The sequence below is a fragment of the Mycetomoellerius zeteki genome, unplaced genomic scaffold, assembly GCF_001594055.1.
Source record: "Mycetomoellerius zeteki isolate Tzet28-1 unplaced genomic scaffold, Tzet1.0 scaffold174, whole genome shotgun sequence".
Classification (NCBI taxonomy): domain Eukaryota; kingdom Metazoa; phylum Arthropoda; class Insecta; order Hymenoptera; family Formicidae; genus Mycetomoellerius; species Mycetomoellerius zeteki.
The window spans coordinates 2269179-2413357 of record NW_017256696.1 but is presented as its reverse complement, the minus strand read 5'-3'; the positions used below and the strand labels follow the sequence as shown (position 1 = coordinate 2413357).

The window sequence follows — 144179 nt, the reverse complement described above, 5'->3', positions numbered from 1 at the left end:
ATATAATATATACATATTTGCAACCATTGTAAACATTAAATCGATATTTTTACAAAATTCATCAAATTTCCTAAATCGTACCATCAAAAGATAAAACTGATAACTGACAATAATAAAACTGATAATTGATATCAATATAAATGTCAAGTGCAAAAATATATTTAAGCCAATTTTATTTTGGTGTTATTTGTTTTTTCATTACTGTTATTTATATAATAATTATAAAATATTTGATTTTCTTCAATAAATTATTAAAATTAGGTATTAATTAATTATTAGGTATTAGTTAATGATTTCTTTTATTAATCTTATATACTTTAAATTGTTTTCATTCATAAATTCAATACTTTCAAAGGAAATATGATAAAAAGTACCTATAGGTATTTAGGTGACCGGTTGCCTAAATCGTACCTTTTGCAGCATGTTACAAAAAGACTTATAACAAATGAATTTGTTATTGGTGGATAGTTAAACATGTAATAATAAGCGTCCAATACCTCAAGCTACGATTTCTAATGTTCATTTGCATACAAAACAATGCCAAATGGAAAATATAATAAAAAATAGGTTAAGTGGTACGCATTCAGCAACTCTCCCCTATGTACATATTTTAACTAAAAATTAGAAAATAACTGAAAACTAAAAGGAATGAAAAAATAAATAGAAACGAAAATATGTATAAAGTTTTCATTTCTATGCTCTACGATAAAAATTTTTCCATTAACTGGATTTTTTGCGTGATAGAAATGTGTACAAAATGCAATTTGTCGATTACATGAAAAATGGATTAAAAGTTTGTTTTACAGTAACTTACGGAACTTACACAAATATACGTACTTTATTACATTATTTACTGTTATCGGATATTTGATTCGTCCATTTTTATTTTCATTTTGTCGTTAAAAGAATTATATTTGTATTTGTGCATTATATTTCTAAATTTGATTACCGAGAGTATAAAAAGGCTTATAAAATTAAAACATTAGTAATAACAAATTACAGACGCATAAAAAATGAAAACAAAATAGCAAAGTTTTGAAAAGTAAAAGAAAATGTTATTTCTTTATTATTTCTCTCTCAATGATAATTAGTCGCTGGCGCTTATTAGAAGTTTTTCAATAAAATTAATGACTATATTGTCAGCCATCGCGTAATGAAGCGAAAAGTTTACGTTGTAAAGACCAAACTTGACAGCATGCTCTTTCAAGAAATAAATAATAGACACTCTCTTTCGCAAAGCAGCGTAAAAAGATGTCAGTGCATTTTGATAAAAGTGACTGTTCTTTTATCAAAAGTATGACACGTTTGTCCAGTAAACGATTATTTTCGCGGTGATTATCGGTTTATGATGCTTTGGCCGCCTCATAATTACGCCATGATATTAATTTGCTTTTCTGGAAGGTTAATTACGATGAGAATTTTCTAGTTTCATCGCTATCCGTCATGAATGATTGGATTGAAAATGTAATTTCAATAATATTGAAACATGATGCGCTATCGGTTGTCTCGGAAGAGAATATATCGCGTAATTATGATTACCGCGCAATCACAATATTTGATAGAAAAAAACAAAATTATAGAGGATGGTAAAATATGCGTGAATTCTAAACAAATTCCCTTCCGACTGTAATTACCTTTTAATCAAATCAAACAGCGTATTAAAGCATTTTGTTCAAGTCTTTTATTCAATCATTACTTTATCGTCCATCGTATTTGTCATATAAATAAAAAATAACAGTGAATGCAGCTAACGACAAATTTAATGCCGGAAATAATTTCGCTTATATTCAGTAAAAAATGTAAACGAAAGAATTCCGTCATATAAATGAAAAATGAATGTAATAATATTTTATATGTTTTTACCACTGTAATAAAAGTTGTTTAAAGCTGAGTATAATATAGGCATAACATTTTAATATTGCATGACATACATATTTATAAGTAGAAAATTTCGCGTGGCAACCATATTTATAAATAGAAAATTTCTTTTCTAATAAAACTTTCAAAGAAAATTCTTACAATTAGTCATTGGAATATTTAAAATTCTTCATAAATATTGACATTTCTGCAGAAATAGAGAAAATATTCGTACGAAATTATCTGATTTAACGATTGCGATACCGCGATTTAAAGAACTCATATATTGGAGTTAAAACCTCTCAACCGTGTAATGCCAATTCTTTTCGATAGTAAGCCGATCAATGTGAGTTAGCTTTCATATAATCCAACATCAATATCCGTTCACGTTGAAATATCTCGACGTGAAATCAATTTTGCTTTAAAATAACTCAAAGTGAACATTAAAGGAAGCATTCTTATTGCCATATGAAAGAGTACTTTAATTAATTTCACGTTTGATAGCTTTGATAATTTATTACATTTAGACGGAGAATTGTACAACTTATATGAACTTTTGAAAATATTACTGTCAAAATTCTTTTGAGGAAGTAAAAAAGTTCAAATTTGAAATTTTAAAACATTTAAATATAACCATTTTTTGGTATCATATATGTTATATTTTACATAAATTTTAAAATTTGTTTCCATTAATCGCAATATTTTACAATATAGAGCAAATTAAAAAGTAAATAATTATACCATCTTTTTATTAATTTCTTTTTCTTCCAAACAATTTTTACCTTTTTTTTAGTAACACTGTTAATATATAAAAGACGAATAGACACTATAAAATTTGTGTGACTTTTATTCCTGTTATTTCTAAACATGGTATTTCCTAATTTTTTTTCACTAAAACCAGTTAATGTAATGTAAATGCTTTAAATATTTCCAGTATTAATATATATTTCAACTACTCGATATATTCACGAATTCTATAAATTCTCTAAAACCGTTACATCGCGGTACAGCGTAAACTGCAACACTCGACGTGGTTCGTTCTCTTGCAATGTTACTCGAGCGCTCGCTGTAAAGGAATGAAAGTTTCACATATTCCCGCGAATTGTTTCACTCAGCGTTATTTCGATACGGTCCGTCATTGGCGATTTATTGGCACGTGAAATTATCCTTGGGAACTCCGCGGGCGAAATTCTACGCTTGCGTGGTTCCACAGTTCTCCATGCGAATACGCACACGCGCGAATACAACAAATGGGAAACGTGTTAAACGATATCACATTGCATGCGACACTCGCGACGGACGAAAGTGCAGCAATCGAAATTCAGAGACGGCCGCCATCACGCGGATCTCGTTCTCTCTTTCTGTTCCACCAATAGCGGCATTGAACGAAGTTAAACTCGCGTCCATCGATCCGGAACTCCCTCAGCGAATGGACTTCGCTCTTAAAATTTTATTCTACCGCGAGCTGTAGCATAGTAATGCGTAGTGATATAAAGAAAATCAACCATGGGAAAAAGATTTTTGTATTATTCGAAAAGGTATTGCGAAAGTACACAGTTGGCAAAAGGCAATATTTCAAAAACTTAAATGTAGTCATACGATAAAGGATCTGAAATGCCGTTAGATCTATATTATATTACTATGTTATATTTTTTCTTATACAAAAAGAATGATTTTTCTAAAATATCTAAAATATTAACGAAATATCTAAATAAAAATTTAACTAGATACACAGACCTGAAAATAATTTTGTTATATTAATCAAAATAATTAGAAAATTCAAGCATAATGCAATTCTGCAAATAATTTTTATATTCTAGCAATCAGCTTGTCCAATTATTTCAATAATCCAACAGAATTGTTTTCTAATGCGTATCTTTACACGGAGAGAACGATTTTACTGAAGTATCCAAAAATTTAGCTAGATACAGATTTGAAAATAATTTTGTTAGACACTCAAACTGATTGCTAGAATGTCAAGATTTTTTGACATTCTAGCAATCAGTTTGAGTGTCTAACAAAATTATTTTCAGATTTAAATCTACTTAGTTAAATTTTTGAATATCTGAGCAAAATCGTTCTCTCTCCATGTAAATACCTGAACAAAACCATTCTTTCCATCTAATTATAAAAACAATTTTTTAAATAAAAAATCTTGTTAGATAAAGTTCTACTTTAAACCTCTGTTATTTCATTTTCAATTAGTTAAAAAATCTTTATCGCGATTTCTCTCGACAACTGTCTAAATAACCCAAATTATCCAAAGCTATATGATCGTATCGTGTGATCGTCTTAACACGGCCCGACAATAACCACCGTGGTTCTACTATAATACGACCACAATTGAAGCGGGGCGATAGTAGAGTCGTATCGCGCGTCAGGAAAGTCGAAAGGGACACAAGTGGTTCCAGCAATCAGAATTCAGAGACCGTTTCCTTTGGCGACCAGCCCAGCCTGGCTCGACCCGGCCCTTAAAGTCGCCCTTCTACCTCCCGAGTTCTCTGTCGCCACATTGCGCGCAGATAAACAGGAGATCGTACGCTCTCGCTTTGAAACTTTCCCGGGTAAGTTTGCCAGCTGCCGAGGTCGGCGAACCAGAGACGAGCCAGTCGCCTCTCTGTGTGGTGGTCTCCGTGTTCACAGAGATTGCGTCGGACAGAATCGATATCCTGACGGGAGCGCGCTGCAAGATCGTTGAAATGCCCCTAATTGAACAGCTTACTTCGAAAAAGATTTGGATCAGCGTGCATTTTAATTCCGCGAGCATTATATCAGCGAAGTAACCTTTTAATAGAGTTATATCTTTTTCATCGTAATAAAAATACTATGTCTTGTAAACGCTTTTTGAAAGTACGTCGGAATTTTATAAATGGAATTTTTAAGAATATGGCAATATGAACTTAATTCGCAGGAAATCGTGGGTGTACCAGGTAAATCAAGAGTTCTTTAACAAACTAAAAGCATATTTGGAAAACCGTTGGAATAACAAAAGTTTCTATCAACATAGGATGAGAAATATTTTCTTTGCGTCCTTATCAGAATGCAAATTTCTCAGGTAGTAAGGGTATCTTATAATTGTGAAAGTGATCTAATCAAACAATTTAGAGCAACATGCTCAACAATATCATCACAAAATACAGAACTGTTACAGATAATATAGTAAGGAAACATTTTCAATCCATTGATCCACTGAAACTTTAATTGTTGTTCTTTGTCTGTCAAAGTTTGTAATAGGAATTTTGATTTACCCAATATAGAGTAACTCAAATAACAACAAGCTTCCTGTGTGCTATTACATCTTAGAAATACGTTATCTTTAATCGAAATAATTGAAATGACAATAAATAGTAAAATAGATATTTTTGATGTAAAAGAGTTTAGTAATAAATAATTTTTTAAATACGTATAATAAATCAGAAGAAAATTTCTTTAAAGCAACTCTTTTTAAATTTGAACAGATTGATAAATAGTTTTATAGTATTATGTATGTATTTGATTAATGTCCATTGATCTCAATGTAGATTAACTTTAATCTCGATTTAACTTACTCTTAATTTTTTTTCTAATATTAAAAACTAGAAAAAGATAAAAAGTAAGTTAAACCAAGATTAAAGTTAATCTACATTGGTAGAAACGGATACAAATCAATTCTTACGTGATATCCTACATTTTCCTTTGCGCCACTCTGAACAATCAGTTGTTTCTGAATCAAGTCAAATTTGCCGTAAGTTTATTATGGGAGCAACTGTTTCTAGCTCGATCCTAACCAAATCCTAGCCAAAACTCAATTCGTTCCTCGCGTAAGTTTAACCGACGCCAAATCCAAGTCCTGGAGACCTATCTAAACCTAATATCGATCAAGTCTTAACTCTATCTTAACTCGTTCGAAATTCCGTTACGAATTAGCCCAGATTGATGTCTAATTTATCTAAATTGGTTTTGTTTTAAGATGCAAATTAAATTTTTTTCTAGTTTTACATAGTTTGATTCTAACGGAATTTTAATTTAAATCCTGTAATTTGTTGACATAACGCGGAACTTTTACTTATTTTACCAAAATCTAGAATAATTTTGCTGAGTGACCCACAAATCAGAAAGTCGGAAGTTAAAATTGTTATTCCTTAGAATGTAGCGAATTGGAAATTTCATTAGAAGATACGCAATATTTAACACTATTGTTTATATTACTTACGCAAGATGACCTATTGTATTTTCTTTCGTATCTTCTTAATATTCTTTAATGAGTTTAATTTTGCCTTATAGAAAATGATGAATGCTATTTTTTTATTACCTTTTAATTTTTTTTTATTTTCAACTTTCGCTATTACATTATCTTTCTGTTTTGTACATATGTTATAACTAAATTAAAAAATTTTATTTGTTACAAGAAAAGTAAAGGTTTTTATCACCTTAAAATTAAATGTGAAAGAATATAAATAAATTAATGGTCTTATATAACCAAGTAAAAAAGACACAGTTTTATTTCGTATACGTAATCAAGCGTTAGCTCAAATAAAAAATTGATATCGATATATGAAAAAAACAACCTTTCTTATAAAGGGTTTACTCAAAATGGCGAGAAATAATTTATTGTTTCATACAACATACCTTTCTTCTTGACAAATTTGATTTATAGGTATAACACGAACTCAATTTTACGAAATACATAGCCGCTATTTTTTCATTCATTCAAATATACAGGGTATGGACCAATTATTTCTATCGGCGAGCATAAACATTTCCTCTGTTACGGACGTATACAATAAGCGCGATGTAAATGTAAGCTATATGTGTCAATTGAAAGAGCTGTTCGCGGAACGACACCGATGCGTTAAAATTATTCGCATTCAATATTCAATACAATGTGAAGAAGAAGGTGGTTCTGGAAATATCGTGAATAATGAAAAGGCGATCAATATGCAGATTCTTTTTCAATAATCTTTTCTGCTCGTAATTATAATAATATTATTCAGAAGTCTATTAAAAATTAATAATATGTTATTAGTATTTACTAAAATTTTTCTATAATTTCCTTTTAATTCTTATTTCTCATGTAAATTATACACTGATTCCAGATTACTTATGTATGTCATGGATTATCTTACAATGACATTACTAACAAAATAAAAAGAACTTGTACTTTTTAATTTTCAAATATAAAATTTTATGATTTTTGCCACGATGGAATTAATATTCGTATTAATGAGTAGCGTAACATTATAATTTTTAAGTTTTTCTATTATAATTCACGTGCGCGTAATTATGATAAAAATATGCATTAGACATTCTATTGATATTTCAGCAAAAATTGACAATTTAAATATATTCACGTTTAAAATGTATTCGGCTTAGTACGATGACTACGGCGTAAAGTTGTAATCTGCGCACTCTTTTAATGAGAATTTAAATCGCTCACGAGATTATCTGACAAAGACAAATGTAACGTTTTAGCATATTTCTGCATCGCGGGCTGTGTCATACCGCGAGCTCGAGTAGATAGACATGACGAAGGCAATGGAAATTCTTTTTCATTATTTTATTGTACATCGTCGTGCAAACACAGCTAGATAAACGATGTAATTTCACTACAGTCTCCCGCTAATGCAACTATTTTACAATAGTCTGGACGTAAAATTCCATCTCTGAGATTGTTTTAAAATAAATAATATACAAAGTTAATACGTTAAAACAGACAAGTTGGTCGTGGCAGAAAGTTTAATCGATCACTAAATCGAAATTTTTCATAAAATATTTTCATAAAATATTTGCATCTAAATATTTTTACCATTGTATTTTCTCTCTTAAGTAACTTTTAGATTTTATATTAAATCTACATTCTTTTATATTGAGAATCAAAATGTACCTACTAAATATAAATATATTTCAGAGTCTGAGTATTTTCCGTTTGAATAAGAATTGCAAGTTTTGTCCGAATTAGCATAGAATTTGCGTGAGAAATAATCAATAGATTTTACATAATTGGGCTCTAATTAACAAAGTTCAATTATCAAGTTGTCTGCATTTTAAATTGCCTGAAATCTAATTATTCCATCAGTAAATTATTACAACTTTTCGTGTTCAGTTTCTCAAGTTTTCTATGTAACTTTGTATATTTGCTAGCCATTGCACAACAGTTTTAATTCGCTTTACTCTAGCACAATTAACACAGATCGCGGTTGGTTCATAGATGAATAAATAAATAATGTTTAGGTAAACTTTGAAATAGTTGTTTTTTTTTTGGAATAGCTGCATTTTTTAAAACATCCTGCTAAATTTATTATTCCATGTTAAAAGCCAAACTTCTTTTTTTAGACATGTATAATTTCAAAAATTAAATAATTATTCTTTAATTATACATTCTTTAAAACAAGTTTTGAAACATTTTATAGAAAAAAAATGTTTGGAAAAATTTTACTTTATAAAACGCTTCAAATCTCGTAAGTCACTCTTTGCGCACAATGTATGTTTCATCTCTTTTCTAAAAGTGTTGAGCAGGATGTAGGAAAAGTTTTCCTCTATTACAAATCCCCTCTGTATTTTATACTTCATATCTTCATGTTGCTTATTTCTCCGTACCGTCCATATTTTATGGCATATCATACAGAATTACGTCATGTTATACCCCATGCATACGCGTGTCATTTGTGTATGAGCGCAAAGAAAATTGGATTTTGTTTTATGTCTCTGTGACGATTCTTCGTCGAGCTCAGATGTTTGGTAGCTTCTAGTGCGGCTTTCATTTATAAACTATGAACGAATACTGTAAAATAACGAAAGCGCAACTTAGCTGTGTATCAAACGAAAATGAATAAATGATAATTTCAAGCTACAGCCTTGATCTCTCTATTAAAATTACGATTTTAAGATTTTAATATAAATGTAAATATCGATAATTTTACTTAGAGAAATAGAGGAACGACATGAAACTGGAGGTATCGAGAAATTTGTTTTCAAAATTATAATATTATAATTCCTTGAAACACATGTAGTTTGCAAATTATTATCCTTCCACCAGAGCCAAGTTCTACTTTAAAGGTACAATCATTACTTTGATTGTGAATTCTAGTAGATAAATATAAATTTAAAGTAAAATAATAAATGTACTTATTATTAATTTTTAAAATTTAAATTTTACTATTTTATAAAATATGATCCGACGTCTATGATAGTAAAACATTGTTAAGAAGACTTTCACAAGTATACAAAATTTTTTTAGCAGATTTTTATACAATCTTAAACAAGACTATATTTTAATCTTACACGCAGAAAGAATATACATAATATACGGATTAATACATGGAGAAAATGATTTTGCTAATGTATCTGTATAAAAATTTAGTTAGATACAGATCCGAAAATATAATTCTATTTAGACCGTTAAAATAATTATGTAGGGCGCTCAAACTAATTGCTAGAATGTTCAAGCTCTTTGCAGCATTGTCATCGTTCTATATAATTATTTTGACGATTCAACAAAATTTTCAAGTTTGTATCTAGCTAAATTTTTAGATACTTCAGCAAAATTGTTTTTTTTCCGGTATCTATAAAAATCTGCAACGTTTCAAAAATTCAAGTTGCTGACGGAAGGTGCAAAATTCCACTGGAGGGTTATGTAATATTAATTTAAAGACTAATCTCATTTTTTTAAGCTTTTTTTTAAGTATGGGATCTATTTAATAACGCGTAAATATCAATGTATTATATATATGAAGATGTAAAATATTAAAAGTAGACGCAACATTTACTGGGCAATGTAAACCGTTCTCGAAAATTTATTAATACGAAAATATTTTTTATTTTAATTAGATACATTCTATCTATGAAATATATCATATTTAACGAGAGCATTTTTCATTGATGAAGTTTCCAGATAATTAAACAGCGCTGTAATTATCACGAGCGTCTGAGCTCGAACTCACGTAACCCTATCCCTGCATCTGGCGATGGAAGATTCATTCACAATGACGTTCACTAATTATTCATAGCCGAGAAATGGCCATACTTGCGTCGCAAGTTTCTGAAAATAAAAACATATACGGGAACATATTCTATAGTATAAAAAGAAGCGAGCGAGTCGCACGACATTGGAGTTCCGTTTCAATATTCGTTATAGGCGCAGTTTCTGTGCGAGCCTCGGAGTTCTATTCACATTTATCTCGGTCGGTTCTTTTATTTTTCATTCATTCTAACCGCTCATCGCTGGTATTTCGCCATAACTAGCAAGAAAGTAAATAAATAAGTTGTGCACTCGCGTTGAATGCTTACCCGTGCAAATATACGTGGCCGTCGATTGTCATCCCTGGGAAATCGGCCGCGACGCGCATATAGTTCGCTGGAAATTATGAGCAACAGAACGTATCATTTCTTTCGTTTCTCAACATTTTCTTCATTCTCGACAATCCACCGTATTCTACCCATTGTGCTTGCACGCGATATATACATTGCAAGCAATTGCAAATGTGTTTTTTTCAAACAAAGGTTTAATACAAAAAGAGCATTTTCTATCCGGCAATAATGAAAACTTCAAGAGAAGATATTTTAAATATCAAATGATATTAGACGTTTATAATTTATGTATAAAGCTACATCTATTTGAAAAGAATATCAAAATATCAAGCTTAATAAATTGAAATAGCATCGCATTGTAAACGAATGCGAACTGTAAAAATTGTGCTGCTTACTTAAAACGTTTCTCCATTTTCTAAGTGTTTTTTAAGGCATTAAATAAACAATGTCGTGGTCGTCAGTTCAAACACTTGGAATTCATCTCTTAGCTTTTGTCGACTCGTTATTATTTTAACATAATGCTAATTTTTCTTGTAAGGGAATTTTATTTTTACAACATAATAAACGTTATATTAGCATTGCTAATTATTATTCATGACAATATGATGATGACAATCGAATAAGTGTCTTAAATTGAAGATGTCTATAAAATAAAATTAGACGAAAAATACAATTTCTATTATTTCTTTAGAAGTTCTTATGAAGTCCTTCCTTAGAAGTCCTACGAAGCTTTTTATGTCCAATGGTATCTTTGACATCAGAGTTGTCCAACGAAATAGAATAAAAATATGAAAGAACAAGGGCGGAATAAAATCGCATATTTCTCTTTTTCTTCTAACCTTTAAAAAGTGCTCGCCAACGAGCGCAACTTAAGAATTCCGAAAATTGAATTTTCTGCATATTGAATCATATTTCTCTGCTCTGTACCACGTTCACAGAAACCTGCAATTCCCACGTGAAAAATTCTTTTTTTGCGGAAACGACGAAGTTCTGAGTTATGGTCTGCGTTATGTTTATGTGTGCATTTGCATTTGTAAAATAAATAGATTATGGGTCAAGACGCCGTCAGAATTTGTAATGAATTTTTTGCTACACATAACTTGCGTCAGATAAAAAGAGAAATAGAATTAAATAAATTGAATTAAAAATAAAGATATGAAGTTATTAATTATTTTGGATAATATAGGTATTAATTCGATTTATTTGATACCGTAATTCGTATTAAGTTATTAATTTATACATAATATAAAATTTAATTTAGAAGATTATGCATTGGATAATTTTCATATATACAATAAAATAGTTGCATAATCTATATTACAAATATAAAATAGTAATTATATAATACATTAAAATATATATCTATTATGTATATATTACATATTTTCTAAAAATATCGACTTTAACTAATTCAAAACGTAAAATTATTTCAAAAAGTATTTACGTCTAAAATAAGTTAATAATATTTAATTCTCTATTGCTATTACTTCATTTGTCCGTTTTATCGTTCATACACGTAAATGGATAAAAAAATTGTTCGGGGGGAAAAGTAGGACGCTGATGCTGATTGCGAGCTATCACGCCATATTCCTTTCCGCAACCTCGCACGAAATGAGATTTGCAGAGAGCTTAATGGACCGGCGAACGACAATTGGATCTTGCCTACCAGTCCTCGTGTAGATACTCAGCCCCTTATCTTGAAACGTCACTGATTCTAACTTCAAGTTTCGTGCGTCTCGCATAATACCCGTCCGCAAAATCGAGAGATCGCACACGTCCGACACGTCGCCAAACTCGCGAAAGCACTCTCCCAGAAAATTATACCATGCATCGCGTTATCTTGTGATAGTGCGTGTCAATATCCTGTCAAAGTAACAATTTGCAATATTGACGTTTCGTTCATCGTAAGTAAGATTCTCGTAACCGCGACGCGCCGCTGCTTGCCACTGTCTGTTCTCTATATGCATCAGGTATTTTCAATTCAAACGCCTTTCCAACTGACAGATGAGATGCGAATTATATCGCGGAGTGATGCGAATTTCTCGCATGCTGTGTAGGAAATAGAGAGAATGTCACTCCAACTAATATTATCGTCACACTTATTCAAATATAAGAGAACAATTATAATTTATCGATAGGTATTTTTCACAAATTAAATTTATAATAGAGAGAAATATGAAATTTTTCTACAAATTAAACGTAAACATATTTTCTTTGTAAGAAAATTTTCCATTGGAAAAACGCAAAGAATTAAGTTATTTTGAAACGAAAATTCGACCTTATAAACTTAATGAATTTCAATAGGAGCAGCGAGATTATTACATTATTTACTAAATAACAATTTGATAATCAGAAAATTTCAGACAGTTTAATATCTTATCGTTCGTAATACACAAAATTTATTTTTACTATATAATAAACTTATTTCCCTCGATATAATAAAAATTTAATTTCCAATATTAGACTGCAATATTAGACTCTATTTTCAATATTTGCCAATTAAAAATCTGTGAATAAAAATTGTTCCTCTATTGAATTTCGAATAACCAGAAAACGAAAATTGTTAACTCTAAACTCGTCACAAAAATTAATTATCGTAAAACTCGTTAACAGGAAAGCAAGCAAATATTGGTGGGCAGTTTGCATAACCATGGAATAGGTATAACGTTGATCTCGAAGCTCAAAGAGATACCCAGATGTTATTGATTGCACTCGTATACTGAGTGCATTCCGCGGCATTGCATGCTGAAGAGCAAGAAACTCGCGTTAACCCCAAAAAGAGATGAACGTTCACGTTTACCCAAGTGCAGGAGTGCGGTTCCGTGGCCAAAACTACGAATGCAATTTAACCTCCCCCGTTTGAAGCATATCCGAAGAAAAACACAGAAGCGACGTCTATAGCTAAAGTCGCAACGTAATTCGGCTACCCAGACGGTATGCATATATTCTGGGCTGCAGTCGACCCTTTAACCTCAGAATCAAGAACATCGTCCGAGAAGACTGCAGACCGTGGATGCAGCGAGCGTGAAACGCTCAGTTTTTCCGCCTTGCGAGTGAGTGCACACGTCGTCCGCCAAAGCCACCACTTAAAACTTAAAACCCCGAGAAAAATGCTGCCGGCGAGTCATGACAATAAAAATAATCATCGTGAAAGCGAACAAAGATCATAGGACTTCTCGACCCTCTGTGCAATGCATTCGTTATCTTTCTCAAAAACAATCCTACGCTCACGAACATCTTTGATGTTTATCAACGTTGGAAAAATAAAACTGGAGCTCTCTTTGGCAAAGATTGCGGCAATTTCGCGTGTTTTGTTACGTTTGTTACATCCGTTACATTACACATAAAACATCGAGAAAAATTTTTCAGTGTATATGGAGATCGAGAAATCAAAGATTTATTTTTGGAATTAATGTTTTTTGTTAATAATTTTCAGTGCTATAAATATCAATAGCAGATTTGAAATAACATTTTTGTCGAAACGAAATTTTTTTTAACTTATATGAAACTTTCAATTTTTAACAATAAATATTTATGACGTTCATATATTGACTGTAAATCCATCAATAAGTTTATAATCAATATTTATTCTGCTTAATAGTATTTTATATGTAAAACACATTATTTAATAACTAAAAGAATCATTTACGCTTTCTATAATAAATGTAGACAAATTTGTTTGTTTTTATAGAAAGCGCAAATGATTCTTTTTAATAATAGTATTATTATTAAATAATGTTTTCTGTAAAAGATACCATTAAATGGAATAAAGATTGATTATAAACTTGTTGATGGCTTTATAATCGATATGTGAACGTCATAAATATTTATTGTTAAAAATTAAATTAATTTTTTTCTATATATATAAATCTACTTTTATATTAAGAAGCGTAAATGATTCTTTTGGGTTATTAAAAAAATAACGTATTTTGTAGATACCTATCATTAAGCAGAGTAAAGATTGATTATAAATTTATTTCTAATAGATTTAGAATCGATATATGAAAATCATAAATATTTATTGTTAAAAATTAAAAATTTAACATGAATTAAACTGGAAATTATATTATATAAGTACATTTTCGATACCAGAATGGAGAATTAATTACATGCTTTTGAAAAAAGGGAGATTCTATATTGTACTGTCTTTTATTAAAAAATTATCCATATGAATAATTGGTACGTATGCTCTAAAATATATATTTCAAACTTTATTGGCTATCTTTGCCGTTAATTACCGTTATTACGCGATTAATTGCAGCCGACACTACAGTTGAATGTACAAGTCCGTAGCAAAGAACACGGACAAAATTTTACAATGGTATGGCTGCATTGTTAACAGCGCGCTGTATTGTTAACGAGCGTGTACCTGCGATATAATATGCACATTCACGCCCCGAAAACGCCGCGAGGTACGTTCGCAGTTTAGCATAATTGTTATTTAACACTCGCCACTATTGCCGCTGAGCATAGCGTTTACCGCTGAAATGCATTACAAAGAAGTAACCCTGATCATTTGCAATAACGTTACGACGCTATGTGAAGCGAATTCGAATTTCACATCGCTCGTATTCACTTCAATCGTATTCATAAAATCTGAAATAAATATTATTTACGAGGGAAAGAAGTAGATGATACTGCGTTACTTGTTATTTGCTAAATGTTTCCAATATGTAAATAGTTTGAATAAAATAAATCATAATTCACAATATTAAATATTTTAGGAAAAATCAAAATGTTTAAAATTAAATATTGGAAAGAAATATTTAAGAAATATTAAATAATTTTTAACAGAGTATTACTGTGAGAGAATTTTCACTCATGCACTCTTTAACTTTAGTATAATTTTTGTTATTAAAATTTTGATAGCTTAAAATAACATTTAATGGGAATGTTTAATATTAAAGTTAATCTTTCTACATTGAAATATGTTAGTTCCAACACTTTGCAACCTTTAAAAGAGAAGTATTTAACAATTCTTAACTATGTGGATGAATTTTCATCCAGAGTGTTAACGTAAGAAACTATATGAGTAGCATTTTTTAAGGTTAGAAACGATTATTAAGTTAAAGGTTCTGAAGTTTTTGCTTTATGATATATGTATAGTAAAATTAAAATCGGAGATTTATTAAAAATCTAAAATATATTAATGTTTGAAACAATTAGTGATTTACTCTTTAGATACGTAAAATTTATAATTTGTGAGATCATATGTTCTCGGACTCGCGTAGAAAATATATTCCTCTTTTTACATTTCTTATGAAGAAAATTTTACGTTTCTCGAATAACTTCTTGTACACACGACAAGAATAGACTAATATAATCCGTTAGCTTAAGATCAAGATATCTACACCAAGAATCTTGCTTGAAAATTCATGCTTGTTCATTCCATTTTCTCTTTAATATCCAATGGCGCAATGCATAATTTAATTTTGCATAATTACGATTTAGCGTTCTCTATTCTTTCGTTTATGCGGCGATGTGCATTTCGCTGAACATAAATTGGTACTAACTTTTGCATTTCTTAATCTTAGAATTAAACATACAGCGTTATACAAACTTAAATTTTAAATGGAAAAACAAAAATGTATATGGCAGTAAATTGTTAACTTAATGGTCTTGCACATATTAATTTTTAAATTTTGTAGGATAGAATTTATGATTGTAAAAGTTTACGTGAAAAGAGATTACAGAACAATATAGAAACTTTTTCTTTTCTTTTATTATATCTTCTACGTCATTTGTAAAAATATTATTTGAGTACTTTTAAATTTCCATGTTGTATGAATCATTTCGTATTTATACCAAAAATATATTGCATACGATATATTGCAAAATACATATTGTATATTGTATAGCATCATCGGGAAAGAAAGGTTTATATGCTATATTTACGATATCCGATGTATCTATAAACAACAACTGCGATGTTAACACTTCCTTTTCGAAATAGCTAGTCAAAATGAAGATAGGGTCAAAAGAAAGAATAAAATTCTGCTTCTTCAGTATGACTGGATTTTCGAACTCGTAGAAAAATTTTGTTTTATATATGACAAAGGATTTCATATAATATGTAGAATTATGTATATATATTTGTTAATAACATATAAATGAATTAATAAGTTACCTTAATTCTGTTTTTAAAAGTCAAAGTGGTGATTAAAGTTACTTATTAACTCATGTATACATATAAGTAGAGGAAGGTCACCGATATTGACATAGGTCTCCTAGCGCGATATCCCCTTATTTCTTAGAAATTAACGTTTGCACCTTATTAATATTAATAAAAACGTGATCTGTTTAGCTAATTAAAGAAGTACAAACTCATAATTCATATATAATATTTGTGGCTTATTTCTATACCAAATCAACTAATAACAAGTTCTATGAATCCGAGAAGAAAATTCTTACGGTATTCTTTTGCAAATTCTATAATTAAAATAATAGTGATTGTATTATTGATAATATTATGTCATTTTAAATGTTTATAATTTCATAAATTTTAGTTTTCTTTACAGAATAGGATATATCTTTATTTATAGAATAGGAATGTTGGCATTATTGCTTACTATGTCAGTTTTGGAGCCCATTTTGTCAGACGCTCATTTTTGCATAACTCACGAAAAACTTAATGAAAAAATTTACGTTTTTATAAAGTGTAAAATATTTCGTAACGGTTGTCACACCACCGAAACTCGTTTTTATGATACGTTATGTTTATATTAAAGCCGCTTTATTTATTAGTCGCGCGCGGCGACTCGACGGACAGGCAGTTCTGGCAACTTCGTGTATCGTCACATTACTCCTCGTAACGATCGCGGCAAGTATCAGGGGAAAACGCGATTATTCTCTGTGAATGATTAACGATTATAAACCTATGTAGTTAATTTACTCTCATCGATTAACGATTTGTGCATTCGAGGCGATGACTATTTATCCAAGCAGGTATTCGGTAAGCAATTTATTTATTCGGAGTTGAGTTCGAAACGATAAGGGATGAGAAATATAAATTGTTATTTCAATGCGATATTTATGAGCGATTTCCGGTTCAATTTACGCATTCGAAATATATTGCGCATATACAATAATAGTGAATTTTCATTGTGTATTTTCAGATGTGCCTTCGTGTTTTATTCAGCCGAAGAAGAGACAATGGCGGTGTATGACGTGAGTAATTGATAACATTTTTTATTGTTTGCTGTCTGAATTATATTTATATTAAATTATTTTTATCAATTTTTTCCAAATTTATTTAGGATTAAAAATCTTTTTCGTGAACATATTATGATTGTTTTATGTTTAATATTTTTTATTTTTAAATATTTATCTTGAGCGTTAAAAAATAGTTGTGCGAGTAATAGAATTGGAAATATAACTTAATAAAAATTAGAAATTTTAGTATATTCTCTATTTATTAATAAAAAGAGAAAAATATAATATTCAATTTTAATATTATTAATTAGGAAAACACACACATATATTTCAATGCTGTGTTTAAACTGCTATGATGTCTTTGAAATGCAGTTCAAAGTTAGTTCATAATGATTTTTATTAAAAAAACGATCGGGTAGTAAAATTAATTTCATCTTTGTATTAATTTTAATAACATCTGGTAAATTAATTAAGACAAATTATTCTACACTTAAAAGCATTAGAGTTTTATCTTTTATCTGAGACTAACAACAATTTGCTATAAATTTCTTGTTTAAAGACATAAATAATTATATCTGTGATTCGACCTAGGAATGGAGTTGACCGGCGCGTGCGGACCTTATTTGATTCATACATAATCGCGAAACACGTGGTTACTGTAAATCAGCTGATCAATTGAGCGTATAGCACAATAGCGTACGCATCACATGTATGTACCTATATACCGCATTCATTCATAAATGGTGCGCGCGCGCCGGATTTTTGAGAGGCTATAGTTTGGCAAAAATTGACGTAATGACATGTGATTGAGTGTTCGCATTTTACGATTTCCAGCTGTCTATACTTAATGCACATGCATTCATCGTATTTTCCAGTGAGTGTACTTTGACTTTGACTTTAGTAAAAAATCCTCAGTATCCGAAAAGCTTATTCTGAAGGGGAAATTAAATACTCAAAGAAAAAGATACGGTTTGATCTTGGGAATCGACGCCAATAGGTACCTTTAACTCTTCACGTGTCCCTACCATATGACTCGTTTCTAGCATTTCTAGCATTTCACATGAATAGCGGTTAATACAGTCGACTGTATTAGACATGATTTATGCACGAAGACAAGAGGTTGGAACCACTCTCAATGGTTGGCTTCAATTCTTGTCGCGTCTACTATTATATTACATTTTGACGTCTATTATAATAATAAATTGTGGCAAATCGGATTGGCATTAAACGCATTGAAAGAAATCAGCCTCCATTCTGTTCGATCCCATAATCAATTCCGTATTCATCACGTCATTTGTGCTCCCTTTTTTCGTACATTATAAAAAATATGAAGAACATTATGCGCTCGTTGTGGAAGACATTAGGATAGAATCACATGGCAATTCTTAAGGATTGTCTACAATGGAGATAGTAAACCGTAAGCCGTAAGAAATTGACCAATCACAGTCGAATATGAGGATAGTAATCGGACTACGATTAGTCAATTTCTTATTATACTTTACACCTTACTATTAAACAATCCTTTAGAGTTGTTCTCTGTTTGAATGTACGATCTTATATCTTCGGCATTAAGTTTTTATATCTTCCATAGCGTGCCGCAATATGTATTTGCTTGAACATGTTGTAATAATTATTTGAGCTTACGGTTGTAATTACTCCTCTTTGAATTTTTTTAGGAATCTTTTGGAAATTTTTTATAAATGTTAATGTGTTCGCGTCGCATTTAGTTTCAATATTTCGGAAGTGACGTACAAAGTCGCGCGACAGTTATATTTTGATAGTTGATTTACATGCGATCGTTTAGCAAGTATTCACCGCGAGTTCATCGCGTTTTCGCGAGTGTTGTGCGAGTCGAGTGCAATGAACCCTGATAACCTGAAAGGAGGAGGAGGCCTAGGCGAGGCATCGGGAAATGGCGGAGCAACCTTGGGGTGAGCAATTTATTATTCAAGTATTATTTGTTATTACTGTTCTCTTCTTTCATTTCTTTGAATTGTTTATGTGAATAATTTTAATAATAATTAAAAGAAAGCAAGATTTTTCGTTTTCAAAATTTTATTTTGTTAGTTTTTTAAAATTGTATAAACATTTAATAAAAGTGTAAATCGCATATAGCTGTATCATGCCTCGTCATATAATAATTGTATTTTGGAATTATTAATTATTTTGAGCGTTACTTTAATTTGATTTTTACATTTGTCTGTTACAGATGAATTTGCAATGTAGTTTACAACTCCGCTACTGCGCATCGTACTGGTGAGTTTATAGAATTATTTTACATTAAAGTAACGGATTTTTTGAGAGAAAAAATTGTAGGTATATTATATCATATACATATTCTGCTTCACGATACATACGTGTATCGATGTTATTACAACAATATAAATACGTTAGATAAATATGACATTACATCTGTTGCTTTAAAATGGATGTTCAAACATAGAACCAATATTTAAGGATATCTTAGGATATTTAATTTGTTATTTATTTATGCGTATGAAAATGCACTCTCATATTTTTGAATCTAATAAAAAGATATTATCGCTTTTATGTCAATATTCTAAAATTCTCTATTGTCAGGAAATCCAATTAAAAAGCATTATTTATATATTAATATATAAATGAATAATTTTTTTTCATAATTTATTAAACTTTTGAATTTATTGTTTAAATAACAGTGAAAAATAAAAAGAAACAGAAAGAAATAAATAGAAATATAATAAATATATGAACATGTAAATATATAGATCGCTTGAGCTCACGCGATAAAGTCTTACATACGCATATATGACTTTTTGTGAAAGTAAGAGTCAATAAAATTCGGTTCTTTCAATGGTTGTATGAAAAAGTCTGACAAACGCGAGGCGAATAAATTTACTCTTTCAACGAATAGTAATTTATACTTCTCATATCGACTTTTTAGATATCCATATGTAATTCTCGCGATTCCGTAATAAATCCATAATAAAGCAGTTATTATTTCATATTTTTCAATTTTATGTATCATTTATCTTACGAGCTTAATATCATGGTTTTTTCATATTCTTTTTGTAGATAGTAATATTGAATATCGTATGCAAATTATATGTTTTGAAAGCAACGTATTTGCAATTTCGAATGATGTTAAAATTTATAAAGCGAGCTAAATTTTATCATTGAAACATTTGCAATAATGTGTTTACATTACTTCAAATAAAGTAGCTTATACAAGATACTTATACAAAATTTATATTTTTGTTAATAAAATTTGTCTTCAATCTCTGACATTATTATATTAAAATTTATACTTTATATTGCTGAATACTTAGCAATATAAAGTTAATAAAAGATTTTTTTACATTAAAAAGATTTTGCTATTTAAATAGTTTAAATAAAACAATATTTAAGTGTTATTGAATCGTTAAAAGTATTTGATAAAATAATAATATTGCATTTATAGAGGATAATAGATCCAGTACTATGTAAATGCTTGATTAAAATTTTGTTGCTCGATTTTATTAGTATTTACATCATATATACTTTTCAGCTTTGTACGTTAATTGGATATTAAAACAATTTCTACATGGCTTTTACTGAAAATATAGCCTCAGGCTTGAAGAAGATATTCACGATGAATATAAAGCTTATTTCTGCTAAACTTTCAAAAGAGATAAAAGGACGGGTAGTGACCTGTCTCTCGATAATTTGATAACCTAACCCGAACCGAAGCCTGTAAAATAAGTAATATTACATCGTTTTGATATAGCAAGTAAAACTTCTCAGGAGGTTTACTAAAAAATGTTTAATCTTGTATACAGCTTTCAGATTGTCGTATATCTTCTTCAACGTTCAATTTTCTCGGTGACTAATAGTGAGAAAGAAACGCATATCGACCGTATATCAATCTTATTTAATGGTAGTGTGCGTACTATATGGTGCGTGCATTATAACGCGACATCATAGACCTGTTCTTTTTAGCTGAACTTTTGCACCAGTTCATCTTTCTTCCTTTTCTCTTTAGGAAGAAAAAAGAAGGAGAAAGATGAACTGGTGCAAAAGTTCAGCCAAAAAGAACAGGCCTCTTAACGCAATTCGATGCGACGCGTAACAATGAAGATAACGTTATTAAGACATAACTATCCGTTCGAAGTTCTTAGATTTAGTTTTGAATTAACGAAAGTATGATCTTCGAAAAATCTTGATTATAACCATGTTAATCATCTGTCAATTATCCGTACATATATACATGGAAAAAACGATTTTGCTGAAATATTTAAAAATTGAGGTAAATACAGATCTGAAAATAATTTTATTGGACCATCAAAATAATTATGTAGAAAATTCAAGCATAATGAATTTTTAATATAACAATGAATTCTTTTTCTCTCAATAATGTTGAGGAGAAAAAATTTTAATATTTTATACTGAAAAAATAGTCTCGTAATACACACAGTAAAAAAATTTGTGTATTTGTGTTGGAAACGGTCCACTCACGTTTGTGTTAACAGTTTGTGTTGAATTTTTTAACATATTCGAGTGTTAATTTAACATAATGTGATTATGTTATTTAAAGATTTTTGTGAAATTGATATTCAATGTTTCTCTTAGTGTCAAAATGACGCAATTTACGAGTAAGTGAACAAGTATTATAACATAAAAATAATGTGTTTTAAAACGTAAATTCTAAGACAAATGAACGAAATATGTGTTAATTTAACATATCATAAATGTTAATTTTCTGAAAAAAAATATGTTTCCACGGTATGTTTACAAATTGTGTCGATGTTATTTTTCTTTGTATTTATTCTCTTACTTAATATTTGTGTTACTTTCTAACATATTCATCTTGTGTAAAATTAACTCAAAAATTTGAGTGTACCGTTTGGGACATGCGATTTATGTTAAATTTAATACATTTTTTCCAACTGTGTAGTTACCAAATGTCGAGTGAAATAATTTTATTTAAATGTTTGGTTAATATATAACAAAAGTTTTATTTATTTTAAATATTTAATATCTAATTATTACCAAACGCTTGGTTATATTATTATGTTTAATAATAATAATACTTGTAGAGACACATGTTGTAGACACGCACTTTTTTTCAATGTAGCAATTAGTTAGAGTGTTTTACACAATTATTTGGATAGTCTAAATTTATTTTTAGATCTATTAAATTAATCAATTAAAAAACCCAGTTAAATTTTTAAATACTTCAGCAAAAACCATTCTTCCTGTCTATATTTCATATCGGTAGGGAGAGTAACTGATGTACGTACGTTAATACCGATCGATGAATCGGAGCTTCAGTGTTTAAAATTTCATGAAAAGCGCAACGTGCCACTCTAGCGATGAAATGTACCCATTTTACAGAGAAAATCTGTCAAAATATTAAAAAAAGCCTGCTATTTCTTTATGAATCTTTGAAGAAAGAGATACAAAAAACTTGAGGAAGAGATATAAAAAAATATAACATAGGTAAATTTTTAGTCAATTTAGTCTTTCGTTTAATATTTCTAATATCTCTAAATATTAACTATCTCTAAATATTATAAACAAGTTATAAACATTTTCATTTTTTATTTAGAGAAAAGAGAATTGAGTAAAATCAGCATTTAATCTACTAAATACATAAAAAATGGATCATTTATTGGATTGAATAAGAGACGATCGCATTTGTTTTTGGATATATTAAACATCTAAAAATAAGCAATCGTCTCTTATTTAATCCAATAAATGACAATAAATTTCGTATGCAATATTGGGTTAAATTTTTTAACTTCCAAGTAAGATACTGAGCAACGCGGAAGTTAACAATTTGCAACAAATTATAAACAGTAATGCAAGATTAATGGTTGGCACTATTGAACTAACAATCACATTATATACCTATTAATTTTACAATATTGCACTGAAAAAAATTTTGTTCCTTTTTGGTCCATGAATGATCGTTAATCAATGTCCGACTTAATGTTCGACTTAACGTAGTTAATTCATTTATATAATAACTGGATTTGTACAACTATATATTCATTCTTGCAATGAATTCTAGGAATAATTTTATAATCTAAATCATTATGAGAATTCATTGGACCAATTTTCATTATTTTTTCATAATTCAATGAATATTTTATTGTATTTACGTACAGTTTTGGTTTAGTGTGTGTTAATTGCACGAATTAACTCAAAACGATTCACAATTTGTATCAAAAACCCTTCAAAGTCCTAGATTATTCTCTTTTATCTCTTTATAATTGATTAAAATTCAACAAGCATACAAATTTAATTGCACAATGTATTAATAGTTATTATATGTTCTGTCATCATAATCAGCTTTGCACGATTATCGTTTGTTTTATTATATTATTTGGAAAAAGCTTACTACTCAAAATATTATATACAAAAATAGAAAAGTCATTTATTATTATAGTTTATACATTACATGAATGAATATTATCTCGTTACGCGAAATACTGACCATTATCGTTTTTAACTCTTTTACATAAAAACGTATAACATTTTTATTTCAAATTATTTATAATCAATTCCGTCCCCTCAAAATTGCGAGTAAGTGTATAAACATGTAATCAACTAATGCAAGATGCAAGCTCTCGCGGAAGACGAAAGACGACATCGTAATCACGTTAATGCACGAAAGTTCATACCATAAAAGTTCGATAATGCAAATCACATGTTGTGTGAAAAATCCTTAAGAAGCTTTGCCGGCCGAAAGCGCTTTAGTGAATTTCCCCGAGAATGACTCTTTTCCTCAAATGATATTAATTTCACTGATAATCCACTTATCACTGCGAATCAATAATCATTTTGTAACATTCTTGTATCTATATTACCAACTTTTTAACGTAATTCGATGTTTGTATATAGTTAATTTCCGGTATGTTTAAAGCATTTATTTAATATAATATCTATGCAATAATTTTTTTATAAGATATAGACATAAAATTTTATGAGTGTCTCTCAATCTGAATAAGGACTTTGCTTTAAGAAAAACATAACGTTATAGTGTTACAAAAGTAGATCACAATTATAATATTAAAAGAGGTATAAATTCATATATTTTATACATGAAAGTTTATAATTTGGTTTTTCTCTCAAAGGAACTCTAAAAGAATGTAATCTTAAACAATTTTTCTTCAAAGAAAGCTATACGTATAATTATAATAATTATAATAAATAGGAATATGAATATATTATACAATTAATATATTTTGTATTTTTGAAACAAATTATTTTTCAAATGAATTTTTTAAATTTATAAAGTTTCGGGTCTACACGATTTTTTTTCTTCGCTATTGAACCATACTGGCCGAGCGATAAACGAGTTCTATTCGAATTTTATATGGTGATTTTGTATAGTTTATACACATATCCCGCATGAATATAAATATCACTCTTTTATACAATCTATTATTTACTCAATTTTATAAAATACTTGCACAAAATAGAATATATTTCTGTTGTTCTTTTAATATCTCATTGATTTCAATAAAGCATAATGTTTTATACTTTTTATACAAAATTAATTAAAAAACGAACATTACTTTTAATATTTTTTGATAGTATAATTAATTTTTTCTTGTATTTAAAAAGTTGTAAATACTTTTCATGTGCTTTTTTAAGTGAAAATTAAGTAACCTAAAATATAATGGTCGTGGCACTGATATTGCATCATTTTTATAATAAGCTCTCTATGTAGGTAATAATATCCATTGAATAAGTTGTTTTTAGAACTCGTTTATAATTTCTAACTGAGCAATTTGTTCCCGTTGTAGTATCATTTTATACGGTAACTTCGTACAGCTGGTACGCCCTCAATCGTTCATAAACTTGAATATAAATACATTGTTCTTATAATCTGCTATTTAACAGAATTTATAGTACGAACATACAGTCTGTATGGCGCGCACAGACGGCTTTTAAATAAAATTTTCCGTGCCACCTACCTGAGTTAGGTTGGCCGTTGCCGTTAGGTCGTGCGGAAGGTGCTCCGTCTCGAGCCTCCACCTCCAAGGCGTAAGCACCCTGCTTCTCGCGATCGAACATTACTTTCGTGAAGATCTCACCGGTTTCCCTGTTGATCTCGAAGTAATCCTTGCCTTCGTTCCTCTCGCTGTTTACCACGTAATATGTGACCTGGATAAATAATGTGAAGTTTATTGACTCTATCTACGTATCTCGCATGCGCAAGTAACTGATAGAATGTCATAATTCCGTTCGACATCGCGTCATTAACGAAGAAAAATTTATTTGCTAGTATAATAGAATAATGACGACATATCACGTCACAAATGGAATTCTTTAACTTATTAAAAATTTGAAGATGTTTTGTATAAAATGTGGGACATCCAAAGATTTAAACTTTAAGTAGGTAGGTAACCACACACAGCATCCCACAATAGTTAAAAACTTTATTCTCTCTGGAAAAGGAAAATAAAAAGTATTACTCAGAAAAGTTTAAGTCTTAAAGTTTATTATTTTTACTTTATCTCATAAGGATGTAAGTAATATAAATTTAACTCTCTCTGAATGTGTATTATTAAAAAATATAACTATAAAAATTAAATTTTTTGGAGTGTTGTGTGAGTACCTCACCTACCTACTTAAAAATTAATAAATTGTAAATGTTGTAATAACATTACGTTATATTCTACTTTCTATATTAATGTGTGTTTCACGTTAGTAGGTAATAACTTTTTATTCTCTATTGTTTCTGTTTTATAAAAAATTTTTAAAGCCAATTGATAATAACCGGCATAAATCATTAACATATATCCACTATCCATCGTAAACGTAGTTTGAATCCTGCGGAATAAATTTTAGTTCTCTCACGCAGTATATTGCGAGTGCAATGTATGACCTATTCTACAATTTGACCTCTTTTACTTTTATTCGTGAAAACTCCCTGTTTCATATTAAAATGCATGTATGTATAAAGTACGTGAAACGCATAAAAATGTCGTCGTCCGGGGTGTATAATGGTGTCGAGAGCTTGAAACTTTGAGATAGTTATCGCGGAAGAAAATTTGAATGAAATTCGCACTGCAAGACTTTACTTGGACAAGTTGCGAACGCGTCGGCACTTTGTACCTTCCAATTTTAATTCCAACCTTAATGAAACGGCAAACAACGTTACTGTAACCCGAACGGGACGGTGCAATTTTATGTAATGATGGAATGGTTTTCTTTCAACGTACCCTGTACTTCTTTGCGATCCCTTAATTAAGAGACGAAAACGGAAAAATTTGATTAAGTCGATGTTAACAATGTTCTTGTTATATAGACTATTCAGTAAATCCTAAAATACGTTGGGTAACACACTTTCGTTGAATTTTATATAATTCTTATTGTTATCGATGAATATTTTCTATATCCATTTAAACTGACGGAATTGATAATTATATATATGTTTTCTTGTTGAAATTATGAACTTTATATTAAATTAAATCAGTTTTTATTAACACAAGCATGAAAAATTTGTAAATAATTTAGAAATTTACCACCCAATTTTATCTTGTATATTATTTATTATACAACGCAATTTCCGTCTTTTTATTTTTACAAAACCTCTATTTGCTATCGCCAATAACGGTGCGTGTGCAAGAAAGAACGGATGAAGGGGAGAAAGAAGATATCGAGTTTTCAGCAACGCGATTACTGTGCTCGACTACATGTCGGATTCACATTCGTTGTATCCCTTTTGTCTTGGTAGTTGTGCGCATTTCCGCCCCACAAACCCTACGTCCGTATATACATATGTATAAAATATATACATACATGTATATACAAACATTATATATATACATGTATAGTCCGTACAAATAGAATGTGCATATTTGACAGATCCTTTGCGCGCGAAGAACTTCACGTAATCGGTGAAATTTACAGTTGCGCATCTCATGCTACTTAATCGGCAAATTTCCACTTGGAAATTTCGTAATATTTCACGGTTGCTTCGTTTCCGTTTGTTACGAAGGTAAAGTTTTTTTGACAGTTGCGTCGCATATCATTTTCATGTCAGAGTTGCTTAGCTAAGAATAAACCCATTTTTGTTTAACGAAAAAAAGATAAATGTGTAGTAAAATCCTCAAAATGACTTTTTTGTTCAACAGTTTTTCATTTCTTCATTTTTCTTAAAAGGAATATGTATATAGAAGATGAAATTTGCAAATGTGTGTATGAGGTAAAAAATAATAAAGAATAATTTTGTATAATTTAGCAGAAATTAAAATCTTTTCATATGTATAAAAATTTATCATTTTTTGTGAAAGATTGTAAACTTATATAATAGAAAAAAGTTTAATATTTAATTAATAAATAAAATTGAAAAATTAACATCTTGATGAAGAAACTGATAATGAAGTTATAATAAATGCTTATCAGTTCGTTGATTTAAAAAGTTTAAAAAGATTTTACAAAAACTCGAAAATAGCAAGAAAAGTTCCATTAAGTATGTGTAATATTAAAAGTTTTAAATCGAAAGACAAAATTGATCTAATTTAAACCCAGATTTGAAGGTTATTTACAATATCTCCAACTACAATATCTCCCTCAGAAACTAGAAGCTTGTTTCATAATATTCAGCACGTTTGCACCTAATCGGTAGTTGTATCGGCATTACAAAATGCGTTTGGTAGCATAGCAACCTGGTTTCAATGTAAAACGAATGATAATCACGCGATTAAATGTCGGCGCGATATACATTCGTGTTGCTGGCATATCCGATAATACGATCATACGTGATAAATTCAACGCCACTCAAACGTGCGCTCGTCGGAATTGCGTTACTCCGTTACAGAGTTTATAACATTCTGCCAACGGCGGCAATGCATTTCCGCATGAAACATTAAAGTTTCTATGCGACAGTCTAAGTTATGGCTATGCGTCTAAGCACTCTGTAACCGCCCTTATTCCCCAATTCCCGGTCGTTCTTCGTCTCTCTTCAATCAGAACTTTGACGACTGAGCTCCTTTAAGTCCTTCTCAAGTGCCCCGCAATAGTGCGATACCGAACATGTTCTTTAGTTCTTTTGTGTAGCTTCGCCGCAATTCTCCTGCAATCGATCCATGCGGAATCGGATCTCTGCGGTAAAGAATGTAAAAAGAACTGTGTCGAACATGTAATGCGCTTTTCTCGGCCATTTTTCATTATAACCGAATTTTTTTGCTAATTTTAATCTAGTTTTTCGTTAATTGTATTTTATGTAATAATTGGACATAAATATTTTAAATACCTTTATGTACTTCTTTGGTAAATTTAATTGGATACAATAACCGTGTTTCAAGTTAGAAAAACGAATAAGTATCATTAATTTAAATTAATTTAACAAAGAAGTATTCTAATATGCATTTATTCTCACATATTCTAAATAAAAAAATCATTTAAAATATCGTAATGATATTTATTGAACCAAATATAATAGAATATAGAAATTTAGATTGTTTAATACTAAATATGCATCTTTTAATTATATATTTATGCAAAAATTGAGAAAAGTTGTTAAAAACTCTGTGTTATGTGATTTATATATATTTCTTATGTCAGTTTATGTTTTAAGATTTCGCTATTAAAATGATACACACAATACAAACGCAGAAGGAATTTAGAACAAGTGTATGGAATTCATATGCTATTTCTTAAATAATTAGCTAGTATCGAAATTAATCACTCTCTCAGGATACGTCAATTTGTTTAGTGTGCAATAGCGCACGATATCGATTTACCTGATTATTGGGGAATGTCCCGTCCTTGTCGATGGCGTTTACTTGGGTGACTTTGCTGCCCACTGGTTCACCCTCGAGTACGGTTTCCTGTTCTCGTTCGGTGAACAGCGGTATCTCGTCGTTAACATCCTCCAGCATGATGTACACGGTAGCCTCGGAAGCCAGCTGCTGGGCTCCATTATTCTGGTGGGATTAAGTTGACCGCGATTACAAAACGATTCTACGTTCGTGTGCTTCTTGATGCCGACGCTTCCTTTTTATTCTCGTGCAAAATTACGAATGCATTTACATTTAAATACATTTATTTTAAGTTTTTCTCGGACTACACGCATTCAATATTCCAATGCAAAGATGTAAACGTTACTATTTGATTATATCAGTTTCTTTTTTTTTTACAGAAGCTTGTATTATTTAATATTTAAATTAGACTGTAACTTTAACGCCTCTATATTTACCTTCAACAGTAAATGCACAAAATTTATCATTTTATCGTCAATGTAACAGAACATTATCGTGCTAAAATTTTATTGCCATTAACTCTCTGTTAACAATGAAATTTTCATCCTTCGTCTGTAATTTGGGTCTTCGAATTTCAGATTTTTATATTGTGTTCCGGATTATATAAAAATTGGAAAAATTTTATACTTAAAAACTTTAACGAGTTTTTAGTTTAGTAGTTGGATTATTTATTTTTTGACCGATTTAAATTTATCTTTTTTTTATACCAGAATTCACAATCAAAAAATCGACTGTGCTTTTAAAGTCCAACTTAGATTAGATTATTTTTATCTGTAGGTTTTTATTGCCAGGAGATATGTTTACATTTTTCTAAAAGATATTTTGATTATGTAAAAACTTTTTCACTCGCTAAAGCGAACGTGTATATAAAAGACGAGTCATACCTCCACTCGTATGGTGAGATTGTATTCTTTTATGCTCTCGTAGTCCAGCGGATGATTAACCTTAATATCAGCCCAAGTTGTCGACTGCTCACCGCGTTGCTGAAGGTAAAACGTATGAAACTTGTTCGTCTGCGCCGTAGAACCGGGCATTAAGTGGTAAAAGACCGTCGGATTATTGTCGATTCCAGAGCTGTCGACACACACAAAGGGGCGTATTACAAAGACGCGCACCGGCTGCCCGGGAGCGCCGAGAACAACTTAACGAAACGGAAACGGAAACGGAAAACGGAAAAACAGAAACGAGAACGGAAATTTTCTAAAGGTAGAAGAGAAAAAGAGAGAGGGACTCGCGTATATACATATATGTACATATCGATATTTTGAAGTTAAAACAACCTATATCTTTACGTGACTCGGAAATCGAGGAGCAATTGTTACGTATGTTATGTAATGTTGGACCTGTTCTTTCCGATTTATAAAATGATATTGATTGTTCTAGTTTCAAGATACGGATATACAGGATAACCTATAACTAACTGCTGTCCCTTTTACCGATACTGTGATCCGCATTTCAGATCATGCATTTAAATGTTAAATAGGAAAATAAATAAAATTTTTGACCTTTTTATGTGAGGATTGCATTTATCATTATTGTATTGAAAATGTGGCTACTTTTAGCTCCAATATAAGATTTGAATACCGATTTGTATTAGAAAAAAATTATATTTACGCAAATTTTACAATTTTTACAAAACAAAAGATAATTCAGCTGAATCAATACGTAACTATTTATGTTCCAAAATAATTTATTGTGTTACGATATTTATTTGATCTTAAATCGTAATTTTAGTTTATTACGTACGACATATTCTTAATTATTTATGAATGTATTTATTATATATGATAGCAAAAATTAATAGAAATAATAAATCCAGCATGTTTTTAACAATATTCTTAATTTATACATGCTACTTTTTTTTCTCATAATTAAATCTTCTTCATCATTAAATTCAATAAATTTTATTTTAAATTTATTTCAAATGACAATATCGTTTAATTATTAAAATATTTCATAAAAGCAAAAACTGTAAAAACTTGTTCTTAATTATTTATAAACATATGTACTATAAAAAATGTAAATAACAAATATAACCATAATGAATATACCTATATTATAGTAGAAATTAACAGGAATAATAAATATATCTAGCATTTTTTAACAATATACTAGAGTGTAGTGTTCATTTAATTAAATATTGTTAATGACGAGAAAGAAGTCAATTGTTAATTCATCCATAGGCACACAAAAGGAATAGCAATTGTTTTGATACATCCTGTACATATGTATATTGAAAATAAGTTATTACTGATATAATGAGAGGAAAAATATCTTGAAATAAAAGTTCATCATGCGATGTGTCGCATACGCGTTCATTCACGCGCGAGCGTATGCGTACACGACCAGAGAAGAGAGAAAAAGAGAAAAAGACAAGTAAACGAGTTAAACGTTCGATCGTCGTGGAAAAAAGAGACTCCTTCGCTGGAGCGTATTAATACATCTAGGATAAAACGAGTGATAATAGTTCGACAATGGATTCTCACTGATCTCTACACATTAAGCATACGCGGCAGCGGCTCCATCAACCGTATCTTTTTCTCATTATCTTCAACATCGCTCGGTACAACGATCGGAACCGGTATAATCTCGGTGATTAAAAGAATTTCCGAATGGTGTTGTGCAAAAGTGGGTTAATCCGCGAAATAAAAAAGAAGAAAAAGGAGTTATACATACAGCTGGACCAGCAACATGAAACTCCGCATTTCAAACTTAATTTACTGAAAACTACTCTGCTTACAATGAGTTAATCCGCTTTTCCATAACACCGTTTTCTTCTATTCTACGCACGAAGCTGATCTCTTTATTATGATACCTAAAATGTAACGATTAATATACGTTTTAGTTATTATTTCTGCTATGTCGCGAAAGTTAAATAAGTATTAAAATTATACCGGTCAAAATTAATTAATACGTATAGTGATCAGTGATGATTTTACCTAACGCGCCGCACGTCTTTTGCTTCCCGTCGTCGCCCGTTCCTTTTTTTTGTTTCCCTTCCGTTTCTCTATTCGGTGCGCTTGACACACAACTGCGCGTGTGTGTATAATTATAAGATGTATTATATTATACACGTAAACAAGAGCGAACTCTTACCGAGAAGTGATCATAACCCTAGGCAAAGTTCACGCAATCAAAAGGCACACATTTGCTGCTCTAGCTACGTTCCCGTTCGCTCACGCGGGCCAATTACTATCCACGACTGTTATCGCTGTTAATTTGGTGGTAGAAGTGTTACAACCCTATTGTATGTGCTGTGTTAAAATGCACGAGTTGGAGCGCAGAGTTGAGCTTCGTGAATGAGTGATTCGTCGATCAGACTGTTATCCGGTGATGTATTGTTATCGTAGTCTGTAGACTGTTCTGCTCTTGAGTAATATTATATGATAACTTATTCTCTCTAAACTATCTTCACTTAACTGCAAGTATAACTGTTGAAATTTATTAATGTCAGAAAAAATTTAAATTAAATGCATTTCGCGCGCGCGCGCGCGAAGCGTGATTTTTTTATATATGTGTTTTCTTCTATATCTATTATTTTACTACAAATATAATTAATATAATATACATTAATATAATACGTATTAATCTGTTCAAAATTTAATCAATTATTACTGATTATATTGATTACACCAATTTAAAAACTAATTTTTTTTTCAGTATAACAATATTAATATTTATGTCTGACAATAACGAATTTATCGCGACACGTGTTATTCATATCTCATTAATAATACAATTATATTAAAGAGCTGTCAGTTTAATAATGTAAATAGATTAATCAAATTCGTGAAATTCTATCTGATGACATTAGGTATATAAACACCACGATGACATTATGATCGAATTTAAAATGTAAAGATTAATATTTATATATATTGAAAAAGATAAGAAAGTTCTTTTTGCTGCAGGAGAACAGTATGATAAATTAGCATTGTTACTTGACGATTATTGCATTATTATAACATTCTTCACGAAATTTATTTATTAATCTAATATTAAATATGTCATAATTAAAACACACTCTGATAATAAAACATGAAATGTAAAAACTAACATTGCAGATACACATTGTTAGGTAAAATTAATTTCAATGCTAACGTTGAATTAAAATTGGTATATTACGTAAAACACTCCGTTAACTGCAAAGTTTATTTAAAAGGCAGTTAGTGGATATAATTAATTAACAAATGCACGTTACAACCAATTTTTACTTAAATAACTTATCATCAAATAAAAAGATATTGATATTTTTGTAATGTAACTATTCGATATTTTTTAGTAATTTATAATACAATTAAATTATTCGATCGAAAATATGTGGCTATTTTTATTCATTTAAATTAAATCATTTTTGTAGATATAAAATAAACCGCTAATTAACGAAGTCAATAAACAGAGTGTAGATATTTATGCGATCAAATGTTTAATTTTAAATTTTAGTTTTAAATGTTTGGTTTTAAATAAATCATCGAAATTGTTCTTATAAGAAAACTATGTATAATGTATAAAATATTAATTAATATCATAATTGAAAATAAAAGATGTGGAATAAACTTCTGCCTTTGAAATCTCGCTCGAACAATTATCGCGCTCCAAGGCAATGAAAATTATACAGAATTCATTAACAACAATTAGCTTTCATTTACTAATTTGTGATTTGCATAGTAATTCATTCGAAATTAATTATTTCGCGATTATGCATAATCTCCTAATCTCTGATTTAAATTAAGTTAAATTAATTATCATGCTGCTAAGTATATTATGTTGAATAAATCGAAATTTATTTTGCACATCAAAAATTGTATCATTACAAAATATCAATAGTATAATTTTATTTAATTACATAGTTCATCATCAAATCAGTATATGGTATAAATTGACTTAATCTCCATTTTGTAAATTTGTTAAATATTAAAATTTTCTCAAGAATATAAATAATTTTTAATGTATTTTAATTAAACAAATATCTGGGGGTTATCTCAAGGATCTCTCTCCTAATTAGCTTCTGAGAAACCGTAACAGTCTGATTCAATATAACCATCCGCATGTCCGAGCTCTCATCTCATTGGTCGAACGAACCGCACGGCTGTATTACATGCGTGTTCGATCGTCCGCTCGTCCGGTGTGTACCGTTTATACACGCGCTTGCGCATGTGTGTTACGTATGTATACATGTGTGTGTTATGCATGTGGTGCGTGCGTTCCTTGTTCCGCGCGTATGAACGATGTACCGCGTGTACACATGGCTTTAGACAGCCGTCGTGTCATCCGTTAGACGTCCACGAAATACTCATTGATCCGAAAGGATCTCGCTGTCTCCCGAAAGGAATTTCTCCCTGGTTCAAAGGGCGTATGACAGAAATTGACAGCGCCATTTGTCAGTTCAAACACGAGCATACATATTGACTCTTCCGCAAGATATTCTAGAACCGCCGATCAATTTTAATAATTCATTGGTCAATTTAAAGAGAGTTTGTTTGTATTTAATTAGAATATCTTCGAGGAGAAATAGTTTTTAAGTTATAAAAAATAAAAAATGAGAGAATGTTTGAAAAATATTGAAAATGAAAATGAGAATTTTCTTAATTAAACTATATACTTCAGAAATTAAATGAAGAAATATTGTGTTGTTTACGTTATTTTAAAAGGTCTTTTCTGTTTCTAGACTTCAGTTAAAGATTTAACTATTAAGACATTTAATATTGTAATAAAGTTGCCACATGATAGTCTTATTCTAGGAAAACTCTAAATTCGCAAAGCAATCTATTATTAAAATTGTAGTTGGATCTGGAATAGTCTATATATAAAATGTCGAGAAAAACGGATAAATATAAGGCGAAGAAAAATAAAATTCTTATTTTCCTCGACGATTTTTCCTTAAAATTTGAGCGGTTCCTTTACTTTTTAAATCTATGATCTTAAATATCGAGTGAGTTATGTGGTGAGAAATTAAATAAAAGATTGAATTTTGCTATTTTCTCGTGTTGTTCGCGAAAATTTAATTCTTTAAAAGTGATGGATTTTTAAATAGATCTTTTAATTTATGAAATGAAAGAATTATTTCAGAGAATATATTCTTATCGCAACTTTTCTATAAATGTGATTCTCTCTTTCTGGATGTAACCTTTATATTACAGAATTTTGAATTGAACGCGTTATATTTAATAGCCACTCGTAAAAGTCAAAGTTCGCTCTCGCAGACTATCCCTTTTATTACATATGATTTACAGTACTGTATTAAAATACCTATATAAATGTCAACCATAAAATCCTTTGCGCCTTTTACAGGAAGATTATTGCAAATATAATATAGAAGCTACACTAAAACGGGAACAAAACTTAAAGATTTATCTGCACTTTACATCTTGTTGTAATGTATACTTTGAAGAGATTTCAAATACAAATAAAAACGAAATCGTGTAACTTTAATTATGCAGCAATCATCAGTACTTATGAATATACTGCATCTTTTCGGAAATTAATGCGATCTTGATGAATATCTTCTCATGATATAAAGTCAAGAGGCAGATAAGACAGTATATGATAATGCAATTTGATGACGTACCGTATAATAATTTTGATGTCGTAACTTTGTTGGTTGAATTGTATTTTCTACAACTTCTCCGTATTATCCATTATCAAACGAGATACATATATAATTTCTATTAAACGAGATTATAGACAGTAACTCGTGAAAATTAAATCAAACGCATCGTTAAACACACGCGATCTCCGGTTCGTAGACATAAATCCTAGATTTTAAGAGTTAAATGTAGCAAACGTCTCAGCTATTGTACATCACGCTTAACGAGATCTTTGAAAGATTTAATCTTCGGGCATCACCCCAGTAGCGCCGTTAGCGGAACAAGCTCGTTTGTGAATACGCGAGTATCTATTAAGTGCTCATGTTTCGCCTCGAGCTCTCAATCATTTACGCGGCGCCTTGTTACGTTTTAAACATCGTCGCGTTTAAGTTGCCCGGAACTAGATATCACGAAACGTGCACTATCTTCCGTTCTCGTCGCTTAACTTTGAACGGAAAGCGAGTTTCAGCATTAAAATGTCATTTCCTAGGAATTCTTAAAACGTCATCCGGATCTTAAGTCACGTTCGTCGAGAGAGAGAGAGAGAGAGAGAGAGAGAGAGAGAGAGAGCGTATCTCACGAACACGTTTCAAAAACGATTTTATATTCGGATTTACTAGAAATTACGTCAGAGCAAAGATTTTATTTGAAAAATATGGAACAGATAGTTTCACGCGGACACATTTCAAGCAACTTTATTTAAATACCTATACGTGAAAGTATATCTAAATTGCGGAAAATGGCACTTTTATGTGTAGTTAAAAGAATTTTTCGTGAAAAATGTTGGCATCTTTTTTCTGGAGATGATAAAATTGGCGTAGCTCAACATATTTTACGATTAACACCTCTTTTTTACGTCAGTCGTATTTTTTCTGATCTAACGTAAAAATCGACCAATGTTTCTCTTTCATTGCGATAGCTACCAATATAACTGGGGTTGTAAATCCTGTTTACTTAATCATCTTTATGCTGTGTGTTAATATTGAATGAATAAAGTCGACTATATTAACGAATCAAAAGCGACTTTATAGAAATTTTAACTTTTGTTAAAATTTAACATTCTATTTATGGAATCTGAAACTTTTATAATTTTTAATTTAGTGTAATTAAAGAGAAAATTACACATGAAAAATCGATGTTCTATTAAAATTGGGAAAAAATTTTGTCATACTTTCATAATTTACAAGTTTATTTCAAGTTTGATGTTTTATGTTGAATAATTCTACAAAAACTTTTCAGTCTTGCATCAAAATAACTTGGTTATTTTTAAAATAATAAATTTTCAAATTTTAGAGATGGAAAAATTATACCATTATAACCAGAAACACTGATAGCAAAAAATCATATATGTACAGAGTGTAAATATTTTATATACACGCACAATATAACATATATTCTACTGCACGAAATATATTGACAAATTGTTGTGAAAAATTATCAACAAATTGTTAATTATGTACAAAATGCAATTGCATTTCACGATAAAATTCTCTTATATATATTAAATATATTCTATTTATACATTTAGTCACACTTATGGCAATTTTTCTCGTGATTCTATGATTGAACTATTAGTATTTCAGATTTTTGTCGATAATCCATTTACTATATATATAACAGGAAATATGTATTTCTTTTTTTTATGTTTGTCGTACCAAAATCTGCAGGATGCCGAATGAAAGCTATGTGTCAAACCGAGTATATCGAATTCTGCGATTGGCAGTGATGATGAGAAATACCGTGATATATTGAACGAACAGAAAGTAATATTGAGAGACACAAACATTTTTGATCATTAAAACTCGCGAAAGGTACTTTGTCGCAATTTAATAGAATACGAAAAATGGCAATTTTTTTCGTCATACGCAGTGTGTACATCGCGTCGCTTTTTCATATTGACAGGCTGTCAAAATTGAATTTCAAAATAAATTTCTAGCGAAACTTAAACGCGCACACACGCACACGAATATGAAATTCAACCTGTGCCATTATAAATATATGCTTAGCATACTCATGATCTTTTATTCTCAGCACATTTCTGATTATAAGTGTATTTTTTTTATTTGTAATACGTGTGCAAATATATTGCTTTAAAGTTAATCAATTTTATTGCAAGCTCTTTATTGCAAAATTGAATAATAACATTGGAGGTTATATTTATATTGTCTTAAAACAATTAATGCATATTATAAATTCACGAATCTCGTGATTTTCAATCAATTCCAGATATCCTTCCTTTAATAAAAATTTTATTTAAAATTTTATTATCAAAAACATGATGAAAGTAATAACTTTCAATTAAATTTACATCAAGTAAACAACCATTGGTAGTTGCAACGACTGCAAAAAATTTATCATTAAAAAAAGACAGGAAATCTAGGACATAATATACAGCATATCAAATAACGGTTAGAATGATTATTAGACCGGCGATATTGGATACTTCATAGCGAGATTATTTCGATCAAAAGATAATTTTTGCAATATCGAAACTGTTCTGAAACACTCATTTAAAATTCGTTTAAAACATGGATACATATAGTATACAGTAATATCGATAAAATCGAAGCAGCTTTGAAACGCGCGATTAATATCGCGGAATATATGGCGATGCAACTCGATCAAATTTCAAGCTTGTCACTAAACACAAAAGGTTCTAACAATGCCGCCATTTATTATATTGCATCTTTGGGAGATAAATTGCAACCAGCGATATCATTACATATCCTGCACTACTGGAAAGCATGTGTTCTAATTTTTACGGTTCACAATCAATCAAATTTAGCTCTCGATTGTTGTTATCTTCTTATCTTATACATATATACATACAGTATACATTAATAGATAGAATGATTTTGTTGAAATATTTATAAATTTAACTAGATACAGATCTGAAAAATAATTTTATATGTATAATTGAACACAGCTAATTGTAAATTTTTAAGTAATATTTATCAATATAAATGTCTTTAGGAATAGAACAGACGCGTATCTTGCGTTTCTAATATCTCTACGTATACACACAAATGTAGACATGTAGATTTATAAAGCATCTGAACAAATATTTTTCCCAATTTTTATTTGTCAAAATTTCTTTTGCATTTATCTCATTTTATTATTCATATGTTGAAAAAATATATTTGCTGAAATTGAGCTGACAAGAAAAAGACTGCCTCATGGCTTTAAAAAGCATATTGGTTTATCTTCCGTACGAACGTAGGAAGTTACACATTGTTAATGTTGGCTCACATGAAAACCCAGTATCTCGTAATATCAATATTGATTGGCCGTTCTCCGTTTGGATAAAATCTCAGTTTTTCCGTGAAATTAATTCAATGCTTTATTAATCACGCGACCAACACACGTGTAAAATAAATTCACGTACAACTTTTTGCTGATTAATTCCGATTGCTCGTTAGCGGCGTCATTCAAGCCGAATGTTAATTTAGGAGAATTTCCACATAACATTACTACCGGAATAATAGCGCAACTCGTGTCTCTGACAAATGACGCTCGTACAGCGATTTTAATTGCTCGTTATCTGTCGGCGACGTCTGACGGACGGTATAACGTTTCCGTCGAGTTGTGTATACCGTATAGTCTCGGTTAGTATGATAGTACAGCTCATAAGCGTGATTCTTAGTCCGAAAGTTTGCATATTGTGAGTGTGTGAGTGTGTGCACGCAGATGTTGTACAACTACGTTAAGTATGTGGGCAGTAAGCGAGCTTGTAGAAGTAAGACTGTCGCATAGAGTGATACGTGTAATTAAGTTATGATAAAAAGGATAAAGTTAGAAAACCTTACAACCCCAATTTGTGCATAACCACCCTTGAACCATTGGTGCGCGGTGATGATGCAAATATGTTTGTGTGTTGGTACGTATGTGTATCGTGTAATTTTACGAATGCATGAGCATATTATTAAATAATTCCAATACAATTTTATCTCCATCTTCCGAAAAATCTATCATCATTATAGAACTTTATAGGCTTTATAGAATTTTTGTCAGTACATATATTCCATGTAACATACACATCCAATTACATATAAATGTAACAGCTGGAGATATTTGTTGCGTGACAACATACTCGTGTTTTCAAAAGAAATGTTTTCTTGTAACGATAAAATCGTATTGGAAAAATTTGTGTTAGCTTACTTGCCAGAGAAATGTGGGAAATCGATAATACCGTTTTCATTTCGAGTCTCGAGTGAATCCATAATGCTTCTCTCTTTTCGATAAAGAGAAGAATAGAGATAAAATTTCTCGCCTGTCCGGTACGTTTCGATCCGCGAGCGTCACGTAGCGGCGCAGGTCAATTAGCAAATGCTCTTGCTCGCTCAATTTTAATTGAAGAGAAATATATGTATAATCACTACTATACTGTCCGACGTGATACAAGACGGTGACTTCAGCAATCAAAGATGCTCTAACTATGTTCATCAACTTCAATCTAAATCGTTACTCAACTTGCTGTCGAACGGCGTACAAGGTCTCGCTGACAAAAAGACACTACGAGAACACACTACGCTCTCGAAGAATAAAGGGGCAAAAAAAAGGAAAAAAAAAACAAAAGAAACCAGAAAAACGTGATTACACGTCGTAACCTAACGTAAGGTAAGCAACTGACGAAACATGCCCAAAAATTAATTACGGCATTCATGAAACGTATGTCAATGATTGGATATTGAATGAGTATGCATGTCTTGGCGACGAACTAAGATGTGAATCGATAGCGATAACGGACAAATTGATAAGAACCAAGGAGGAATAAAAACGAAATGTATGTACATATGACATACTTGGGTAATATGTTCGACTGCGACTGCGCGAAGTCAGGCATCGGGGGGGTCAACGAAAATTATAAACTGCTCTATTATTTGCGACCGCAGCTAATACTTAACTGACTCACCGTAGATGATGGAGTCTCAAAACGAGCACACATAAACGAAAACGAGACCAAAGTAAATTTTGAAAAAAGCCAATCCGGTGCGAAAAGAATGATGATATAACTCAAACAGAGGAAGTAACAAACGAGGCACGCATGAATAATAAACTATGATGAGAGAGAAATAAGAAAACGACAACGGTTTGGTCAAAATCAATAATATATAATCCAGGGAAGCATCTATTCGTAAAACATGCCCAAAAATATGTTTACGGCACACACAACAAATGTATGAAAGATAGATAGATAGATAGCTAGAGAGACAGAAAGTTCTGCGTCTAATTCCGGGCGCGAAAGTTCATCGTGATACAAAATAGCTGGCAAATTACTGTAGTATACAATATACGCTATTGAATCGCAGCGCAGAAACAAACACGTGACTTAAACACCCATCGCTCGTTAACGCTGCGGCTTAACACGCTGTATGGCACGAATTAATGTTAATGCGTTTCTTGCTGGGCCGCGAATTCCCGGTAAGAGAAGCGGATTATCGGCGGATAATATTTTAGTGTGTGTGTGTGTGTATGTGTGTGTGTGTAATAATTATAGCTGATGACACATCTTTACATGGAGGCTCGTGTGCGTGGCACAACGTTGATGGAGAAAGTTCGCGGAAAATGGCGGACTAAACGCGAATAACGAAACGTTTTGCTGCATCCCTTTCCAGCTGCCATTAAAGCAAGGTCCTAACGAGTAAACTCTCCGGAATTAATCCTCCGAAATGTCACTAACGTTACTAACAGCCCGGTGTGTGAAATTTGTGGTATCCGTCAGAACGCCGCGTCAATGCATAAAATCGGTAAAATCTAGCTCAATATGAATATTTATTATTACTAAGAATATTAAGCAAAGAAATCCCATAAGAATTTGTGATTTTATAAAATTGACATTTTTTAAAAATCGTAACAGAATTTAATCCGAATAAAAATTATTAATTTTTGTTTAATTAAAAACATAATACGCTATATAATAGTATACCTTTTTTATATAAAAGAAATACGTAAAAAATAATAATTACAAAATTATAAAGGATTATAGAATTATAAGAGAATTATAAGAAAAAAATATTCTGATATACGGAAATAATGATTTTGCTAAAATATCTGAAAATTTAGCTATTAGATCTAAAAATAATTTATTAGACCATCAAAATAATTATATAGGAAACTCAAGAATAATAAGCCATGTTACAAAAAATTTGATATTTTAGCAACCAGTTCGAGCGTCCTACATTACCTACATAATTATTTTGATGATTCAACAAAATTATTTTTAGTTATACATCTAATTAAATTTTTAGTTACTCCAGCAAAATCGTTCTTTCCGTGTACAAAGGATTTAATTTGTATCATGCAAAGCGTGTTCTCTTCATAAATTCAAGCCAAATTACAGCTTTGCACTTCCGATTATACATTGGCATTGCTTCTTGCTAATATACTCGCGAAGAATCGAATTGGCGCGTGTTCAGATGCGATAAGCGGAATATTTGCGTGACACAGAGTACGGAACTCATACACTGAATTTACAATAAAATGTATTATCTTGCACCGACAACGCGTGACCGTTGCATCTGGCACTTCTCGTGCAGCGTGTACGTATGTAATTAGCCAATACGTTCTCGCCGGAAGTCCATGTGTCTCCGCGAGAGACCACTGTTAAAAGCGGTACGTCAAGCGCAAACTACCCATTACTAACGTTTTTTCGACACGGCTTTTGGTATCCCGCTACAAAAAGACGCATTTGCACCAGTCAGCTATATTTTTCCACCAACTGGCTATCACGCAATCCGACATGACTTATTCGCTATATTTTTTGCAAAGTCATATATTATGAGAGGACCTCACACTAATTATATGCAAAATTGTATCCCGGTGAAATGACTTAGTTTTCACATATAATGTAATTTATAATGTGGTGAATAAAAGATATAATAAACACAAGTTCAATAATGGATAATTTTTGAGCTATGATGTATCAAAGATGCTCTGTTAGCACAAATTTTCATTTTTGGCATCATATATTTTCAGAAATTATCCATTATATTATTGAACCTTGTGTCTATGACATTTTTGTTCACCATACAAACTATATTATATGTGGAAATGTTTCATTTCACCAGGACCAAATTTTTCGTATAATTAGTATGGGATCTTTTGAAGTAAGATATAAAATGTTTTCTTTAATCTTTATGAAGCAATGAATGTGATATATGATGTAAAACAATATATACATATCTATGAAACTGATAAAAATTATAATACTAATTGTATTACAATATAATTTTTTCTCATCTTTTTTTGATCATAAGTTACTAAATACATTCTATTAATGCAATCGATATCTCATGATTTGTAAAACTGTTGTATTTGCTCTTCTTGTTCATGCGAGTTAACAATAATTTTTATGCTACAATGCACTGAAAAACAATATACTAAATTTTAATAAGCATTTCTTTGAATAGTTTAAAGTAAATACTTACTAAATGTAAACATATATTTATATTTGATATAAGAACCATTAAATTGATTTAACTATAATTTTTTTTAATAAATATTTATTTATTGTAAATAAATGTTTACTTAGTACTATTCAGAAAATTTGTATCAACATTTAGTAAATTTTTTTCAGTGTAGGCGACGAATAAATATTATTTACCATGATAATAACACGGCTCTACTTGTGTCGATTATTACGCAATAATAGGATTTTGCGCTTTGTTCGAAGAAATGCACTTTAGTAATAAACGCGCCGAGGTACACGACACGGCTCTTCCTCAAACCGTTTCTTACATTCCCACGAATTACGATCTACAGATGAAAAGCGGTTGCGTCGTTTATTCAATTTAGTTTACACGGGAGAGACGTCTTACTGACGTCGTGGTAGGAAGAAATTAAATCTCGCTGTGCGGAATTGATTAAAGCACTCGTGAAACGATGAAAATAGCTTCATATCTGCGTGTTGAGATGCAGCAAAATGTTTCAAGAACATAATCCGCTTAGCTGAGTCTACATAATCGCATTGTTCGCAAGTGCGTTTACGTTTAAGCCGAAAGAGATAAAACGCCAACGCTAACGAAACCGATATCTCGCAAACGGTTACATATATACGTGCACCGCGCCTAAATATGCATATACATTGGTGTGTCCTGGCCCGTTTGAATACGTCTCGCGTGTTTGTATAAATGCAAAAGACTCGAACGAGAATGGCTCCGAATCTGAAGCGATGGTTCCTATGCAGTTTCCCAGAAGGGGAATCTAGAATCTGGAATTTAGTACTTATCTTGAAAGATATAGCCAAATATTTTAATTGCTCTTGATATTCGCGGTAGTCAATATAAATCTAGTTACGGATATCTACAGAAATAATCTTGCTAATTTTTACCGTCATTTTATTCTCATCGAAGCTAGGTGTTTGTTACTTCTTTTAGAATTCTCTTAAAATTGAAATACCTCGATATTTAAACTTTCTTTACACTACAACTCTCGCTAATCTATTTCCAAGTTTCTCGATGCGCCAAAAACCATCGCTCTAATGTCCACGTCCTACGCCGAAGATCCTCCAATATTCTCCACGATCCTTGATCGTCCCCTGTACACTCGACATTCCGATCATGTCTTCAACCGAGTCAACCCTATATGCGAACATAAGTGTATACTGCGTATGCTTGCGAGCGAGCGAGCGAGCGAGTTAGTGGCGCGCGCCGCCTCTGCGAGTCATGACACGTGTGTTGTGTGTATGAGTGTGTTTGAGATGCGTGTAATGTGGATTCGTACACAATATCAATTAACGTGCACAAGAACAATACTGCCACGAGATTGCGTGCAGGGCGGGTTCGTGCAGAGAGCCGCACGGAGCATTGACAGTGTGACAGACCTGGCTTTAATAGACACAACTTTAGCCCCGACGGCCATGTTCTCTTTAATGTAGATCGGGCCATACACTACGTGGTCCCATACGGGCGGATTATTCGCACGGTCCACAACGTCAATCTGAACCTCCACCGTTCGCGACAAGGGTGGGTAGCCCCTGTCTTTGGCCATCGCTTCCAGCTTGTACGTCTCGCGCTACGGCCAGACCGCGTGTATAACAAACGGGAACAAAAAACAACGGTGTTAGTGTCAAGGCGCCAAGGCCCGTGGCAGGGGGAGAGTGCATGGTACATGTTGCTCCCCGTTGTTCTTTTCGAGAGAGGAGGGGAAGAAGCTTCTCTCTCCCTTGCATCCGCTGGGCAGTCACTCGCGGACGCCCTGCTTCGGTTATCCGCCAACGCCTAGAAGGTTTTGGCGCGAGCGCGAGCTCGCATTATGCACGCACCCTCGTGCAAAATTTGCACGTTCGGTGAGATTATAGCAAAAGCGCCCGCAATCGCGATTGCGATGCGTGGTTCTCGAACAGTACGAGCTCCGGGTGACGAGCGGCGTGATGGACGATCGACGATCCGCAACCTGTATTTCTGCGCGAGAATATCGCAAAGGCACAGCAGGTTCTCTCGCTACATCCTTGCTTAAACTATATGAGCACGCTAGAAACGTCTGTGGATCACCGCTCCGCCTTTCCGCATTTGCACAATTGTGGTTGTTATTGCGTATATTCGCTATGATCCGCGTGGTGATCGCTGCGTCTTCGGAGTCTTTGAAGGAGCATGATTCTTGTCACTCCTTGTCGAGTGATTTGTCGAGAGTCTGTTCAATTTTCAAGTAAAGTAAGTTTAGAATTATGAAATAAATCTGTTAATACAGTAATAAGAGATCTCTACCGATTGGTACCGTTTAATGCAATTTACATTAACAGTCCTGTAATTATCTGTTGTAAATTTAACTAGAAAACAAGAAGGTCTGATTATGTGGTACTTCAAGATCAACTTGAAGATAAAGATTTCTCTACGGTAGTATCCATGTGACTGTTAATAAATTGAGAAAAAACTATAATATATAAATCAAAATATACATTCTCGTGAAAAGTTTCATAAATTTCCTATTTACAAAAAAATGCTAACTATTCAGCCATTCGAAAATTGTAATGTGATGTAATCAGGACAATAAATTTTAAAACTACAATTATCGTTTATTGATGATATTTAAAACTTACTCCACTTAGAAATTAAAAGACTCGATTTCCGAATGATTTCTGCCCGATTGAACCCTCGCTGCCTTCAAATATCGTCGAAGAACGATCACCGCGGCTCGCTACAATACATATTGGGAAAAGATAGTGGTAGCAGTATAGTAATAGTAGTTGTTGTAGTAATAGGAGAAGGAGTGTCCGCCAATCAGCGATCTACCGCGCCGCGCTTAACCATAAGTGCTTCCGTAACCAAAAAGAGGAATAAGATAGTATGTTCTGTAAAAAGAATGTATCTAAAAAGAGAAATAGATAAAGAGAAAATAAACAAAATAGAGATTGAATGTTGTGATAAGGTCGGAAATAAAATAGAACAAAGATAAAAAGAGAATCCAGAGAATAATCCAGAGTGTATCAGAGAGTAAATCCAAGTGCATAAAGGAAATTAATGGGACAGAAAGACAAATACAATACGAAAGTAATTGAATGGAAAAGAAACAAAAAGAGAAAGATAAAATAAGTTAGGGGTGGTCAACAGAGGGAGAAAGAGAGAAAGAGAGAGAGAGAGAGAGAGAGAGAGAGAGAGAGAGAGAGAGAGAGAGAGATAGGAGGGATAGCACTGCATGGCACGGCACGGCATGTCACGTGTCTTGTCTCGGTCATGTCGTGGCATACAAACCTGGCTTTCACCGACGTCACTACAGTACCCACTGTGACATTTTCTTTGATGTGAATGGGGCCGTATACATTCGCATCCCACACAGGTGGTTTATTGTTTCTGTCTACGACGTCTAACTCAACGTCCACGTCTGCGGACAAGACTGGCATCCCTCTGTCGGAGGCCCGTACTCGCAGGCGATAGCTGTCACGCTAGTGGCAAAACATTGGGCCGTCAACTTATAGGACATTTTCTTTCGGGATTTTATAGTTGGCGGTTTTTTTTTGTTTTTGCGATTTTGTTTTCCGTTTCGTCACTCTTTTTACTTTTCTTTTCTTTCGTTTTTTTATTCGTTTCTTTTCCGTTGGGAGTTTACGAAAGAGCTAAAGGCGTCACTCGGCGTCGAGCGCGTCCATATGAGAAAGTACTCTCGATGGTCTTTCTTCTTTTTATTCGCGAGTGAAATTGAAACGGAAGAAGAAGAGAGAGAAAGACGAACAGATAGAAAAGATAGATAGAAAGAAAAACAGAGATAAAGGACCGTGCAGTCTCGTAGGTATCCTGGTGGACATGGGTGACTCCGCTGCGTGTTACCTCGGTGATAAATTTACTGCCTTCCTAACGTACAAATCCATTAATTTTCCTAATAATTTTTGCCCAATTTAATACAAGTGCTTCGCTTATATAAGAACAAGATTTACTGCAATGAACTCAAACATGCTGTGAGGTAGTTTTTTCGTGAGTAATTACAAACATACAGTGGCGTGATGATGACGGTGATGATGAAAGTCATGATGATGATGATGATGATGATGATAATGATTGTGATTATAATGATAACGATGAAATACTACATCGCCGACTTCTGTTGATTAACAAAGCAATGGCAATATCGGTATAAACATTTAGTAATTAATTTTAATTAAATAAAATCAATTTATAATTAAATCAAATTTAATTAAAAGTAGATTACGAAGATCATAGACAAATGTAGACGATGTAGTTGGTATAAATGATACCTACCTGTCAAATACACACGCTTGCATATTTGAGCTCATTGCTGTACTGACTGTATTAGTTGCTTAATGCAAACACATTTTTATCAGTATGATGTTATTTGATTTAATTTGATTTTATGACAAAAATATTTGATAATTGCATAACATATATCGCAAATATTAAATTAAAAAATTTTTCTAATGAAAAAAAATGCATTTTTCAAAATCGTTGAATACTACGTTGATTGCATTAGGTTTAAGTGAATGCTGTGCTTATCCGAGATAACACGAAAGCGGAAGATATACTAAATGTTTTAGAATTGCTTCCTTCTATCTATAGATTCTTCGATTAAATATTTTATCTTAGTTAAGTTAATATTTTATCTTATTTTTATCAAATGCCTTATAAATATTTGATAATTACATAATGCTAGATTCTAAAATTCTAGATTCTAAGATGTTAAAATAAAATTTTACTCGAGAAACGACAAGACTTTTCGCACCTTACTATATACCTATTTTGTGAATGTCACTTTGTCTTTAAATAACACAAATTCTTAATAGAGTGCCTACAAGCATCAGAGAATCTATATTTAAAAAGTAGCAGATATTTCTAAATTATCTAGTATAATAGAATGCAATAGCGGGTGAATAGTAATAGAAGATAAATATTAAAATTATAAATATTAAAAGTTATATTAAAAACTTGCGTGAAAAATTTAATAAACGAAGATATAATAATTTAGAAAAATTAATAGAATTAAATTGAATTGAACAACTGAATGAAAATTTTATTTTTAAAGCTTATAATCTTTAATACTTTAATGTAAAATTCTCTTTGACATTCTATTCACCCGCTGGTCTTAAGGTAAACATCGACATTGCGATTTATGTTAATAAAAGCGCCGCATTATAACAGTTATTTGGAAACCGATTCTACAATCGGCATCTTTTGTTCCCAAGTGAACATTTGTTTGTCTATAATCGGGATCTTGCTATCTCATAAGATTTCTAGTAACGAAAACTATCAGCACTCTTCCTGGAACATTAAAAGTAATTATTGAAGCTGTTCCAGTAAAATGGAACTAGATCCCTGTACAATAGTCAATATATCCAACGGACGATTTAATTAAATATATCACAAATAAAATATGTACATTTTAATCACAATTCCATTATAATAAATACGCTGATTAATATTTTAGAAAGTGCTGCTATGTGAAATACGGTCACAAATGGTGCTATTACAAACTATACTAACATAAAATAATAAAAACTCAATATTATGTGATTTTAGCGAAGCAGATCGTATTTAGTGCACAATTAATTAAAAAAAAAACTGATTATAATGGTATTATAAATTAATTTAATTATAACTCTGAATTTGTAATAATAAATTTACTTAACTAAAGACCAATGTATTCGAGAGTTTTTACATTAAGATGCACCAAAAAATGTTAATTTTTAACACAAAATAAAATAATTTTTAAATTCCTCTATTTTTAAGTAATTTAAGAAAATGAAATTTTTTTAAATTCAATATGTAAAGAAAATTTAATATAGAGAAAGATATCCGCTGTTTACATTAAAATTTGTGAAACGTCCGTTGGATATTCAGCACCGCGGACAAATTGACAGATCACTGGTAGCGCAGATTGGCACAATAGAGGCATCCTTCACCTACGAATACATACGAGACCAGGATGAAAGAGCGAAAATAGACAGCGCGGTAGCACGTGTGTATGTACATAAAAAATACATCGCGCGTGATACAAAGAGTTTCGAGAAATGCTCGAAAAGAAATTATTAGATATAAAAATATTTAATAGAAATTGAGCAACAAGAAGAGAAAAAGAATAGAGCAGAATAAACAGATAGAAATAGAGAGAGAGAGCAAGAGAAAAAGAGAGAGAAAGAGAGTGACGTCTCCGAGTGACAACGATAACAACACAGAGGCGAAAAATCATCGAAACGATAGAATGTTGAATAATCGAACGGAAAGGCGCTCTAGTATTAGCAACGAATATTATACTTTTCTTTTGCGCTGGTATAACAATGGTCACATCATGATGTGTCTCGATGCAAGGTGTGAAACACAAGAATATAGATCCTACTTACTGGAAAACAGCCCTTTTTTTTGTCATCATCAAATCCGAAGAAAGTAAATGGTGCAATGAACACAAACATAAACAATAAGAAGTTCAAATTAGTTTCTTTACGAAATCAACCAATGCAGGCATTTTCATGCAAGCGAGAATGCGATAAAGAGGCATCAGGAGACGTGGAAGGGAAAAGAAAAGGCGGGATATAGAGAGATTGGTGACAGAGGGTGAATTGGTGGAAGGTTTTTTCGGGGGACAGAGTTAAGACGGGGAGAAAAAAAATTATGACGACCCCTCGTCTGATTCGTTCTCGTTAACGACACTCAAAAACCGATGGACGTTATTTCTGATCGTCGTGATAGTTAATCCGCACGTTTTCGGCTTTCCTTTCATTCCGTGATTACTTCCGTTCACTTTCATTCTTCCCGTTTTCGTCACGACAGTGGTATGCCGCCCCAATCACAGAAGAAAAAATGTCACACCACGGACAGTTCTCTTATGATCTATACATATGTACACATATCTATACATTGGTAAACGCTCTCAATCAAAAATACTTTTCATGTTCTTTTCCTTTTCTTTGTCAGTCACGTCGTGGTACACCGGGAGAATAGGATGAAAATCGGGAAACGTCAGAAAGAGAGAGAAAGTATATTAGAGAAAGAGAGAAAAGAAGTAGGAAAAGTGAAACGTAAAAAAAGATTTGAAATATAAATTATCATGTCATGAACTAAAAGAAATAGTAATTAAACAAGGAACGCAGGCTTTGTCTAACATACAAATCAATTAAAATAGATAGAAAAACTTATCAAACTTATAAAAAAAATCATAGCAGGCAAAATATATTCAGGAAAAGTAATTATCGACATTTCAACAAAATGCAAAACATACGGAAAAATACTTTTTTTACAAAAAGGAAAAAGATAATGATTCAGAAATTAGAGATAGACGTAAGTAGAAAAAGATAGAGATAAAGATAATGAGAGAGAAAGAAAGAGAGAAAGGATGGATGTAGGAGCGAGAGCGAGATCCGTTCCTGTAAAGGAATCAAAAACACATTCATATAAAATATGCAAGCATTGTCAAAAATTGTTTATGTCTGATGCACCACAAAATGCGTAGAGGTTGAAGTACACCGTACGTGGGGCTCAAAAAATGTTGTTCCCACCTGCTCCTGGAAGTTCAAAAAACATCACTTCCCTTTTGAAAAACATTCACAATTAATAATGTTAGTTGATTAATTAAAGATCATTAGTTTCCTCCGAACGTTTCCATCTCTTTTGTCATGTCTCTTATCATTGTTTTGCATCTTTCCTTTCCATTTTTTTCCCGTTTCTCCACAACGCGTAACACGTACAAAAATCACATATATCCTTTTCTTGGCTACTTTTGGGAAAAGTATGAAAAGTGCACACGCTCGCGTTCGGTCGGCCGTGCACACGCACGTACGGACCGATCCGCACGCGTCTTTTTTTTTTTGCAAAATCACGCGCCATATTTTGCAACTCGCCAAATTGATCGAAAATCATGATTGGCATCGCGGCATAAAACCGGAAAACGCGGGCAAAACGAACGGCGAACAAAAGAAATGAAGTGAAGAGAAAAAGAAGGACGGAAAAGAAGAAATATGTACGCGCGCGTATTATTTTTTTTTTCTTTTTTTTTTCGACCGCTCATACGTAACTCGACGACCGATTTTCGATGAAAAGTGAATGAAAAAACTGGACAAGAGGCTTCGTCTGGAATCATTTAAAAAGGTACTCGCGCCGCGAGTATGTTCTCAATAGAGAGAATGAGAGAGACAGAGAGAGAGTGTTTTGTTGCAAAAATAGCCCGAACGGTCGATCGATTCAGGTACATGAAGCGTTTGAGGAAATCAGGCATAGCTAAGTATTTACCATAGTGAACACATTGTGCATATCAATGGGAATTAAAAAGTTCTATACATGTGCCGTAAAAAGGAAACTCATTTCGTTGCATATTAGTGATGAGAGAAATAATTGCCGACCAAACGTATATTAGTATACAAGTTTATCCGCTCAGCAACAAAACGGATTCGTGTTAAATATAACGTAAGTCAACGCAAACGTACAATATATCGGCAGAAGGTGTACACTCAAGTTTTATATTTATACGAGATCATATATATATATATACGTATATATGTATATATAAATAGATATAATATACTACGTATATAGCCTACATATTCCTGGGACACGCGACACTTGTTCGGGACGAGTAGAATCCGCAGGATATCATTCTCGAAAATGTCGCGAATAATATTAAATATATTTAGTTGAAGCACCAAACATTATTGCGCGCGTTGTCAACATCGCGGGATGCTTATAATGCTGAGACTTTCGTTTCCCGAGGTATCCAGTGTATCTGAGAGCAAAAGAAGCTGGCAAGCCGCAAAGAAAAATTGCAAGCCTCGCCCACGAAAAAGTGGGTGTGTTCCAGGAAAACGATGCTGTCCATACTGCTAAAGAGAGACGATATGTAGATCAGCGATTTAATGAGGATACTCACGTCTAGGGGTTTCTTTAATACGATCCAACCAGACTCTGGTTGGATCTCAAAGTATTCCAGATTCTGCTCGTTGTTGGGTGAGCTCAGCGAGTACACGATTGCACCGTTGTTGTCAGCATCCTCGTCGGATGCCGACACTCTTAATATGTTTGTTCCAATGCTCGCGTCCTGCTTCACGTTTTCGACATACCTCTGCGAAAGGACAAAATAAATTTGATACGTCAATTCGATATTTTTAAAGATATTGTGAGATATTTACAGTTACATCTGTTTTATAAAAATACAAGACATAGTTACTCGAGATCGAAAATTATATTCAGTATTTCAGAATTAGTATTCAGAATTATATTCAGTATTTCAGAATTAGTTAACCCTTTAGAGCGGACGTTTATTGGACCCACTTATATAAATCTCTTTGTCAAAAATGTCAAACACAATTTAGTTTTCTTTAGATTACGTTTACAAACTTAAATTATTTTTATTAAAATATACCTACTTAGTATTCAATTATAAATCTCTTTGTCAAAATGATAAACAAATGATAAACAATTCAATTTTCTTTATGTTATATCTGCAAATTTGGATTACACACCTCTATTAAAATATATAATATTTATTTTTTTTTATACGAATTATGTCATTTTATTAATTTTCGTGAAATTAATAGTGCCTTTTAATTAATGTAAATTAAAGATCGTACAAATCTATCAGTAATTGTGTTATAGATTTTTCCGTTAGCTCCGGAAAATTAAACAATAGTTATCTCTCACGAAGCATTTCTTTTTACTTAATATAGCGGAATTTTATTGATTAAGAAAATATGGTACTCAAATACTTCTCAAATATTCACGTAACAAGTGTGTTTAAAAATAGAAATGAGTCGAGTCCATAATTTACGAGATCCATTTTAGATATGGCTTCGTGTTATGGATTTAACAAATTATGGACTTGTTTTCCGCTTACTATACAAATTTTCTGTACGTATTAAATCAATGTAGGGCAGAATATATGTACTTTGATCGAGTAAACGCGATAAAACTAATCCAAAGTTACTTCACGAATATTCTTTTGAGTTACATGCATCGATGCATAAACCACCATGGTGGCTTCGTCACGCTCAGTCTTACTTCCGGACATATGCTGCAGCGTTTCTAACCCGTATGGCTTTCTAAATGCCTTGTCTTGGGGTAAAGTGTACCCACCTGTCGGTCAAACAACGGCGGGTTGTCGTTCACATCCGTTATTTCGACGGTAAATGAGCAAACACCTTCCAACGAGGGCTCACCCTGATCCGTCGCCTTAACAGTGACGGATACAAATTTTCCGTCGTCGCCTTCGCGATCGAACACCTACAACAGTCGTGTTTGTTACCAAATGTAAATACATTAACGAAATCTTAATGTTTACAATACCTATGAGCAGTTTGCAATATGAAATTTTTTAAATTGTCACGATAGAACGGAAATGATAGAAAAAATTGCTTTTATAGATAACAGTAGTAAACTATATGATTAAATCAACAACTGATCAAGTTTTATTATACATTTTTAGAGGAGCACAAATTTTATTTCCAGAATTTGCTGTTCACATTTAATATAATTAATAGAATGTACATATATATATATATATTCTCTATTATTTTTGATACATAGAAAGAATGATTGCGCTTGCTGGTTGCTAGACCGTTTTTGTTACCTATATAATTGTTTTGATTGTCCAATAAAATTATTTTCAGATCTGTACACATATCTAAATTTTTATAAATATTTAATAAAAATAAATGTGTAAATAATGAAATAGACATAAAAAGCGAAAAGTAATAGAAATCTATAAAAATGACTTACAAGTAGACATATTGCAATATCTGTTTGTTAGAAATCTTTATAGATTCGCGGCACGAACAGCAATTAGAATTAAGTGCCTTGCATGCTTATCGTTCGGTCTATGATACGTACAAAAGATGGAAAAGTAGAGCTACAGTTAACGATTGTTAGAGGTTTTTGATGTGTTCAGAATACTAAATGCATTCTCCAACGCGAATTGCATTCGTATTATCTTTTAAAGCTGATACATTCTGATACAGTCAACGCAATTTTATGGCTTTATCAAACGTTATTTCAGGTCAAATGTAAAGTTTGGAATTAAACTTATACGTTTCGCGTAAAAAAATATTAAAATAAAAATGCAATAATCGAAATTAAAATGTAGAATCAATAGAAATATAAAATATCGAAAAATGTAATATTAAATATATAAATGTTTATTAAAATGTCGTGAGTAAAACTATTAAAAAGACGATTATTAATTCTACCTTATTAGTCAAAACTTGGCCAGTTTCTTCGTCAACGGTAAACTTTGTACCCTTCTGATTAGGCTGTTGCACGATCGAATACTTGACTTGTCCGTTGACACCTTTATCCTCGTCAGTCGCTTGTACCTTGATAACTGTGCTACCGTTCGGCGCACCTTCCTCCACCTTCGGATAATACATTCCGCAATCCTTGAAGACCGGTTTATTATCGTTCACGTCAGTTATAAAGACGACGACAACCGCGGTGCTAGTGTGAATGGTTTTATCGCCATTTGGACAACACGCGCCGTCGTCCAAAGCGGTGACGTTTAGCTCGTATTTGTCCCGATCCAAAGAGATCTCTTTCCCGTGAAGACGAATCACACCCGTGATCTCTTCAATTACGAACTGTCCCGACGTGGTGTTCCCGCCGACAAATCGGAACCTCACGTTATCGCCGTCCTTGTCGGAAGCTACTACGGTGGTGACCAGAGTGTTCGGTCCGGCATTCTCATCGACATTAGGCGTGTAAACTTGCTGGGAAAACTTCGGCTCTTCATCGTTTTTATTTTTTGTGTATATCCGCACTGTCGCCGTGCCAGTCTTTGACGGTTCGCCTGAAAAACACGGTTGTTTAATTATTTATTAAACACATTTGGATCTCTAGCGGAACTAAGTTCCTGATTAACAATAGTGCGACGTTTGCAGAAAACGTAAGCGTAAAGCCTAATCTACAATGTGCTCTTTTCTTACTGTTTCTTGCTTTTTCTTTTTTCTTGCGATTTTCCTTCTTTAGAAGAATCGACAATCGTGTTTCTTGTCACGTGTTTCTTATCTCTTCCGAAGTTTGTCAACTTTTATCTCAGGTGACAGAAAATAAAGAAACAAAAGAAAAAATAAATAGACAAGAAGAATAAAAAATGATAAAGAACAAAAACAAGACACAAAGCACACATATTGTAGATTAGGCTTAATAGATACGTAACTTTTTAATATACTTGAAACGACGCAAATCGCGAACATAACAATATATTGATTTAAACGATACGAATCGCAGCATAGTAACTTAAATAATTGAATTCAGGATGTGATACGCATATCAAGAAATATTTACTGCGACGTCAAATTTTCCGATATGAAATACATTCATTGATGCGCAATAAATAAAAGCGCACGTGTTATTCGTGCCAATTCGGCCGCTTTATTTCCAATTAAGCTGCGACTTGTTTGAAAACCACCCCGCATTCTCACTGTATATATGCAAATAACACGAATTCGCGTCTACAGATGTGAGCTTTATCCCGTGCGACGCGAGACGAGAATTTGAAGCTCGTTTGAAAACCAAATCCGTGAGATTTAGCCGCTCAGGCTCATCCTCGGCTTGCTGACGGAACGCTATAAAGGTCGATTTCTGCTTTCTACGTGACCAAATCGCCGGATAGCACGAGAAACGATTTTATGATATTTGAATTTCTTAAAGTGAGGCAGAGATATCGAAGAATTTTAATGATCACCCGCGGATGTGATCCAATGAAATGCAATAAAAATAACAAGTTACAATGTGTGTATATTGGATTCGATTAATCGCGAATGAAAAAAAAAATGCCGTTCATTATATGGATCGTTTCTATTTTTTATATTAATATTGTATTTTGTGTGTAAAAGATAAGATTTTGAAATTTTTTAATTTTTCAATAATTGTGTCCTTTATATATGTCAAAATATTTTATTTTCTTTCTCTCTTTCATAATTTTTTTAATAGTAATTTATTCCCTTGGTTCTTTTAGTGAGTAAAAAACGTTTGTACTTATTTCTAATGTTAAACCAAAAAAAAAACATTTTTTTATAATTAGAGTTACGCTATAATTCAAGCATATCGATATAATTTATTCTTTCAAGTGACTTACCTTTATCCTTAGCAGTAACGATGAATTCGTAATAGGCATTATTGTTATCTGCATCGAGCTGTTTATTATTGACAATAATACCATTTGAATCCACACTGAAGTGATCGTCGGATACTAAATATTCTATTTCCGCGTTTGCTCCTGAATCGGCGTCAGTTGCTTTGACTTTCAGTATATTCGTGCCCAACGGAATGTCCTCGTCGACGTTGTGAGCTTGGTAATCCGGCAACTCAAACTTAGGGGCATTATCGTTTACATCCGATACCCGAATTGTTAGCTGAAAGTTAAATAAAAAATCGTAAGATATAGTTATAATGGTGAAACATTAATTCGACATTTAATTCAAAATAATCAACAAGTAAAGAGAAGTAAAGAGTCTGTTTATATATAGATTTTGGTGTGTGCTACATTTTTCCTCGAGGGAAAGAATTGTTATTCTTCGCGAAAACACAAAAAAGTTCGAGAGAAACTATAAATTTAGTTACCTCGACTGATGTTGAGAAACCGCCGGAGTCCTCTGTGGCCGTCACTATCAGAGAATAAATGTGGGGCTGCCGTAGATCCTCAAAATCCAGTTCTTTCGCAAGTTTTACAATTCCAGAAGTCGGGCCGATGTTGAATGTACCCGCGGCTCCTTGACCTTGTGCTTTCAGCGTGTAGCGTATTTCCCGATCGGCGAACGACTTGGCTTTCACTGATATTATACTGAAAAGTTCGAACATGTGACACTCATATTCCCCGCGGGCTTGATAGATTAGAAAAAGCAAAGTTATGATATGGGAAAAAAAAGTTTGAGAAGTCTTGATTATTATTTGTCACGCAACTCGAATTTAGATCGAACTTCGAAAAGTCAACTAACCCGAAAACAAACCGTTTCGACACTAAAATGAACTAAAGTCAAACAGTTATGATATTCATGCAAGCAATCTTATACAAATAATGCCATTGAGAGCAAAGAATGTTATAACAAACTGAACATGGAAAAATAATTATTAAAATAGCAAACAAAACAGAAATTTGCTTGTATCCTGTAAACAGCTAATTTTAGAAAGAAAGATTAAATATTTTATATTTCTTGTAACATTTTTATTCCTCCGGAGCTGACGTCAAAATCCATAACAACATATAATAGTTGCTGACGCTGGGTCTGTGAAATTTAATTTATGTTGACTAAAAGGCATTAATTAATTTCAAGAAACCAAAATGACATGCTGAGAGAAATGTTGTGTATGAATAATTATATTTTTATATCAACAAAATGGTTATTTATACGAAACATTTCTCTCAGTGTATAATTTGTATAAAAAAGAAAATATATAAGTGAGTACTAAGTTTATTTGATAATAATAATTTAAATTTATAGATATAGTATAAAAAAATATAATTGAATAGATTCAATAGACTCATCATCAGCTCCGAAGAGTAATTATATTTTTATAAACGGAAAGCACTATTATAACAAAAATAGCTTTCTCAAAAAGCGCTGTATAATTTACGAGAGTAATAATTTATGATAGAAGCAAAACGAAATGAATATTTTACTGAAAGTATCTAAAAATTTAGCTATATACAGATCAGAAAATAATTTTATTTGGACCATCAAATAATTATGCAGGATGTCTAAATTAGTTGCTAAAAATATTAAAACTTTTTACAGCATTGTCATCAACACTTAAATGTTCATAATTATTTTGATGGTCCAACAAAGTTATTATTTTCAAATTTGTATCTAACTAAATTTTTAGATACTTTAGTAAAACTGTTCTTTCCATACATCATCTTGAAAAAGAATTCGGGCCACTCCTTTAGTAAATACAAACTGAAAGAATTAATTGGTTCTTGGAATAGACTTGCGAACTAACTCGGAGTCTTTCTTCTGGTTTTCCGGTATCTCGGCCTCGTACGCCGTCATATAGAACTGCGGTGCGCGTTTTCCACCGACGATCGATAGTCTCTCCTCAGGAGTCGACTGGAAACGCCTCTCGTCGATACGGCCGTTCTGATCCTCAGCTTTCACGTAAAGGACATACTCCATATCCAACTGGAAGAGATCGGTACCTCGAGTACGTACTACTCCTGATCTCTCGTCGACCTCAAAGCGACCGCCAGCTGCGTGCAATGTGATTAATTAATTAAAGGAATCAGTTAGGATACGTCATCTCCGTTAGTTACGCCAATGAAAATCTTGCAATGAACTAATATTGATAGCATTGTAATTATATTATGATTTCTAGTTTTCATTTATTGTTTAGGATTAGAATTAAAATTAAATTAAATTTTGATCAAAATAGTAAGCAAATTCATACACAAATCTAAAGGTGGGCATTTGCCGAGAAGCAAATGAAAAAAAAACAGTCAATTTTAAATGTCATCATATTTAAGTTATTATTCCTCACTTCATTACACTGAGCGCATTACATTAATAACACGGAATGGATTTATACTTCATATTCATGCCGCGAAATAAAAATTGTTCATGATATCGAAGCATTTGTGCAGGAAAAGCACTCGGCGTAATGGCGTCATTACTATATAATCTTATAAATTGCGGAATATGATACTAGGTCGACGTTGTAATCATCAGGTGCATTTTCGATGAGAACAATGTACAATTTTATGTCGATGCAATGCATGTAGATTAATAATTAGACCATACTGCGATCGTTCTATATGTTCCTATGTGGCATTTGTTAAATTCGATATACATTTCTCTTATAATTAATGAAACGTTTAATCGACAATTAAATATTCTCCCATTTAATGAAAAATTTAGTATCGAATTCTCAATTAATATTTTACTTACAAACGAGACATTATTCTTTCTAATTAATAATAATGTAGCATTTATCAAGAGCAAGCTTTTATATTTTTTTTGCCGATATGAAAATTAATTTTTCCCTGCAATAAAATAATGAAATGCACGTGGAATATAATAATTTATATGTATAATAATAAATATGCATAATGATCTTTGTTATAAGAATATTGAGGAAACACTGTTTCTATTAATTATTTTTTCGTGATATGTAATTTAATATTTCTACAAAAAGTTAATTGATAGAACTGGATTATTATGACAAACGAGCTTTATAATAATTATTACATTTACAAATGTAAAATTAATACATCTATAAGGCACAAACAATATAAAATACGGACGTGGATATAAAACTAGAATGAATATTTCATATAAAATGTTTTTAATTACATATCTTCATATTAAATTTTTCTTTCGTGAAATTATCAATTAATCGTTAAAGTAAAGATTTATTAAATTTTGTTTTAATGTATGTACATACTATATGGATATTGGAAATTATTTCCCTTTCCCATCCAGTTTTTCAAGTGTAGCATAAACTCAAAAACAATTTACGTCAATATTGCTTAAATATTATTTAAATGGATTATCGAGTTCCTAGAAAGTTGACGTATTTCGCGTGCATTTTATTTCTTTTTGCCGAGATTAATCTCGTTTTTTATTATATTATATATTATCAACGATAAGCTGAACTTATAAGTTAACGTTCAAAATATCGAATCTCGATTACTCGTGGCATTACGTACTTCGATCTCGCACGATGAAGTAATGGATGTTGTGGTCGGTGTCAGGATCTCTGGCTTGAAGGGTGAACACGTGAGTGTTCGGCGGTGCGTTCAGCTGGACGACCGTTTGCATCGGTAGTGGCCGATTAATGAAATACGGAGGCTCGTCATTCACATCCTTCATGTTGATGATGACGCGCTGATTGTCGGTATCTATAACGTCACATCGATTATCGCGTACACGTAACAGCCACGCGAATGCATTAACAATGTAGAGCAGCATTGCTGGTACGCCACTTGCGTGTTGCGAAATTTTAATCTTTATTGCAACGCTGTTTCAGTTATTTTTTAATGGAACACTCTGAAGATTAATGACCTCAATGCGAATCTGTATTTAACCACATAACGAAAGTAAATCGTGTTATATTCTTTTATTATGCTTTACGTGAGAGATACTAAATTAGATTTTGTAAGGAAATATGTTGTTTGGAAGAAATTTAATTACATAGTATATGCTTCTTTCATATTGCCTGTACATAATTATCTTTCAAATTCAAAATGAGAGAGATTCAATTAGAATTCGATAATATTTCTCTTTCGATATTCTTTTTTATACAAATATATATTGTATATATTCCCAGGTTTTCGTACACAAATAGCGTTCGTAGCAGCGCTGAGTGATAAACAGAAATTTATTTTATAATATTTAAAGTCCTACTCAAAGCGTGAGCAATAAGAATGCGCTTCTAAAAGTCTTTTGAGAGACATGAAAGTGCAATTTAAAAGCAATATGAGATACAGTAATGTTTGACTTATGTGTTTAATATATTATAACATATGTGAACTATATATATATATATAAATATATAGGAATTGATACTTACATTGAAATCCTTTGGAAACCGATGATGCAAAAAAAGAAAAGAGTTACAATTATTATTAGTAATATATACTTGTGGAAAATATTTTTCCCGAGATGCAGCAGACAGATACGGCAATAAATATTTTATAACAATTTGCAATTACATAATTTTGATTCATAATAATATGTAGGTGTAAAGTATATAAATCCCTTATTATTTGTACATTATAATTATATACACACATTTTATATTTTCCAAGTAATTAATACACGACAACAAAATATGAATATTAGAAATGAAAAAAAAAAACGTAGAAAGTATATTAAATATTTGTTGCCATATATATATTTAATCTCGCAAATTTCTGCAAAGTATAATAATTTTTTCTTGCTAAACTGTTCTTACTCACACAAAAAGAATAGTTTTGCTGAAATATCTAAAAATTTAGCTAGATACACGTTTAAAAATAATTTTGTTTGGACTATCTAAATTACGTAAAACGCTCAAACTAGTTTTGCTAGAATATTAAAACTTTTTGCAGCAATTTCATCAAGCGTTTAAACGTTCTACATAATTATTTTGATGTCCAACAAAATTATTTTAAAATCTGCGTCTAGCTAAATTTTTAGATTCAGCAAAATCGTTCTTTCCGTGCACGCTCGAAATTACCTAGATACATAAAACGAGAGATACCGCACCCTAAACAAAGTCCCAATGATAGAGCATGAATTAAAGGAAAGCGTGTGTATAAGAATGGACCATGAAATGTGCCAGAGTTGAGACTATTGTTATGCAATACTTATCGAAATAAAATTTTACCATCATAATATGGGCACGGAACACCGGGTGGATATCGCACGCACGGCTCTATACATGCAGAGAATACCGAAGCAAAAATTAATTAAACAATATAAAGATTATAAAAAGATATTTGTATTTGAATACTATAAATTATATAATATAAAATATCAAAAGCGAAATTATGCAAAATAAATATTTTCTATAGAAAATGTATCTTATTCATAGCAATAAAATCAAATGGATTAAAATGTATGCAGAAACTTTTTTTCGCTAAAAATTGACATCAAGATCGGAGGATTTAGATAAAATTTGAAAAATTCTTTGTGATAGTACCTGTACCTGTGTTCGTAATAGTAACCCAAAAGTCAATGGTCTTCTCTGGGCCCAACTCCTCATAATCCCATTTCTGTTTGACCATCACAGAACCGTTGGCGCCCACGGTGACCCATTTGTTCTCGTCTCTTATCTTGTAGGTCTCCTTTTCGTTTTCCTTCTCTAGATAAAACGCGATCTTGCCCTCGATATTTCCGTCCGCCTCTGTGAAGTCGACTTTCTTTGTCGGTCGCACTGCTCTAGTGACCCTTCTCTTCTCTATACGATGTACTTCCGGTGGATCGTCTGGTTCTGAGGTGAGGAACCTCACGATAACCTTGGCCGGTTTCTCAGTGCTGCGACTCGGCATGTGTAGGTCATGCGCTTCAACGATCAACTCGCATTCGCTATCCTGCTCTGGATTGACTTCCGGCTCACCGGTCAGCAACAATTCGCCGGTCTGTGGTACGACGATCAGTAAGCTACTAGGCGTGACCAACTTGTACGCGACCTTGTCCCCGTCAGCATCCTTGGCCGTGACTTTGCCCACAGTGGAGAATCTTTTCCAGCCGGGTTGCGCCACGTTACCTTTGCGCAAGGTGTCCAAATTCGTCGGTCTAATCTCGAAAATGTACAGCTCGTGTTCGAAGATAGGACTATTGTCGTTCTGATCTAGTACGTGAACGATACCACTGATCTTCGAAGTGCTGAGAAAATTACCATCCGACGCGTGTATCACAACGGTATAGATACCGTGAACCTCGCGATCCAGTGGTTTCGCGGTGACCACTCTGACGCCCTGCATCTGGTTCTTCAGAGTGAGATTGAAGCCGGTGTCATTGGATTCAGTCTCTCGCAGAGCAAAGGGACGTTCCCCATTATTATCCGGCAGGATCTTATAGTGAACCGGAAAGCTGCCGCGTGCCCGCAGAACTGGAAAACCATCTATCCTCGTTCCAACCGGTGAATTCTCCGGTACTTCACCTTCACCTAGACGGTCATGCGAGAAGGTCAGCATATTTCGGCGATTGATGACGTAGAGATGAAGGTCGTGAGTCTGCGTGCCGTTGACCAGTTCCTCCAGAACGATCAGGTTCACGGAGCGATCCACCAGCGGCGTCAGGTCCGACGTCGTCATCACCAGGCCATTACCCAGCACAGTGAAGTACTTGGAGAAACCGGTCTCCAGAAGACGGAAATTGGAAGCGCGACTTGCGTCGCGCTGGAATTGCGTCACCTCGTAACCGGGGTAGACATCGTGCGGCAACACGGCTACCTTGGCGTAGATGACGGAAATAATTGCCAATAGGAAGACGATGACTTGTGCACGCCACATCCTGCTCTGTTTGTACTACTCTCCCGCTCTCTATCCTCTCTCTCTTTCTCTCAGTACGCCAGATACCTTTACTAGAGCATCAGTGTTGATGCCAACTAAAAACAGATTATAGAGAAAACTATTAGTCAAGGAAAATGAAACGTGATAGGGGAACATAAAAACTACGCTCGAGAAATAAGATACAGGTGAAGTTTTTATGTAGAAGATGCAGATAGAAATTAATAATAAAAAATTAATAATATTAAGATGTTATTTAATTTAAAGATTTTTGCATTCTTTTTAAATTTGAGAAACAAATTATTTACAATGAACCATGCATATGTCACAAAAATATGTTACGTTTAATTAACTTATTTTATTACTTAAATATTATATAATTATGTATATGAATTTATTATTATATAATTAATATTTCAATTAATATATCTGTTAAGATTATAAAGAAAGTTTGTCCAATATTTGGGTTAGTGAATAAATCTTTTGATTAATAATAGGTAGACGATAAGATACGCTATTTGTAACATTTTGTGACAAATATGTATCTATGAATTCATTGAAATGTGACAAATATGTATCTATGAATTTAGATGAATTAACATAACGATAATGAGGCCATGATGGCTAATGTCTGTGTTTAAGCGGTTCCAGTGATTTTGAATGCATTTTCAATCATTGCATTTCGAATTTGAACAGCCGGAGCCGTAAATTCATTATGCGTGGACAATTTACGCGCACATCCTGTGACTCTATGATGACATTTATATATTCGCGTGCAATTACACGCACGTCGGCCGCAACGTGAGAAAGCCCTCATATAACGTCATTAACGTGCCTCGCACAAAAGCTCATGACCCATGTTACATATCGGAAGCAACGCAGCAAATTAACCTTAATTTCATTTTTGATCGAACATTCCCTATACTTGACCGTAACGTGCATTTAACACAATCATTTCCTAACATAGCTTGTTGTGAAGTGTATCGAGTGCTTCACAACAGATACACGTTTAATTCTTTAAAAAAAGATATATTAGAAAAAAAATATTAATTAATAAAATTCAAAATAAATAAAATTTATCTTATTTAAAGGCTGATTATTCTATCTTTGGATAAACTATGTGGTAATTTACCTAATAGATAAACAAAATAGTAAGAGTATAAGAGAGTAAGAGAGTTAAAGAGTGAGCTTTGTGAAGTTTATCGATAGGTGGAACACCCAGCCTTACAGTTAAAAAGAAATTTAAAGAGACATTAGGAAAATATTAATTGATAAAATTCAGAATAAAATTTATTTTGACGTTGGATTTGTATCTTGTTTTGAAGAATGTGAACGTTGAAAAAGTTTCGACGAATTAAACAGGAATATATTTATGTATAATATTACAATACATATCTGTAATTTATTTTTCAACCTGTTACTCGATCGCAAAAATGATATGTTGATTTACTTTATTTAAAATAGATAATAATATCAACCATATTAATTGTATTTAAAAAAAATTTTCTTATGTGTGACGATTACATAAATTTTATTTTAATGCTACTATACGTAATACGATATAAATAGCGGACAGCTCTCGTGGAATCTAATACGTTCTCATATATCTTTTCGAAATGCGACTATCTTAATCTTGCGCTTTATATTCAATTACGGTAGCATTATTGTTATCATTCGTATAAAATCCGCATTGCACGAAGCGCTTACAATTTCAGAATTATGATAATACTCCGGAAAAGAGGAAACACCGTAATTCCAAAGATAAAGATAAAGCCGCGTGTATAACAGTGCAAATTGAACAATATGAACGATAATGTTTCCACATTTTATAAGCTTATCATTAATATTTTGTCTCAGTTATATTTAAATTGAAATTGGAAGAGAATTGAATATAAAATAAAATTAACATTGTTTAAGACTATTGTTTGTAGAAATGATATTAAAAAGAGAGATACAACACATATTAGCATTTTATATTTATTACAGAAGAGGCATTACATTTTTAATGTATAATGTGAATAATTATAAAAAATAAATTTTATATAGTCCGGAAATTTTTCGGCGCGCAGTTTGTTGGACTATAAGTGTGGTATATATATGTCAAGTACATGTATAATATATTTAGTGATTCAAAATGGAATTATTTAAGATCTAGTTTCGACCGATATAGGGTTCTAGTTTATTGACGTGTTCTCACATGTACGGTCTAAAATGAGATTATTATTATAAAAAACAAATATTAACATTTTTTATTCGTCATTTTATTCTTTTCGAAATTTGATTGAAAAATAAAACGATCTGATTGAGAATAAAACATGTGAAGTAAATGCGGGTAGTGAAAATCTAAATTAGTAAAATTTTAATTAAAATTAAATTATTAGTACGATAAAAATCGTATCTCGATTAAATATGCTTTAAGAAAACATCGTTGTTCAAAATGATCGAACTGTGCGATAAAGTATGACGGGCAACGCTCCTTTGGTTGTCATACACTGCGCAGGATGCGATGAACAATGTCCGCGTGTACCGGAAATAAGAACCGGCGCGTACGAGTTGACCATTGTCATTTAGTAACCCTCCGTTCCATTTGATTCTATTCACGCCCCAAGAGAACCGGATGTGAGGTCAGCCGCGGCTCGTTTAAGTTTGAAACCGCTCCGACGGCCGTACCGAAAAAAGAAATGTGCGAACATAACTGTCTTTATGATGTAGGACGGTTGTAACGTGAACGGCAATATTGGACGCAATATTACCTCCGTGCTCTAATATCATGCGAAATAAGACACAGAGACTTTATATTTGACAGTTATCTTCTGCTGGATAAGACATACGAAAAATGTCAGTAGATAAAAAATTTAAATATAGGGGAATCAAATATAATATAGGCTTCCAAATAATCAAAAATTTTGTTGATCGATAATTTGAGTGATAATTACAGTAATAATAAATGAAAAATAGTGATAAGAGTGAAAATGCAATTAGTGGTATGCAAATTATTTAAAACATGTTTTTAATTGTACGCTATAATGATTCAAGCGTAATTAACCTGACACATAATTAATTAAAAATAGGATAATGTAATTATTTCTTTGAAACGTTTGAATAAAAAAAGAGATAATAAGATACACCATTGTGCAAAAGCTTATATCACTTTTTTGTTAAAAATGAACAACATTAATTTTTCACGAGAATAAATAAAGGTAGGAAAATATATGCATTCGACTTTCAGAATATATTTAAATAATATTTTTTCGGTTACGTAAATTAATCTCGACTCACAATATAATTACACCAACCTACAAAATGCGTCGGAAGTGCGCGCGTCCACATCTCTGAAAATTATTTTGCTCAGCCCCATCTAGTTCGCATGTTGCTCGGTTCCTTTTACTTTTATCCGCCTTCTCTTCCCTAGTTATTATTCTTTTACGTTGTTACAAACAGATGTTGTAAAGACTTCTAAGAGCAACTCATTTCGCTATTTCGCCAACTGTTGCGTTAATAATATGCGAATTTCTCGCAATCATACGAAACGATAACAAATTTCACGTTCGTCCCTTCGTGCAACAACGCGAGCTGCCAAGTGTCTTTGTGCAGAAACCGCGTACTCGCAACAAGACAATACCGCAGAGTGTTTTCAAGAACTCAATCCACACCGCGCAGCAACTGTTTCTAACAACGTATCGGGTCCCGCATCCGCCGGCAACCGCCCGCAATACAGGTCGCGCAAGAGTTTGCAATCTCTTGATACAGCGATACGCGTATACAAGGGTCCAATTCAAATTCGAAACAAGCAGCTACCACAAACACGCGAACAAATCTTGAGACCACCTATCAACGATAGAATCGAATTCTTCGTAAGCAAAAGTTTCGGAAGTCATGATCTTCAAACAATGTAATATTTGTTCGCTTAAATTAAATTAAGTCAGAATTCTTGAACTCTTGTAATTGTTAATAAAATGAGAGCAGCTTACAACAGCTTATTCAGAAAATACATTAAAACTATATATTTTAAGAAAAAGCGCATATTAAGTTTTTTCTAAAAAATCTGTCTATAACTATCTGTTTAGTTCATTAAGCTCCGATATCTATTTAATTATATTAAATACAAAATTAAATTCTTAATTGAGCATTAAATTACTATTCCATGAGAAATTATTGATATTAATTATTTGCATTTGTGGGTTTCTAATTTAATTGAACACCGCGATATCTTTTTGCAACGAATGAATTCATTCGATCAAATAATGCAAGAGTTTAAAAGCGTTTGCGAAATTCGGATTAAATATAATTAAATATAGTTAGCTATAAATTTATTTAAAATTCACATCAGATTATTACGTTAATTTTATATTTTCTTAAATTTAATATAATTTATGATATACGTGTTTTCTAAGTAAAATAAAAATTACGAAATCACATATGCGACGTTTTTGTCAGTTTATATTATTCGGACAGGTCAAGGTTTAATTCAGCACTTTCGAACGTACATGGATATGACATTTTAATACCAAGTACCTATTGAACACTTATTTAAAAACTCTTGATAATTGATTTCTTGACAACTGAATCGCGTTAACTGTAACGATACGTATTGAATTAACCCACCACTATGTCATTCCTGTGTCTATTTTCGTCGTGGCCAATACTTGCACACATTCGCAACCCGTTTAAGCGCCCGCGCAGAATAATCCTCTCTCTTTCTCTCTCTCCCTCACTCATTCTCTTGGTGTTTCCAATCTTCTCTCACACACAGTCCTCTCCCTAGCGGCCTCTCCTGTCTCGAGAAGTCGAGATCTCGAGTCCCTCGGAGGGACCGAAGTCGAAGGCCCGTGGCTCGGGAGCAGATGCTCCACTAGTCTGCAAGCCTATATTATACGGTTAAAACCGACGGAACACGACACCTAATCCCTCCTCGAAACGTATTAAGTGACTTCAGCTGGGACAGCCAGAAGCGCGGCCTTTCGAGCACAGAAAACGATACATTCGCGCGCAGTCCTAAAAAAAGAGCGACTTATTCCGGCACACTGACTTTGCGAGGTCGACGATGCACTCACGAACATAATGCACCCGCATAAAATGCCTTAGCCCTTTCCGGAGATAGTCAGTCGAAATAACGTCTCGAATTTTTCTCACGAGTGAATGGGGTATTCGCAGATAGGTGCTTACTCTCTTTAGAAGATTCTGTAAAATCTTAAATGAAGAAAGCTAATTCTCTCATATCGGTTCCCTAAATAAAAACCACGTATAATCATTGACGTTATGATGATATATATTTGCGAGTAACATCTTTACTTTTTATTTTATTTAAAAAATCATATTTTTTCCAAAATAAAATAAGCGCAAATTTAACTAAAGATTTATATTAATCATTATATTAAAGATTTTAATAGATAGATTTCAGTATGTTATCTATAGCCTGTATCATTTTTCAGATTTTGAATATTTGTTAATTATATTCTATTACATTATTAAGTAGGGAATAATGGCATAATTATATACTAAAAACATAATATCCAATATAAATCTATTTTGTAGAGAGTTTTGAAATGTCATTTCATATATTCTTCAATTATTGATTGTCATATACCATCATTACTGGAAATTTAATTATCATACTTTGCAGTTTTCTTTTATATATAGTATTTATTATGCTTCTCTTTATTATTCCATTCTTTACTAATAACTGATAAGATTAAATGACTAATTGATGAACTCTCTCAACGTGCAACTAAATTGTTAGACAGGAATCTTCATTGAATATATTTAACAATTCGTTCGAATGATTGTAAGTTAATCGTTACAAAAACACATTTGCATATTTGATCAAAACGTATATTGTGTAATATTCCATCACCATTCATTTATCAAATGTCGTATTATGTAAAATTTATTAATTTTCCTTTGATGTCTATATATTGTTATATTCAATAAATTCTGCTCGATCATTAAGAAATTTATTGATTAAAGTAAAAAGTTTTGACTTTTATATTTATGATAATAACAAGTAGTTTTTTTTATAAAAAAAACATCAAAGTTATGTCAGAGTGTTAATTATGCTACTTTTATTTAAATAAAGTTTAAAGAATTTGAATCTTATCTCTAATCTTCAAAATGACAAATGATTTAGAATTGATTTGTACTCTGAAAAAAGGGAAAGGCATTCAGAAATCAGAAAAACTTTTTGTGTGTGTTTGTAAGTGCTTTTGTAAATTGAGTTTGTAACTAAAATTGCAGTGTCTAAATATATTGTTTGTTTTGCAGGACGTAGTTTTACATATTTTTCTTGCGCGACATTATGCATGCCCTATTACTATTCGTACAATGTGAGAACGTTAGGGAATATGGGGAATTTTCAGCATTGCGACGGCACAAAGTTTTCCTCTTAATTTCGCGCGTTTCTTGTTACTCTTATCTCTATAGATAAAACAGAACTATAGAAGCAAAATAGTATTAAAGTGCAGTAGTCCGACAAGACAATACATTTAGAAAACACTCACAGAAAACGCAGTTGTTCAAATTATCCGCATAATACTCACAAAAGTATTATGACATTTTCATGAGAATTGGAATTATAAATGTTGCAACATTTATAATTCCAAGTCTTAACTTTAACATGATTTGTATTATTTTAGCGTATATACTGTGATATAATTGTTAATTTTGCTAAAATAAATTGTCTTGTCAATAACTTTATAAATCCCATTATTCAGAAATATGGACATCGGGAATAATTAAATGGCATTACTTTTGAGGCTTTCACGGGTATTTTCTTCAGAGATGCCAATTAAATGGCATTATTTGATTTCCTGAAGGTTGTTATATGTAAATGTACGATTTCCGTTTCACTTGGTAAGTATTTAGATTCACAAATGGAGATGCTTTGCATTGTTGTACCTACTTTGCAGCGCAACTTACGTTCCGCGTAATCGTGCCTTCAACGACGATTTAATTGCCATTCTCTTTTTGATAGATGACGAGTCTATTATACTTTGCAGGATGGCTATTAATCCTGTTGATTAAAGTCGAGTTATTGAATCTTTTTTGACTGCTAACAGTAATCGTGAATGTGAATTAGTCGTGAAAATGAGAGATCGTAAAAAGATTGATCGAATTTTATTTTAACAAGGAAACTTTATTTCATCGCAATGCTGAAAATACTCCGTATATACTTTGACGTGCTCGCACTACACGAATAATAATAGCGCATGCATAATGCCGAAAGAAAAATACGTAAAACTATGTCCTGCAAAACAAGCAATATGTTAAACATTGCAATTTTAGTTACCAACTCAATTTACAAAGCTTCCACACACACACACACACACACACACACACACACACACATTTTCTGATATCTAAATATCTTTCTCAAAGTAAATTTTCAAAGAAAAAATTGATTTTTATTCATTAAAAATATTTGTCAATTTGAAAATTAAAGGTAAGATTCAAATCTTAAGCGAATAAGTAACTGCCGAGTAATTTATTTGAATCATAGAATTTCCTAATTTTGTAAATTTATTTTATACTCTATAACGATATATAATTTTTACACGAATTGGTAATGTCAAGCTTCTTTGAGATGTTTAATGTTTTTTAATATTATTAAGTCTCCAGGTAGTATTATATAATCTTTGTCGAAATTCTGTGTGCGAATCTAAAAATATGAAAAAAATCTAGAATTAAATAGATGTTACTCTTATCATAGAATTACATCTTATCTTTCGAAGAAGATACAATTTTAATTCTGGCTTTATTTCGTGAAGCTCTTAAGAGTATTCACTAGAGAATGATATTGGAAGCGAAACTATACGGATAAAATATATACCTAGCAGACATTGGAGCGCAGTTTCTTTCATGTGAAGTTTGTTGTAATTTCTAACGAGAAACGTGCGCTATAATAGATGAACTTCGGAAGAACGTTCACAACCTTTATAAAACCGCTTTAAATGCGTGAAATCGCGTGGGCGCGCGTACTGCCGAGGATAAATCTTGCCAAGCTAATAGGCTTATGTCACGGTTAAAACTCGCTCTTTTTAAATTGTTCGGCGAGAGAAAAGAGAAACGTTGCTCTCGGCGGTTACGACGGAGGATTTTCTATTTCATTCATGAAAGAGAAAAATTACCTATCACTCATCGTTTCACAGAAAATCTAATTTTCATCAGAATCAATTTTATACTGTCTTTCTAAAGAATCAGTGACATTAATCCTTTTCTTTGTAATTTATAAAATTTCACGCTAAATATATTGTTTAAAATTATAGATATTGTATCGATGATTTATTTAATTCACTTTTATTCAATGTTTGATTTGTGTGTGCGAGTTTTCTAATAGAAGATTTATACAATATAACAATGAAATATCAAATTAAATTAAGATTGCCGAAGCTGTCTGTAAACATCTATTCGTACTGTAGTGACTTATTGCAGCTGAAATCGTTTAGGGCATAGTAAACTGCGAGCTGCTTCGATTCACCTTGCTTGCAAAGGGCCGTTTGAAACGCACTTTATTCGTTTCCTATCGTAATTTCAAAGGCTCAGTTTATAATCTTATCAGAGGGATGTAGGTATGATCACAACAACAGAAGAAAGGGCTTTTAAATGCTCCAAAGAGTATATTGCCACAAACCTCTCGTAGCACAAAGCCCTCGGCTTTGTGCATCGCGGAGTGTTCATTACAGCTGTGATTTCTATGAAAGAGCACAACGTTTTAGCCGTTAGTTTTCAAACGCGATTGAGACAAAGAATTGACAAGAAATATTTTTTACCTGTCACCGTACAATAAAATACTTTCTTGAATTGTTGATCACGAAATATGTATAATTTAATTAGCTCTTGTGACATGATTCATTTATTCATAAAAATATATAATAAATAAATAATATCTCGAAATTCATAATGATACAGAAATGATATAAACTAATAGAACAATTATATGGCATATTAATTTTTAATTACATATGTCATAGTTGCCGGATTTTTTTGGTATACTTACTTTTTTTATACTTTTACGGAAATATAGAGCAAATAAACTGTTTTTTAAAATTTTTTTATAATAGTTATAAATATTTATATTAAATAATTTTTTAAAAATAGTTTACTTCTCTAGAATATCAACATTAATAAAATCTTGAAAATCGAAAGCTTTCTTCTCGAAAATTTTTTTACTTTACTGACATTTAAAGAAATTAGACAAAAGAGATATACAACTCAGCTTTCTGATTGTATAATCCATTATGCATACAAATTGACTCGTTAAAGATACACAAGTGTTTGCCTAGCAAGTACTTAGATTGCACGAAAGTAGGTATGTGTAGAAAAATCGATGTATTTAATTGATTTAATATAAGATACATATTTTCGCAATGCAGATGAGTGTATAAAATGTTTCTTGGTTACAAAATAAATATTTTTACGTTATATAGTATAATACACACTCAAAGATAAATTTTTGTTTAATTAAGCAGCATCTCTTTTTTATAATTTAAATTGTTACAGGAAGAGAAAAAGAGAGAGAAACAAGCAATTAAAATTGTTTTCAATCGTAGTTGAAATACATATTTATTCGAACCCATAAGCGACTAAAATGAATCTGGAGCGCACCATGATTGAAAAACACGGAACTGTAAACGACTACATTTATTTATCGTTGTTTGCCGTTGTAAATATCAAGCAGTGTATACGGCGCGTATATTCGCAAATTACTGTAGCCACTGTGTGTATACATAACAAACTTTGATCGTCATAGATTAAAAATTGCAGTTATCTTTTAAAAAAATGTTACTGCGAATTTGTTTACTAAATAATTATCATTAATTATATATTGTTAAACAGGAGTTAATAATTTTACGTTTTTTTTTTGCAAAACAGTTTATATATTTTTATGTAAAAATTAAAATAATTTATTCAAATATATAATTAAATCAATACAAATACTATATATAATTATGAAAACGTTGCATGTTTAATAATAAAACGCAGTATTTAATAAAATTTAAATTTATATATTATGTTATCAATGTCGAATATATATTAAAAATAAAAATAAAATTTTACGAAATATTGATGAATTTGTACGTTCGTAATTGTAATTGTAATGTTGCTTACATTTATTTAAAAAATTGGAAAACGTAGTAAGATGGGTAATTAATGAACAGTAATTGCAAGAAGTATGGAAATAAATACAAAGATGTAATGGTTGAAATGCAGTTGTTTAAATCGCGTTGTTGTATCTATTTGATATTTCGATAGAAATGTACTTGCGTGGTTTATTAAGGCTGCCGAATGTTATTCGCAATTGGAAGGCAACTGTTTACATCGTCGGAAAAAATGTACGTTAATTGGCAGGGATACGAATTTTAATTGGACATCACTATTCAGTTCAGTGTACAGTTGTACAAATGCAGGCACTATTTGGTTGACCGTAGCGTTTCGAAACAACGTGACTGTTTCGTTGAACAAGGTACCTAATTCGACGTATAGTTAGTGCGGAAATGATTTAACTAGTTATTGTCCAGAATTCTTAATGAAGTGTATTCAGTCGAAAATCCAATTCATAATTTTTTCACTGTATTATCTTAATGAATATTAATAATTTATTAATATACAACTAAACTTTACGTGAGAAAACTCTTTTTTGATTAAAGATTATTAAAGAAATATAGAAAAGTAGAATAAAGCAATTTGTACTTTGTGTGTGTGGAAGAATTCTTTTTTAATCAAAGATTAAAGAAGTATCGAAGAGTAGGATAAACAATTTGAACTTTGGTTTTAAAAACTTTCTATACCTATTATCAGTAATATCAATAATATCATTAATTAATTACACCGTGAAAGGTGAATTAAGCGAAGTCTGTGTATTAAATTAAAGATTTTGAAAGTGAACTTCTGCTCTTTACGCGGCTCTAATAATTTTTCAAATGTCCAAATTATTTAAGAATATTTTGAATAATTGTATAAAATATGTTTGAATTTTTATCCATGTCTAATATCAAGTACAAACAAATAAACTGAAAACTTAACTCTCAATTTTTCGTGCAAAGCATAATAACCGTGCCAGGAATGTATCTACCATTTGTCGAAAGTGTTGAAAACATGATTTTTATGGTTAACGCAAGAATTGTTCGTTCAACAGAAGTTTCTCGGTGTTCCATTCCACGCGCCGATGACACATCAATATTTGTTTATACCGAAATTCGACACACTGCCGAGTGTGAATGCGGATTAAAAATTTTACCGCGTCGAAAATCCGCACATGTCGCATTCATCACGGTGAAAAAAAGTATCAAGAACCGTGATAGCGCGGATCGAGTTCAACCTGCATTGAGGGAGGTCATTGGCGCTTATGAAATGAGGCAGTTCAGCGTGGGGGATGGACGATGCAGTCCGAAATCGACAAGCCGTCAGTTAACGTCAGTATCAATTTTAAAGTAAACCAGCCGGTTGTAGGGCAACATCGCCGCGAAAAAAAAACTAACTCGACTGATGGCGATGTGTTTGCTCTGATGCCGCGACGATTTTAATCAACCAATTAACGGGTCAAGAACCTGTGGATTAAAAGCTTTATTATTTGTATCGTTGATATTCTCCAATTGGAAAACTTGACACGAAACTGTACACTAACACACATCGGTTAATTTTTCGCAATACATATTATATCTATATAAAACTTTCAGGACAATCGATAATGCTTTGCTTATTTATTATTGCGTGTTGAGCTTGTAATACTCAGTTGTGCATTAAAACTTATATGACTGTCACATTATTTAAAATTTATATAACTTACTAATTATCTATAAATTTTCTCTGTTTAGTTATATTTTTAATATAATTCGTATTAATATAATTCGTAATTAATATAATATCGTTTAATGCATTTTTATAAAATTTTTTAGTTTATAATTTTTAAATTTTTGTTACTTAGAAAGGATGGTTTTTGTCGAAATATCTAAAGATTTAGCTAAATACAGATGTGAAAATAATTTTGTTAGACCTTCAAAACAATTACAGGTCGTTCAAATTAGTTGCTAAATGTTAAAACTGTTTATAACATTACTCATGCTTAAGGTTTCTACGTAATTATTTTGATAGTCCAATAAAATAATTAGGACACTCAAATTATTTGCTAAAATGTCAAAACTTTTTGTAGTATTGTGTTTGAGATTTCTACATACAATTATTTTGATGGTCAACAAAATTATTTTTAGATCTGTATTTAGCTAAATTTTTAGATATTTAAATAGAATCGTTCTTTCCGTGTACATAATAAAAATAAAAATGTTATATATGAATTTAAAACGCAAAAAGAGTTACAACTGATCATAACATGATGGAATTTTCGATGACGAAAAACTAAATTTGAGTCGGTATATTCTTTGATATCTTTATCGTCGAACCTCTTAAAGAGACAATCATTTTCAGAGGTAACGAAGCGATTGTCCAAACAAAGTATAATGGCTCACCACGCATAATGCACGATCAAGTAGCGGAACGTAGATCGGAGTAATATACGAAGGATACCACTTTCGTGGCGATGAAAATTGACATGCCATACGCGTCGTTTAACCAACACTTTACACGCACACGGTAGAAGACGATAATTTAAGGCTACACCCGACGGGTGTTGTTTGCGGGATGATATTGTTATATTAAAAGGAGCGATCTACTCTTTTATTAAAGACCGCACGTGCGATATTTCCTCGTGCACACGTATCCCTATGATCCTCCTTGGGGATTAGAGGGATCTTTTAATCTTTTCATCTGCCCGCATCAAGTTTAGCGAATGAACTTCTGTCGCGCACGTTCTCGACAAACCGCAGGAGTTTATCCTTTGCTTTATCGACATTCTCGTGCAAAACAAATGATCAAAATCGCGTATAATTTTATTCAGCTATAGAAATTTGCTAACACTTGATATTTTCTATATTTTCTTTCCACAAATCGTCTTTCAATTTGACACCTTAAGTTTCGTTCAAAATGCGGCAATTTTTTCTGTCTTTCTTTTTATTAATTAATATAATGAAAAAACAATCGGAATTTGCCGCAAAATGGTTCTTCATAAAAATATAGCAACGAATTATGTATTTAGAATTACAAATTTTGCTAGCAACTTTCATTTATTTGTAACACGATCATAACATTCTAAATCAACATTTTCAACCGTTCTTAATTTGCAGTGCGTTAAATAACGAGAAAAATTTACCATTAGGTACGAACATTTCAGTGCTCAGCATATTCAGGTCTTTTATCAAATACTGCTAATACGATATTCAGAAATATAAACAATAACATTCAAAAATTTTAGTTTTTATTTTGTTTTAAGTGATTTTATTGCAATAACGATATCGCTTTGGTTAAAACAAGAATAAACACAACATAATTTAGGTAAATTTCACAATTTTTTAAATATTTTTTATTTCGCGCCTTACTCGCTTTTTATTTATTTCAAACTTTTTTCGCTTAGTTTTATCTTTATTAAAATTTTTGCGCACTATAGTATGCCGCGACACCGGTTGAAAAATCCTGTTTTAAATCAACACGACAGTTAGTATCGAAAAGGGTTATAAAAAATTTTGTATTTGACTTAACGTTTATATTTCAAAATACCATTTTTTTTCCATAGAACATTCCGTATTTGTCTACAGGATAAAATAAAAAAATTTATACGAGCTATTAACTTTTGTGCTTTAGGAAAGCATACTTTCGGGGTATGACCGCACTCTCGTGTCAGCGATTAGTGATGAACATGAAGAGATCCATTGAGCCAATTAAGAGGTCGAGAAGAGCACATGCTAACGAGCTGCGTAATGCTTTCTGAGAAAGTGACGCGCCGTCCGGACAATGACGGAATGTTATAACGAACAAAGAAGAGATGCGGCGAGAGAAAAAAAAGCAATAGGAGAAAATCGATGATGACTAAACGGGCGGGGGCGGGGATGAACTGTAATCGTGTTGAACGGGGTTAATGAGGGGTTACGAGCTCACCGACACAAGTCGCCGCGACGAACGGAAAAGGGTGATAACCGTCGCCAAAGAGACACTTTCGATCGATCTTTCTTTCTTTTTTTTTCACCCCTCGTGGAAATGATATAATTCGCTGTGTAAACTCGGAAATCGGAATACCACCTCTGCTTGGCAAATATTCCCTCGCGACGTTCGTCTTCTCCGTGAAACGCGACTCCGTCCGAGCTTGCTGTTGCGACTGACATTTTAATTGCTTGACAGATTAATTATCAGGCCAGTTATGTATAACATTATAGCTATTATATTACGTGCATATTGCGTTATGCAATACTATATATATATATGTGTGTGTATGTAATATATAATCTTGTATTAGCTATTGATTTCATCTCTTGCAACTATTATCTCGAATTAATGCTAATTGTGCTATCGACAATCTTGAATCTAACTATTTCACAAAATAAGTATTAACTTAATTAACGTGAATTTTTTATTATTCTTTTTATTATGTGTTTTATTTTCGTCAAATTGTACGCTCTTTAAATTTAGTGCGCGGGTGAAGTTATTTGATGAAGTTCAGGAGTTAATTAGCCATTTTTTAGTCATCACCTGATTGTAATTAGTAACATTAGCGTACCGCGTTCTATGCAATACGCAGTTCGCCATAATTGCTTCTAGAGAAAAAGCATTTAGCGTTCAGCAATTATCACCGAACATTTTAAGCGATACGATAAAAAAACTGCCATGTAATCTTATAATGACAAAATCGCGTATTTAAATAATTATTTAAAATTATGTAAAATTAATAAAAATTTTAAATTTAATAAATCGATTGAAAAACTACGATATCGAAAATTTTTTTATTATTATGTATAAATGGAAATATGGAAAGTCTTCAATTAAGGTTTAATTAAGATTCAATGATCAGATAAATCTTTTTTTAATATAATTGTAATTGTGACTCATATTTATTTAAACTCTTATCTATGACGATATTCAAATTTTAACTTCAAAGCAAAAAATTGCAAAATAATTCTCACATTCATCATGAAGTATTCTACGAAAGTTGAATGCGATTTAAACCCTCACGAGATGCATTCCGAATTATTTTATATTACTTCTTACGATCAAAGATGAATATGATCCCCAAATGGCTTTACGAAGAAAAAAAAATTGCCAGAATTAATACTGCTTTCTATGATTGGAGAACAGACCCGATGACCGTATCTTTAATAATCTCATTAGGCGAGATACCAGCATGGATCCTTCTAATATCATAACGAGGACCCGCGTGCACGAGTCGGAGACCATTAGTTTCTATTCTACAAGGAACTCCGTACACATCTCACGATCACTTCGAGATAGTTTGCCAGTATTCTCGATAAACTTGATGAGCAAATCTTTCCGACAATTGGTAGCAACGTACATAAAGGATATACCTCAAGATATCTACGCCTCCTTTCATTCATCCCTTGAAACAAGATAACATTGTAGCAGCTTGATATAATTATCTTTCTAATTATTCGAAAACTCTTTAATAATTTAAAAACCATCTTATCATACTAATTTTAACAAGAAATCTTTTCTAAGTTGATTTATATGTGGCAGAAAGAGAACTTAGAACATTCTATGATAAAATATCTTCGCTCTTTCTTCGCTTTTACTCCAGATATCAATGTACCTTATTTTCGAACGTGCTCGATCGGTGCTACCTTTAAGATGCATAGTACTCCGCGATCGATCGAGAATGCACGGAGCTTCTTTAGATAATCTGCAGTCGAGAGCGTGGCACGCGGCTGATTTTCCATCGTCGACGGATTTCACTACGACGAAAGCCAAATCCTGATAGTGCCGGATAAGGGAAACTTGGCGATAAAATGGGGACCGTAGAAGAAAATGGCGGAATGCGGGTATATATGAGACTTCGTACGTGTGAAAGTGTATTTTACTATGGAGCAGAAAATTCGGTGAAAGCATTCTTTGCAGTCGTGAATTGAATTTTGCTTACACAATCTCAAAAAATTCTGCTGACACAGTCTTCGAGAAACCTTAAGGCAACTTATTTTGGGTGCTTTGTTTTTAACTGTTTTTGTATTCATTTTTTTTCTAATTTATTTAATTAATTATTATGTTTCACTTAACATTTCAATTTAATACAATAGTTTTTATATTAACCTGACAAAAGTAAAAAATTTGATTGCTATAAAATCGGTGTAATATATTCGATTAATTTCTCCCCATTTAATATATCAGATGATAATATGTCGATAAATGAAAAGCTCGAAAATAGCTACGGAGCAACTTGTATGTTACAACATTAAGCACTGTCATCAGATGTTTCCGTTCAATCCTTTTCAGTACCTCGTATATCCTACTTATGGTTAGTATCCGTAACTTAAAAGTTTGACCGTGTATGAGGGAAGAAGTTACATCTCATGTAACTTCTTCCCTCATACACGGTCAAACTTTATACTGATTTATGTGCGGTTTGCAGCCCTGCATCTCCTCCTCATTGTCAACCGCACGACTGTTACAAACTCCGAAAATCAACGCTTAATGCAATTTTGCATTCATCTAATTGCACTTGAAATATATCTGATAAAGCTTTCCGAGTATTATGGAGGTTAATATTCAGTTTCTGTTGGTCGGTGCTACGGAGAATCAAAATCGCAACCTGTAGTTTATTCTAGAAACTTGTAATTTTCTGACTTGACGATAAACGCATCGCAGGCAGGTAACCAATACCGCGGAGAGTTTTCCCGACAGATCGCCGTTGGCGTTCGGTTAACTGGATTTTCCACTTTTTACTTGGGTGAATTTTCTCTCGCTCCTCCTTCGATAATTACGACTTCCGGATTCAAGGCTGGTAAATGCGGCACCAAGGTGACCGTTCTCGCGTTTAAGAAAAGACATCGGAAATCGAAAAGTTCCTTTCTACCCTTCGGTCAAGAAGCCCTCACTTTCTCCGTCTATCGAACGAACCCACGAAAGAAGGGCGTCCATAACGGTGACTGCGACAGCGACGTCGGAGCGGAAGGAGACAGAAACCACTCCCGTCGCGGCGTCTGATCTTCGCACATCGATTCTCGCGAGCAAAGGCCGCCGGCGCAGTTTTAGCTCGTAAAATATTTCGGCTGCTGCCGTTGGAGAACGGCCATTTCCCTTTTCGTCTCTCTATCTCCCTTGCTCTCTCCTTCTTTTAGTTTTCCTTTGCGTCGCTCGCTTTTTCACCATCTCTTCTCTTTTTCTTTCCTTCCTTCTCTCTTTCTTTGGCACTACGCCTTTTAATCTATCCGACTTCCTTCTCTCGCTCGTTTAATATCCCTCAGTTTATCCTTGTCGCATCCTCTACCCGTCTCCTTCTGTTCTATCTCCTTTTAACGTCTTTGACCCCTCTGCCTCCATCTCTTTCTTGCTCCCTCTCTCTTTCTCTCATAGTTTGTCGAGAGTCGGAGAAGAAGGGTCAGAACTTGGCGATCTATCTGTCTCTTTCCGTCTCGCCTGCTGCTCTCTGGGCATCTCTTGATATAAGGGAGAACATTAGAACAGGGGTTCGTGGAAATCCCGCAGCGACACAGGGAGTCGACCGAAACGATGACGACGACGACAAACTCCCAGCGGGGAAGGCACTCCGGAGTACAGCAGGCGTAGAGAAAGCGCGGAAGTGACGGAAGGGTGGGCGACGAGAAGGTCTAGAAGAGGTCGACGTGAGACAAGAGAGGAAGTACGAGAGGGAAGGATCGGTGGGAGGGCGACTGCGTCGCGAGACAGAGCGGACGTGGAGGAGAGTCGACAAACGAGGAGACAAACGTGCTCCGGTCGAAGGAGCACGCATGCGATGCGGCGCTAGAGAATGCCGCAAAGAGGAACAGAAATAGGATGACTAAAAGGGACAGAATTGTAGAAATACGATGAAGGGAGTGAAAATTGCCAGAAAAGGAGAGACAAAGCGGTCGAAATTTATTTCCTTTTGGAATTAAACCCCCTATAGTCGATCAGAAATTCTACATGTAAGGATTTTATAACAGTTTTATGTGACTATGAATGTGCGAACTTGTTCCCAAAAAGAGACAGGAGCAAGATAAATAGGAAAAGAGCAGATCTGTTGAAATATGGGAAGAAAAGAGATAAAATAGAAAAAAGAAGACAAAAAGAGAACGAGATTTACTTTATTCTGAAATTAAATCTCTCGTGAGAGAGGAAGACAGTGGTCAGATATTATACAAACTGATATGATACATAATTTAATATAGTTATAAAAAAACGAGCAGATTTCAAAGAGAAACGAAGCAAGACATGCGAGAAAAGAAAAAAAATAGAGGTAAAAAGATAGGAAAATGTATTTTATATTGGGGATTAAATTCTTCGAGGATAGTCAACTTGTTTCAATTTTTTATTATAGTGGTCAAAATTGAAACTTGTATAAATATCCGAACATGCGTAAAATGATAGAACATGTCCCACAAAAAATTGTTGAAGAAAAAAAATATAGAAAGGATCAGATAAAAAGAAAGACAGATGACAAAGTTTATTTCATCCTGGAATTAAGAATCCCCAAAGACGATCGGAGATTATCTAAAGTGATGAGACTTATAATTTCGTATACTTCGAGCGCGCGATTCGAAATTAAGGCTAGGTTTCAAGCAATTCAGTTATAAATTGTTGAGACGAGTTTGATAAGAACGGAGAAAGGTAAAAAGAGATATAAGGGGATGTGAAGGTTACTTGATCTGATTGAGAGAAAAGCCAGGAGACGACGGTCGGCTGTTGGTAGAGGCTTGAGATGGTGCTGGCGGTAGTAGCGACGGTGGTGGTGGCAACGGTGATGGCGTAGCGGCACTGGTGGGGTCGAGGGTTGTCAATCGATAGCGGTTGCATGCGTCTGAAACCACCCTCGTTGCCGCTCTGCCGCTGAACTCTCTTGCTTCCTCTCTCTATCTTTCTTTATCTTTTTATTGCCGTTGCACGCTGAATCATTGGTCAGAAGCAGTTAATCCGCCAAGTTTCCCTCGGCAGTTTCTCACCGATGCAGAACGCACGCATCTTACTGTCGCGGTAGCGTTTAAAAGTTTTGGGATTTGGTCGTACATTGGTACTTTTACGAGCGCAGACGAAACGCTTGCAGGCTGCTATTAGAGTCGCTTTGTAAGCGAGATACTCTCGGTGTAGTTGCGGTAACGCGTCTATAATGTTTAGTGAGATATCTTAAATCTGACTTGACGATGCAATGACAGCCTTTCCTATTGTATTGATGATAATGCCTTTATATCCAAGATAACGTTTGATATACCTTTGTGGAATGGATCAGATTAAGTCTATATACTGTTAACAATCTTTAGCACACATAATCCCTTTCCTGAATGGAACGAAGATTTTGCTGAAGTGTTTAAAAATTTAGCTAGAGATCTGAATATTATTTTGTTCGAACCATCAAAATAATTACGTAGAAACTCTCAAACTAGTTGCTAGAATATTAAAACTATTTACTGTGCATTGTCGTGAACGTTTAAGTGTTCTACGTAATTATTTTGATGGTCCAAAAATTATTTTCAGATCTGTATGTAGCCAAATCTTTAGATATTTTAGCAAAACCATTTTTTCCGTGTGGTAATGAAAAACAATAATGATTTATCAATTATACGATATGAATTTAGATCTGCATAGAAGTAGAACAAATGTGAAAATATGATATTTTCAACAACGTATTCATATTAATGTTACGAATTTCAAATGTACTTGGCCGAATAAGAATAGCATAAGACTATTACTTATTCAATGTTCAATCTCCTTAATTCGATTCTTTCTTTATTAATAAAAGAACGTCTGTATCGTCTGGAATAAATCATGCCGTACACGTTATAAGTGCGAAGATAATAAGTAAAGGAGATGTATGTCTATTATATTTAAATATGTATTTAAGTAAATTAAATTATTACTCATTAAGTCAAAGACACCTTTATGTTTTTCAGTTCTAATCCGTAACTGGAATATATGAGCCTTAGTGTCCCGAAAACTTTTCCTAATTTTTAAATAATAATGTTTAGAATAATTTTATGTTTCACAATCTTACTTTTCACAGTTCTGAGCTTTAAAAAATTTTTTAAAAGTAAAAAGTAATAACAAAAACTTTAGTTTTTTCATATATTTTTTTAGCATCGAAAAATATTTATTCCTGTTAAGGGATCTTAACTCTTTGTAATTTGGATCCTGGTAAAATTATTTTAGACTTCAATTGGCTTTTTTAAGGATAAAAAGAATTGTTCTTTCTGAAAATTTGAGGTAGAATGTCTGGAAAAAAGATAGGGGTTTCTTGGGAATTGAGCACAGAAATAGTCATTTTTCTATTAATAAAAAAATATCATTGATGTCTTTTATATATTTATAGAAATTCTTGAAAAATTCCATATATATCTGTACTTTTTCAAATATAGTAAAAGCGTTGCATTTGGAAATGTCCATTGAAAAATAGCTCACACACGAATATATATATAAAAAGAATCCAAGGATCTCGTTTTCACAAGAGCCGATCCACTTTTTGCGATGCGTCGACGCTTGAAAGCTCCCATTTATTTTTACGTTCCAAACGTGGTGACACACGGACACCATGCTGTGATGGTAAAGCGAAAAAGTGACTTATGTAAAAAGGTTTGAACATATGATATCCGTCGCGAGTATCGAATCTTCCTATATACACGATGCAGTTTCCGTAGTACGGGATACTGCATAATTCAGACAGTTTGCGACTGCAACGAGATCGGGAGGTAAAATTACGGCAGCTTTGCTCGCGCGCGTAATGACCAAGTTCGTGATGAACACTGGGATCACGACATCTGGTAATTAGGGACTGCAAGGAAAAACGCCGGATGTCAGTGTACTCGCTTAGTAAATATGACATTAGTTAGAATTAAATTTCGTCGTTTGTCATAATAATTATCACCTTGATAATAGCTTAATGGGGACTTAAAGATGAGTTTTTTCGCTCTTGTGTCTTAATACAACAGCATTTCCTATTATTTATTCTCTGAAATTGTATATTACGTTGCAGTACATTTGAGAATTGATATTTACTAAAAAGTTTCCAAGCATTTTATGAGATAATCTCAATTATCTTTCTAATTATATTTATATATTTTCATTTATTTATATTAAAGATTAAAATAAAAAAATTATAAGTTATTTTCATTTATTAGATAATACGAAACGAAAATTGATATATATATCAAAGATAATAATAATATAATTTATAAAGAGTATATATTTTTCACTCGTAACTCCGTAAATTTTGGAAATTAATTATTATGTGAAATGGCATTGATGAAATATTCCACATCGATTTGCCTTTCAAAATTATCTTCGAACCCATGGGATTAATACATGCAATGTACGCCATATACATCTCATTGTTACACTGCAAACGGGATTGTCATGGCTGTCGTATGTTCGTACAATGTTGATAGAAAGATATCCGTGATGGGTTAGCAACCTGCCATTGGTCGATCCGACCATCTTGTTTAAATCAATGAACACGGTGGGACCCAGCAGATGTTTGGGCAAAGCTGTGTCATTAGACACGGAAGAATATATCAAAAGAGAATATACCGCTGAGGTAGATTACGGTCTCGCATATTCCTTTGATACTATGATCGATACTTGATCTTTAACGCACCACTGGCCGCCATTTTTCAACAGCTCTTTTGTCCGAACGCTGTAATTTATTCTATCTATATCTGGTTTACTTAGTGACTCTAATCTATCTCAATTGATCTGCGTCAACATCAATGGTTAGATGTACAAATGCGATATTATGGAGGACTTTATTCCACCTTTCTGGAAAAAAATATGAGTTACGGAAAATAAATTTTTGAGGATAGACAGATTAGATCGTGAAATAACTGTTTGAAATGAACATAAGTACACTGAAAAAAAGATTGGCTGCTGCAGCAAATTAGATGGTAAAATATGGCATAGCATTTTTAATTGGCTGCAGCAGCCAATTTTTGGTTGCGTTAGTGTATCCGCAATGTTAGTATAGGATTTCGATAGGCTAACACAACCAAAAATTGACTGATACAATCAATTAAAAATGCTATGCCATATTTTACCATCTAATTTGCTGCAGCAGCCAATCTTTTTTTTCAGTGTATATTTACAATTTATGTATAAATATTGTTTTGTTTTTATATAGAAAATATATTTTCTAAACAATAAGAATCTCATTTTATAAACTTCCGCTAATTTTATGAACTCATATTTTTTAAACTTCCGCTGACTTATATCTTACAATTCCTATTAAGAGTAGATTGAACAAATTTAATTTAATCGGTAAATTTATGGTAAAATTACTCTTGGGCAGAAAGTATTGATAGACGGGTAAATTGAACCTGATCGTTAATAGAGTTCGTAGTTTTGTCTGGAGAAATTGCAGATAAAGCATGATTAACTCTACATTATTCGTTTGGTTTCTTTAACGTAATTACTCGCATGGAATGTTTCTGACAGTCCAACATTATATCTCAATTTTCATTGTTCTCTTCGATGATTTACAATTAAATAAAACTTGATAATATTCTGTACTCACATAATCTTTAGATTAATGCAAAAATATTTTTTAAAATTATAAACAATTTAAAATAAATATAATAATGTGTGTGTAAATAATATTTATCGAATTTATAAAGTAGAAATATCCTGAACACTCCATGCGAGTAATGAAAGATTAATGTCTAATTTATAATTTAGCTTCAGATTAATCAACGGATAATAAACTTAAATACATAAATCATTTCAGATACAGAATAAATAAATAGGAAGAATGCCTGTATGTGTAGTACGTGCACATGTATCATCTTCGGCTGTCTAGTTCTGGCACCGAGATACGCATTTACGTCCAACTCTAATCTCAAAGGCAGTCGTATAGCCTCTGTTCGCGATACAAATATTTTATGTTAAAATTTTCGATCTCGTCGAATTCAGTACGACTTCACGTCCGCTCGAATGTCGGGCCCGCGATTTTCTGATGCGCAAGGGAATATTTCCATCCGATGGAATAAATATGCCGGAATTTCAAAGAGAGCGTGCAGCGCACACGGAGGCACGTATCTGAATATACGAAATTCAAACAGCGAAAGATATATTGTCGCGTAACGGAATAAATGACTCGACAGAATTGCGTGCCAACGTTGTCGCTTCGCCTTCGTATACGCAACGATTTGTAATCGCGTTAAACGACTCCAGTTGAAATATCTGGGTACGAAAATTTAATGTAATATTTTATTTATAATTCAATCTACCATATCACGATTTTACTATACACGCGTTGTTGGGAAGATAGAAAAATGTAATGTAGTTCACACGAAATATAAACTGTTTAAAAATATTCAAATTTGTTAAATATGTTCAAGGTGTAAATATCACTTTTATACTTTTTTATACTTTAGTCGAATAAATTAAATTTTTGTTTAAAATAATTGAAAAGACTTATCAGACAAATAAGTTAAGTATTATCTACAAAATGCCTCAGAAAAAAATCGTACATGTAACGATTTAAAATCATTTCTTTCACAACAAAAACTTTGAAAGAAGTTCATTTTTTCAACAACTTTTTATAATACTCAACTTAAAAATTAAATTATTCTAATATTAATCTTTAATTTCTTACGTAATACTCTCTTAATTCTTCTAACATCATACTATCGACACTTTATGATATAAAAATGGCCACGTAAAAATAATCAATTGCCTTTGAACTTTAAACAAGATTACATTTTGCAACATGTATACATCTTTTTTCTAAATGTAAGCCCAATCCCATCACTTGTACATACATAAAAGGAAACGCGCAAACTGCCGTAATGCAAATAAACGGATTACTGGTGGCTTTTGAGTACTGCAAAGAAATAGATGAAACTGGCAGGGCGTGTCGTTACAAAACATGCCACATCTACTTTGACCGATGTTCTTATTCCTTAAGCAATATTTCGAGGGCATTAAGGGTAAAGTGGATCAAGCTCGTATTGCACTGACCCACTTGTATTTCTCGGTTTTCGATATATTTTTTAGTCCGTCTGGAAAGTCACATAAGCCGGGATAAGCCATTGCTCGACGTGTGCTTGAAAAGCGTATATGTAACAGGATTTACACGGTGCACAGAAATCGGCGTGAGACTTAAAAACATAATGCTCTATAACTCTTCACGTAATGAAGATACCAGTGAGAAGTAGTACTTGTTTTAGACTCCATTTCTGCATATTTTGAGCTCTTTTAAAATTTTTTAACAAATTACAATATGTTAGTGTAATTTTAAATGATAAATACATAAGATTATTAAAGTACAAATAAACTTATTGTTAGTTATGAAAGCATTTTTTATAAATTTTGTATTTTCAAAATATATTATACAAAAAATAATAATTTGCATTATTCTAAATGTTATAATTCAAGTAATATAAAGATGTCTTTGAGTAACTAAAAGTTTATTACGTGCAATATAATTGCAAAATTTTATTAAATATTCATGTAAAAATTTGCTTTTATAGTCACAGTTTTAAAGAATCTTAGTCAAACAGAGAAGATAATGTAATAATATACAAAATGTAAAAATATGCAAAATCTATGTTTAATTATAAACCATTTGAAACGAAAAAAAATGAGTATGTGTGTTGCAAATTTTTATTTTAAATTTGATCGTCTAAATTACTTATACACGCTGTACAGTAAGGTAAATATCTTGGCGAATATTCTACAATACCGGAACATGTTAAGAAACATTTTTGCAACACCTTGCCACGCCCGTTGCATTAGCAAGGGGACTGATGACAATTGCCAAGTATTGCAACGAGTCATTAAAATTGCCTCGCCCATGTACCTTCTGTGTCTTTGCATTCACGCGTCACTGTCTCCCGAAATGAATAGCCTCAGCACCGTTCGCAACAGACGTCGTTGAAGAAACCGCGAAAGCGCGTATCCCGGTCGGCAGCAGACTGTGAAACGCGTGTAAAGAATGCCGATGGAACAAAAGAATCCCGGAATCCTTTTGCAATGGTCTCGAGAAGCCTATCGTGAACCGAAGTGAAGGAGTGAGCACGAGCGACGCCCGGCTTTTAGAGTCTCGAGAACCAGCAGTAACCCTTTGCTCTCCATCGACACCATATGGCATAACTAACACTATAATACTCGGTGGATATGTAAAATCCGGACGACATGGAGCTAGCTCGACGATTTGCGTGAATGCCTGCTGTGACCAATCCGAAAAATTCGCGTTTCCATGTCGAACATGTTGAATAGGTCGTTCTTGCCTTCGTGACTTTCGCAAAATTCATGATGCATTCGCGAAAATGCGTTTGCCCGCCTCGGCAAGATCGATAAACATACTATCAACGTAATATTGTCCGGTTTCTGTTGCATTAAATTTTCATCAGAGCCCTTCCGATTAATTTTAATACGTTTCTTGCTTAATAAAAGTGTATAGAATTGTCGGCTGAGAATTTTTCTCTTCAAAGCGACGAAAATTAAAAGGCTTTTTCTTACGCAAATAAAAATTGTTGATAGAATAAAGTATGAGCTATAATATTATTTTGATTTGATAACCAAGTTTATGATTGTTGAAGTAATAATTCTGTATTGTACAAAGACTAATCTACCTGCTGTGTATTTATAAAAATAATCTATTCTTAATTTTTTTTTATTAATATTAAAAAAATTAATTTATTATTTTATTACTTGAATGTTCTCAAAAAGTATTATATTTATTTTATAAAAATTCAGGAAATAATATCTTTTATTCAGTCCAAAGGAATATTTAATCAGAATAAAACAAAAAATCTCAGGATTAGAATATAGATTTATTTATATCGAATTGTGAATTAAAAGATTACGTTTATGAGTGTAATATTCATTTTTATATTGCTCAGAATATCACAGTATAATCTGGTAACAGCTCAATGAACACATATTCTTTAAACGACCAAAAATTATAATTCTCCTGTCAGCATCCCGACAAAATTGACTGGATTAAAATCGATGCTAGATTTATTACGTCTCATCATCGGTTTTTAAACGAACGTTCGCGAGTAAGTAACGGCGATAATGGGTAGTGATAAAACAAGCGTTACGTTGTCACGATGGTCGTCGGGACGTTATTCTCTCGCGTAAATCGCCCGCGAGATAACCACCGATGGTTGATATCCTTGACGGTGCTTAATCAGCAGTTAAATCCCCCCCTCTCTTTCTATCTCTTGCTTACTCTCTCTCTCTCTCTCTCTCTCTCTCTCTCTCTCCCTCTCTCTATCTCTCTTCTCCTACCCCCCGTCACTGAGATTCGCAGCTGCTGGCTATAAAATTGTCCAATTGAATCATTCTAGCGCCTAGAATAATCCCAACGTAGCTATTTCCTATTTACAAAATTGAGCTTCGTCCCTATATAACTGTCGACCTTCCCACTTCGATTCCTCGGCCGTCATTGTATTTCCCCTCGATAGCACCCCTGCTCATTGTGTTACCGACCCACGAGGACCATGGCCTGAGAGTGGTGAGAGATTTCCCTCGACAGCGACAGCACACCCCTGGGCCTGTTATTGGCCTATGTGCGGACGCACTTCTAATTAGTATGGATGTGTGGCTCATTGCGGCCCTTCAATTTTAGCGCGTATCCTGCGGAGTTTGCTCTCAATCGGGAGGCAAGATGCAAATATCCGAAGGCATTAAAGAAGCGACGAAAGAAAGTCATTGAATTTACGTAAAGACGATCGTCTTTATGTAATTCTTTTTTATTAGGTATATATATTTTCTATATATAATATTAAAAATTTTTATTTTGATAATATTCTTATTTTATCGTATTAAATAAAAGCAGAGATATGAAGAGTTCAATGTTACTATTAAAATATTTAATCAAATATTTAACCAAAATGAAAAAATAATTATATAAAGATCTATTCAATATACAACAATGTTGATTGTATACATATAGAGATGATAATTTTATTTTATCAAAGATAATTCTTTTCTTCTCTCTTTTGATACAGAAAAATTTAGATTTTGCATAATTAGACGTAGCAATTGTTACTTATCTGTGATATACACAGGAAAAATTGTATGTTAAATCATAACGTTTCCGCAAGCGGTCGCCTTTTTTGCCCCTGCTGTAAAGTCACTTTTTATCCGTATGTTCCTGCTTTCCATGTTACCGAATAACCAGGAAGATTCATAACCCTCATTAATAATCATTACAAGCGGAAAAGTTTCCAATTTATCAAACATACGGCGAAGACATAGAAAACTACGCAACACGTAATCATGTGTGCGGATACAGCTGACTGCGAAAACATCATGCGAAATTTATCTTCAACATCAGAGTTTTATTGCTCTCTTACAAAGCATAAAATTATCTATTAATAGATATTTAATGCGAATATCAACGTATCATTTAGAGTGTCGTATAGATTAGCAGAAAAATTTTTAGACACAAACAAGGGTAAGGGAAAATAAAAAAATATATTTATCTTTTTAAATAATGAATTTATATGCTGCAATGCGTTTTTAAAGCTGTTTTTTACATTCGTTCTACTTAAATAATAAATTTATTTCTACTTTTAAATAAAACGCAACAAATGAATTCGTCTTTCAACAATAACAATTTTTATTGAATTAAACGAGTTATTACGCGAGGAAATGAGAAAAAGGATAACACAATAAATAAAACACAAATTGTTTATAAATAATTTTATCAAAAGAATATATTTAATCATTTTGTAAAAAAAAACATAAAGACAGGATACATTTTCCTCATTTACATTTAATAATATTGTAAAAAACTTGTGGTATAAAATATAGCGCGATTGATTTGTATTTTCACAAAATTTCCAAAAGTTATTTGTCGGGTTTTGATACGAGAAATTACAAATGTGATTACCTACCGCTAACCACTCTAAGAAAGGCAACAAAATCGAATTCCGATATTACATAATAGCGTTCCGGATATCAGATTTGCTATAATGATACATCGCAAATGCGTTTATCTGTGTCACTCATAAACAATCCGTAACACGACTTGAATAGAACATTGGAAAAGATATATATATATGTGTATATATATATATATATACATATAAATTTACACACCTGGTAAGCTGTACTAAATCAAATTAGATATTGTTTCGTATTTTTTGACCTAAATTCAAAATAAATATGAATTCGCTGAATGCAGAAGAAATAATAAATTTTTCATGACATTTTGAACTTTATTTGCATAATTTTCTCTTCTGATAAATATTTTTAAATTAATAGAACAATTATAAAAAGAAAATATTCGTGACAGATATTTTTAAATAATTAAACAATGAAATACTCCAAAAAGGCATATGATAAATACTTTAACCTTTAAGTAGGTAGAGGAGCCACACAGCATAATTTTCTTAAAAATTTTGTTCTGGGAAAAGAATATAAAAAAATATTGTTCAGATATACCTAGAAGTCTTAAAGTTCATTATAGTTTTACATTCCTCTGTGTCACAATGAGATGTAGCTAATATAAATTTAATTATAACATAATATACTAATAAAAAAATATAACTATAATAAAATTAAACAATTTTTTTCAAATGTTTTGAGAATCACACCAACTTACATATTTTTAGTCCATCTACCTACTTAAAGATTAAAAACATCGTGTCACGAGACTGAACATCAATAGTTATACAAACGTAGAATTATAACAGAATGATGAACACACAATATGAGAATAATTTTTTAAAAATAATATTAATGCAAATTTTTGTTATTATCCTTTGATTTTCTGTAGATGATCACGAACTAACTTCCGGTGTTATAAGAGAAAGTTATACTTTACTCTTATAGGATATTGGCTACGTTTACACCGTGCATTTAGTCCGCGGCCTATACAATAGACGTCCTTGTTTATCCTGTATATTAAACAACAAAGACACCTATCGTATAGATCGCGGACTAAGCGCACGGTGTAAACGTAGCCAATATCTGACCTAAGCCGCGCTTAAAAGTTCGCTCATGAAGAGACGCGATAACCAAGCGGAACGGAAGCGTTTTCATACTCTGGTCTTCGCGTTCCATAATATAAGACGAAATTTAAGTCCCATACATGCGCAAATAACAATGAACTCTATAATTAGACGTTCCGGGGTGAGGTGTGGGCTCCGCAGAAACACCCATTCGCGGTAACGGGTCCTCAAAGTTCACGCGGAGCGTTTCTGGTGACTCTTCGCGGGGGTGCGGGACACAGCGGGGAAGACTTAACAGGAGCTTTCCCAATGGAGGTCCGCGCCGACATGGTGCCAGCGTCTCTGAAAAGGCTCCTCTACGGCTCGTTAGCGACCGTAGCGAAAGGGCGCGAGAGCAGGGTGGAGAGACGGAGGGATAGTTGTATTCGGAGAGAACTATGTAAATTTCGTTCCCGATTCGCGGCGACATTACCCCAGGAATCGCGCCAGTATACCGGGTGGAACGCGACGTTCGCACGGACGACAGAGATAACTCGACCTAACTTAGTCTCACGGACAATGACAAACGTCAGACGCCGGCGCTGCATATTTCAGGACATCACGGCGGAGTCGTCGCTCGGTCGGTGGTGTGTCCTGTTTCGTGCTGTTCTACGCTACAGCGAGGCTGCGCGAACCGCGTGCGCGATAGGGGAAGTTCATCCCTCGAGGAAAACGAGGGTGGAACGTCCATCGAGGCGATTCATTCTTGCGTCGTGAAAAACTGCGGGGCGCACATATTTTATTTTATCGTCTTCATGGCGTTAATCTTTAACCATTTTTTCGAATAAAAAAGTAAAGCAAACAATGTAAGTAATCTTCGAGCTATTAGGTTTAACGATCAAGTGTATAGTCCTCCTCGCTACAAAAAGTGACTAGAATTTATATTTTCCATATAAAATGAATGTTATGTATACATATATATATATATGAAACAATTTAATAAAGTCAATATTTATATTTAATAATACATTGTAGTTTAAATAAAAATATTCTCATTTTATCTTAATTATTTTTTTTTAAATTATTTCTCATTCAACATGTTGTTGAAACAATTTTTGACTCAAATTTTAAATTTCTGCCAGACTTTTTGTATTACTTTTACAAATATAATACAGAAAGAGAGAGAGAGAGAGAGAGTTCTGTATTTTTTCATTTTGTTAAAAAATGCGTGTAATAAATAAATTCTTAAAAAGCAAGGGTGATTTCGTATTATTAGCATATAGCAGACTTTAAACGTAAAATTTTAGTAAAACAAACATATTCTTTCCTTATATACCTATTTTAAAAACAAATTCAGTTACTTTTAATTAGAAGCCGAGATATTTTAATTGCAAGGTATAAATTATAAGTAAAAGATATTAATAAATAACGTATAATAAATTTTTTAAATGTATAGATTATAAAATAGAGATACATATTTTATAAGTCATTTCACTTTAATCACAAAAGGAGTGGCGTGCTAATAATAAAGGTGAATTTGCACATGCCATTCCAGGATATGTCGAACTATTTTACATGCAGAAACTACATGCAATATCTGGATACTTACAGAAACTATTAAGATAAATTAAGATACTTAATAACGCTGTTCGTGGTATTAAGAATTTGAACATGACAGAATACTTAATGTCGTGAGGAGAATTATACTCGGAGACGTTATATTGCGGCAACTCTAATTAACCCTTAACTGGTCTCATGAGGTCTTAGCCCAGACCATGATATCACATACGTAATATTCCTCCAGACCAGTCAAGAGTTAACGAGAGTAAATGATAAAAAATATTTGCTCGCAACAATTTAAGTAATAGGTCAAATTAAGTAATAGTTTTTTTTCGTATACAAACTCGATATTACGGTACAAACTTGATCTCATCGACCATCGTAATTCACCTAAACTTCATTAATATCACGCAGTAAAACATTATTTATAACTTCATAGGCTGTGTTCCAAAATTCACTGTCAGCACTAAAAAACTAATACACATAAGTAAAGTGTAGATTTGTAACGCTGGCAGTAAATTTTAGAACGCAGTCAATTATATATGTAATTGCTTACGTAATAAATCCAATTATTTTTAGAAAAAATAAAAAAGTTTGTTATACGAATAATTGTTATATGAATAATATTTAAAGCTTCTTCATCGCTTAAATACCTAAATATATATTTTGTAATATATGCAGCCTGCAAAATTCTGAAAACGGAATTATAGCGAATTTACATCTTTATAGATATTCTCGTATACCTACAAGTACGACATATTTTTACGGTCAATCGGAAACGGTCAATTTTTGCGCCATATATAATTTCATGTTTGTTTCCAAGAATTATAATGGCTTTAAGATCCGTACAGTCGCGATATCGTTACTTCGTAATTGCGGGCAAAGGTACCTAGGTACCCTCGTTCCCCGCGGATCGACCGCGAGGTGTACGTGAACTTTGATCTAAGCCGTGGCTTAGAAATTTCACCGCACGCAAATGTTAAAGAGTCTTAGCTGTGTACCGCCAGCGACATAAAGAGCGACAGAATCGGCATTAAACCCCGTGTACAATGTTAGATTAACTCGGGAATTAACGCCTGAACTTAAACTGGAAGCTCTCGATATGAATTAACAACGATACTCGACGACGGGGAGACGAAAGGTTTCGCGGGATTTGTAGGACGAAGCCATCTTGGGCGATCGATAAGCAACAACTGCGTTAAGAATAGCTAGTCCCATTATTTATTTGCGAACAGATAAACTCGGAAGCCGGAGCACATCCGAAAAATGTCTTTTCCACATATTCTCTCTGACATCAATCTGTCTCATTAAAACGTTATTGACTTAAGATTAAATTAGAAGTTATATATTGATTTTCGTGATTTTGCCACCATGACAATAGAACGTGAAATACACGGAAAGAATGATTTTTTGCTGAAGTACCTATCTAAAAATTTAGCCAGATAAAAATTTGAAAATAATTTTGTTCATTGAGAAAAAAGTATGCATGCTAAAACCGAGAAAACTGTTTGCAGTATTAACAGATTGTACTAATTCTGGTAGAAAATAAACGAATTTTTTGATTCTATTATGACTCTAATTGAGATAATCAGAATTCTGATTGATATGATCAAAATTCTGGTTCATTCACATTTTCCAGAAATTTTTCTCAGCGTTAGATCATCAAAATAATTATGTAGAACGCTTAAGCGTTTAATGACACCGCTGCGAAAGTTTTAGCATTCTAGCAACCAGTTTGAACGTCCTACATAATTATTTTGATAGTCCAAATAAAATTATTTTCAGATCAGTGTTAGCTAAATTTGTAGGTCCTTTAGCGAAATCGTTCTTTCCATGAAATCATTTTCCAATAATCAGATTTTGATTCCTATATAAGCTATCTTACAAACATTAAATAATGTTATAATTGTTGCGACGTTACGATATTTATCATATTTGTTACAAACGAATGGCAGTTAAAATACTAACTATTTCCGCTTTATTATTGACTATTGTTCTTAAAAATAATTTTATGGTTCACATGTTTAATCGTAATGAGCATATATCTTCCATACTTCTAGTTTCCGATAGACTTCTATTGAATGATGGAGCAACAATTGGAGAATAATCTTTTAAAATTTTGCTACATCCCGTATATTGCGTTTTTATCCTCCCTTCTATTTATTGAGCAGAAAATAGTCTACATTGACTGACCAGACGCGGAATACTCAACATATACGACAATCGCTGTCATCCCAACATTGTGTATCTAGTTTAACATAGACGCGCTCTGAATTCCATGCATCTCACGATGCTTAGCGTCGCGCCGTTCTTTCTCCCCCCCCCTCTCTCTTTCTCTCCCTCTCTCTTTGATCCTCTGCTGTAACGTCACGATTTTTACGAGTTTTCAGATACAAAAGAAGAGAGCATGGTTTGGTAAACGCGCATTCATCGCGTGTGTGCATCCATCTCTCTCTCGTCGGGATCGGATTATTTTCTACCATCTGATATTTTTGCCCAACGACGCTACTTTATATACTACCATAAAAAGAATTTTTGATATTATATATCCCAATAAAATGAGACAACTAAATAACGGTGTTATCGTAGATTTATTTTTAATACGTTTGTACGAAATATTTTTAATATGTTTATTGGAATAAACATTTTTTTAAAATTCAATTAATTCTGTCAATGCTAGAAAAAAGTTCTTTTTATCATCTTTTTTGAATTCAGATCAAGAAAATACAAAACAATTTTTAAATTTGTTGCTGGGGATGGCTCAGTGAAACATTTGATTTTTTTATTAATTATGTAATTATTCCCATCAAATTATATACTGTCGTTTTTTTTTTAAATAATTTGCGCACTGTTTCTATCGCGCTGATTTTCAATTGACTTCTTTATTTTAATTACTTTGTTTTTCAATTTTCGAGAGTAATTTATTTTCTATTTACTTAAATTTGAAATAATCGTTTTTCAGTGATCAAGTATATAACTCAATGTCAGATGTATTTTATAGTACAAAAACTACGTCCAGAAAGTTCACGTTACATCCAAAGTTATAAATACGTTCCAAATTCGTAGATTCTAATGTAACATTCGAAATTGGTCTAAGAATACTGATCGAAATCCATTGTCCCCAATGAATATCTTGCCTTGCGCAGAATACGCCGGAACTTCGTCAGTACGTCACGTACGGACGGTTTGGAAAACGTTGACCCGCGAATGGTACTTCCGTTGTATTTTGGGACTTTGGCAGGCTTCCATACAAAGCTACCGCGGCCGCTTGGTCATTGGCCTCATTTTGCAAACAGCTCTAGGGGATCGCAACCAGTGACTTTGTTTTGATGCGACGAACGCAATTAGCGTGCGCCGCGACCGCTCTGCGGTTGCAACGTTACATTTACGCTCTATCGACGTTGCCCTACGACATTATCTAGAAATTTCTGTTTGCGGAGAGTTCCGAAAGTACCAGCGGAACCCTCATTACCGGAGATGGATTGCGCTGGAATTACGAATATTTGAATAATCACGTAACTAGATGTTTTGAATGGCTCTCGAATATTCTAAATAACGCAGATGTATAAAATCGATATAAGTTTAGATACCTATATTAAGTGAAAACAGATCGAGAAAAACCTAGATATATTTTGTATTATTCGAAACGAAACTTTTTATTCGTACGTCAATGGTAATAATGCACATGCATATAAAAATAAAAAAAAATAATAATTGCCCAGTAAACATCAACTAAAGTAACGTGTCAGTGTTGTAATTTCACAATCAACAATAACATATGCTGTACATTGTTCAGTGTGAAATTATAACGTTGATGTTATGTTACTTCGAGTTAGTGTTTACTGGATGGTTGAACTCATTCGATTTGCCGCGTACGTGGACGTCTGTGATGTAAGAATATCAGGTGTAGTACATATGTATTATATAATGAGAGCACGAAATATAAATTTGGACCTCTCTCAAATTGTGTGTGTCTGTATGTGCAAGTACAATATTATAATTTTAGAAAATGTCTTTAGAAACTCGTAGGATTAAATAAACGAGAGGGTGAATAAATGACTATAAAATTTAATAGTAAAATCGAGAAAGGCTTAATAAAGATGATAAAATAATTAAAAAGTTTAACTGAAGCGAAGAAATGTAACCGTTAATTTCATTAGTGGGAAACTCCCTACGTCGCCCCATTTTCCAAAGTTCTCAATTATCCCAATTAACCATACTAGATAAATTGCGAAACTTCGTAATTCACTTAATTGCATACTGGTCTTATTTTACACTGCTATTAGAAAATACGTTGCAGCGTGTGATCATATTGGATATTTGCATTTGGGTCAGAGTTTTGATTGAAGAGCCACCATTAATTGAACAAACAGACACCTTCGTATTGCTACACTTGCTAGTTTTACATCGTATGACTGATGATACGGCGCATATACGGACAGGTTTTACAATACGACAATAGCACACAATTGTGCTTTTAGAGCCGAGAATGCCGATAGTTTCGCAATAAACCGTGCTTTATCGGGCGGATAAATTGTGGATCAAAACATGATATTCCAAATGTCTAAATTTCGTAAGCGGTTTATTGACCGCGATGAAATTAGTGCTCAAATATTTATAGACCGGAGTAATGCACATTGTACCATATTTATATCAGCATATTTGCTGTTATTTAACGATTTTAACAAACTCGAAATCGACTATTCTTTACACAGTGAAAATTTTATCAGCAATCGTTTATATTTTTCTAAACTTAATAGCACTATATGTTTCAATAACTGAACTTTATATAAATCCTCTAATCAATTGCTTGAAATTAATTGAGAATAACGTTTCCTATTAATATTATTAAAATTTAATTCTTATTTTTTTTTATTTTGGAAAAATTCTATTTATCTCTATTTGAACTTTAATATTCATGGACCAGAGGATATGCATTAGTTTTGATTTCGAATACATATTCCTGTATAATAAATTTCACTTCACTTTGTCCCTTCTCGCGAAAGCAATCTGCCTTTATTTCCTGGATATCATGATGGCCGCGGTTATGTCGCTGTAGCTCGATATTATTGACGTTTTCACCGAGATATTTGGGCCGTATTGATAAACCCGTTTTACAGAGTGACTCGCGCGCGAGATGAAAAACAACGATCAGTGATTCGATGGGACGAAAGCAATTAACCGTGCCCTCCCAATCCATCGCCCATGCAGTCATCAAGCGGCGGATCATCATTGTCGCGGATATCACGTCGCTGTATCTCTAGCTTGCTGTCGCTTTCGTTTGGACGATCAGACCTCATCGACATGAAAACGTGAGAGAGAAAAAGAGAGACAAGCACGAAGACTCACGATGCGACGCCACGAAAGCAATTAAATTGCGCGCCCGGGAATATATAGTTTCTGCGGTCGCGATGTTTTACCTCGAGACTATTGACCGTTCTCTGCTCTCCACCAGCGAGACACACACCGGGGATTTAGAGATGAATCCTATTTCGTGGAGTATCCAAAAACGAGGAAATTATACGAATCACTCTAATTTCGAGATTAACTCTGAAGCATCGACTGCGTGTTTACCTACGCTGCAGCGCTGTGTCGTTAAAGCAAACATCTAGTATGCGTATCTATGACGGTAACGTTCGTACGAAGGTAATATTAAAAATGTCTGATACATTTCCGCCTTCATAAAGATGTTCTCATTGAAAAAGAAGCATTGTGAACTATCGTGAACGCGGAGATCTTTGAACGACTGATGAAAAGGACGTGCACGATATCTTTCGATATGATCTACACTGCAAGTTTATGAGTAGGCTTTTTCCATATTATGAGGCTTTTCAATGTTATTCTAGGCTTGCTGTTGATGTGTCGCCAAATAATGTCGAAAATAATTGCGATACTAGTCCCGAATATGACAGACGTCGCAGATGTGCTTTGCTCCTATTTCTATCAAAAACCCTCTTCGAAATCTTGCCTTCGCATTATTTTTTACGATGTCGCGAATATTTATAGCAAGATATTGGCTGTAATATAAAATCTCTTATATTTATATCTGTATTCAAAGCCCACTTTAGATCTCCTGCGACAAAATTTGGAACGGAATTTTATTTATAATTTTTATGTGCTGTATATTTTAATATACGCACGCTTATATACAGTAAGTGCAAAAAGTATTTGTACAAGAGAGATATATTTTTTAAAAACTTCTCTTTTAAAAAGTAAATATAAATTTACAATTTATTAACAAAGAATAAAATAGATCATATATTTTTCTCAGAATTATTTTACCTAAAAAGATGTGTAATAAAATACATTTCTTAATAAAATATATTTCTTCGAAATAAGCGAGAATGTGAAAAATTCTATTTTTGGACACATAAAAGACGCGAACTTAACTCTTTTGTTTATATTATAACAGAACGTACTCATTGTTCAAAATTATTAATTCATGTTTATTGTCTACAAATAAGGTTTTTAAAAATTCCGCTGTACAAATACTTTTTGCATTCACTGTATGGATATTTATGTTATATTTCGATATATGTATATTTCAACTCTTTGTTTCCTACATGGCACGTAAAGTAATAAATAATTTTGTCCCAAATCCCGTTGCGAATTTTCGATCGTTTAAAATGGTGATTGTACAGTGTTCTTATTTTATTGTAACAGATCGTTATTTTAACAGTTGCGTTAGCAGAGTAACGCAAGCTTGGTTAGAAATGAAGGGCGGTTTAATTACATATAAATCCCGAATGTCCGTTGGGCGAGTTGATTAATGTTACATCTCTGAATAGCTCCTTTGTGAATTACCAGCAAAATCTGTACAAGAAGTGTTACACATGTTATTTATCTGATAACGCGAGTTCAGTAATTCTATACAATCGCTATTTAATTCATAAAGGGTTTTACAACACTGTGAAATGTTGTGTCACGTGTTACCCACGCGCATCACGTCTTATCGCTGCATCCAAGCGCACAATATTACTAAAATAGCAGAGATTGTTTTCGCAAACATTTTATCTCAATAGCTAAAGTTCATTATTCATCAAGAAATCTCATCTCTGTAAATCCAAACAAGAGCATACTGGATATGTTTTCGCTAGTATACTATATCGGAGGATAAACTGAGAAAAGCGGTGAAAGAGTGGCGTGATAATATTATTCGATATCAGACATTGACGAATTGAATCTTGAAGATGCAAGATGATAACAAAATCTGGTTGTTTATTTAATTTACTTCTATTTGGATAAACATTCCAAGTCACAATTTTGTTAAGATATTAAATATTGAATTAATGTTTGACGAATAATTTTATAAAAATTTTGTCAAATAGTTCTCCAAAAAAAAAATGCATTAGATACACTGAGAAAAAAAATGATTGTAATCACCAGAATTTAAAGTAAACTTATAATTCGTTTTCGGTGCAAACTATATATTTTTTATTGTACTAAATGCTAACATTATTGTAGTAAAATTATAAAAATTGAAGTTTCTAACCATAATTTTCGCATGCAATTATAATCACAAACATCAAACTGTTTTCTCAGTGCGATTTCTAGGAAATTCTGTACACACAGAGCAAACATATTTATTATTTGCAGAATGATATCGATCAGAATTTCTTCTCTGCCTGTTATTGAAAACCAATTAGTTATTTAAAGCAAACGAGTCTTCTGTTCGGATAACGTTGTTGAAAGTTATGAGTTTTACTTTGTATTAAAATAATTGCGCAAGAATAGCTCGAGATAATAAGAAAACAGGTCGAAAAACTGTCCAGAGTTCAAAGGGTCAAATCCTTCTCAGAGGCGGCTTCAGCCGAATTATTATCGATCCACTAGCTCGTCGAATTCACGAGGTCGCGCGGCCTTCCGCGGAGCGTGACAGAGCGATCGTCTGTCGCGAGTTCACGTGGCTTCTATTGATTTACTACGAGCCCGCCGGTTTCGCGAAAGACCACACCGCCGCCACCTGCCTCCTCTGTCGCCGCCTCCGCCGACTGCCCGCCGTGAAAAGTTCCCCCCTTCGGATCGATCCGGTGTCAGTTGGAATCTGCTCGTAACCTGCTGTCTGAAGTATATGGTCACGCTACTCCATAACAATGTGTCACGGAGGTTCGTTGACACGACGTGTCGCAAATGATACGGCGCTAACTCCTCGCGATCCGCAAGAGTTTCGAAAAGCGAAAGAGTTTTGCTTTAGGATGAATTATTATTTGATAAATCATGTATTGTCGAAACTAGTTAAACCGAGTTTTCATCAAAATATTCCGAACTATGTAATGAATAATAATAGCGCGATTCTGACATTTAACTGACGCAAGAGATAATGAATTATAAACAAAAAGTTTTATCCCACGTTTCTCTATTTGTTCAAGTAAGATGTCATTTAGACTTAAATTTATGCTCATATAAGTTTACTGCGAAGTGATGTGAGAATTTAACGCAGCACTCTTTTTCTTTATTAAGTTAATATGATTATTCACAAAATCTAATAAATTTATACTTAGTGATGTTGATATTTTATTTAATGAGACGAGAAAATCACTACAGTGGCGCTGATAGTGTCATATTTTGGAGTAAGGAATACAGTGAAATAATGAATAACAAACCTTACTCAAAAAATAAGTTTTTAAAAATAAGTCTCATAAAATATAAGCGTGCTATAAAAACGATTTTCTCATTTAACAAAACACCTGAGTTATCTATCTGACGATATTCTCTAAGCGATCATTCAGTGACACGTTTGCAATGAGAAATCGATTGCGCGACTTGAAGAATAAAAGAGTGAGAAGTAAGAAGTCATAAATCTTTTTGAAGTTCTTGCCGAATTATTAAGAAAAGATGAAAGAGCCGTCGAACAGCCATCACGGTTGACGGAATTCATATCGTCTCTTCTTTGGACATGAAAAAGCAAAGAGTAAGAATCGTTGAAATATTGGACTACTCCAAAGCCACGTAAGAGTTGTACTTTATACTATACAATCAGTCGACAATGTATACTATAAACTTTCGTGTTGGACAATGTCAATCAATAAAATAGAAATAGTTCTTGATTAAAATAACAGCTTTATATGCAATAAGTTCTCTTATCGATGATCTAAGATTTCTCTAAAATCACAATCGATGTAATCGACGATTATACCCAGCTCAAAACACATTATGTCATTTTCAATCTTCTATAACGTGAACGATTATTGATTATACAAGAGCGAACAATTTTACTAACGAGAGAGAGAGAGAGAGAGAGAGAGAGAGAAAGAGAAATTTGATCAATAGAGAAAGAAGACAAAGTGTCTACTGTAACACGAAATATGTAACAGAAAAGAATAGATTAAGTTTTGACAGTACGCGATCAGAAAACTTATATAGCGCATAAATCATTATGCTTCATTGATCTGGAATTCATCATTCCATAATCAACAGTACGTGTAATCCAACACTTTAACGAAGTAAAAAGATATAATAGCATCGATTACTTGCCTAAAGGTTTAATTAAAATACGTTACGAAACGAATAACTATTCATATTGAGATTAAGATCAATTCCAAGAATTCCTACGAAATAAAATAATATTTCTTGGCATAGACATACGATCACATTAGTGATCGTAAGAATGTTCATTACATTAGAGAGTGTAAGATTGGATAAATTAGTGTTCGAGTTCATTTTAATTCTTTCACATGCGACTGCCGATCAACAACAAACTTAATATGTGTAGAAGTATACGGTGTAGAAATATATCACAGTAGCGAATAGATGCTCCGAAAATGCAACTCTCGGTACACGCCGCGTGTCCTCAATATATCTCGATTACGTCACCTCAAGTATGTCCAATACCATTCTCTCCCAATCCTTTGAAAACCAAATTAAACGTGCACCTGATACGACGCGACCATGACGTATTGTATAGCATCATGCAACAGCAACGCCACGCGCATTTTCAAGAGGGAATGTGTGTATGTGTGTATATATATATATATCTGCGGAAAGATCACGTAAGTCCACCTGCCGTCAGAGGTACGCAGGATCAAGGACAAGTTACACGACGAGGAAGCGATGGACAATTAGACGGACAAACGCACGGAGGGTGGCGGAACGGAGAGATGGAACATGATGGGGCAAGAAAGAGAGGGGAGAGAGACACATTAAGGGAAAGGACACGAGGGTGAAAGAGAGCAGGTCGTAGACCGCAGGGCGTACGAGCTAAATCCGCACGTACCTCCTTACTTCGGCAAAATCAATAACCTGTTTGGGGGTGTTAGGAGAGAATCTAAGGAGAGAGGCCGTAGCGCGGTACCGCCACGCCGGAGATCCGCGCGATCCAGGTGGTTTTGATACATACGCTGTCCGTCAGCCAGATGCTATAGCGTTCCCCGTGTGTGCCAAGTGAACGGCTCCTCCCGACCAGGACTTCGGTGGTGCTCCGGCGTTGCGCAGGAGTACGAGGACACACACCTTCCCTCACCCCCCCGCCCCCGGTATATGCTACCCTCCCCCGCGAGTTCCTCCGCACCTGCGACACTCCCCACGTATACGTGCAACCTCCACCCCGGAAACCACCCTGGCAGGAAAAACAAGCCGCGCTCGCTCTAGCCAGGCAGGCGAGCAAGCAGGTATATCCGGATCGTTGTGGAGTAACCGCGAAATTCGAGCGGCGTGTCCACGTATACGCGGCTGCGTCTCGCTCGTCGGATTACACCAGTCCACCGCTTACTGGAACCGGTGACCTGGTCGACGATCACTGGAATTGTACGATGGTGTCCCGTTGAGATCCAGCTGCGACGACGACAGCGAAATTCTTCCCTGCACTTGTGCTCCACGGGGGCACTTTCACCCGCAAGTTCTCACAGGAGTCGTGACGCTCTCCTTCCGAAGCATCCACCGGCGCGGCCCGAATAACGATCGACGCGGTGCACGAGATTAACACGATTACTCTTGAAAGTACTGACGACGGCTACGTACTTCCTGCACGACTGCTTCCTTTTCGACAGGACACGTTCGGCGAGTCTTCCAGTTAACACGGGGAACGTCGCGCCGACCCCTTTTGCGCTGGGTGGCGCCCTCGGGAAAGTCAGGATACCCCGGTACGCGTGCAATCGGTCGTCGCTTATTCCGTATACCGCACACCACGCTTCTTCTCCTCTCCGGGCACCTCTGCTTCTCCGCTTCCCTCACGCGCAACTCCGAAGCGAGGCGCAACTCGAGAGACGCGGCGCGCGCGCTTCGAGCTGTCGCGGCTGTGGGGCGCGGACCACTACCTCGACGAGCCTCCCGGATCGTTGGATAAAACTTGGTGGGGCCGTTCCGGTCGACGTGCGAACTCCCCACCTCTTCGTCGTCGTCCCCACCATCGGATGGTCGACCGATGATCCCTTCACCGCACCCCCTTCGTTCCCTGTACGGCGCTGGTCCCTCGTCCTCTCTCCCCTCGCCTGTACTCGGACGACTCTACTATCACAGCCAACGCCACCACCGCCACCACCGTCGCTACCATGAGGAACGTCGAGCAGTATCGTCACCCCTTGGAGGGAAGGAGGGGGATTGCAGGGTGCGCGAGCGCGCGTTCACCCTCGCGCAAGAGCCACGCTTCGGTCGTGTACGTCGCCTGCGTGCCGTTAAAGTTGCACTCGCGCGCGTCACCCCAACACCGACATCCACGATCGAGAATGAAGATAATGCGACGAGTAGCGAGGTCGGCGGTGACCAGGGGGAGGTTGACGCGACGGGGGGTTGCCTCTTGGATGGCCTGCGGATTCTTGGCAAGCGAAGCTTGCTAGATAAAAGCTCGAGGGAGACGTACTCTAGGGAAAGACGCGAAGAAATCGCGAATCTGATTCTTTCAATCGGGTTTCGTGCGATTTCTTTTATTCTCTCGCTCACTGTCTCATTGTCAGCGTTCTAGAAGAACGAATGATAAATCGTAGGATTGACGGAATTTGGTAGTATCTTTCATCTCCAACAGAATACTTCGTGTCGCTTTACTACCAATTTCAGTTCTATTAAACAAATGAATTTCAAACATTTGTACGCTATAAATACTTCAGTTAGTTTTGTTAGAACGCTCTAAAAAAATGTAGATTTAACACCACATGCAGTGTTTATATAATTCTCATCGTGTTGTCTTGTTAATATAAACATTATGGATTTTAAATTCATTTTGGTGTTGATATAAACATTATTGATTTTAAATCCATATTATGTTGATATAAATACCAACATGTGAGAATTATATAAACACACATCACATGTGTGTGTTTTTAAATCCGCACCTACATTTTTTAGAATAAAAATATATAATAGATAATAATATATGTAACTCATTATCATGAAATTGTAACATATTATAAACTTACAGATATAGATTTTTATGTTACTACTTTATTGCAGAAAAACCTTTGTGTAACAAAACATATAGGAATCTTCTCCCTGATACGTGACTCATTATAGACGAAGTTCCGCAAAAAAGAAGACGAGTAATGATCGCGAAAAAGGAAAGGAAAGCCGCTTTGTCGAGACTATATCGTTTAACAACATTTTGAAGTTAATTAACATTGCATATTCATCTTTTCCTTTTTTCGTTTTTTTTCTCTTTTTTTTCTGTAACTATCGACGGGGTGAGTCGCCTCATTTGCATACCTTCTCGGAGGTGATAGAGCATCTGGTTACGATAAGGAATATCGAAGCGGTAGACCGTAGCTAGCTCGTTAATGAACTGGAAGATACACTAAACGCGAAAGAGAGACGCGGGTGAATAACTCCACCTGGTGCGTCGCGTCGACATAAAGTTTCGGTCTCTTCCACCTCACGATACCACAAATATATACCGCGGAACGTGGTCTTATTTCGACATCGGGACATACCTAAAATTCATCGCGGCGTACTCCGAACGCCCGGCATCCTAAATGTCGTAACCTCGTGCTGAACGTCATACGAGATGGACATCAAATCCTGTGCGGTATGCACGGATTGCACATCTATTTTTATAGCTTTGAATTTTGTAAGGTATATATTGCGACATAAAAATCACTCAAGGGAGTTCGCCCTTATTTTCTTATTTTAACAGATAAAATCAAACAGCTGAAAATATTTTTTTCACACGGAAAGATTTTGTTAAAAAAAAGAAAAATTTAGGTAAAGATACAGATTTAAAAATAATTTTGTTGGTCCATCGGAATAATTATGTAGGATGCTTGAGCGTTGCCGCAAAAAGTTTTAATATTTTAATAACCAACTGAAGTTATACACGGATCTAAAATAATTTTGTTTTTGAATAATTTGGAAATAATTATTCTGATGGTCTATACAAAATTATTTTTAGATTCTTCAGCAAAACCGTTTTTATTATGCAGATTTAAATAAATAATTGTTTGGATAAGAGTTTAACAGAAATAATAATAATATGATAATATTTCTTAAATGCACGCGTTACGTTTGTCGGTAACATTTGATATAATGCTCAATTCAGATGCATTGACAATTTTTTTTTCACGAAAATTTGTTAATTACTCTAGAATTGAAACTATTTCCTCGGTGTTTATTTAAAGAAACGACTGTTAACGCTAATACAAGTCTGAAATGACAAAGTCAGGAAAATAGGGTAGTTGAAAAGTAGAATCAGCCGCATGCTACTTATTTAGGGTGACAAATAACAGAAGGGTGAGAACTATTGATCTAGAATAATATGAAGCGAAATAGCGACAATCTTATTTTTATTGTCGGATAATGATAACAATTTTCATGTTTTTTACTTTTGAGTATTCTAATAATTTTAATAACCAAACAGGTCTTACAATTAGATTAAAATTTTGCTAAACTAAAGTTTACTTAAAGTAAGCCTGAAACGAAAATTTCTTTATTTAATTACATTTCTTTGAAACTTCTAGCGAAATTAATCGAACTGAACTCACTGGTGCGCACTGGTGTTTATTAAAGCTGTTGCCCAGTGATTTAATCTGATTGTGAATGCACAAGTGAAATGCAAATATTTTGAATTATAAAGTTATATTTTATTTAAAAGAACAATAAAGTGTATTGAGGATTGCAGTTTGATCGTTTCTATATTTATATTAAACACACATCTTTACGTTAGTTTGTATACAACGGCTTTAATGTGCACCAGTGCACACTGAGTGCATCCAACCGAATTCATTATTAGTTCTTTAATTTTTAATATAATTTCGTAATTATTAAATATCTTTTCATGTCAAATTATTCAATCAGAATGAGAGTCTTAAACGTAGAGGATTAATGAGAGTCTTAAGTATAGTTATAACAATATATAATTAAAATCAATTTGAATTCTTTTCTGTTCATTTCAGTTCATCTTACTCGCAAATCAATATTTTTCTTATCCGAATGCTTAGGTATCTTTTTCCTGTTTTTTCTTAAAAGATTAAGACAAAATCGTAGAATGGAGATTGTCATATTTTTGGATGTCCAAAAAGTGTACCAGAAATGTCAGTTATTAATTGCATCGGTAACAGCGTCCTAAATTCTTATTTCATTGCTATTGTTGTTTTGCCATTAAAATAGTTATTGAAGCAATCCTTGTTCTTACTTTATTCTTTAATATTGCAGTTTCTCTAATTAAGTCTAAAACTGCAAGGTAGTTATAAAACGCCAACATTATAATAAAACAACGGTACCCTGACATTACTTTTCCACATCAAAAAGCGTTTCCTCAACGAATTCTTATTTTTATTTAAGTTTTGCCTACTTTGTTCGAAGCTATTATCCAAGCCCTTGTTATTATCGTCAGCCGGCGTATGCGTATGTTGCGTATTATGCACGACCGGATGCAAGTAGTGCAGCACGCGCCGTGCTCATTCGTGCACGGCTACTGCCGGTCTTTTTCCCCCTACGATCAGCCGGTTGTCTTTCCCGTTCTCGGCATTTTTTTTTTCCCTCGTCGCGGGGTGCCCGCCGAAACACAAAACGTCACGATTCACCGCTGCAATCCGACGAATCCTGATAAATGATGCAATGACGGTATCGACGAAGACTGGAAGATTAATGGTCACGTTGTCGCGTGACGTTACGACGATTCAACGCAAATCCAATATGGGATAAAATGTAATTAAATATGATTGCGACAATGACGACTTAGTAACAGATTTTTTTTATAAGTTTTCATTTAGCGATTTTTTCAACTATATACTATGTTAAAGAATCAAATTTAAAACAATTTTAGTTAAGTGAAATACTATTTTGTTATTTTTTTTTGTATGAGTTTTTTGTATTTTTTATATGAATCAAAATTTATTAACTTAACACAAAATATATAATTAAAAAACCAAATCACATAAAACTAATCGGTTTCTGTGATTGAATTGCTTAATTTCAAAATAAACAACATCCATATTAACGTATATAGCTATCAGATAACAAACTAAATTTAAAAGTCAAATGTAACCTATTTTTTCAATTAAATTATTATCTCCATTGTAGTTAAATTAATAATGTATCAAATAGGAGCAATGGAAACTCATAGAAAAGATTAAAAATGATTCAAATTAGATATAATTTAACATTACGAATTTAATAATGTAGGTACACAGCTTTAATTTAGATTTAATACAATCGTTTTAAAAAACATTATGATAATATGCACGGACAACATCGGCGCAATTATTACTTTGAGAACTGAGGCAATTAATGATTTATGATTACCATTCCAACATCAAAGATCATGCAAAAATCATCACACGATCAAAGGTTTACAATTCTTCCGTATTTTGTCCCCACGCATGACTTATGTGCTGATACTATCGCCACAACTGCATTCAATTCAAACGGAATTATTCATGTATCTATGCGTTCATGCCACATGAATAAACCGTCTTTACAGTTTCATCGGTTTCACTGGTTTATATATGGCACTACCAGCGAGAGATATACAGCATGTACGTATTAACGATATTTATTAGTGAAAACCAGTAAATTACGGCTCGCTGTTAAAACAAAATACGGTCGTATCCGGTGGGAGTGCATATAATGTCCGCGGTAATTTCTCTTGAAGTTACCGGTTATTTAGTGTAGGGTAACGCCCTTAACGAGAATTTACGGCTATTATGAAATATACGCATCTCGACTCGCATATAGGAGATCCAATACGGGGCTCTGAATTTTTCCGGTGAAGTGAAATCATCGCGGGAACGTAAATCTACGAGAGCGTTTCTTCTCTTTACGATCTTTCCTCATACGACGCGAATGCGTTTCGTCGTTCTGATATTCAAATTTATTGCCGATCCTAAATCTGTGTTAACAGTTTAAAATACGTACATAACACGCAGGACTTTTTATACCGCGGAGACAATATATTCACGAAATATTTTGTATTAGCTACATCGTATATCCGTGGTAGTAAGTTACGCACAGCTAAGTACATTTAGTACGCATACTTGTTTGATACGTGAAGCTGTGCAATCTCAATGTTATCTCGTTTCTTGTTTTCTTGAACTCTATAGTTGAAAAATTAAAAAATAATAAAATTACTTTTGTAACAGATTAATTATATATAAATTCCTTTTATTTGAACCAAAATGAGAGAGTACAAAGATTTGAAAGTAATTTTCTTATACCATCGAAATAATTATATATAATGATCAAGCTGGTTACTAGAATATCAAAACTTTTTACATCGTTACTCATCATGCTTTCTACATAATTATTTTGTTAGTCCAACAAAATTATTTTTAGATCTGTATCTAACTAAATTTTTAGATACCTCAGCAAAACTATATTCTTTTTATGTATGTATGTATGTTATGTCAAGTACTATATTCAAATTAACGATGACATGTGCAGCACATCTGTTTTACAAGAAACTGGTTAAAATCGAGAGATAAATCTGTTTTACCATTTGAAAAATATATTACTCTAGTCTTGTTATTGTTATCTCTTCTGCTATTCGTTATTTTAGCGGCGAAAACGGTGGAAGTAATTATCTTTCTGACAGTATCAATAACGAAGAGAATGAATTATCGGAAGTAGCAGCACTGTGAAGAGGTAATATTTATTGGAAAAATTCTCTCAACTTTTTACTCCCTCGGATATTCGTTGCTCCGAATTGTTTGATATACGTACGCGATATCCGGCAGCAATACTCGTACGTGATACTTCTTAACATATTCTGCTCTTATTTAACGTTTTAAATTTGCGATTTAATTCACGATTTCATAATTTCGAGAAAATAATTCTTTCAGTTCTTTCTTAATCCTTTGAAGAATGGAGGTTTCTAACAAAGAAACTTAAAGAAGATCTGGTTTTCTAAGAGCTTTCTGGTTCGCTGAATTTGATTCTACAGAATTTTGAAAATGAAAAATGTATTAAGTAGAAACAACTAAATTTTTTGTTATATAAACAAAATATTTTCCATTAAAAAATTTATGTTTGTCGGAACTACTAAATGTTTTTTAGTGCATTAAAAAAATTGTAAGATAATAGGAAAGTTTATTTATTTATTTATTTATAAACATTATTAATATAATGGATTTAAGACTTGTAAATATATTCTCATATACATATGTAATTCAATCGAAATAACTGCATATATTTATTATTTATTACATTTCTACAATTATTTAAAAATTTTTATTAAATTTATTTTTTCAATAACTATACTATTTTATATGAAAAATGTAGGAATGATAGGAATACGCATTACGTTGCAAGAAAAACAATCGAATTTGAAATCTGGGCGCCGCCCCGACATTGCGGCTGAATGCACCAGGTTGATCCAAGGCTGCTCAAAGTCTATGTATTCGCTGCGGACGAGAAAATCCTCCCTAACAGCATCTGAATATTGCAGTCTCATCCACTCTGACGCATCCACTTCACGAGCTTCGCTTATCCTGCTCGCGTGCTAGGGTTTGCAACTTACTATGAAAACCAACAGCTTTATCACAAACACGCATAACAAAAACTTTGGTAACGACAAAAAAATTAGCCTACATCCATCGTAAATGATAAAGAACGTGTTGTTTCAAGTATCTTAAGAAAAAGTCGAGAAAGTATTAAAAATTTATTAACATTCTACAATCGTGTTTGCATAATTGTTAATTATTTTTATACACATCATGAGCTCGTCATCAAATTATCACATATTTTAATTCTTAATCTTTACGAGTGAATACTCTTTAATCTTTAATTTGATAATATACCTTATAATTCAAGAAAAACCTTTGTTCTTTAATCGTTAAAAATTGTAATTTCAAAAGTTTGCAATTTTAAAATGTAATAAACAATATCGTATCGTATTTAAAGTATTATAAAAATAATGTTATAAAAGTGGTAAATATTTTTTAATGCTACAATTTTATGTACAACTAATAAATGATTTTATCCTATTTTCGAATATAATATAAAACTCGTATTACACAGAGCTTTCGATAACAAGGATTTGACAAGATATTTGAAAAACGTAATATTTCTTTGCATTTTTAAATTTATTAATTTTTTACAAATATTGAAAATTTAAAATATATGCAATAAGTAACTAAATTATTATGTTGTTCCAATGTTAGATATTTTGAAATATCTAACACACGTATACTATATTTTAAAATATTTAGTTTCTATTAGATAGATAAAAGTATAGTAACACTGACGGATCGCTTTGTAGTAATCGGCTTTTGTTCGACAGAAACAGCGGTTGAGTTTCAAAGTTCCGATCCTAGCAGTGAATTAGATTGTCATTGCTCCTTAACCCTCTTTCACTTTAAGCATTTGTTAAGCTTTCAAATAAGTCCAGCAACGCTTCAGGCTTTAAAGTCCGAAATCGATAGAGTTGTTTTCGCTGTCTCCAGACACTTACAGTCCCGCCTGGAATAATATTTTGTCGATTGAAGACTATGTATTCCAATCTAGACCGTTCTCTGTTTGATCAGCACAGAATTACACTGATAATTTTCACAAACACAAAGGGTCTTCTCATAATTGTTTTATTGTCGAGTCTTGATTTATCGTAACTGATAAATCCTAAAATATAATAGTTGTAGTATAACCTTATGTAAAAAATCTCTCAATCAATTATAATCGATTATTCTTCTGATATTCGACTGTGATTGACCAATACCTTAAAACTTACTACACCTATTACGTTTTCAGGACTAATAAAGTGAGCTGTGTGATAAAGATTGCCCCTTTTTCACGATTTATTTTCGGGATGATAAGTATGAAGACTTCGTCCGCGAGCGGAGTAATATCCGCTCGACTGCATTAGCGGTTGCTCGTCGTCGTTGCCTTGATGAAATTAGTACTTAAAGCCTATCAGACCCGTTTCCCGACCTCGGTCTATTTATTGTCAGGGCGTATCCGAAGACGCGAGTGGATGGATCGAAGCCCTCGAACAGGAAACACGGCGGAGCGGTAATCGACCACTTTAGCCGAGGCATTCTGCCGAAAATGTCTCACCTCCATTAGCTGCGACAAGACGTCGAACGTCTTACCTATAATCTCATATAGGCGAGAAAAGATCAATATACGACAGCCATGGAATTTAAACTGTGATCGATGGGAAAAGCTTCCCCTTCCCTCAATATTATTCGTGATGAGATGTTGTATGAAGATAACTTCTCTTATTCAAAAGTAAGACGCGTCGAGAATCGATACAGCGCTTTTTAAATCTTCTATCACGGCTGAATACGTGTCCAGGATGATATTTTAAAACCCGTATAAAATGGTCTTCTATACGATAGCCAATTCATTATTCGTATAGAGAATCGATCTGCTGATATTATTATAACTTTTCTCATATACGTTTGATTTAAATTGAGAAATATTATCAGCAATATACTATGATAGCGAGATAAAATTTAGAGGATTATTTATTATATATACGATAGAAATATTAATTAATTCTTATATATTTTTAGACAGTCTTAAATTAAATATTTTGTACGTATTAACAATAACATACTTAAAAAAATATGTTCTTTGTTTGATGGTTAATGTAATTTGTGATACATTTAAATTATGCTAAGCTTAATTGATACATAATTACAAATTGTGTGTGTTATTGAGGAAATTTTACATTAATATAAAACTTACATATAAAATAGTACGTTGAAGAGATTTTGCATGAAAAATGAGCACATTGTTATATATAAAAATAATATGTATGTCATATGAATATTACTTTTTCTTTTAAAAGTTTTTATAATTTAAAAAATGACTTTACTATCATACAAAAATGTCAAAGTGACACGACGATCTTACATAATAAATGAAGCAATCTAATACTAGGATAAATTGTCCCAGAGAATTTACGTCATGACTCATGACTATAGAGATATAACGTTTAATACTTAAGTCTCGAGTCTTTTCATCGTATCGTCATATATATTATAATATATTTAAATCTGTCATTTTGAGGATAGACCCATTTCAATGCTGATATGGCAGTTCTAAATACCTCTACGAATAGTTAAAGCTTAAGGAACATTCGATTTTTTATATATTTTATTGCTAATAAAAACAATAACATCGATGTTTTAATTTATTATTTAAAAAAGTACAAGTTTTAAATGCATATTTTATATATACATAGAGCATTAAAATCTTGATTTCTTTATATATGAATATAATAATATATTACTCGCATCTTCAGGAAGCTCTCGAAAATAAATCTTACTTTCTTTTACGGCCTGGCAAAATATGCTTCTTTCATTATTCTCAATAATGTTTCGCTTCTGCAATATCTTATCGTAAACTTAGGCTGCATTCCGTTTCATGCATGATGCACATGATGTATCTTTAACTTTCTTTAATATTCGATGAACAAGAAGGATAAAATATTATATCATGCGTACCATGCGTGAAACCGAACGCATCTATAGTTTACTATTAATGCGTACAGTTACATATATCAGTTTACGTAATTTATATTTATCGATAATATTACTTTGAAAATGATGAAAACAACCGAAGCTGCATTTCTTCTCTATTTCTACGTGAGTCGTAAACTACAGACATTGCAAGCATGAGTGAATAAAATATTCACTTTGTTATTTCGACTGTGAATACATATATTATATGAGAAAAGAAATAATATATTTGATTAGAAGTTTTAAGACTCATCTTTTAATCGTATAAAATAATTCTTATAAAATTGTATGTAAAATTTTATTATACTTATTCTACCTTCCATTATTTTCGTCTTACTTTTTTATTTTGTAATAAAACATATATCTCGATTTTTATTGTTTGAAGTATTCAGCGTATAATTCGCTTAAATGGTACTTATGTATTTGTTTTGTGTCAGTATTAACTCTCACGTGAAAATCTACAAGTCTGATGATCGCACGCCATCGCGAATCCAATTATACAGCTACGCCGGGAGTGCTACCTTGAAATTATTAATCAAAGATCGCATTCGATTCGTACTAATCCCGTATTACATCCCGCTTTATCGGTTTCCATCTAGGGCGAGCTATTCTGCATGCTCACATTTACCTGCAATCCCACACTCCCGACTTTCGGTGAAGCGGAAAATTCTATTGTAGAAAGCAGTGCACGTGTAATGAAAAAAAAACTGGCTGTAAATTTGTTTCTTCATGCGTGTGTTTTAATTATGATTTATTATTTAAACGATTACAGCGACATTATTGTAGCGATACGGCAGTTTATATAAAAATTTCTAAAATTATTTAAAACACATTTATTGATCTTTTTTGGTTAGAACAAAAAAAAACGCTTTCAATATAACAATTTTTTTATAACAATAAAGATTATTGAATTATTTTGAATTCTTTTTATAAGGAAATTTTATATTTAAAAATTTTCTATAACAATTTTTTAAAATAAATTAATATAATGAATTTTTATACATGTGTCTATAACTCTATGCAAAAGATCTATGAGCAAGTCGAGTCAAAGACTACGTTTACACCGTGCGCTTAGTCCGCGACCTATACGATAGGTGTCTTTGTTTAATATACAGGATAAACAAGGACATCTATTGTATAGGCCGCGGCCTAAATGCACGGTGTAAACGTAGCCAAAGTAGACTTTTCAAGTGCTAGAAAACTGATAGGAAAAATTTTGTTGTGACATGTCTTTAAGCAACAGTTAACTAAGTCCTGAATAGCTCGAATATATATATTGTCTGACGAGGCGCGAAGATTTACTCAAGTCTAACTTCCGCTTTCTCGGTAATGATATAATACCGCTTAATCATATCGTGGCGCATCTCTTATATGCTTATGTTCACACAAATTAATTGCTGCGCTTGACAATGGTACGGCATTTTGAACCAAAATTTCCACGAACGTTATTATCGTCGCTATTATACAAATCCAGAGAAAGAGAGAAAGAGAGAGTGAGAGTGAGAGAGAGAGAGAGAAAAGGAAGATAGAGAACTCACTTATAATCTTTTGAAATACGTTTGAGTGAAGCAAAAAATAAAACTTATAAATATTCACGTTGTGTAAATCAGGAAATAGAACTTATAAATATCTACGTGGTCTAGACGTCTTTGATTTTATAAATATTTAACCTTTACAGGATAGGAAAGCTATAATGAAACAGTGTTATACTTTGAGGCAAGGAATACAGTGAAATAATGAATTATTATAACAAATTTTACTCAAGGAGAAAAGCTGTGAAATTTTAAAATTAGACTCCTTTTAAAAATTAACTAGATATTTCGAAAATTACAGACATAATTTAATATATTTTGTATACTTTAATACAAAATCTCAAATACTTTATAACTTTCACAAATTATATTTACTCAAACCAAAAAATGAAAATGTCAGCGTCTGAATTTTCTTCGTGAACAGTCAAGTAAAAGTAACATGTTTCCACGCGTTTGCTACAATTACCGGTATCATTTGTCACACGTATGCGCGCGTGTACGGACGCAAAGAAAGTATAACTTATTTTACTCTGTGCTGTATATTTTGTTACATATTTTGCTTGTCTCATTTATAATCATGTAAAAGTAAAACGAATCGTTTGGATATCAAGAAGGAATGATTTTTCATGGATCGATTTCCACGTAATATAAAAAAATGGCAATATAATGGGTAAATCAATCTAAACAAATCAATTCAATTAATTTAAGAGTTATATTAAAAGATATTTTATGAAGTAAAATAATAAACTAAAATTAACAAAGGAAGAAAAAGAAATAAAGAATGCAAAAATTATTTTACGTTTTAAGAGTGTCTCTTTTGTGAAGTAGGTATCCTTGATTTATAAAATTTGCTTAATTTATAAAAGCTAAGATTTGAGATTTATGGTATAATTAAATTTTCTTTTTATGATATTTAAATGAAAATTTTAAAGAACGTACTAAAATATTTTGAAACACTAATAATTAAAGTATAAGAAAATAATTTTTAATATAAAATATATTTAAAGATTATATATCATAGAATTTTTATAATTAAAGATACTCTTTTTATTAAACAAAATCCATAATGTGAAAGAAGTTAAATAATTTCTTGTTTCATAACCAAGGACAAACGCTTAGACAAGACTTTGACGTTTAAACTCATCTTGCCAGCTTTCACGTTGTATCTTTCACAAGATATCGCTATAAAATTTTACTTTACGGTCTTCAAAATAAATAAGCTTGCCTTGTTTCAAGATGAGCGGTTGAAGAATTGCAGTTCTGAAAACGGTATTTTGAAATCTTTCTTAAACACTGTAATAGTCCCGTTATTTGTAAACGACTGTAACATTAATATTATTAGTAACAAGAGTATCAAAAGGCAACGATGATTAGCGAAGGTCACGAATATATCGCAAATTATTAGAGAAGCGGCAAACTTTCTCTTTTCTTTTGTATTTTTGTCATGGTCGCGTGTACTTTTTTTTATCACAGAAACACGAATAGCAGTACGTGATTTATGATGAAAATAAATATCTATTGCAATATCAATTGATGTCTTTCAGTTTTCCGATACCATGGCGCGGTCTAAATAGAAAACACATTCAGCGGATTTTGCGAAAATTATTGTTCTCTTGTTTTAAACGCGCGTGGAAAAAGGCAGTACAAGAAACATGAAGAAGCTTTGGCATAGCTTCAAATACAGAACATCTAAGATTTCTCATATTTTCTTTTATGTAAGAATAATATGAAATGGATTTCTCTTTAAAAAAATATGTGACAGTATCTAAGAATGTTGATGTTTTACAGAAATTTTATTTTGGTTTAATTTCAAGTGAATATTTTTTTAAAAACTGTATAAAGGAGTGTTAATTAACAAATATTTGAAATTAAATTTTTTTTAGTCCAGAACAAATCATCTGAACAAAATAATGCTACGATATTTCTCTTGTCATTTCAACATCATTGCGGCAGTTTCTTTTTTCTTTTTTCTTCTCTCATGCTCTCATTTTCTTTTTTTATCACATAATTTTTATTTAATTTTGTTAATTTGCTTTGCAACAATAAGCAATAACAAATAATGATTCCTATAATGGAAAATGTTAAAGAAGTTGTAAGAATACTATGATGTTTAGTAGACTTTCTTTTAAGAACAGTAGAAAGTTTAGAACTTATTTACGATCATATCTAAAATAGAAAGAATATCCTATTTTTATTTCTTAAGTGATAAATTTTTGAGAAGTAACAACTAGATTTGTAGTTTCCTTTAGTTTGTACGATTTATTTCCTCATCACCACATATTCACTATAAATCTTAAGTGAGAAATATATCTCAAAATTGCTACTATTATGCAATAATTCCTTAATCTGTAAATCTTCGCAAATCATTACGTTATTGATATAATTCCAGGAAACGTATTGAACGCGTCTAGATCATTCACCTCGCGTCGGTTTCACTGATATACTAGGCTGGTCAGATTTGTTTGAAATTTTCATTTATATCCTGTTCCTGGTTTCACTCGATGTCGTAAAAGAAGAGTCATGCAATATCCGGAGATTTTAATAGAACGTCAATTATTTTTATTCATATAAAACCCAATAAAAATTGAATATTACTGCTTCGATATTATATTGGATTATACGTAATCGGAATAAAAACCAACTACGGATTTATAAATCACGTCACTTAGTTTATTTTTCTTCAATTTGTTCCAATTCTGTTGTGTTCGAACGTTTTGAGTGTTTCGGATTTTATGGTATCTCGATAAATCTTTTTGTAAGAGAATATAGCGTTCGAACTTCACTTCCAATTAAGTATCTCGATAGCGCGTTCCACATATCGATAGCTCAGCTATAATTTGATCGCATCTCTAATTGAATTATCCAAGATTTATCGCGGGAAGAGTTCATCATGCATACAAGATAGATATTTCCAATTTGTAATAAAATTTAAAAATAGTGATAGGAATATGTGAGAAATAAAATATAAGGAATAAAATTTATATTTAGAGATAATAACTTAATAAAATTAAACCAGTTAACTTAGCTAACGCTGACGTATATACGTTAAAGTAAAATTTTCAATAAATTGATATCTCTAAAGTAATTATACGAAACGGAACTATTAGACAAGTTTATTTTTGCATTTTTGATGTTCACAAATCGCGCGATAATAAAAATAATTCATCGTCGTGAAAAACAGCACGGCTCGCGCTTTGCGCTTTTCTAATTTCTGTATGCTGCTGCATCTCTTCGCGGCAAAATTTACTGCAGCCGCAACTTTTTCGCCATCCGTAGATTTTCGTGGCGAAAAAAGAAACGACTCTCCATCTGGAACCACTTGGAGAGCGCGGCTATATAAATTACGCCCCGACACACAGGATTGCATAAAATTACACGCGTACAACATGATGGTCGTTGGAGATACCTGTGTTGACTCTGATTTTCGTAATGGCCCAGTAAACTAAATGTGCACAGATAAATTTGTAACTCGTATTGACGTAGATATATTTAAATCTGATTTGCAACGAAAATGACGTTATCTATATTATCGGATTTGCAAAAGTCGATCATAATAAAATAAAATTGACATTATTAATAAATTGCAATATTGAGAAGTTTAATAACAACTACGAGTACACTGGTCGACAATGATTTTATTAAATGGGTAACTGGTTCTTTGGTATTTTTTATGCTGATTCTGAAAAGGTTAAAATTTACTCTACGAACTCCAATTTATTATAACCGATATATCTCTTTTTAAAATTTACTCATTTCGAACAACAGCACATTGTATGAATCTTTTTCTGAATTAAAATTTATTTTTATTTGAAGCCTCCTTTTTATAAAAGGAGAAAATTATGTTAAATTCAATGGCTATTCTCTATGAACCATTTATATATATCTAGACGGAGGAGATAAGTAGAATTTTTAAATGCATGTTATTAAAAAAATTCTGCCCTCATAAATTTGACAAACAGACTTGAAAGCAACGCAAAAAATACTATATGAAACACTCAGATTACTTTTAATGTAAGAAAAATAAATTTTTTTTTATCAACCTGGATTATTTATTAAATATGGATTTTGTAAAAATATACGCTTTATTTTTTGTTTTTAGATACTATCACATTTATAAAGATAATATCTTTTTTGTATTTTTTTAAAACTTAGTTTAATTTTTGAGACTCAAAATTCAACTACCTACTTATAATTTTTTTATGTAAATTCTGGTAACAAGATCGATAGTAAGCGTGACGCCACTCCTTTTTGAACTTTTATCCTCATAATTCTTTTTTAAAACGTAATTCTAGTATGGCATGTAGCCAACATCCTAAGTTCGATCGTAAGAAACAAGTTTTGTCAGAACCAATTCAATCATTTTTGCATGAGTAAAGTGCACAAACAATTCTTGCGAATAATACAATAATTATAATCCTGATTAGAAATCAGCGAGGATTGATTCGAGACTGTTAAATCACAATATTCCCTGCATTGATTTAATTTAATTTTCTAGATTATTAATTAAACATAATTTTATTTTTTTTAAAACTTAAAAATTTGATAATAAAAGATAGCAATAACGGAAATATTAATTTACATAAATAATTAATCTTTACGTTAAAATCATGAATTCATCAAACAAAGCGCCGTAATTTGCCGTAATCGCTCATTTATTGAATTTAAATTGTAAGGAACCTCATTTCCAATTGAAATTACGAAGTAACGTATGGATTATTGAATCAAATTATCATGAAGTGACAGCGTACTATATTGATATTCATTATTTATGTTGTTACCAGAAGATAGAATATTTAGTATAATTTAAATATTTCGTGCGACGAGACTAGGGCCTTACTTGTATATCTACTTTTGCATTTATTTTTTGGCGACGTCCGGCATGCTGTTTTACACATAAGGCTAACGTGTTGCCATTCGTGCGGTGCAGACCGTTTCGTTTGTCTATTCATTATTCCTTGAACGCTATTGATCTTATAATGCATTTAGCAACCAATTCAATATAATTAATCTTTCGCCAACTAATTGGATTTTGAAAACAATATTTCGATATTTTTATTGTGAATTCTGATGAGATAAATTTAATTCTGTAAAAAATAAAATACAAACTTTTATGACAGTAAAAACTCGTTGTTAAAGCTTTCACAAGTATGCAAGAATTTTTTCTGATTTTTATTTAGTCTAAAACAATATAAAAATCTGCACTGAAGTTCAAAGATCCACGTTATCGACGGAAGGTGTAAAATTTCACATGGCTAATAAGAGAGTTAATTAATTTTTACTATCGCATAGCGCTCTCTCTCTCTCTCTCTCTCTCTCTCTCTCTCTCTCTCAGATCCGTTAATTTATTAAACTTCCTTGACATTCGAGAGATTCATACAGTGCGCTAGTTTAAGAAATTTCACAAGTATCGAGCTTTGAGTGAGTGTATTTTTTTACATCTTTATTCACGTTAAACTAAACTACTCGCTCGTGTACTGATGACTACTGGTGTTATTAGGTATCTTCACAAATGAGTGCCTACGAGTGTCATGGAAAAGCAATAACAAAAGAACGAGAAAAAATCCAGGAAAGCATCAAGCCACGACCAACAATGTCATGAATCGTTTATTTATGCACGCAACAATTATTTTTTGAAATTAATTATTTCAAGTTATAATTTTGATATACTACAATTTTATTACTGCTCATACAATTTCATACCGCTCAATATCAAATTACTTATTTTAACATGAAATAATGGATCGATAAAAATTATATCAAATATGTGCAAGATGCATTTTTATATTAGATCTTAAATAAGTATTAAAAATATCAAAGAAAACTATACATAGATACAAAATCTTTATTACATAATCACACAGGCATTTACAAGCAAAGATATAAAAATAAAGATCCAATCCGCGAAAAATAATCAACGGATTAATGCGAGTTAACATAATGTTCTAATTTCTGTATTCAATCGTGTCTTAATACGAAATCTCGTTAACGAAACCGTTCTTCCTTGAGATCTTCGCTGTTTTACAATGATGTCTCTCGCAGAATTCTTGAATCCTCTGACAAGCTTCCTCGAGCATGTCACCTGGCACGGTTATTACCAGTCTCATGTAAGAGTGATAATCGAAGCACTAGATAATCAAGATACAAAAAAAGATTAGTAAAATTACGTTTCTACATAACTAATAGTAATTTTTTAAATTAATTGTCTAATCTTTTATGCTTTGTGATAAACGATTTAAAAACTTTCGAATAAATTATTAGAAAATAAAATAAAATCTTGAATAATGTAATAAAAGTAAAAAATAATTGCTCTTACAATATGAACACACAAAAATCAAATATTTGATATTTTTAATTTCAAATTTCTAGAATACAAAAAACTTGAAATAAAAATTTATTGATATTTGTAAAATTATGTGAATTTAAAAATATTACAATAAATTGTTAAGTACTTTAATGTAATCTATTAAAAAATCTGTCAAATTTTGCCGTCATGTTAATTAATGAAAAAGATTATCCTGTTATTTATCCAGTATATTTCATTGCAACTTGACACTTTTATTTTTTGCAATATTTTCAAGCAATAGAGATCAGCGTTGAATATCCGTAAAATTCCGTTTAAAAAACCATGTTTTCATATGGATTTAAGTGATACAATTAGAAAATTTTAAATGAATTGATAATTTAAAATGTCAGAAATGCCATTTTACCTGGCCGGGTAGGCAAAACACGGATTCTTCCATTAGCAGCCGTTGCACGAATTCCACATCGGAATTAAATTCCGGAAAGCACTGTAGATCGATGTAGACCTGGAAATCGATTCAATAATTTATAGCTCATAAATTGCAGTTAGTCCCACCTTATTGATGGTATTTGCATTAACGTATAAATAGCGGTCGTGCACCAACTAATTGTACGACCTATTTATCGGACACTCGATTAACATTTACGGCTTTAGCCCGCGAGCTACGGACTGTCAAACAATGCACTGTGATTCTTGAAATTATGCAAGGGTGTGGCTGGGCTAATTACAATGGTAATCATTACCATCATGTACATTGCCCCATCCGGCATTATCGGCTTCAATCCCAAGATTTTTATTATAGAGTTGTATGCCAATTTGGAATGCGACTATAACACCACAATTTAAATATTGAATTCATATTTTTTATATTTTTTGAAATCGCGACAACTTACGTATAAAGTATTGATAACATCGTCGAAAAATTTTTGTGGCGTATTCCGAAGTATCTTAGGCAAGGCACCTTGAATAATAGTATTGCTGCCAATTATTCGCTGGCTCAAACACTGTAAACCTTTGCGAATCTAAGAAACAAAAAATTTAGGATTTGTTGAACTTATATTTTTTTTGCGTACAATCAATGAATACGATATAAGATACTATGTTTTTATCGTATTTGAATTCACATTAGATAATTACGTTAGATCTGTAGTTTGCAAAAATTTACAATAGAATTTTTTTTCTTACTTTATGTGTCATATGATATGAAAAACATTTATATAGAATTAGTTACATAAAATATATCTGCTAAAATAAAAATAGAACGACACGGAGCATTTAAAATTTATTTTACATATTTAACAGATAAAAGGAAATAAATAGTGTCACAAATAATGTATTATTGACGAACCAATAAAATCTATAAAATTTGAAAATTGTGTAAAAGAAAGAAGTTTTACAAAAGATTGTATGTTTTTCGTAATTCGAACAAACGTAGAAATTTTCGATCTCGATGCTTTATCATGTCGAAATCAATGTAAAATTATTTCTAAAAGCTTGATAACATACTGAAAAAAAATTCTGGTTGCATTAATTGAAATTCTGATTGAAAATGGATTCAATTCAAAACTTTCGGATTAAATCTGTATTATAATTCTAATTAAGATAACCATCAGAATTCTAATTAATATGATCAGAATCTTCTAGTTCGTTCGTTTTCAACCAGAAATTTTTCTGAGTGTCGATATTAGATTTCTCGTGAACTTCAAATACTGTGAAATATCGAAATGTGCTACACATTGACAGACTATTTGCCAGCTTGTCCAATACCTGTTCATGAAAGAACATCATCAAATGATCGTACAATCAACCTTTTCTTTCAAACCGTGACATGATAAAAATATACGATGAGATATATCGAATATGTGGGTACGTGAATAAATGTTGAAACAAATGACAGTTTTCATATTTTACTAAAAAAAGAAGATCTGATTAAGTCATATTTAGAACTTATGTTAGAAAATTATGAAAAGGACGATTTTGCTGAAACATCAAAAAGTTTAGCTACATATAAATCTGAAAATAATTTTATTGAACTGTCAAAATAATTATGTAAATGTTTAAATTGGTTGCTACAACATCAAAATTTTTGTAATCATCATGCTTGAGATTCCTACATAATTATTTTGATAATTCAATGAAATTATTTTTAGATTTGTATATAATTAAATTTTTAGATCAGCAAAATCGTTCCTTTCGTATAACAATGAATCTCTTCCAGTCAGCTGTACCGCGTAGAATAAATTTTAATAATTTATAGTATAGAAAGATTTAATTTAAATGATTTTTTTACTACAGATACAATTTTTACGCAATATCTAAGCAATATGTATAAAGCTCGTCGATTAGCTTTTCCTATCATAGAACTCTCATCTTGATTACTTATCGAAGACCGCAACTTTGCAACTCTTGCAAAGTTATTAAAGAGCATAGAAATATATCCGATAAAGATGCGCGGTGCGGCGATTTAAAGTTAGTCCAAAGCGATGCCTCAGCTACAAGATGAGGAATTAAGGGCATGATCGACCAAAGAGTCGATTGCCAAAGGACCGAACTTTAATGGTAGAATAAAGTTTAATCAACGAAATTTAATCCAATCCGCAGTATGCGGTGCCGAACTCACCGAGACATGCTCGGGCCTCGTTACGGAAACAATACCGCCGGGGAAGCAATTATTTTCGGGCTGTCACGTATTGTGCCACGACCGTTTACTCACCTCAGCTTCTAGCACGTTCTGACGATCATGGATTATTATCCAACCCATACGCCAACCTGGAACTAAAAATCTGCAAAGAAAAGAGAAATCAAAATGGGACTATTGTTGCCAGATTTCATTTTACACATCGTGAGAGTTTAACTTTAAAAAAGACTTCTAAATTGAAGGAAAAGATTCCTAAAGAAAAGTAACATTGCTCTGTATACAAAAATAATTGAGGCGTGCTATGGCAAAACACGTAAACACATACACACACACACACACACACACACATACATCGTAAGTACTACTTTTAATTTTTCAGAAGAAAGGAAAAACTTATTTTCTTGACTATCACTTCAAAAATTCTATAAAAAAAAATGTTGTAATAACTAAAGATATAAATAATCAGCCTCTTCAAAAATTTTTAATTAAATAATTCTAATTCTAAAAAAAGATCGTGTCAAAAAGTTAAAATTTCAAAACGTTGTAAGTCCAAATAAAAATGCAAATCAAAACATTTTACGTTTAAATAAAACTGCTAATTACATAATGACTTTCAATGTTTTTCAGTTGCACGACCTATTTTTCTCCGCTTGTAGCAGCATTTCTCACAAATATTTTCCAAATATTAGTAGGATATGATAGAACACAGCAACCTATTCATGCAATAAAAAGCATTTTCATAATTTTGGCACCTGCAATATTTTGCCGTGATACACCTCAATTAATTAAAAAATAGTTATGCAATTAATATAAAAATTATAAATTTTTATGTTGATATTGGGGAAAAACTATAAATTATTTATTAATTATTTCCTTAAATTGTAGATTATTGATTAAAAATTGTTTTTTAATACACTCACGATTGTTTGCAACGAAATACGAAATGGGTTTTTTGAATAAGCAATCTATGAGCAAAAGCTATCTTTATTGCGACATGCAATTTTATTATCACATGCGATGCGAATATCGTGCGATTACAAAAAGTTTGGTGTATATACATTATAAGTTTAATAAGCAATAAAAAATACATATTTTTTATAACAAACAGAAACTCAACGGAAGTAGGTTAATGTAATATTCTTAACTGCATTAATATTGTTATGAATATGTACCAACAATAATACTGCATTAAGATAATATTTTTGCCTGTTTAGTGCTTGCTTCTTCTTCTTGATTTTTCTTCTCAATTTGAGTATTCCTGTTAAATAAAAAAATCACTAAATGTAGTCGCACAATTCGCTTTAATCAATTTATCCGAAGCAGATTATGACATTTTATGATAAATATCACATATAAAAGCTATCTTCGGGAAAGATTAATTTTAAAAGTATAAGTTTTAAAATTCTCATTTTAAGATATCAGCAACTTGTTATGTAATAATCGTTAAATAATCATGTTATTAAATAATCATGTTATAACATATCATTCACTTATTCATTAATTTACTTCTATCGTTCATTTTATATATTTTTTTTATCTCATATTTGCGTGTATCGTGTACATCATTGAATTTTACATGAGAAACGCGATTTACAATGCTTGATACCAAAAAGTACCGCGCTGCGAAATCTGCGGCGTGTAAAATACACCATACTGCAATGAAAGACCAACAAGCTGCAGGAACTCATTTACAACTGGTATGACGAACGGTCGTAAATTAAGTTGCGTTTCAAATCTGATAACGTTAAAATAATGGAGGCATAATCGCGAAACTTCGGAATATCCGACCCTTCGGCTTTGATCGCGACGTTTTATTCACGCTCAATCAACTTCTCGTTCTATTTTCGAAAAAATCGAGAGAAAAATTTCACAGCGGAGCGCTTTCGTTCCAAGAATTCTTTCCGTCAACTTCACGAATCGCTAGTTTCGCTCCATACTTTTCGCGATGAAAGATAATAGAAGGTAACGTACTGAAAATAACTAAAAACCCGATGTAGGGGAAGTTGTCGGTGCTACATTTTCCAAATTATTTTGAAACCATTATTATCATCGCGTTTATAATGTTAGAAATAATTACAAAGACTATTTTCTTATCATTTTCCTGAACATAATTGTTACTATTATACAAGTATTATCTGAGTATTTTTATTTTAATGCTTATAGGCGTTTTTAGAATGTTAAAAAGCACAGGAATTTATTTCACGCTGTCTTTTCACCCTTTGGATCTTGAAAAAAAAAACCTTTTAATAACGTGATATTTTATTTCACAAAGGGTGGATTAGACGAACCGTTTTACTTAATATGTGAAAATCAGGAATGTTACGGAAGATTTTGCGTTTGTATTCTAGCGTCGAAATGTCAGGAGTTTCATAATCATTTTACACATCCCGACGTACCTTTTAGTCAGTCCGCTGCACGACAAAATAGGAACTTCGGTCGATAGAGACGCTAACGAGTGGAAAGTCCGTCCTGGAAATACCTGAAAACAGCGGTGAGGCGAAAAATGTATTTGCGCATAATATAGGCACATATGTTTTGCCTGCATGCAAAGGCATGTGACACAATATAATGCAAAAACCTGTGACAATCGTTATTCCGCCTTATCGAATTTTTCAAAATAGCTATTGTTATTATGCATATACAGTGAGTGTAAAAAGTGTCCGGAGAGATTTCTTTAAGAAAAACCTTGTTTTTTAAAAGTAAACATTAATTAGCAATTTATTAACAAAAAATAAAATAGATTATTCCTCTCAAAATTATTTTACTTAAAATGAAGTGTAATAATTAATATTACCTTAATAATAAGCGAAAAGAAGAATTTGTATCTATTATTTAAATGCAGAAAAAGTATTTGTACAGTCGAGAAATTTAATTTTTGAAATCATAAATTATTTTTGCAAAGCTCTTTTGTTTATATTGAGACAGAACGTATTTATTGTTAAAGAATTTTTAATTAATGTTCATTTTCTACAAATTTTAATGCTTTCAAAAGTTTATAAAAATTTACGTGTTAAATTCTCTTTGATGAATAATACATTTTATTTATACATTGTATATATATTATTAATATAATTTTTAAAATATACACAAAAATAAAATTCTTTTACAGATAATATTGAAGTAGAAAGACCTTGTTAAAAATACATAATTAATATAATTTATTTCTTTGTAGTTGCGCTAATTCATTTCTTACTATAAAATATTTTATCACTATCAACACAAACACACACAAATTAACTAAATATCTTGTACGTGCTAAAATAAAAAATCTTTTTAATCCGTTAATAAAGTGCATCGCGCGAATTCAGGCCACCGTGCATATCTGCAGTTCTGAATTAATTCCGTACTCTCTTCAAATAGAACAGGCACGATACGTGCTTTACTTGTTCCGCAAATGAAACGATTTGTCACTTGATACTTGGGTGGTAAGCGTAATATTCGGGCACGTACCATATGCTCGTAAATCTCATCGGCTATAATGGGTACGTAGTAATGAGCGGCGATGTCGAGAATGTCAAGTATATGGTCGCGGCTGAATACCGAGCCACACGGATTCGAAGGATTGTTTATAATAATTGCCGCCGTCGACTCGTCGATTTGCTCCTTTAGGTCGTCCAGATCGATCTCCCAATCGAGCTCCGGCTAGAAACGATTAATATTAATAGAATGCATTAACGAGAAGCCTCTCGGATTTTCATTTCTCCTCGTCTTTTTCCTTGATCTATATCGCGTAATATTGTATTTTGAGGTGGCTTAAAAACCATGCGCTTGCTCGATTATAAGTTCTTGAATAATTTTCTCTGAGCTTTTGACAGACAAAATTTTAATGTGGCAAAAATATTTCCACTTTTTTGAGAGAGTTTCATAAAATCTGTGTAAAAATGTTTTTCTTTTTAATTTTTTAATAGAATTTTTATTTAAAAGATTAACTATGAAAAATATTTAAAACCAAATACAAAAACAACATATGAAAAAAAAATTTGTTTGTGGAAAGACAATAACCCTTTCAAAAATATTTGTTATTAAAAAATCATAATGGACATTTGTTATTAAAAAGTCATAATTGTATAACAGTAAAATAATACAATATTTAACACGTATTTTATATATTACGGTTTTAATAAATGAACATTAGATACATTTGTATACTTGTCTTTTTTACTAAATTTTGTAATTGTGCTTACTCTTTAAATTTAGTTGCTTAATACTCGGTGATATAATTCTTTTATTGTGTATATTTTTAAAATTATTTTCCAACTTAGATATAAATTTATTATATAGATTCACAAACTTATTTGTTTTATAATTATAATATTACTGGCAGTTAAAGGCAATGCTGAAATAATTTTCCATCTATACATCATCATTTTTCTGCAAAATTAGATCGCAAAAATAAAACAATTTATAATGCCAAAATAATTTTCATAGAAAATATATATTTTCAAAACTTTTAAATAGAATAATTTAAAAAAAAAACGTTTTTAATAAAGAGAATAAAGAAAAACAGAAAAAAATATTTGTATCAAAAATGATAAAGTACATGCAGTAGTAAAAGCAGACATTTGCATGGATTTTATAAAATTTATTGTTTATAAATAAATACACTGTATTTACGTGATTGATATGTAGGTATATGACGTATGAGTACATGAGCAATGTGTCAGGATTTACAAATTCCTTGTACATTTCATTTCATACACAATTAAAACTATGTAGTTATAATTACTTGTTGAACATAAAATAGTTTGCAACGTCGTGCAAAGAGAGTGAGATGTTAAAACTCGCCAAGCGAAGCTGAAAAGAGAGGAAACTGCCTCATTAGCACTTCGGTTTGAAGATCTCCGAGCGAAAGCACTGATTTATCGTGTAAATAGCAATGGGCGATTTAAATATGATTTCGTGCTGTTAAAAGTCATTATGCAATGACGACTTTAATTGGCTTAAATTAAATATTTTGCAAATAAAAAATAACTCTTTGTAAAATTTAAAATCAACGTAATTACACAAATTAAATTACAAAATTAGTTAATTTGAGAATTAAATTGTAAGTATTTGGAATAAAATTGTCTTTTGCATGACAAAATTTTGTTAATTATAGAAATAAAAATTTTTCAGCTTTAAAAATATGAAAATTATGAATATAAATTTGTTTTTTATATATTAAGTAAAAATATTGCTGTGCTGTTATATAATTTAACGAAACTGTAAACGTTTGCGACAAAGTATTATTTTAATTAATTTATTTTATATTGTATATATATATATATATATATAAAAGAATATGTAATTGATGCTGTGCTAAAAGATTTCATCCTCAGTGTACACTAAATGAATGGAATATTATGCACCCTCATTGTTTTTCGTATAAATGAATGCATTCACACCCTAGGTGGTCAATAAATTTAAAGATACTAACGAAATGGTATATTTTTGCATATAAAGTTGCATATTAAGCCCGACTGTACTACTTGAAGTGCGTTTTGTAATAACGCGTAACTTAAGAAATATAGCAGACGCTGTTACACACGTTTCTTATTAATGACGATGCAACACGGTAGCACGTATAGTACCTCTCTTTTACAAGCGCGATTATTACAGAGTAGCCATACGCTACAATATCGATCAATATTTTACTCATTATCACGATAATATAAAGCTGAAATCTGTTGCGCTATTCGTTGACAGATGCGTGATATTAGGTAAATAAATTAAAAAGTATTAACTGATTTTTCAGATATTAATACGTGACAGATAGGATACGTGTACAAAACAATATAATATTTTGAAAAAAGTCCTCACGTTTAAAAACTCAAACTTTTTATATTTCTGTAAAAAAAAAAGAAATTTCCACGCCATTTGTTTTCGACATGCTTTTTTTCAAATTAATTGTTTCACGTGTGCTCGAAAAAAAAGAAATTCGTAAGAAAACTCTGATCTTTATTTGTATAATCTTCGAGTCATCGCGAGAATAATTGCTAAAATTTTAATTTGCGCACACATTTGACAGAAAGTGTAAATCACTCTGATTTCTTTTTTCGATAAGAATACTCACACATAAATTGTACGTTTTGACCGTAATACCGAGACCTTCCGCCAGCGTTCGATAGATGGAAAAACCAGGGCGTGGAATTAGGATGTTTTGGCCTTCTCGAGCTAAAACCGTAATACACAAGTCGAGTGCGCAAGAACATCCACTGCACAGGATTACATCCTGCAAATATAGAAATACAAAATATTTTATTTCCGCATGTTTTACTTTTATTTGCGTTATATTAAATGTAGAATGGAAACGAAAAGTAATATTTTTAAAGTAACATATTTTTATATTTTTACAGGCTTTCGTATATTTTTAAATGGATTTGTTTGATATGATAAAAATATTCCAGCATTTTGATATTGAAATATAAAAAATACATCTATATGATTAATCAAAAAATTGATAAATTATTTGTTACAAGAATTTTCCTGCAGGTAAATAAACTGAATATAATATACATGTTGAACGTAATTGCATATATGGTGATATGGAAGAATATATATGATTAAAAATGTTTTAAGGAAAAGAAATAAAATAATATTTCCGTACAGTAAATATTTTAATTTTGCTACTGTTATCCAATGAAGGTTTTACAATAGAATTAATATTTAATATTTGTAATTTAATATATGTTTAAATAATTTAATATTTTAATACGTCATTTGTAAAAAAAATTGGAGATTTGTTTATTCGTTAACATCATTAGCTATTAAAAGTATATAATAGCATTTTACTACTATACTTCTTTTTCTATCTGTAATTTCACGGCGTGATTATTCGCGACTGGCGACATCAAGTTAATTAACTATCTTTAGGATCGTATGACTATAGGACTACTCGGAATATGCAATCGACCACGTCATCCCCTTATAAAATCCATTTCTCGGACCTTCTTTTCTCGTGGCCTTCTTTTCTCGTAAAGAAGAAATTTATGACTTATTAATATTAAAACAGCTTGGGCAAAATTTGACTTCTCGCCATTCCTATTGAATAAATAATAACAATATTGATGTTGAATAAATAAATTACGGTTTAAACACGTGATAAGAAATTTCAATGTCACTTCAAATTTGTTCGCGACACGTGTTGGACCTGCGACATTTGATAGAAGCATGTGATCATCCTACCTTGGAATTGACTTTCACAAATTCGTTCGAGCTGTATTCAGCTACAGCTTCTCGCGCCATTTCATAACCTGTAAAATAAATAAAAATTCATTTTTTATGTTGCCGAATAAATATAAATAATATAGGTAATGATTGTTATTGCTTAAGTCATGCAATGAAAATATCTGTTTATTAATAATTTAATAATTTATCATACAAGATGGACGTGTCGCATCAGCCTAATGAATAAATGCGATAATTATTTTCAATATTATTTAAATTAATAATCTATAATCGCTTGGAACATTAATAATGTAATATGTATCTACATGAAATTTATGTCAAAATTTAATTTTTCTTATCATTTCTATCGTATTCCAAAAATTTCCCGTAAACTAAACAAAATTATTTAGAATTTAGAAGACGATATACACTTAAAGACCTCATTAAAAATTACCTATACTCGGTGCATATCCATTGTATAATTGCGAAGCGACGCTATCTTGAACAGCCTCGATCACTTCCTTTGGTGGTATTAAATTGCCGAAACTTGTAGGATCGCCTTAAAACAGAACGTGTAATGAAATCTCAAAGTTCGAAGTTAAAAAACTTCACTATATTTATTTATTGTTTATCCTGCAACTGTAGATGCTTGTAAGCTCCTTACAAATATGACGTAAATCTAGTTTTTCGTCAATCATTCACCACTGTATAGTTTCGCGTAAACACCTAATTACACGTATACCATGTTGTTATAATTGATTACTGGATTCAACTTGGATAACCGTAGGAAAACGCCAGTTTACAGACGTGCTGTCAAAGCGCAACGGAACATTCACCGTGCAGCTCGCATTCTGGATATAATTGAAATTAATTAATTGTTTCCCGGAGGCTATTCGTCGTAGTCAATCCTTGTTGCGACATTTCTGTTGCGAGGCAACAGCGTGACGACGAAATAAAATCTGAGCTCTGCGAATGCCACGAAATTTATGTAATTACAACTTCGCCATTGTTAATTTGGTGGAAAGATTGTATTTCGATGACGTTGAAGTTAGTACTTTCCAATTACATTTTACATTCCTATTGTAGCAAATGTCAATAAGAGTACGTACGAACATTTAAATTGTTGAGTTATAAGTTATTAATTACGCGAATTGAATGACGTATGTAGGTATAACTCTTATTCAAATTTTTCATTTAAATGTTTATATTATTTTTCATTAATTCACATATATTACTTCAAGTTATATAAAGAAATGCGTATAGAGTTTTGTTCAACATAATTTTGTACAGTTATGCAATTAAAAAAGAAATAAATCAGATTTAATCAGATCTATATATATTTTCAGGAATAGATAAATTTTTTAATGTTTTTGTTAATTTTATTAATATATTTATTACTATAACTTTTATATATTATTTTTTTTGCATTTTTAACTTTATATTATATTTCAAACTTCAGTGTAAATAAAAATTTATATCCGCGTTTTTATTGTATATAACTGTGCAACGAAGAGTGGTGCACTAGCAATATCTTTTTTAGATAAATTTTGTTCTAAAATTTAACATATACATCTCTTCTGAGTAAAGAAATTTTTATTAGTAAATTAAATTTTTTTTATTTTACATAACTTTTCACATAATTAATAATTTGTTAACAATTCAAAGATTTTAGTACCACTAATTAATGTTATGAAACTCAAAATCTGTTTTAAAATATTTTTAGAAGTCAAACACTGAAATACTTTATTGATATACGAGATATATACCCAGCGTATATTCCAAAATTTGCGTACATGGAATGCCCAGTGCGATTTTGTGTGCCAAAAGAAACAACCTTTTTCCGTAACAAAGTTGTAGCCGAGCAATAGTTTTGAAACGAGAGCAGTTTAAAGTTAACGAATGTACGCTCTAGAGTTACGCATGAATATATCAGAAGTGACACAAATTCTGGGATATTTTGTTACATAGACGCACTATATTTAGTACACTGTATCTTAATATGAAAAATTTTCAAAAAAGATTTTCATTTCTATCAAAATTTTTTTAGAATTTTCAGTTTCTTTTATAAAAAAAAATTCAAGATATTCTTATACCGATATCTTATTGTGTTATATTCCTTATTTTTTCATCTACAGAAACCAAAAGTAATATTATACTATATGAAAATTTTTATGTCACTGTCATTCTATTTTCGATGCTATAATCTTCTTCGAATTGCATATGTATAAAACAAAAGAAAGCTCTTGAAAATGTGTACAGCCGCTGGCACATCCGGTCGGGATTTGTGTATCGAAATATATTTAGATTAGCGTGCTCGTATGTCAGTTCTATTCTATTCCACTATAAAATTTGTTGAGGACGTTTTTCCGATATATTCTGACACATCCGCATTCTGTGCTATACTCGTGTTCTGCAAATGTTAAGGGGACTCACGCGTCACTACCATCGCCTTTTAACTTTTCATCGCTTTTTAAAACTCCTCTGGATAGTTAAAATCGCGTATCCCAGTAGAGGAGAGGTTTAAGAAACTTTCTGAAGAATTAAAGAAGTTAAAAAGAAACTGAAAAGAACAAAAATATGCGATTAATTCTCACAGACAAATATTCTCGGTGCTTTAGTTTTACGTGCGTATTCAGTCAGACGGCGTCACAGCCGTTTTCATCTCTGCTGTCAGTTTCCGCAAATAAAGTTTCTGATTAAAGAGAACATATCGCTCTCTTATATTTCAAAAGTGATATAACTCCAACAATTAAATTTGTTAGAGAAGAGGAAAATTATTGTTCAATTTGACAGAAAATTATTGCAAATTGATCAAATAATATCAACAAAAAGAATGTATTCTTTAAGGCGTCTCCAGACGTATGGCCAACGTATACGTCAACAAAGCATTAAAAGCATTATTTTTTTTCTTTAAAGATAAGTGGCGTAGAAATTTGATCGGGCCAAGTATATTGCGATTGTTTCACTGCCTCGAAAACTGTTATCCGGTAAACCTTTGTGTGAAAAAGTTATTCCCTCTAGAAATACACAGAAAGTCGTCAAACGAAATATTTTCTATCCTGCATCGCGTATATGCGTATCAATATTTTTTAGAATAAACTGCATGGTAAGTTTTAATATTTCTGAATGAGAGAGATGAAAGGAAGCAAGTTAACCCGCATTTTTAATTGAATTATTCAAAAATTAACACGATGAAATGTATAATAAATATTAATGCGAATATAGAAATTTATATCCTAAATTTAAGCGACAAATAATATAACTATTGAAATAGGTTGCATTTATATAAACGATACGAACGGACAGTAAAGATAAGATAGCGTGTAAATGTAAGCTTATTTTTTTGCGTTATAATCTATAAAGTAATTTATACAAAACAATTAGTGAAATTATGTAGACTCTAAAGAAATGAATAAAAAATGAATAAAAAGCCTCTAAGACCCGATGCTAGATATTATTGCGAATTATAATTCATTTTAAATAATATTACAATAAATATACTAATAATTATATATACAAATATATTGTATAGATATACTAATAATAATTTATATAGACATGTATGAAAGTTCACTGCAAACGCGAAAATACATTAAATATAAATAAATGGGTTATTAATTGACATTTATTTATGAAACTCAGTAAAATAATTATATCTTGTAAATTTCTTTTAAAATAATACATAATTTATATCAAGTCCATAATTTGATGATAGATAATAGTGTCAATGCATTGTTATGATAAAAAAAATTTCAAATATTACGACACGTAATTATTTCTTATTCAAAGGTTCAAGGGGCAAAGATTCAAGGATTCAAAGGGCAAAAATTTCAGGGTGGGAAATATCGATTTCAAATATTTATAAAAGATACTACAAAAATTTGATACGATAATAATAGACTACCATATAGCAGTATAAATGAATTTATGAAGTTATCCCAAAGATAACACACGAAAAATTCTATCGATATTTTATGCGTTTTTAAAAAAACGAATAGGTCACGTGTGTTGAACGCAGTTTGGTATTTCCAACCCAGTTCCTATGGATCTCTAGAGTTGCTCAAAATGCGCTTTTTCATATTCTAGCATATTTCTCTCGCATGGGATATATTTGACCTTCCATTTTTCACCAATCCGTCAAACTTTTTTCACATCAAGCTCCAGAGATCATGCATATTGAGGATCTAACCGTACTCGCGGGGAACAGCGAAAGTTTGCAATTTGTATGCATTTACCCGCGTTTACCGACAAAGCCGGTATTCAAAACCTTTGTAGGTGACCCCTATTTGCGTAACATTTTTCACAAAGTGCCGCAAATAAAACGAATAAAATTAATAATTTTGTATTTTTCATCCTTATGCATTTAATCTTTTATACATTAATCTTCAATATATTTAAGCTATTTAATTATCACATCCATTCTCATACATCAGTGACACTAAACGTAAATTATATAATTTCGCTTAGACGCGTCACGCTTTTATTAAAAAAACGAAAAAACCCATGACGTATAATCCTCCCTTTTATTTTAAAGAAAAATGATCATCCTTACCTCGCGTAAAAAGAAAAACAACTGTTTACATCATAGCTGCGTTTAGGGAGCGCGCTATCAGCACTATTTGTGTCATGCTATTCTTGTTTCACGTCTAGTGGACGATGAAGATAGAATGACACAAATGTCTCTCCAAACGCAGTTTATATTATGATAGACTATTTTGTATTTTTCTATCTTTTGTACACAGCGCAAAAGAATGGCAATCCTAAGAATTCCAAAAAATCAACAATGAATTTTAAATATTATAATACAAGTAAGGTATCGCTAGGAAAATTCTTAAATATGAATTTAAGATCAGAAAGATCCTTCTCGTACAGAGCAAGTGTTTTTATAATTAGACTCATAATAAAACAATTCCTACACGTGGAACTCACCAATAGACAACGCGATCATCTTCTTGTCAGGATTGGGCTCGACGACGATATTCTCTATGATCGATCTTATGGGATTGTGCGTTTTCCGAGCGATATCAGAGGCGCAAACATTCCAATGTTCACGGAAGCTGGGCACCAACATCTTGTCGCTCGCAAAAAAGTGCCTCTCGGAAACTTGTCTGTTGATATTGCCGGTAAATAATCAGTGGATGTGTGTCCGGTAAATAATCAGCACGTGTGTCCCTAAGAGAATGCTTGAGTGTCTCGACTCGCACGTTTACGATCAACGATTCTCGCACAACTGATACACTATCGATACGATCGACGATTCTCGTGTAGCTGGTCCTCCGTCACTGAGTCTCGATTGAAACAGCGTCATTAATAAACGAAATGCTCGACGGAGGCTGGAGGACAAATGAACCGGTCGGATTGGTCTGTTCGGCACCACACCTTCTTTTAACTAAATGGATTGCCTACTTATACGTAGGGAACGAACGCTTCGAGCAACTTCGACGTAGTTGTCATCTACACAGAAACAAACAGAGTGCTTCTCCGTTTCTCCTCCACCAGCCTCTACTGGTCTCCGTTGCACCTCCGGAGTTTAGAATGTAGAACCTTATCTCCACCGATTCTATTTTGTTGCGTCTCTCTAATGTTTATGCAATTATACCTGGTAACTGTTTACTCCAAGTTACAGTCATGGAGATTATTCGAGTGCTGTTTCGATATGACGATTATGACAACGACGACATCGCGAACGTGCATTTGCTTGTTAATTGAGTCTGACAGTGTTCCTCCCGCTTATCTAATACGCTCGGCAAATTTGAGGGATGAATAGGTAAATGCAAAAATGATAGTTATCTACAAAAACTTAGATAGAAATTGTCGATCGAAGAAGCGTAAATGCATAAAAAGATTTATGGATATAATCGTGTTAAATATATCAAGAGACACGGTAGTGTTCCGCGCTAAGTGTACGCGTAGTGCAAAACTGTCCCGTATTTACATATATGCGAACTGACTACTTGCGAAATTATTGGATCTTGGAAACGCAGCTGAATCGATCGAGTTCTTATTAGGCTTAATCGATCGATAGTTTGGGTTTGAATTACATAATAAAAATGTTTCTATTCTTCCTATACGTGCCCTACGAACGGAAATATATAAAGAAATGGAAATTTCCATCAAAAGATACGGTAATATCTCACGCCAAGTACATGCGTATCGCGAGACTGCCCCGTGTATTTATACATAAGCCGGCCAGTTGCGAGTGCCTGAGATTATCAGATTTCAGAAACGACGGCTGGGCCAATTGATTTCTTATCAGGCTTAATCGATGATTTGGATTTGATTTATATAACAAAAGGATTTTTATTTTTCTCTACGCATATCCTATATGCAAAGATACCACAATATAAAACTCGAATCTGTAAATTTATTATTAAGGAACATCATTGTCCTTATCGACTTTTTGTACGGTTATTTTAGCATCACTAGATGGCTCAGACCATATAACATTTCGTAAGATGAACTTGAGAGCGAGGGAACAAAAAAATGAGGCAACTGTATTCTTAAATTCTTATTGAAGAATAATTCTGTTTCAATCTAAGCGGTAGTACTGTTTTTGTGTCATACAAGCCAAAAATATTTAACATAAAAAATTTGGTGCTGCAATCTTAACTTTACACTCAAAACAGTGATCTTACAGTTACAGCGAAAATTATCTAAGTACGAAAAATAGGAATAGATAAATTTCTAGCAGGTACATATTGGATATGTATTGCATCTAATTATATAGATGACAGAGATAGAATTTAGATTTGTGCTATAAATTCTATGCGTATGATATATAATTTTCTATCAGATACAAAAATTCAACTATAATTCTAGCTGCAGCAGTAAAATTTTTTACGTGTACATTGATTAGATACTCTTGCTCAGCAAACGAATGTTAATACTCACGTACACTGAAAAAAATGCATATAATTTTACATGGAAATTACGTGTATATGACTGGAAAATTATCTAAATTACATAAATATGCTTGGAAATTTACTGGAAATTGTAAATTTCCAATCATATTTAGGCAATTTTCCAGTCATGAACATGTAATTTCCATGTAAAATTACATGCATTTTTTTCAGTGTATGAGCGGTGTTTACATATATGTTATTATTTAGTGCACCGTTACCGCATAATTTTCTCAGATCCTGTAATTCCAATTTTTTAAGAAAATTATTGAAAGAAAAGGGAAATTAGTAATAAAATAAATAACAACAGTAACAGAGAATGTTGGGAAAATCGAAGATAAAAATGAATTAGTTCTTTACTTTACTCCTAAACCTTTTTATTTGTCAATAATAAATAAAAATAACAATAGCATTTCTTAGCATAAATATTTCTTTATTATATAAAAATTTAATATTACAGTACTTTTTAGTATTTTACTATTACATATTGATTACATACCTATCACAACTTGATCTTACTTCAAAATTGATCTTATCATTTCAAAATAAAATTATTAAAATACTTCTCTAATTTCTTTTTGATAGTCGTTGTTTATTCAAAGCATAGTATATTCAAAATTACAGTATTCAAAGTACAGTATTCATAGTATATTCAAAGTTACATTAAAATATTGATTATATTACTGGACTTCTACTATTTTATTATAAATAAATTGATATAAATCACTTCACTTCGAGAGAGAGAGAGAGAGAGAGAGAGAGATGGAGAGAGAGAGAGAGAGAGAGAGAGAGAGCTATTTTTATGCTAGATTTAATGTGATAATGATAATTACGTATATAATATTTTTGAGAATCAATGAAATTAACTGACGCAATAGCGCTTGCAAATACCGTTATTGGACAATGTAAATTCAAATGAAATCGTAACAGTACAAATACGAATATGGATTAAATAAAGCTTCAATATTATATTAAAGCGAACAACGGAACGTTGGCTCTTGCTTGGAAATTTTGCATAAAAACGAGTAATAGTTTTTGTTAACATATTGGTAGTTAACATATTGATAGTTCGATATTATCACATTTAAAAAAAAGTTAAAAAAAGTATCACGTGTGCGTGCTTCTTTCAGAAAAAATCGTTACATGAATTATTACATAAATTATTATACGCACTTATATAATGTGTCCTTGAAGAAAAAAATAACTTCTTATTCCAAACCTATTTTCCAAACTATAAAAATAAGTTTAAAATAAGAAGTCATTTTTTTCTTTAAGGACATATATAAGCGCGTATAATAATTTATGTGATGATTTTTTCTGAAAGGAGCACGCACACTTGGCGCTTTTTTTTACCTTTTTTTAAAAATAGAATTAAATATTTTCAGTGAGTGTCCTCACCTAATTTCTTAGCTTATGGATCTTCTCGGTATCATCTTTCGTCCTTGCGACATAGTCCAGTCAATAGATCATACTACATAAAAGATAACTATCAGAATGTAAATCAATTTATTTTTGTGATACAATTGCTCAGTTTCAAAGTAAACAGCTACTACTAAATGTATGCATCTAATAAACAATAAATTAAATTTGAGTTAAAGTTAAAAAATAAATTTTACAGTGGCTGCATCCAGCAGAGAAAACTAATCAGTTAAAGCTTAGTGATTAATAATTAAATAAATTAATGATTAATAATTTAATAAAGGGCCAGCCTTTATTAACAAACCGATAATCTGGGATACTCGTAACTCGTTGACTTGCGTAAAGATACGGGGCGGTTTTGCGCTGCGCGTCCATTTGGCGCGAGACACTACCATATCTCTTTGGTATCTCGTGACAAATGTAAAAAATAATTAATATGAGAGAAATTGATCAACAGATTTTGATTAAAAAAACATATTGACGTCTATGTTGGCGCAATATATAGTAGTATAAGTAATAAAAAATTATAAGTACATTAAAAGAGAACAAAGACAAATAAGAGTCATGCGCGTCAAAGGGCTAATATATTTAATAAAACTGTCACAAAATTACACATTAAAAAACACTTTGCAATAAAAAGTTTAACACATACGTTTCAACTCACTTCTGAGTCATTTTCGGTGCACTTCAGAATTAATTAGCTATGCTGATAAATAAATGATAACGAATGGGTAGCTATAATCTTGCGTCCAATAATAGTAATTAAAAGAGTCTCAAACTAAATAAAATTTTGCCGAGAATGTCACCAGCAGTTGCACGACTGGATAGAAAATCTAATACTGAAATGAGCAAAATAACTGTAAATTCGCTAGAGGGATATAAAACATGTAATATAATTTCAAATTAATTAATATTTAAGTTTCTATTCATATTTCGAAAGATATTTTTCCTAAAAACTTATATTTTAAAATTACTTTTATATAGCAGGCAATGAAAATATCAAATTTCCTTAAAAATAAGCCAATAAAGATATTAAAGAATTTTATTACATGAAACATGGGCACATACTTATCGCACGTAACAACAACAAATTTTTTAATGTCACTTAACACAAAATAAACATCTCGTATATTTAGAAAAATAAATTTTCCTCGTATATTTTATTTTCGTATTTGCTAGTTTTTACGTGTTATTCGCACATCACTTTCTTATTATATTAATAAGCTGTTTCTGGAATTAAAAATCAAGGACATTTTTATTAAAATAAATACAGAAAACTCGCAATGTATATAAAAAAATGAAAGTACTCTTTTTGTCTACGTTCTTTTTGTGTCTGCTCGAATAGATCTAATGAAAGACAAAATTAACTGGAAATTTGTTAAGTTAAAGTGCGATGGAAACTTTTTAGCAAGGCTTTCTTCCTTTCAAAATGAATCTCAGAAGGAATGCTGCGACGCCGGTTTCGTGATGTCAAACTTTGTCGAGCTGTCGGGACTGGGCTAAGATGGAATTTCACGTTTCGTGGCTCTATTTTACAAGATGCGGCATCTGTATCGAACCAAGGCTTCTCTCGTTGGAAGCTCGACTTGCTTGCTATGCTAAACACATTGGCCTCAGCAGGATTCCTTTACAACGAACGTCTCTCCTAGCTGCGCTCTTTGAGATTCTCTCGTAAACTTTCTTGCTACGACATCAATCGATACTGAGATATATCGGAATTTTCTTCGAGACGAGAATCTTGAGTAGAAAGTAACGTGATAGCAATAATATTTCTCAAACGTAACACAAAATATTACCGTATTTGAAAAGGAGATTGTACGTAATATAAAAACATATAAAATGTAACAGCTGCACCAGATATCGCTTATGACTATAAAGATAAGAATTATATTGAATCTATTAGCGCTGGATTTGAATTGAAATTCAAACATTGATTGCGACCAGCGATATAAATTGATATTTCTGTGATGCAATTTCACGGCTCAATTAAATAGATTATAGTTCAATAAAATTTTGAGATTATAGTTCAATAAAACTCTGGATAAATTTTGTACAGCCCCTGAATGCTCACAAATTATCGTTTTGACAAATAATCGTATTAGTCATGATCGAACCAATTATAATGTAAGCTATAATATGTAAAAAATAATTTATAAAAAATTAATTAAAAATCTTTGCTTATAATATTTTTGGTAATCCATTTTATAATTTTATTGATACTGCAACAATCGATGATTTTGCAAATAAACAAAATAGCAAAATAAATTTTTGGAATCATAAAAAAACATTTTAATGTATATCCTTGAATTTTTAAAGACTATCATGTACATCATTTCTCATTAAAAATTCATACTCCGGTTCATTACGCCATTGGCTGATTAATTTCTTTAATGATGCATTTAAATACATAATGTCATTGATTGTAAAATATAAATTTTTCTTTGGATCTTTCGTAAGGAGACATTATTTGAATATTCATTATTTTAATTCTTTACAAGTTGGCTCTTCTTTGGAAGCTCGTCTCTGGTTGCTATGCTGACCGACTCCGAAAAAACTTCTTGACAGCGCTTCCGACAAGAATATCTTCCTTATCGTATCGTTGCCAGATAAACTGGCATAATAGTTCTTGTCGGTAATATTACTATATCTGCGATTTAAAAAACCGCGTATATTCCTCGCTACACAATAAATCTTACATCATAACTGTAGCATTATTCTAACGCTCTGACTTCGTTTTTATATGTTTTTATATAATGTTATGATTATATTTTTATTTTTAAAAGTTATTTAAAAAATTTAATTTTGTATTTTTTATCTTGTATAACTGATTTTACTATTTTTATTTTTATCAAAAAACTTTTATTAAAATGCATATATTCGTTATAACTACTTCTACAGAAAAATCTCATCGTTATCGAAAATAAAGTATACCAATAATTAATGAAAGATCATAAAAAATCTCATGGTCATTGAAAATGAAGTGAGTATAATAAAGATTAATGAATAGGACAATTTATTTTTAATTATTTTCTTGTAAGCGTAATTTATTTTACTATTTTTATTTTTATGGAAGAATTCTTATTAAAATGCACATAATTCATAACAATGATGTCTACAGAAAAATCTTGTAGTCATTGAAAATAAAGTATAATAATGATTAATGAATGGTCATAGAAAACTTTCCTCGTCATGAAATAATTAATGAATGATGAGGTTAATTAAAAATAGATGTCTGCTTGCATTGTTACAGTAACTCTGGCCGTAGCAATTTTTTATAGAGTGTTTTGTTACAATTTTGCAATAAACTTACTTTTCCAAAAAAATAGTACTAGTGAAAAAGCAGATGGGACTATAAACAGTTACCGTGACCTAGATCTATCAAATTCCTCTGTCACTCCCCCGCTTGTTTTCGAGATTTAGCAGTGTATTTAGCCCTGTGCTTTTGAGACTGCTCACCCTCTTATCTTCTAAATCTTATTCTAAGAAAATAACGAATATGAGAAATATATGTGCGGAAGTTGATATAAAATTTATGTAGTTACCAAGAAATAAGGTAATAACCATTCAACCTCAGTGAAACTTATACTCTCTCTGTTGTGCCAACCTTCGGTTAGCTGCAGTGGGGAATAAAAATTACATGAAATTGTTTGTACTATCAATTTTCTTAATATTTAAGATTTGCGATCTCAACATCACCACAAAAACATGTCTTTTTAAAGATTGGATAATATAAAAAAGTTGGACGAGCAACAATAGAAAAGCGTATACAACAAAGGCTATATGTTTCAAAAAATAAATTCGCGTAACTCTGTAATGCTCTTTGCGTGCCGTATATCGTATTCTGCACTCAAAATATCTTCCATAGGTCGACTTGATATATGCATAGGGAAATGTCGCAGTATCTCGATGGAAACTCGCAGAAGAGTGCAAACTCTGCGTACATTACAGGTGGAGCATTGTGTTCCGTTTCGATTCAATCCTCGTGCC

The 144179-nt window shown here is 32.3% G+C and overlaps 2 protein-coding genes across 3 annotated transcripts; both read right to left on the bottom strand.

The window, feature by feature from the left end:
- Nucleotides 1–25110: 25110 nt before the first annotated feature.
- LOC108721569 (neural-cadherin) lies at nt 25111–104428 on the bottom strand. Of its 2 annotated transcripts, XM_018446182.1 has the most exons (15): nt 103775–104428; nt 61657–63066; nt 60544–60552; nt 59681–59872; nt 57979–58225; nt 56602–56821; nt 56117–56393; nt 54231–54826; nt 53122–53268; nt 51920–52111; nt 50556–50561; nt 46309–46499; nt 29918–30107; nt 29016–29198; nt 25111–25428 (listed from the first exon to the last, which is right to left on the bottom strand). In XM_018446182.1, the coding sequence occupies exons 2-15, from the start codon at nt 62969–62971 to the stop codon at nt 25168–25170; spliced, it is 4026 nt and encodes a 1341-aa protein (XP_018301684.1). In that variant the 5' UTR covers nt 62972–63066; nt 103775–104428; the 3' UTR covers nt 25111–25167. The 2 variants fall into 2 exon arrangements, with proteins under 2 accessions (XP_018301684.1, XP_018301685.1); XM_018446183.1 differs by lacking the exons at nt 25111–25428; nt 29016–29198; nt 29918–30107; nt 46309–46499; nt 50556–50561 and adding an exon at nt 44161–44632.
- A 17291-nt stretch (nt 104429–121719) lies between these two features.
- On the bottom strand, nt 121720–137603 carry Tat (Tyrosine aminotransferase). The gene is made up of 11 exons (XM_018446039.1): nt 136804–137603; nt 132329–132433; nt 131893–131960; nt 130781–130939; nt 128179–128370; nt 127125–127207; nt 124804–124873; nt 122984–123112; nt 122834–122917; nt 122497–122595; nt 121720–121914 (listed from the first exon to the last, which is right to left on the bottom strand). The coding sequence occupies exons 1-11, from the start codon at nt 136943–136945 to the stop codon at nt 121756–121758; spliced, it is 1290 nt and encodes a 429-aa protein (XP_018301541.1). The 5' UTR covers nt 136946–137603; the 3' UTR covers nt 121720–121755.
- Between the last annotated feature and the right edge of the window lie 6576 nt (nt 137604–144179).

Coding starts and splice junctions, on each gene's coding strand:
- LOC108721569 (XM_018446182.1), bottom strand. CDS start 62,971: ATGTGGCGTGCACAAGTCATCGTCTTCCTATTGGCAATTATTTCCGTC. Junction 54,827..56,116: donor CGTTACTGCTAAGGATAAAG/GTAAGTCACTTG, acceptor CGTGTTTTTCAG/GCGAACCGTCAAAGACTGGC. Junction 53,269..54,230: donor GCCAAGTTTTGACTAATAAG/GTAGAATTAATA, acceptor CGACTGTTGTAG/GTGTTCGATCGCGAAGGCGA.
- Tat (XM_018446039.1), bottom strand. CDS start 136,945: ATGTTGGTGCCCAGCTTCCGTGAACATTGGAATGTTTGCGCCTCTGAT. Junction 132,434..136,803: donor GATGATCGCGTTGTCTATTG/GTGAGTTCCACG, acceptor TTCTGTTTTAAG/GCGATCCTACAAGTTTCGGC. Junction 128,371..130,780: donor TCAAAACGTACAATTTATGT/GTGAGTATTCTT, acceptor AATCGTTTCTAG/CCGGAGCTCGATTGGGAGAT.